This window comes from Diorhabda carinulata, chromosome 8 (assembly GCF_026250575.1).
Source record: "Diorhabda carinulata isolate Delta chromosome 8, icDioCari1.1, whole genome shotgun sequence".
NCBI lineage: Eukaryota > Metazoa > Arthropoda > Insecta > Coleoptera > Chrysomelidae > Diorhabda > Diorhabda carinulata.
In genome coordinates this window covers 515146-659324 of record NC_079467.1, presented here as the reverse complement: position 1 = coordinate 659324, position 144179 = coordinate 515146, and the positions used below count along the sequence as shown (strand labels likewise).

The window sequence follows — 144179 nt, the reverse complement described above, 5'->3', positions numbered from 1 at the left end:
AAATTTTTACTGAGCAAACCACATTATTCAGTTTTCCAACTATCCGGGATCACCATTTTTGGAAACAACTTATATGAGTTTTTCCGTCATGAAGTCTGAAGTCATTTTAACAAAAAAAAAATCTTACCAAATATAAAATTATTTTCACAAATTTGTTATCGTGACTAGTCCAAAAGTAACCTTTTCATTCTTCATAGTATAAGAAGGATTTAGCTATTATACGAGGCTGGTACTTAAGTTTTGAAATAGATAAATAAAAACAAATATTTTCGATTGGGAATGGTTTTAAAATTTTTCAAAATATTCTCCATTAATATCAATACACTTTTGCATAAGTTTGAACCAATTATCGAAGTATTTTTCATATTTCGAAGATGTGATTTGAACACATCAACGACTTCTTCGGATTTAAAAAAACGTTGACCCCGTAATTTATTTTTTTCTTCGGAAATAAGAGAAAATTATTGATACCAAACAACGACTGTTTCAAGTATCTGTAGACAACTCAAGTAGCACACGTTTTGAGTAACTTCGCCATTAAAAATGTCAAAGTTTATGATGGTAATGTCAAATTTGACATATTCACATCAATATTGCCATATTACAAAACTTAAGTAGCAACCCTCGTATCAGCACCTCCAGATTGCTCAAGTACAGAAATTCTGTATGAATATGTGAAAGGAACTGTTATTGATTTATATACAGAGTCTTCACGTATTTTGACCTGAAAAATTAAATAAAATAGGTCTCAGATCTGTAACATAGAACAAAATCGTTCTATTCAGTGAAATGAATATATTTTCAACTTTCATTTACTACTTTGAGGTTATACACATCATTCTCCTCAGAATTATATTTTCTCTAAGTTTTAATTGAAAGTTCAATGCATTTATTGGGAATTTATCGAAGTTATTTTACTCCAAACGTAAAAAAGTGTATTTCGGAGTTGAGTTTTTTGTGTTTTACGTTAGTTAACGTAAAAACTATTACAGTTACAGAACTGGGACCTCTTCTATTTAATTTTTCATTTCATTTTAATTTTAATGACACGAGACATTCAATATGGCTTCCTATTATTGGTGGATCAGGAGTGATATCACCAAACATCCTGTATAAATGAGTTAATGAGTTAGTCTTAACAACAATCGAATAAATTTGACTTGGCTTTTAGTATGATAATACACCATAATGTGCTCACGTTAAATTAATGAAGAAATCAATTCAATTCTTTAAAGTAATAGAGAATTATCGTTGTAATTAATAGCATTGAGAATTTCTTATCATTTCAAGCTTGTTTTATTGTATTTTGCGTAGAATATTTAATAATTTTTGATTATTTTCGAAACACCTCTTTTTTTTTAGTTATACCAGTGCTAAAATGTACCTAGCAAACGTCATTTTAAACTATTCTTATCCCCAAGCCCTTCTCCATCTTAGTCCTTAGTGAAACGTCACAAAAAAAGTTCCTTTTTTTACTTCTACAAATGAGAGTCAAAGCCCAGCACCTAAAAGCAAATTGCTGGACTTGTCAATTGCCAATTTGTAAGGGACAAAAATTTTCTCGCATACGATCTTTCTCCCCGTTATTATACATAAGTTAGGCAGATGAACAGTGGTGGAAAAAATATGAAAATTGAGTTATTTAAATCGAACAAACTGGACTATTATTTTGATTGAAATCACAGTTACATACGAGTAGATTGATCCAGTTTTATTATTTTAGGAGTCCCACGTTTTCGTAATGATAAGAGAGGGTTGATTATTGAATTATGTTCCATTTTCCTCTTCTACCGCTACTGATGTAGATCATTTCTATAACGACCGAACCTTTCAGCATAAGAATGGTCATAAGAGACATTTACATATCTTTAACACCTTCACGAACAATTTCCTTTTTATAAAAGTGAAAGCTATTCAAATTGATGGTTCAACATATGTTCAATAAATTAAAGGGTGAAAATAAAGACTGAAAAAGTATGTATATTTCATCGTAAGTGATTGGAAAAAAGAGTCGGAATATAATCATTATCAACGCAAAAAACTTCCTCATTTATCTAGACTGAATGAGAGCAGAGAATTGAGAATTTGAAGATACATATCTTGAAATTGCACAAACCAAGATAAAACTTGGACCAACAATATAAATAAGGTTTAAAAACAAAGTAATAATGTAGTGAAAACGATAGTGATTATCGTGAATAAGAAGATTTTATAACAAATTTCGAAAGCTTTTTGCTCGGAAAGACTATAAGCAACAAGCTTGTGAAAGTTGTTAAGGAATTGTTGACCGTCTATCAATGTTTGAGGGTTATTTGGATGAGAAACTTCTTGCTAATTATGGAAAATGCAGAGCAAGAACAGTTCATTCGAAGGTTCAATTGACAAAAACAATTAGAAAAGTTAAGTGAATATCCAGGCGGGTTTCTTTAATTGTCGAATAGTTATTTGATTATTATGTTCTTCGTTAACAATCAAGTGGGATTTTATTGAATTTTCATCATCTCTTGCTCTTGTACAATACTTTTGGCCAATCGACTAACCGCGTTCGATCTATTGGAGCGATTAATAATCTTTTTTTCCTTGAAATTCAAGCTAATCGCTTCGGTAGACGATTATGACCAATTTTAAATCGTATTTTTTCCAATAAATTGGCATATCAGAATACTAGTCATCATTTTTGGATTTCCAGTGACGATTTTTTCTAATTTCATTGATTTTAATATTGGAGCCATTTTGTGACATTATTTTATCCAATAATCTGACACGAAAAACGTCGCTGTCGTTGCTTTATATAGAAAATTTGCTTTCAATACACATTCTTGAACCATCTTGGCAAGTGTTGCTGAATACAGAGTTATATTCCCCACCTCTCCAAGCTGATTCTACCCCGGCTATGAAATAAAATTTCCGTTACATAAAAAATTCCATTTCTTCATAATATTTTTTTGTAATAACTTATTTATTAGATTCCATAGTTTCTTTCAACTCTGTTTTCTATCTAATTGATACTTCCTATCACTGGAAAAGTCCATGAGTACTTTCCATACAATTTTTTCAGTGTGAATGGTATTTGTTTATCATTTGATTCTATAATTTTATTAATATTCTCATCAGTATCAATTCCAAATCGTGACATTTTGAAATATTAAAAATTCGAATGGTCAATGTCAAAATAAATCACCAATAACAGCCCATGGGATCTTTTTTTTCAGTACAATGTTGCAATGATTTGTTTTCTTCAATCAAATGACTTCAAATTGATTTCATTGCACCAAAAAATATAAGAGCATTGAATTGTTGAAGTGAAAACTGTGATCAAAATAAAAAACAAAAAATATCTTTGATAGAATCCGTTGAAATTGTTATATTAAAATGACAATATTTCAAGTGAAATTCTTCAAAACTCTCGAAAAAATTTATGAAATTCTCAAATTTAAAAATAAGGTATAAAATATTTGACTCACTTAATATGTTTTCGTAACCTTTAGTAACCTTGATTTTGAAAGAATCTTTTTGAATAATAGAAGATGTTTTCACTTTTATCAAAATAATTTACAAATTTCTCATTTGTAGGTGTCTGCAACTTTCCAAATAAATGTGGAAAAATTGTATAATTTGAATCAGAAAATATACAAAATGATAATTTTTGATATCTTTTGCTTATTCCGAGTATATTTCGTTATTTTCTATTGCATATATATTTCATAATGACTTTTCTCAAGAAATCAGATATATAATTATGATTTTCCGTACTCTACTTGAAATTAATTACGATATTCTTGATCTAAAAAAGGCCTTTTGTTGAACAAACCTCCAATAACTTGATATATTTCTGCCCTACATCCTCATCCCCTCTCTAGCTCAGGTTTTCCATCGAAACATAATTAAAATTGGAACTCATTCAATAAATCCATAAAAGTTCAAGCTGACTGGAAGAAGTGGCAACACTTATTTAATTTCTACACCAAGTTGTCTTTGACTGGCAGTAATAATTAGCTGCAGTTAATTAATTTTCCACGCGGACCGTGTCGGCTTAATTTTTTTTTCAAGAGTTCTGTGAACAAAATTATCTGAAAATGCCATTAAAGAATAATAAGAGCTTTGTGTTACACGAAAAAAGTTTTCTTTGAAGATTATTCGGTATTTTCCTGTTTTTTTTCCAGCATTATAATATATAAAGATTGATCTTTCATTTTTCTAAATTAATTAATATCATTTAGCATTTAATCAGTTGAGAGATTGGAAAAAAAAATCGATGATTCCGTAGAATATGTATGTGACTAATTATTATCATTTGTTCCAATAAAAGTTCAAATTTCTGAGTCATACTACTCAGCTTAGGGCCAGTTGAATTCAATCAGACTCGATCTCAAAAACCGAATGAAACCAGCTTGGAGCGAAGTTTGATAAGCTCGCTAAAACGGAAGCAGACAAGCCCTTCATTAGACCCGAATCCTTATATGGTATCAGTTACAGAACAATGGAAAAAGCACTGGAAAAGAAGGTAGATAGACAACCCTACAAGGGCTGAGACAGGCAAAGAATTTTCCGGGAAACATAACCAAAATAGATCTGCCGAAAGAATGAACCTGAGTAACAACAATCTATGAATACTAAAAGGAGTTCCATCCGGACACTGTCACCTCAACAAACACCTGGAGACGCTTGACCTAGAGGACGAAACCTCGGAACTCGAGAGCACTACACTTGGGAGCGCTTGAAATAGAAGACGAGGATCTCTGGTAATTAAAGCATCTTAGACATTCTAAACTTCTTAAAAGGATTGAGGTTAATGGATCAGCTGTAATTACTGGGGGAAAAAAGAGAGGAAGGACGCAATAGATCCTTTATAAGAGATCCCAAATCTATATATACATAAAGTGAAGTTTGCCAATCAATTGGAACTATATTCATAACAAACAAGAGACACATTTATGTAGATTTGATATATATGATATATATGTTCGTGTTTTTGAGAAATGCGGGGTCCTAAAAGTAAATCTCTTGTTTAGGAAGAATTTGAATTGCCAGTAAATGAATTAATTGAGTTCAAGCAATATTCAGATTGATGTGAAATGGAAATAACATGTTAAAAATAAGCATCCATATGTTTCTGTCGATGAATCAAATAAAAGTAACTTATATCCAAAAATTTAAACTGATTTCTAATTAAAAATTTGGATTCCGCAAGGGAGTATCCACTCAGTATACTATTAAAGCTCCACAGTGCGATAGAAGCTCTCCCTGTGCATATTACTGTATCTAGATCTGGATTTGATTCAAAAGTTATTCGAACGATAGAAAATATAAATGACAGACATAAAAACATATATCATCTACCAAAATTTCAATACAATCTTGTCAGTAGTTGCGACAGAATCGTAAAAAATATATAAATTTGTAATTTTTCACTGAGCAAACCCCAAATATTCTCCAGTTTTCTATCTATTCTAGAAACGGGATCACCTTTTTTTGAAACACCCTGTAGATGTAGATGTGTATTTAAAATCCCGGTGGAAGAGTTGTCTACAAATTGGGAAATGCGCGCAGAGCGCCTTCACCTTTATTTGAAATAAGTTTTATGCTAGATTCAAATCATAACGAAACTAAATCACGTACAAGGCGTCAGCGATAAAATTCTTTTGTACGAGGGCCCATTTTTTTTAATTCCCCGATAGGCTACAACATGCTATAAATGAAAGACAAGTTCATATAAAACAATAATTTTATTACCAAAAGATTGTTACACCAAAGATATTGAAACATTTGTCATATCTGGGGACAAGCTTTTCAATACCCTCTTCAAAGAAACTTGCCGCCAATGAATTCGAGTGAAAAACAGACATGGAAACTGGAAATTCCGTAGACAAAGCAGTGAATCTGTGGTTATCTTTAACCATTCTATCAACTCGTTGAACCAGATCAACTGAAACGACAGATTTGCGTCCTTGCACATCATTACTGCCATCTTTAAGCTTTCCCACCATTCACGCATAACAAAAATTAAGTTTTTTCCATACACACGACTCATTCTCCGATTAATATCTGCATCACTATGACCTTCACCCCGTAGAAAACGAATCACACTTCGCAATTCACTTGACGGGTGTAACAATAACGGCGGATATGTTTACGTGGCTATAACACAACGCCGACTGACGCCTGAATGTCAACAATGGCGTAGTGTGTAGTGCGAGAGCTTCGCAGTTGCATATTTGCGTATCGACTGCACGGAGCGATCGGAGGCTGAAAAAAAGCGGCCCTCGTATATAAGAACGATACAAAAAAGAATTATTAATCTTATAAACACGCCAACCCTATATATGTATTGTGAAATGCTACTGCTAATCGTATAAATGCATAGTAGACATTGAAGTAGACCTGCTATAATGCAAGAGTTTTTCAAAAAATTAGTATTGTAAACAACAAAACAAAGATCGCAAAAATAATATCGATTTTTCGGTAGAATAGCAGAATTTTTTGCTCTGATATTATAGTTTACAGTAGGCCGATCTCAAAAATCCTTCTCTTTCAAGGTATTGTACTTTTATGATATTTATTTTGATATTAAATTGGAAATTTCCTAATTTAAAACATCTGTTTATTACATTTCATCTTTGTCAAAGAATATATTTTGTTATTTCCTGCAATAAATAATAAAACTGTTTTCGAGCTACAGGTCATAAAACCAGTTATATGTTTATGTATAGAATGAATAATCAAATTCAAAATGTCCTAAGTTTACGAAGTAGGTAGTTTAGTTCTCTCCGATCCCTAACATTGTGAGGACATACCTTCGAAACTCTAATAGAAATAAAATATTTTTCCAATTGATAACGTATTTAGTTTTTGTTTTATAAATACAATTATCCATAATCCCAACAGATTAAAACAAGATTATTATTATTTTTCTCTATAAGTTGAATATATTCCGTTTTTCAATTTTCATAACATCAGCGGAACAAACACTACGTTACATCGAAGAGCGAATACAGTCTACAATCTTTTGATTAATCTGTTACTTCATACCAAAAACAACATGTGGAAATAGTTGAAATATATATCTGCATAGAAGTATATGAAATAAACTGCCATTTCCTTTTGATAAAAACTCGGAGAAGTAATTGAATAAACCCACTGCTCGTATTACAGGAACTTTTTGAAGTGTTGTAAACCCCAAATTCGGAATAAACAACCCACAGTGCATTTTCATTACCTAAGGGCTTCTCCGTACTCCAATGAATACACACTTATACATTACATCTGAACCTCGACTAATCTAATAGTTTGAGAAGAATTTTCGATGCTTAGCATCATTAAAATCAACTAAACACTTTGAAAATTCTAAACAATCGTTCATTATTTCTTTACAAAAGTCAATTAGAAATTTTGAATTCAGACTTTTGATGTGATTATTTATCACATATACAAAAAAGTGAATGAAGAAGTTCCAATATTTTTTTCTCTAATGATAGAAAAATTTTATGGAAAATTTGAAGTCATAAGAAATATCCTCAATCTGTTAGTCCAAAGCTATTTTGCATTATGGATGCTTAATACGGAATGGAAAATCAAGAAAAAATGTTTGATAATTTATATGATTGAAGTTTTTTATTGTTGTTATCCGGCTTATAGTATCTTTAAACTTTTGTCTATAATTTCAAGCGATGGATAACAATAATACAGAATGAATTATCCAGTTCCAAACTTATTTCTTATTTCTTAAACTTTTTGATTTTGTTTAAGTTTCTAGATGTTCTTGAATTTAAATCTCCTCTGTTACAAAATTAGTTTTTCTAATAATTTTTGGACGAAAGATAAAACTTATCAGACTTAAAGAAAAGTCTTATCATCAAATTTTATCTTTATTTCAAAAGTTATCAAAAAAAAAAAACTAATTTTAAAACAAAAGAGACCTAAAAACAAAAACATTTAGATGAATGCAGTGACAACGATTAGAAGTATGGGAAAAATTATCATACGTCAACTAGAAAACTGGTTCCTAAAAAATTATAATTTGTCTATTACTAACAAGAGTTTATAGTGACATCATACAGCTCTTCATCTGCCAGAAGTGGATGTGAAGGTGAATATTTGAAAAATTTTATGGCGACAACAAAAGTAAGAAGACAAGTATTTTTTTCCAGATATTGAATAAAAATTGAATGTATCTAATTCCAGTATCAAACGTGACACTCCAGATCATTCCTTGTCAATAAGAAACGTCCTCATAATCTTCATATCTCAGTTATGAAAAGTAGTTATGTAAAAACTTTACGTAAATGTTTTAAAGTGTGAAAGATTTATTAATTACTGTAAAAACTGACAATAATTTCATTGTTCAAAACTGACAATGACAAAACTCATTAATTCAATAGTATTTTAAGATTCAGAAGTATTGAAAACTACATGGAGTTATTCAAAGTAACTCCATTTCCAGGGTGAATATTCTCTCAAACTTCTTGTCTTCATTGGAAGCTATAATATCCACATGTATACCAGGAGCTTGGCCCACAGTGTTTTCTAAAGTTCTACTCTTATTATCTAATGAACTCTTAACATCCAACTATTGGATTTCAGTCTTTCGTGCTGCTTTATTTTCAGAATGTCCGCTCCTAAGGAGAGACGCTGAAGAACGAAACAATCTCCTGTGTATCCTTTAACATTAAGTTGACCCAGGTACTAAGCAATCTTTGCTGGTAATTTTCTAATGGTATTTATACCTAAGTCTAATAGGTCTAATATTTCTATAATTTTTAAGAATGTACGGTAAGTTAAGATCTGAATATTGAATATGTAGTCTACAAATACGACGCTTTCAATGTTTTTAAATTTTCAAAATTAGTAAAAAGTAGCAAAACTATCAAGCGCTGCTCATGGCAAATGTTAAGCTTTTTCTAACCAGTTACGTAAATAATTATCGCCAAACAATACTTACAATTATTACACAAAAACGTATGAAATTTGCTTGATGGTACTTCCATCCATAGTAAATTAAACGTTAGAGTACTCCTTGAAAATAAGTTTGATTGGAAGTTAATTCACAGGTATTCAGATACTTCTTGGCCCACTAGGTCTGCTGATTTGACTGCCTTTGACTTTTATTATGGTGTTACTCAAAACAGCAGGTTTATCAGTGAAGATGATGGAGATTTTGGAGAGGATCATTTCTGAAGAATACCAAAAAATCACTTCAAATATGATACGGAGAGTGTTTACAAAGAGAAGGTGGATATGTCGAAGCTGTAGGACATTGAATTAAAATATAATTACAATTACAAAAATTCACAATAAATAGTTATTATGCATTCATTACGTATGTAAATTGCAAGGTTGTTCAAAAACAGTAATAAATAGACAGGTTATCATATTTTTAACAGGTAAGAGTCATAAATTGTATCCAGCCAGAATAATTAATACGGAATGATTAGTAAATAATCACAAAACATGAAATTTCATAATAAGTGAATATAACTTTCAATCCAAAACAAATTTACTTCCATAACATCCGAATTGTGAAAAATTAGGATACTTTGCTCAAAATTCAAATTTTTTGACAAACCTCGTATACTGTTTCAAAGAATTGATATCTGATATTCTTATTCAGCGTAATTTTTTTCATAACGTACTAAAATTTTAACGAAATGGGAATAGTGTCACCTAATCTAGATAATTAATAAAAGTTTTCTATATGGTTCCAACTTAAATAGACACACTATATATACATGATTGAAAAATCTAATAAACTAATTTTTTGTTTGACCTTTACACTACGGAAATACCAAAAATCGATCGCCTTAAAAAATTTGGAGGGTAGATCTTTTTCAAAGTGAACCAACACTTCTAAAAATTTACCATTACTCAAACTGTCAAAATGTGATACTAACGGGTGATTGAATACTAGATTAAAAGTTTCACGAAGCCCTATCTTCACGGTGCAATGAATCACTACTTATTCACGCCACAACTGCCCGTGATGTTGTATTTAAAAAACGCCGATAAAAGAGGGAGCTGTTTTTGAGATTGAGACACCTTTTTGCTCTTTCCTTTTTATGTCTCAATATATAGTTCTTTTGAAAAATATATTACGTACATCGTTAATAATTGATACTAGAATTTTGATCAATTCAAAATGAGTATACGAATTGACGTAAAATAATATTTTTAGTTATAAATAAATTAGTTGTAATTGAACTCCTCCGATACGGTTTGACGGATTCTCATGAAATTTTGTGTAAATATTGGGTAGGTCTGAGCATCCACACATAAATTTTCTCCATTTTTATTCTATTTTAATTACTTCAATACACTCATTACACCGTTTTGTCATTGAAAAACGTGTCTTTGAAAATGAATTTGGATGGTATTGAATGATTTCTGCCGCAGCTTGAATTCTAGCTATTAAATCTTGTTCAGAATCGATGTTTGGACTTCATATAAAAAAATCGATAGGATTTAAGTCAGGTGATCTTGGAGGTCAATAATTGGGTCCACTCCGACCAATCCATTTTTCTCTAAAAAGTCTGTTTAATTAATTTTAATTCAAAATTCAAAATGTATATATGATAAAATGAATGCTAAATTCACAAATGACCATTTTATTAAACACTAGCTTTTACCCGCGGCTTCGCTTGCATCGAATCCATTAAATAAGTATCAGAAATCATTATAATAGAAATATATCAATATGATAACTTTATTTTATTGCTTGGTTAGTATTATCGATTTTCAAAAATTACTACATACAATGAAGTCTCGAAACGTGCTTTGTACAATAATAAATCTTAAAATATATTTTCCTGTAACAAAAATAAATAATCTGGAATTTTAACAATTGAAAAGATGAGTATTGATCTAGAATATTCATAAGTCTTTTCTTTGGGTGCAAATATGTGTAAATTCCGGGCAATAGATAAGCATGTCTGTTGAGCATGTCTTTAAAAACGACGTTGGGTCTGAAGAGGTGTTTCAGCAGCTCTCAAATCACTTTGTCGCCTCAGCTGTGCATGAACTGAAGATTCTTCAATTCGTCCTGCTCGGGTCCGTGAAGAATTTTTAGATAATGTAGATTTACGCTTCCGAGGCATTTTTTAGACATACGCTTTCAGTAACAGTTGAAAATAACAATTGTACATAACCTCAAAAAATTCCAAACACATTGAAACTATAGTCAGTTGAATTGGGGGTTTGAACTTCATTACTATATGTTAGATGGCGCTGAAGTAGCAGAATGTTGATCTTTGTTAACAAACTTCTTTTTTATTCTTATAAAAAATATTTTTTTTTTAATAAAAAGTATACTGTGTTTCTTCTAGTACCTCCCAGATTATGTGTACAAAGTTTCATGAGGATTCGTCAAGTAATTGAAACCGTAATCAACATCCACGCTTCCACATTTACAATATTAGTAAAGATTAACAATTTTCAGGTCCGTAACTCCAATTCGTTCGATAAAATAAATATGAATAAACAATATTTAACACGTAAGCTTAGATTTGTCAAATCCAATTGTAAAGTTGATCCTCTCAATACACACACATCACGTCCACAATATGATAATTATTTTCCTATAATCCAAAATTTCACAGTTCCATATGTCACATCCCCTAACTCGAGATTATCTCCAAGTTTGTTGGATATACACAAAATTACACTCATGAAGAAGCATATACACAAGATATGAGTTGACAACGAAATATGCTATTCCAAATCTCATTTAGGGATGATTAGAAACAGGGGTTAGTTAACAATTGTGCTAAATTCATAACGTACATTGTCGCAATTCTGAAGGTTGTTTACTCACATCTTCATACACGATTAGAATAAAGGATTTTCAATGTTATTCGAGGATGATCCTGAAACAACAAATAAAACACGAAAATTGTTGAAAAAAATTTATTTATTTTTCAACTTTTCTCAGCCGATTTCTATTCCCCTTTCATAATAAGAATATATAATGTTCGAATGTATAGTTTAGAAAACATATGTGATTATATGTTCGGATTTCGCAGCTTCAAACATCTTCAACTCACGTCATCCACTCACTCCCGAATTTTTGGCACCAAGTCCTGGAGCACCCTGTATAATTAACTTGAATAATATGAAAAAATCGCAAACAATAAAGATCCACCCATCAATTATTACGTAGCATGATATAAAGTGACTAAAAGGTTAACAAACAAAACTAGAACTATTCTCATAAAATAAAAGTCGCTATGGAAGGTAAATCCGACGAAATAAAAACCTCTATTACTCAGGACAGCTAGGTATAGAAAGAACAAGAACTACAGGCAATAACTTAGTGTTGTTTGGTTAGTGTGTTTGTCTCGGAGGACGCGAGGAAACGGACCCTTTTGGGGATTCTAACTGTAGCTACTTTGCAAGTCTGGCAGAGATCAACTGCTTCAATAACAAGGATTGTTTTCTTTCAGTTTGTGTTGTTTTGAAAAGATTGGGTGAAATACGGAGGCAGACACAACGTGTCATCCAAGGGTTAGTTTAAATTGAATGAATTACTTGAAAAAAAAACATTTTTTTTCCATTATATTCAAGGTTTTTACCATATGTTAACGTACGATTAAAACACGTACAGGTAGTATTTGAGTATTAATTTCATTATAAAATAATTAACATTGATAATAATAGTTCTTTGTATGCCAAGTTTTACTACCAACAAAGTAATATTTCAGCCACAACATTTTTTAGACGACACAAGATCCAAAACTTTATCAACTACAGTGACACAACATTACTTTTTGCAAATAATTAATAAATTAATATAATATTAATGTTTATAATTCTCTATCATTTATTTTCTTTCCTTAGTGTAATTGAGGAGTTTTGGATATTTGTTGATGTACAGTAGAACTTTTCCAGATTTTAGATTTTTCTTTCTTTCTTTCTTCGGTGAGATCAGGTGGCGTTGATTCGAGTAACTCTTCATCGCTGATGTTTTTTTTTTCATCATTATTCATTGTTATTAATAAATTCAAACAAAACTTCGGATAAAACAAACAATTTCAAAAAATTAAAAATTTGAGGTTATGAAAGATCATCGAAGTGAAACTGTCAACTGTCAAAGTTGAAGTGGCTAAAGTGACATTTAAGGAAGTTAGAGTTGTCTAGTTTTTTGAGGTTATGTTTAACACACAGCGGTGGATTCAGCGGCAGCCTAGAGCGGCAAGTTTTGTTCACTTTTGATGAGAATTTTAAATCTTTTGAAGAAATAAGCCAATAGAGAGAAAGTACTAGAGTAATAGAGCAAACACAACCAGAGAAAGAAGATTTGATTGAGTTCTTGATGAAGATATTGGAATAGCTGCGTTTACTTCAGACTTATCAAGTTGGTCGTTTCATAAATATTTGGCAAGAGGTCTATAATGGATTTAACGAGAGACGTCTTGCAAAATTAAGTGATTCTAACATGAAAACTAGTTTTTCTAATGAAAGAATTTTGATATATCAAGCTTTCTGCACTAACATCATTTAGAACACAATTATCCAAACTTTGATTTATCACACATTGATCTGTGTAGAGCAGTAACAAATTGTTTAGGTGAGAAAAGTTTACTTACCTTAGTTTTAAAATTATAAAGTTGAAATTTTTTCCATAAAAAATGTAGTTGAAATAATCATGAACTGGGGTATAGAATTCCAGAATTGAGAAAAAATAAATAGGGCAGACAACATGTCTGTAAATCTGCCACTGGCTAGACCTAATAGATTCATAATATGAGCCGATTATACAGAGTGAGTTTTATGTATGGAAGGCCTCAAGTATTATAGTTGTATTAACATTGTTATCAGATCTTTTTTCTGAACAATAATGAACTTTATTATTTTTACTATTGACTATTGAAAAAGATAGTGAAACAAACATAGTTATTTCTGGTTTCTATAAAACATAAGATAGTTACAACTGGAAAAAATATAGGAACCTATAAAATAGGAAAAAAAGTTGGAGAATCTCGTTTTTGTCCTCTTCTTGGTCATCACTCTCTTGTTTTTTTGTTTTTTGTTTCTCCAGTTTGGAAGTGTTGAAAAATATGAAGATTTTTGATTGGTTGCCGAGTTCTTGGTCCTAGTAGGAATTTTTGAACTGAATGTTAGTAGATTTCATTTATTGGTACGAATTATCCCGTGTGTACTGAGGTATATCTACATAAACATTGGAAAAATTAGTTTTTTTTTTAATTGTGGCTAGAAAGAACGATGGAAAAAAATAAAACTTATTCAATATTATCAACATTAATAACATTAATTCAAATTTAATTAATTATAATGCCATAACTCGAAGATAAAAAAAGCCGTGAGCAGCAAAGCTCCATAACGAAAGTCGAATTTTTCTTCAAATCTTTCCATAAAATGAATTTCTTGGAAATGATATAAATTCTCAATCTTATTTCTTTATATGGAAAATTTGCTATTCCTCAATAACTTTTCTCATTTCACAAGTTAACTCTCTCTCTCTCGAATGAAAATTCATAATTTCAATAGACCCAGTGGTCTCGAATCCTCTTGTTCAATTCCAATTGACAACAAAGAAAAAATTGTCATAATGACAAGAAATTTCGAAAATGGAAAGTAAAAAAAATCACCATAGCAACGATCATACTCGTATTATTCATTAAATAGGAGGCGGTCCAGTTCAACAATTACAACGATCAAAATGATTTCGGGCGTTTTGTGCTAGAAGAACTGAAGAAGAAAACTTTGAACTTGAGAAAGACGATTCTTCAACATCACCCCTATTTGCATGCGAAGTTCGAACCCTCTAGTTAAACTTTTTCTGGCCAAAAAATAAGAAAATATAACAAAAATGACCATAAAATGGAGAGGGATGGAGATGGAAAGTTTCGACCTTAGATAGGAAATCATCTCGCAGCTAATTGAACCTACATGTGAAATTTAATTTTTCAGTCGCTTTTCGTTTGACCTGCAGAGGTGAGCAAAGGTCAAAAACCATTTTTTTTGCACTGCGACCCCTAGAAATATTCATTTGTTTTCAACCAAACTCTAATAACATCAATCCGCCGCCAAAAAAACCATGTATGCTAATTTTGAACCAAATCGGACCCATAGCAATTGCTCGAGAGACGAAAATAAGAATTGTAGCTTAAACAAATATGTATATAAACTACAGACATTCGAAAAACCATCATAATCGTGTTCAGGAGGTCTCAAAACATGGGAAAAATGATGTGCCCCCCATTTTTCTTCTAGTCATGCCTACCGTAATAGTCTAATTTTTCCTTGAAAAATTCGACTAAAAATCTTTCAAGCCACCGAATCAAATAAATTAGACTTAGCCGTAGTACTGATTGAATTATAAATTATAATAATAATTACAATATATTCCCATTATAAAAACTATAACAAAAAAGCGATTTATCTCAGATAATATGATAAATTCCAATGAATTTCACATTTTTGTACGAAATTTTCATCTTATTCGAGCTTTTTTGGAAACAATTTCTACACAAAAGGAAACAAAAGGAAAATAAATAGCAACGATATAAAAACATTTTTATTATATTTTGTTATTATTTTCATATTTTTCCCAACTAATGAAAATAATTAGTTTTCTTATAAATTGAAACACATTTTTCGATGCTGTAGATCAGATTTTTGGCTTAGGTGAAGAAATTCAACAGTAGCTTAACGACGATTCGTCTAATACATATCAAGTTTCGCGTAAAATTTCTCATATAGCTTTCAATTATCAGTTTGAACCCGATTAGGAACCCTTCGGGCCAACTCAATTACAAAATTAAGTTGGATTACATAGTAATTAAACTGAGGGCGATACTTATTTGAAATCATTCTATTATCGCTTCCGATGAATATAGTTGAAAGCTCCACTCAATTATTTTGTGAAAAATGATAATCCTAATTGGAACATTTTATTGAAAGCACACATTAGTCGCCAAAGTAAAGCGCATGCGTTTTGAAAGTAATTTATTCGAGCTTTGAATACAGGGGTCTCATTTCGATGATAATGAAAAATAAGTTTTCCTACATAAATAAAAAATTAATTAGTATCTCAAAATCCCCATATATTTCAAACGATTGTTATTGATTAATTCTTGTTGCGGAACAAGAAATGGATTCCATTATTTCACTTATTGGTTCGTCAATTCAAACAAGAAAATCAATTAATTTTTCAATATTTTCTATGGAAGAAGATATTTCACAGTTCAGTAGAGCTGTTGTATTTGAGATTGAACATTGAGACATGGGAAATTTCAATTATTACTCTGTTTTAATTAAAATTTTCATTGCTCTGCTTGAGCTGTAAGTCTGATTCAGTTTATTCGAGAATTGAAAATACTGAATAATTTCCATTTCATTGATTCAACAGAGAAGTTACACTTTGCGATTTATAGAGTTTTCTATCAGAAACAACGTTAAACTTTTGAGTAATTGCTGTTGGAATTCGGTTTTAAGTCAAAAACTGTCTGTTGCTGATTCACCCAATTCATGATCTAAGTACGTGAATATTTCTGAAGGAAGCTGCAAAATGAATTATGTTGGTTGGAATCTTGACTAAATAATTACATTCATTTACAGTAACTGATGATCCTTTCATGTTTTATTAGAGATTGGTATTAGTGAAGCCTATAGTAGCTTTAGCTTGTGAAAAATACGTTAGATAGAAAAATTACTGTAATTTCAATATAAATTGAATCTTTTTTCATTTGTACACAATCCTGCTAGATAACAATTTCTGCAAAGCTTTGAAAAAAAGATCTTTTGGAAGTTTCGCATTTTTTTATTTCAATTTGACTTGCATCTCCAGAGTTGGTCATACAAAAAGTGAAGAAAAACATGAAAATAACTATCAAATATCTTTCATATTGACCAAAAATTTGGACATCTAAGAGCACAAAAGCTGCACTGTTTTACCGATAGAGAACGTCAATTTATTGAGGCTCCTTTCTTTGAAGAAATGCAAGCTTATTAAATCAGAAATCAAGGCACGTCTCTCCTGAATGTTCACAAACATTCCCACATAAATCTTTTCTTATTTGTACACAATTCAGTTAGATAACAAGTTTTTCAAACCTTCGAAAAAAAATCTTTTTGTTCCACATTTTTGTTTGGGACAAAAATTGTCCCATTTTGTTTGGGACACACAAAAAAAGCATAAAAATAACAATCAAATATCTTTCATATTGACCAAAAACTTGGACATCTAAGAGCACAAGAAAAAAGTCACTGACCTGACTCTATTTTACCGATAGAGAACGTCAATTTATTGAGGCTCCTTTCTTTGAAGAAATGCAAGCTTATTGAATCAGCAATCAAGGCACGTTTCTCCCAAATATCCACAAAAATGTAGTAGCTATTACTCGAACTACTCGAATGTAATAGTGTTTACCTTCTTGTGGTTGCTTTTCAGATAGTGCTTTCGAATCTATATCATACTAAATGAACTTACTCAATATAATTTTCATTGTATTACTATTAATCTGTAATTTCCTAACTGATAGAACTTTTAGAATCTCCTCGAATGGCAAACTGGAACTAAATGCTTGAATCTCTCAAGTTTCAGTACTCTATTCATTCTCGCAATAAATCCGGTATCTGACAACTTCTCTGCTCCAAATACATCTCCTTTACATGACAACTACTCCAAAATTGAATGAAACTACCATAAGAGAGATCTTTCTACCTTAGGAGTATCATCCTCCCAAGACAAATACAAGTTGATAAAATTTTCTTGAAGAATATCTATTTGTATACCACATGTTTCAGTAATAACTTTACGTATTGCAAATCTTGCATTTGTTAAAAGAAGTTGAGTATTAATTGAATCTCCAGTCACTTTTTTATCTACAAATCGTCTCTCAAGTCTAAAATTGACTGTAGAAACCACTTCGCTTCTGCCTGGGTGTCTTCCTTTTCAGCATCGCTACCAGTGTCTTCGTTGAAGATAATTAGAACAATTATTAAATAAACAAAACAGGTAACTAATAATGGAACATTGAAATCGTTTTTATTTCATTTTTTTTGTGAATTATCAATTGTCGATTCCGAAAATCTCATCAAATTTTCCAAAAAGTTTCTGATTCAATATTTGTTACTGAAAATTACATTGGGGAAACTTATTTTTCGACTCTCAGCAAACATTCCAAATTTCCTCATATTTACCACAAACTTTTTCATCAACCCGACTTCTATAAATCAAAATGTATATAGCTTAACGTTCAAGAACTAAGTTTTTATCGGATCACAGCAATTTAAAGTTGGGAAGTTACTAGCTTCGAGCTGCTTGCTTAATTTTATGTGCATAAAATCTTTTCCGCTGTTTTAACAAAAAAATAGGGTAACACTGTACTTACACGTCGGGTTCAGCGAGGCACCGATACAATTTTGTAATATAATCTACCAGTTAAAAAGATTTATGAATATCTTGTTAAAGTTCTACTGTTCGGATATGATAACAAGAGTGGGGTGAATGTACTGTTGAAAAAATATTTTCAGAAATAACATAAATAGAAACGTAATGTATTATTAATATAATGAAATTAAATCGACTGAACCTTTCGCAGTGGTCACTTTGAGCATTACGGGAGGCTATTAGAACCGATAGAAAAATTTAAATATCTAGGAACATGGCTCTATGAGGAATGGTCGTCGGACGGTGAAATAAAATGCCGAATTGAACAAGCTCGAAGTACATTCATAAAATTTAAAAATGTATTTACATGTACCGACTTTGATCTTGATCTTAGACTGAGACTTGTGCGGTGCTACGTTTGGTCAGTGCTTCTTTACGGGATGGAAGATTGGACCCTTAAGGTGAAAAACATCAACAAATTAGAGGCATTCGAAATGTGGGTATATCGTAGAATCCTGAAGATACCATGGACTGCTAAAGTGAGGAATGAAGATATTCTCAGACGTATCAATAAAGACCGTAAACTCTTTAACATCGTGAAGAAACGAAAGATTGCATATCTTGGCCATATAATGCGAGGCCATAAATATCAATTCCTTCAGCTGATAGTCGAGGGCAAGATTGAAGGTAAGAGAGGATTGGGACGGAAGAGGATGTCATGGTTGCGGAACGTGAAGCAGTGGACGGGTATACAAGATATTCAGACATTGATCCATACCGCTAGAGATAGAGAAGCCGTGAAAAATGTGGTCGCGAACATCCATTAATGGATAAGCATTAAAAGAAGAAGAAGAAAATTAGAACCGAAATTATAAACAAATACACGTTAACATTTTTTGTTTCTCCAATTATAATAAATTAAATAGAAATGGGTCACCAGATCTGTTGTGTTTTATGAATTTCGAACCTCTACATGGAAAAAAAAGTAGTACCGTAAACTTATTGTTATCAAAAATAATAATTCGGAATATTGTTAAACTTTGTAAAATTGTTAAGTTTAGTATGAGTGAATAATAATCCTGGAGGTTTTATATCCTTAAGATCTGGCGTAGCTGGAGGACAGAAATCAGATTCTCAACTTAGTATAGAGTCAGGGTTTTTGGATTTATTGGTGACATTGTTTTGGCTGACAAAGATTTCCCAGAAATTAAAACAGTGGTTGAAGTGGCAAGAAACTGCAAATATAGTTATGTCCCCTTTTCTAGAGAAGAAAAGTGAATTTTCAAGTGAAGAAATTCAACAGACATTATGCAGCAGTTAAGGACAAATATTGCATAAAAATCCACAGCATTTGTTCCACTGCATTGACGATATTTCGCATATTTGTTGTATTTTTGTAAATTCAAACCCTCCAATTATTTCTGATAAAAAAGATCCTGAAAGTGATGGATTAAAAATATTTTATTACTCATGAAAATTGTTCATTAAGTACTTTAAGAATACTAACGAAAATTTGTGAAAAATTTTAAATTTATTATAAGCTTTAAATAAATTGAATTAATAAAATAATAAGCAGTTATATTCTTTTAAACTTGTTTATAACTAACAAATTAGTAACGAATAATAAAATTCTTTCAAATAGACATTATTGTAACATACAATAACACTTTTTACTCACTAAATAAATATTGCTAATTATGAAAATACTGTCTTGACTTTTAACTAATTAGCTTAGTTGTTAGAATCCCAACAATTTTGACTTTCACGCCATTATACATCATAGAAAATAAATTATTATCGAATAACGCGAGACTTCATTAAAAAGCTGTCAAAGTTTCGTCGATATTCCTCAACATGACCACTATGACCACCACCCTTGGTCTTAGTTTCTGGTCGAAATTTCATTCGATGGCTGATGAACTGAAATCCTGTTTTTATAATAATATCCATGTCTTTGGTTCAACTAAAAATAATAGAAAAATATTCACTTATCTCATTGAAAAAACAGTTTAAAGCAACTTAACCTTATATACGTTCACTGCACTCAATATTAAAATGTCACATTTTTTTGACGCCTGATTTATTATTATTTTTTTTATACTTTTTTCCCAAATTTTTCCGTTTACTATTGAAAAACATGATAAAACATGCTCTGACAGCCTCCCGTAGTTCATATTTACTGTGGCGCTGCAGTCACACTCGTAGCGAATATAAAAAGAAACTAACAGCTCATAGTCATCAAGTAGATAATCATGCTCATATCATTAGCTATCAATGTTCAAAAATTTGGCTCCGGCTGACGAAACCAGCAATCGACTATAACAGCCGCAGCAAGCAGATCTCCAAAGACATGAAACAAATCATGGACATTTGCCAAAATCGAGACCGAAGAAATAGGAGAATACAGAACGAACCCCAATATTAGTAAAAAAAGAAGAAGAAAAAATAAAAATTGACATAGAAATTAGAGTATTCATAAAACATGACAATATATATGGTGCTATCTAAAAGGTTTCTAATCTCAATTTAGAGATGTCAGTACTTGGGAAATATGTGTTCTTATGCTTTAAGATATTTCTACTAAAATGTCAGTCATTTAGGATTGGTGTTCCACAAGATTCCATATTAGTCCCTCTTCTATTCTCTATTCTTTTAATATACAAGGATGGTCCCAGAATTACTTAGCTTGACCGTGAGTTGGCGGTAGTTACTTAGAAAATACCACTGTAATAAAAAGTACACAATCTATGCAGTATTATTTTCATATTTGAAGACGCCACGTTGTTCAAGGCCTCAGGGTGAGACTGCTCCTTCATTATCAACAGTAAAATATTGGATAGCACTGTTTAAATGAGACCTGCGAGGACCAGCATCGCATTGGTCGACCAAATGAGCTGACGATTCCAGAAACGTTGAAGCAACTCCACAAAGCTCTATTGAATGATCGTCGACTGAAAGTGCGGTACAACGCGTATTAATTGATTCGCACAAAATGAAACAAAAACAGCGTTCTATCTCATTCTAACTCATTGCAACGTTTGAGCGAAAAAATCGAGCAAAATCGACAGCATTTGCACTAGCTCTTACATCCTTTATTGGAATAGCCAAAATTAATAAATTGAAGTTTGATTCACTACTACATGCACCTTATTCGCCAGATTTTGCCCCCTCGGACTATTTTCTGTTCTTAAACTTGAAAATATGGGTCTGAGGTTGAAAATTTCCCAAAAATGAAGAGGTATTGTTGGCAGTTAATGATTATTATGGGGAGATTGATGATTTGGCTGGGAAAAGTGTATGGAGAGAGATTACGTTGAAAAATTTTTTCTTTGTTAGTCCAGATACTTCTCCCCGTACACTAGTTCCACATGACCTCTTTAGAAACGGTCCAATTATATGCAGATGATACTGCTTCCGCTCACTCAACATCCGATCCCAGAATCTTTTGACGCAAATTCTTGCATTGGTGTAGGAGATACAGGGTGAGACACAATACCTTTCGAAGCTGAACCATCTTTTACAAGTTTCACAATAACCAGAGCCAAAGACTTTCAGTTCCAGGTTACTACAACAAATTAACTGTCGTTATGTTGAAGTTTAGAACTACTAGGATTTAACAATGCGTTTACTTCATTCAAAATATCAAGGCTTCCGTTTGACAATCCTATAAATGAATCATTCCATAGAAAACCAGTTACAAACTGTCTTTATTTGAAATTGATTGTAACTTGGCGTTTTATAGTTTGAAGTTTGACTGTAAAGTAACGAGATTATAGGAAATTTGTCTGTAGACAAATCAGTATAACTGTTGCCTTCGCTTTTATTCTGTTTTTCTCTAAAAATTATCGACATGGAAAAACTTCAACTGAAACTTATGATTTATTGAAATTTGTCTATGGCAATGAATGTTTTGATTTGAGTTTGTTAATGCTGTGAAAGAAAAAATGGTGCGCGTCCTGAAGAAACTGACAGAACAAAAACTTCCTGCACTATTAGAAATCAACTCAAAAAACTCCAAAATTTTGTTTTTCAGTGATTTCACATTATTAGGAAAATGCAGTGGAAATCTGCTTCACTTAAGTTGACATTTTGATTACATTTCCTCACTCAAACAATCTTATAAAGTCGATTCATTATGAATCTTATGTAATATATTCAGTTCCATCGCTCTTAGGAATGCATTCTTGATGACAATATTTAATAAAAAGCTAGAATAAAGTAATTAAAACGTACTAAACAATAGAGAATATTCAAACTCCTTGAATATTGAAGAGACAAATTTTCTACAATCCCTTCAAAGCGAATCCTTAGTTTAAATGTCTCGTAACAAACGATTCTGAGAAGTTCTTGGGGATATTCTGTACTCCTTTATACATATTATAATTATAAGCGCTCCCCAATTATTTAAGTGGACAAAGCTCAGATACAGGATTTCTACAACTAGAGAGGAAAATAATATGTCATAAAATTATGAGTATTTTGGATCTATTTCACAGAAACATGGATTTTTTAGATGTAGGATCGTTGAAAATACTTATTTCTTTCAATTTAGTTACTGTTTTGAGCTTAGGAACCGCTCGTTTCCAATTTTCTTGTATAAAAACAAGTTTTGTCTTTACATCATATCATATCAAAATCATCATTGCATGTTTTCTGCCATAAGTTGTCACAGCATTATTAAAAATTTATTTCATATGATACGTAATGATCTCTTTATCGAAAAACCAATTTTTAATGATTTATTGATCTCCTATACAATATTCATTAATGATAAGTGGTTTGATCTTAATCTTATCCTCAAGAAAAAGCAAAACCTCAATCATATTAACCCTAGTCTGACCAAGATCTGTGTCAATCGTCATATGTTCAAGATATCTCTATGTGAAACCACTTTTTTCCAATCCCGAAATGAAAAACAAAGAAAATTTCCTCTAATACCTTTCAATTCTCTTTATACAAATAGAATACGAAAGAATATTTAGCAGAGTAGGTCTTAAATTGGTTTATAAATCCATGTGGTGATTGAGTATATTGGGCAGACTAAGAGATCCGTTATTGTCTGGTTTAAAGAGCACATAGCTCATTTGAAATATGGACGTACCGGAAATAATAAATTGTTGGATGCATTTGAAAGCACTGAAATTGCTAGATGTAAAAGTTAGTTATATAGGGACAAAGGGCCGATTCCTTACACCCCACTCTATAGTCTACTAGTTTCCCGCCAAGTGGTTTTTCTGCTAGAATTTCTAGTATGAAACAGGTGAGTCAAGTTATTAGATTTTATTTTACAGTGTACTCAGTAAGATCTGTGGGTTAAGATCAGGATTTGAGCTAAATATGGAAAACTAATATCAAAAATGAAAGCTAAATGAGACAGAAACATGATTTTTGGTTAGATGGAACAACTGACTCCAAACGAAACCGAAAACAAAATCGAATAAGTAACACTTAGTAAGATTGATATTAGAAGCAAGAGAAACATCATTATTTTCCTAGTCTGGGTATTTTCAGTGCTTTCCACTAATTGCTAATTAAGGAGAACTCTCGTGGTGTAAGCACAAAGATTACTTTGATTACTTTACTAATTCAAATTGCATATCATTTATTCAAGCAGGCTTACACTTTTCCAAATGAGTGCCGATGTCTTGTAAGACAGCTCGGAAGAGCATCTGCCGTGGTAGTATCGGTGAAATAGACTCAAATCGGTGACCTTGATAAAGTTTGTGAAGAGAACTTTTCAAACAATCTGTCTCCTAATGTCATATCCTGGCCAACAGCTGAAAAGCAAACGCACATAAAGCAACAGTTTCCAACCAAAGTATTCTCAAAAGTCATAAGTGCAATAGATGGAACCCATATTAAACACAGAGAGACTATGTTTATAGAGTGGTTGTCGTTTTATGGTTTTTTTGAATCTACAGATGATTAATCCGTTCGCGAAGGGCAAAAATAAGTAATAAGACACGAGCTTGATTCAAATCGCACTTACGAGGAAACAAACATTTTAGCTAGAGCTTTCATGGTATTGTTAGAGCTTTAAAGTACGTCGTAACTAGTTTTGGTATAAAAATAATAGTTTCTTGTAATTACAAGTGGATATTTATTTACGAATAATCCCTTCTTGCTTTCTTTGGGCAATATTTTTGTTGGTAATGATTCAGATTTAGAAGAAATATTTTGATAAGGATTTATAGCAAAGTCTATGTCAGTCTATGTCAAATGTTAAATTTTATCTTCCAAAAATGTTTAGAAAAAAACTAATTTTAAAACAGAAGAGACCTAAAATCATTTAGATGCATTAATTAATATATTGAAAAGTCAAGAAATAAGAAATTAAAGAGATTTAGTAGTTTAGATATGTGACATTTTATCCCTTATTTGATGACTTTCTCAGTCAAATTCAAACCTAACAATGAATAAGAAGAAAGACTGTTATCGGATATAGCTAAGATTTTTTTTTGTGAAATTTAATGCCGTCACAAGGAAAATAAATGCTAACGCTTTTTCTTTTAGTATGAATTATACACGGTTTTTACAGCTCTAATGCGGGAAATTATTGTCCAAAATAGACGTTAGGGTAAGAAATTGTAATTAATTGACATGCTTTTTGCGGCTTTTCTTTATTTCCTTTTTTATTCGGTTTTATTTGAAGGAACTGGATATTCGGGCCGACATACATCTTTGCCGTGCAACTTAAAACATGATAAAATTCATGAGGGAACTAATTTACACTGGTATATAGACCAAAATACTTTTTAATGCCTAATCCACGAATACGATTTCCAGTTTTCCAGTTTTCCAGTTTTTTTACATATACGAGGACCGTTTTTTTTTAAACTTCCGATCGCTCCGTGCAAACATTACGTGGGCAGAAAAAAACACTGTAGGCGACTGCGAAGCTCTCGCACTACACACTCCGATACTGTTGACATTCAAGCGTCAGTCGGCGTTGTGCTAAAGCCATTTAAACATGTCCGTCATTATCGATGCTATCTACAAGTGTGAATCGTTTTCTACAAGCTGAAGGCCTTTCTTTGAAGAGGCTATTAAAAAACATGTCCACAGATATGACAATTATCTCAAGCTCTTAGGTGATTATGTCGAAAAATAACCGCAGGTGTACCAATCTTTTAGTAATAAAATTATTGTTTTATCTGTTCTCTTTTATTTATAACCTATCGAATGTTGAAAAAAATCGGCTCTCGTAGATATGTTATAGTTCGATTTATACATGAAATATATGATCTGAAATAACATCAAAGAAAACAAAGCTAAGCTATTTCAATATAAAATACGACGTTTACTCACTTTACTCACAAGAGCCAATTAATATTAGAAAATCAACCTTATAAACTAACGAGGTACTTTCGATTCAGTCGCACTGTATAGAAACGTTTAATGGCTTGAGCTCAAAATTAAAATTTACCTTTCACGACAATTTTGTGGTTGGGGACAAATTCTATAATGTTTGAGTAAGGTTCGTACGAAATATCAGTTTTGAATCACATATAAGGAACCCCTCTACAAAGTTTGTGCAATGATCATTTAATGCTTATTAAAAGGATTTGCAAATTCAACGAATGTTCGTATACGTTCAAATTTTTTCAGTTATATGTCACTGTACATGGAAGTTGTGTATACCATTATATTTCAGAAACATAAGAATTAATTTTGACCATTTTCAGCTTGTGTTATAGATTAATTAACTGAGCTGTGTTACGATTTGTTGCCTTCCTCTGAATACTTCTTGTCCTTAACCTCAAATTTTATTCTATTCAATATTTTTCAAATATTATTCAACCATGTATAATTAAACGACATCTGTTTTGTCAAAGTGTCGTCTATTCAAAATATCAAAGTTATGAGTTTACCTGAGGGTAATTCCATTTCCATAATTGAGAATAAGAGCAGTCGGGTTCTGCGTAATTACTTTGAATGAGTCATTAAAAACAGTTTTCTTGGTGTTTTCAAAGTTGGGAATGTTTCTACACATTTTTACAAACAATATTAGGAGAATACGTGACTAGTTTCGAGTCTCTTGCGTGATGATGATTGCGATCATTAAAACCTTATTATGGAACTTCAACCTTAGGTAATTTATTCAATTCTACCATGAACTTTGTCTTTTTACTTTGAAAAAAAAATAAATATCTAATCATTAGTAGAAATACAACAGTATACAATAGTATAGATTGTTGACTTTTCCTATGAAAATACTAAGTGACTCTCAATATATCTTCAATTGACTAGTTTTTATGAACAATAGAAAAAAACACATCCTTTCTAAATTGCTTCCGATGTTTTAAAATGAACAATATCAGTCACTATATCAGTCTGGGTTCAGATGGAAGCAATTTTTATCTGCCTATGATCCAACGCATTTCAAAAAAAAAGTAAAAAAGGCTGTTCCCAATATATACCGATTGCTTTAGTCCCATCCATTGCCAAAGTCGTTAACCAGCAAATCTTGAATCTGCTAACATCATCATCGGCTTCCGTAAATAACTGGGGCCTTCATAGCCTATGTCACTAACGTATGGACTGAATCCAGAGCAATCGCTCTAAACATATCGAAGGATTTTGACAGGATTGAATATGACAACCTTCTGGCTTAGTAACTTTCTCATAGACCGCAGCATCCAGTTCGCTATAGATATAGACAAAACTGCAAACCCGATAGCTTCGCCAAAGCACGCTGGTGTCTTCGTTCAAATCAACCGCCCCAATTAACCAAAATCCATAGACAGCAATAGATCGTCACCATCAATACCGATCTTGAAAACATTCTGGAATGGGGTGGAAGCGATCTGATGGAGATCCAGGCTGCTATTTATATAAAGGAGGCTGGCACTGCAGTTCAGGATTTGGTCCTGCCTGGACGTTGAATATCACCATCATCACAAATTAACTTGTTGGGGGTTCAGATTGGAAGATATATGTCATGACATAGTCACGTGGCCGATTTAGCTAAGGCAACTTCATAAAAATTCTTCATGACCAATAAGCTTTATACTCCTCAATAGCTTCTAATCTTCTACAAGGCCCAGCCTCAATCTCCATAGTAACATTTTGAAAACTTCTTTACGAACAGCTGTCGTTCTTCTATAAGCCGGAAGATGAAAAAGTGAAAATTTAAACCCCAAAAGTCTGGTGCTCGAAAGAGTATGAAGGCTTTAAAATAGAATGGTGAAGAAGATGAAGAATCAGCTTGAAAATTTGTATATAGGAATATTGACTTTCAGAATCAAAGTCTGTATAAAAATGATCCATTTTGAACAAAATTAGTATCATTTTGATGAGAGGCATGTAAAATGGCGTAGCATAGACGAATGACAGAAATAATACATTGTTAACAACGAATACCTCATCTCTTCTTTATGAGCAATCCTTTTGTTAATTTAGATATTAAACCGAAATAATTTTGGTGTCGGTTAGTCTACATTAACATCCCCTACCGCCATAAATATTCACGGGTTAGACGTCACTCTAATTTCCGGCGTGAAAAGTCGTATAAAAAGGTCAAAAAGGGGCGGCAACCACTTCTACATAAAAAATTTATCGCGGACACCAATTCAGTTACTAAATGCCTAAATGTTTCTATGTTTGCAAATGATGAGGTTGAATTTTTATTATTCGTACGGATGTTTAATTGCATACATGTTTCGATAAATTTTTAAATATCAACAGGGATTACAGAATTTATTTCATTCTCTTAAATTAGATATCGAACTACTACCATAAATTTGTTGTAGTCACTAATTTTAAAATGGAAAAGTATTTCTTATACAAAGACAGCATTGAAACGATGTCTAATTGATTATATTACAACAGAGGAAAAATTAAAATTGAAAATTCACCATATAAACAATTGCTCTCACTTTATATCTAATGGTCCAGTCGTTTTAGGTAGATTAAGGCAAGAATTTCGGAAAATCGAGACACCCAGCTATAAAGTCGTTTAAACTTGTACATTCGATATCCTAAAACTCCTTTCAAAACTCACATAAAATTCGATGTGAACAATTTTGAAAATCCGGGATCAAAAGCTGAAAAAATCGACTTTTTGCACATTTTTCATACGGTGAATCGTTTCTGAGATATAGGGCGGTTAGAGTCCTGATAAAAGTAATCTCTTATAAAGTTTATAAATTATTGCTAAATATATAATTATAAACAATTTTCATTTTTATTAACAATCACATTATCTTCTCGGGTAATTTCAAAATCCGTCGTCTTCCCGTTGAACTGGACAGTTTTCCTCTTGAAATGCTACTGCAAGTTCATCGAAAATATTATTTTGATCAGTTGATTTCAAACGTGATTCTAACCGCCCTCTATCTCAGAAACGATTCACCATATGAAAACAATTTTAAAACAATAGTTGTAGAGAATTTAATGCTTTACAATATTAATAACTGATACAAATAGCTTGAAACCCATAGGAAACGAGTTATTTGCAAAAATCATGTAAAAAATCGATTTTATTGACTTTTGACCCCCAGTTTTTGAAATTGCTCACATAGAATTATATATGAGTTTTGAGAGGAATTTTAGGATGTCCAATAAACAAGTTTAAACCACTTCATAGCTGGGTATCTCGATTTTTCTAGGTGAACTACCTTAAATGACTGGACTATAATGATAAACATTCTTGTTATTATTAAAAACATTCAAATACACATTATAAGGTAGAATAGAGATCCTTGTAGAATATACTGAGAGAATTCCGCTTCTGGTTCCCTATAACTTATGCTGGTAGTAATTATTTGAATGACCCCTATTGTTTACTTTCCAATACTACGTATTGTATCTTTGGAAAACTTATCTCGAATTTTCTGTTGTTTGATTTACATGTTGAAAGGATTTATTGAAGAAAAAAACGTGGAACTGCCATCACAATAAGATAAAATTCGAGTTGTTAGTTATCATTTCCAAAACTCTCTACTTCATTCCAATTAAAACTTTTGAATGACGCAGTATAAATACTAGAAACTATATATTTCACTGCAGATTTAATGCACAAAACACCATTGCAGTATATAGCATATATAATGTAGTTTGCTGATGAATCCCCGCCTCCAGGCTTCAAAATAACTGAGATAAAAAACATCACGTACATTTACAGGGAAAAAACTCAGAGATGAACCAAGAAACCATGATATCAGAATGACCAGTCGCAGGTTTTGAACTTCTGTAGGTTGTAGTTGATTCCATGAGCTTGCACTTCTCCAAAGAAATCAGTCTCTATAAATTGAAGTTTTGGGTGTCTGTAGGTCAACTCTGTGTTCATTAGCACGTCTGTCTGTCGAGTAGGTCTTGCAGGAATTGCTCAGAAGAGTATTTGACGTGGTAGTATCGGTAAATCGGACCTTTTTTTCTGTGGTCTAAGCTCTCTAAGTTTCTGATCAAATTCTGGATCGCCTATAAGCCGAATTGCTCTCTTATAGAGAACCGAACTCTAAATGTGCGAGCTTTATTCCACAGATGGATTAATCTGGGTCTTATAGAGGAGTATAAGCTGTTGCAGAGTATATAGCTTCTTGGTTCGTGTTTTCGTGAAGCTGCCTTTGCTAAATTGTCACGTGACTATGCTAGGACATATTACTTTCAACTTAAATAACCAACAAGCGACTTTACGGTGATGGTGATGTTTCATGTTCATACAGGACCAAATTCTGAGCTGCAGTGCCAGCTTTCTGGGACAATTTGTCGCTGAGGTAAAAAAGAGCAATACTAATTACTTTATAAAAGTTTGGATCAATTTTCTAAATTGTGCTTTCTTGGAGACAAAGACAGACTTTTCAATAATCCAGACATTAGTTTTATCAAAGTTTTTCCAGATAATAGGGATCTTTTAAAGTGTATGCATTTTAGAACTAGTTGTAGAATAATCAGAATCAATTTTTCCAGGAAACTAGCTTCTTCCAGAGCTGATGGCAACAATCCTTATCATTTTTCTGACTCTGATATATCTATAACTATGAAGTAATGACCCGCAGTCATTCCAATATCCAATTTTCTTTTACTTTTTGGTTGACTTTTCCCTATTTCTCTAGTATATTTTTTCGATTCGATCAATTCCATTTTTTTCTTCAAAGGCCAGGAGTAGTTCATTTCCAATGGAAACTCTACACAGACAATTTAATGATAACATAAATTAATTTTTCAATCGATTTTTTGTTTTTATTTTATAATATGCAGTTCTATGAGAAATGTAGTCAACATAATGAAAAATTTCTTTATTGCATCACATTATGATGGAAGCAAATAATTGATAATGAGTTTATTCGGAGAGTACCTCCAAGTTTAAAACTTGTTGGGGGTGCAAATGAGATTTTTGATAAATAAAGTTTCCCTTTCGCGCATCGGTATAGATGTAACTAGGAATTTGAGTGAACAAAGGCTGGGGGATTTAAAGCATATTTATGAAGTAGAACATAAAATAAATGTAGTTCCGAGCGCATACTAAGGACTCTGCTGAATTAATAATATAGAGAGAGTGGAAGCGCCGAATTTACTAGAGGGCCTTTGAAACGTACTAATTAAGTTCTTGCGGGGTTTTCCAGAGTTATGGAGACGTGCCTGAAATAGAAACCCCGGAAGAATATGTCCATAATTCAGAACAAGCTAAGATACTACTAAATATGTAAAGAAGTATTTTCAACTGATATTAAACAAAACTTTTGATAAGCTCGAACAGCATCTGCATTGATGGCATTAGTCGTCTAGTTCGCTAAAATAACTTTCCACGGGCATACGATTAACTATTATTTCGTGGAGTATTAAACAAAAATTTATTATAAACAATTATTTTCAAGCTCATGAAAACGGTGAAAGCAATGCTTGAAGTTACTCAAACCAAAACTTTTGTACATTTGTTTTTGTTAATCAAGTCTAAAATCGTTTTTGGAAGCTGGAACCTTTGGAAGTTAGTTGAAAACTAAATCGTGGAAAAATTCACGCAAATTTGACGATTTTCCAGACTTATTTTCAGTGAATATACACCTAAAAATAAAAAAAAAACTATTACACTTTTAATTAAGAAGTGCTATCGACTAAATTAAACCTAGGATAAATATTGGGTGGCACATTTGGTGCCACATTAAATGCCACACATCTGTTGTATCTCATAGAAATTTGACCGGTTGATTTGATGTACAATACCAGTAATACCTATGCCTAATATCAAAGGCTTTTCGAAAAAATCGAAGAATACTCAGAGGTATCTTCTGTAACAAAAACAATCCCTCAATAAATGAAGTTCCTCTGCATTCTCCAGTTGATGGTATTGAAGGAAGTTCAAGCAGAATTTACAGCTTCTGTCAGTCAGATTGATCAATTGGAATTCATATGTTGATTTGTTTTATAAGGGGAATGATTTAGTAAACTGTAATGACACTGAAGGCTTGATGTTAAAACTGGGTTATGAACATAGATCGGAGGAATGGATACTATTCCTTGATTCCTGTTTGTACTGCTTCTTAACGAAAATAACTTTCCATTACTATCTTCAGCTTAAGGAGCTCATTTGAAAGAAACGTACGACATTATAAATCTAGTATTGGAATAGATAGAATACAGCAAATACCAATGGTTAATCTGTGCAGATTTGAAAGTTGTTGCCTTGGTTTTAGGATTACAAATTGGTTATATTGGCTTATTGAGTAAGTTCCTGAGTAAAACAATGTGGAAAATGAACCTTTCTTTAACATTGAAAAGATAATGCTGCCACGTTTCCACATCAAATTAGGGCTAGTTAAAAATTTTTTGAAAGCCGTGGACAAAGATAGAACTCAAATTTTTGAAACAAAAATTTCCTTTTTTGAGTGACGCTAAAATGAGGGAAGGTTTATATGTTGGAACTAACGTCAAAAAATTAATATTCTGGCATCAATGACTACCTTAAATGGAAAAAGAAAAACTTGGATGGCGTTTGGGTAGTTACAGATTTCCTCAATATACTGACCTCATCAAAAAACGTTTAAAAAACTAACATTGAACCACTGTTTCAATTTATTCACTTACATGTGAATCAATACATTCAAAAATTTGCAATGCCCTTAAGAAGAAGAAAAACATGTTTGAACATTTTGAGTAAGCTAGGTGCTTTCGATTATAAAATTTGGTATAAATTTTTTGTTAATTTTTACGAATGCTCCGAGACTTGATGATGAAGATGAAGAAAAAAATTCGAGTGAGTAGATGACGTATGAATATCATGTAATGTTGTGACAAGGAAAAAATTTTCACGTTACCTCGTTCTGAGTTATAGGCCTCTAAAGTTGCGAAATCAGATCTTTTATTTAAGTATATTTTTCAAATTATACAATGGAACAAAATGATTTTTCAATGGATGATTACGTATGTCTATGAAGTGTGATTGTAATAAATAAACTACATTTTTAATGCCAGGGGTGGCTCGTACCCAATGGTTAACAAACCGTAATTTTTACATGGATAACCTGCACGATCTAAAGATACCAAAAGCTATTTATTTAATCAATTTTTTAACAAAAAAGTTTTCTTCGATAAAATTTATAGTTTTTGCCAAGAAAACATTCGGAAGAATATAAATTACACACCGTCGAACATCTTGTTACTTACATAAGGAAATCATATTTAGTTGGATAGCCTACAACTTATCAAGTGAAAACAAGAAAAATATAATAAATATTCGAAGTGGCATTTCGAAGTTGCTTTTTTACATCATCAAGGAAGTGGGAAGGGGCTCCAACGTGCACTAACCTCATGTCTCTGCGAAAGTTCAGAGAAATATCATATGGGTGAGAAATAATTTTAGAGCAATTTTAAGTACCTTCTGGCGTCTGACTAGTGACCAGGAACCAAATCATACATCAAATTCATGTCGGCATAATCACCAAAAGTTGATTAAATAGAAGAAATAAATGATACAATCTGTTGATTATAGCGACTTAAACAACCAGTTGGATAAATAGTTGTATTAATAAGATTTATCTAGTTCCGCATTTCCGACGTATACAAGAATTTGCACTTAACATCTATCAATGATAAACAGCCATTATGTTGACTGAATTCTACAAATGTGCTCTCATCCATTAATAGAAGCTTTTTACACCAGCGTGGATTGAGTTTTATATGTGTACAGAATTTATGTCTCATTGAAAAAATACGGCGTCGAGTAAGAAATTATATCATCAACATATTCCATCTAAAAATGAAGGAAAGAGACCTGATTTATAAATATTTAAGCGTGTTACTATAAAAGAATCATCCATATATATTTTCCTTTATGAAAAACTACAATAAAAAAAATCGAAGTGTGATGTTGGGACTTTTGGTTCACATGTACATGTTTTTGGTTCATGGTTCAATATATTGGGTCTATTCAGTGTACATAAATCTTTTAACTAACTACTTAATACACTGAATTAAGAATTGCAGATATGGATAGAGCACCGTAGAAAATTTTTGAGATAACCTAACCAACGACTTCTAAAACATGAGCTTCGAAAACATCACGTGAAAAAAACCTGAAGATTTTCATTCTTAAATTGATAATTTACAGTATGAAAATAATATCCCCCTCGAAAATTTCAAATAAAGAGTTGAATGAAGATGATTCTGATCGAAGGCAAGAATTCTGTTGATGATGGACAGATTCAACGCAGATTTGAAGTTGATAAACAAAATAGTTTTTTCTGATAAGTCGACGTTTCATTTAAACGGAACGGTTAATAAACAGAACTGTAGATGCTGGAGCAGAGAAACTGGATTGTGTGAGAACGTTTGGACTGGTATCATTAACAATGAAATCAATTATTGGCCCTTATGAAGGCACGGTTAAGGGTGAGGTTTATCTAGATAAACTTCTTAGTGCCTACATTACAAAGACTTTCTCCTGATGTTAATCATACGAATGAGATAGATCGATCTATTTACTTCCAACGAAGCTTCACCGCATTTTTCATGTACAGTTAGATATTATTTGAAAGAGGTTTTCCCAATGGGTGGATTGGAGGACGTGGAACGTTCGAATAGCCGGCTAGATCACTCGATTTGAAAAATGACACATAGTGAAGAGTTTGGAAACCTATTCCTTTCGGATATCCAGATATTGGCGATTATCAAAATTTTACGGCTGCTTCTAGCTACAAATAATTTGCTCGTCGCTTTTGGGAATCATGTTATCTTTGATCTCCTCTTGGCCAAAATAAGCACGCTTCAAGTTATCGTAAATTATCATGCGCGAAAGCCAAGTAGTTATTAGAGCTTGAATGTCATAAGACTTGATTTGGGATTGCTCCAACAAGTTAAATGAGCTAAGTAGAACCAATAACGTCTACCCAATGGATTTCAGGACACATCGGAGTACACGGCTTCCAAGTATACACTCAGGATGCTCAAATCAATAGCAATTGGACTCATAGGCGACCCAAAGTTGACCAGAAACTTAGACAGCTTGGAGCATAGAAAACATTCACTCTGTTTCACCGATACTACCACGGCACTGTCTTACATAATCCCACCTAGAGCAGTATTTGCGACAGGCAGACAAACATCGAATTCGCCTACAGACGCCCAAAAGGTCAAGCTTTTTGCTGTGGAATCAGCTACCAAGGCACGTCTTTTTTGAACTCTGCAATCTACAGAAGTTCAAGATCAATATACCAAGGCATCTTTACAGGGCAAGCGCCACTCGAACTACCCAAGTTTGTGGTTTATTCTCTTGTGCTTGCTATTCACATTAAAAGAAACTATCAGCTGAATGGGAGTTTTAATTGATAACATGGAGCTAAATTAATAAAGTCCATTTATGTTGCAAAGGTATACCTATATTTTTTTGCGATTGTTTGCAGAAATAAACTTCATATGAACTGATAGAATGAAGGAATGTGATGCGCTTTATTGTACAGGACATCTGTGCTAATTCAACTCTCTAAATGGATTTTTTGATTGATCAATTCTTGGGATTTTCTCGATTTTTGTATTCGAAATGTGAAAATCTAGTTATAGCTATCTACAATTGACGAAATTAAAAGTTTTTTCATGAGAATATGTATGCAATGAGATTTATCTACTCTTATTTCCAGTTGCTAGATTTTCCTGACCAATTCATTAAAAATTGAACTGCTATAAATCAATATTTTGTACCATGTTATTCATCGAAAGATTCAAATAGATAATTTGTGCAACCTATCATAGGTTGTTTTCGTATTTTTGATATATTCCGATGGGAGTTTTCTGTTAAATTTGCAAAGAAAATTGATTCATACAAATTATCAATGGAAACGTCTGCGTTCCTTACAATCAGTTCCTCCGGCGTATATAGTTCGAAATCACTTTTCACCCAACCTGAATTTATATGAAATGCATAAATAAATTTAACATAACAGAGCATATTTTATACCCGTAGTAAAATTTCTTGATAGAAAATTGTATGCGGTGTGTGACATATCTAATCTGGGTCTTGTGAATATATACTGAGCTTTATAGAAGGAAAATATATGCCGCACGCCATTAAATTTTCAGTACGGTTTGAAATCGACGAGCATTTTATAGCATTATTCAAATATATATGTTAATTCCGTCCATTTCATATTTCGCCATCCAAATATTGAATGAATTTGCGATGCACAAGTACATTCTCAAACATCTATTTTCTATGAATCTTGTCGCTAATTCATACAAGTTACTGATTTACATTCTCATGTTCAATTTATGGAGAAACTCGACTAATTTTGTCAAAATTATTAATAAATTCTAATGTCTTCAAAAACTCACGCAAAACCCGGAAATTATCAGAGCTAGACAAGAGCTAGACAAGAAAAATGAAAATACCATACATTGGATTCCAGAACACACCGGAGCGAAAGGAAATGAAAAAGCTCTATGAAGCGGATGCAGACAGGCCGTTCATGGGACTTGAACCCATTTATGATATCTGCACATCATCTGCGAAGGCTTTCGTTATGTAAGTTACACGATATTTGAATGTTTGCAATTCAATTAGAAATATTTGATTGTGTTTCAATACCTTCCGTAAGTATTTTCAATAAATAAATACAATTTATGATATTTTTTTTCAGAATGTCTCTTTATGGCGAACAGAACTGTATAAAATAATGGAGCTCAAGTATGTAGAAAAGATATCTCGTTTGGATTATTCTCATAGCTGAATAGAACGTATTGTTTCAATTTTTGTTTGATACAGTTTTTGAAAAAAGCTTACGTCTCGATATAATGGTTATTTATATTTCTGTTGTTTGTTATGAATCTTTCAAGAATTTCTTCACAAAAAATTTCTCACCCTACCAAAACTTTACATGAATGCTAAGAACTTGCAAGATATTCTCGAGAATTGGTGTCAGTCCAGAAGCGCAAGTTTCGTTTATTCACGGATCCAAAAAAATGAGAATATCATCATCAAAAATCCAATAGTGGCCTCAAAAACAGCAATCAGCATCGAACGCACGTATCTTCAATTCCTGTTTTCAGTTTAAATGTTTATTATCGTAAATAAAATAAGAAAACTTATAAAAGAGTTAATGCTTTCTCATCGATGCGATTATAGTCATAGTCTCCTAACTCAACCTAACCTAACCTAACCTAACCTAATCTAATCTAACTTTTTTTTTGCCCAGAGGTAGGGTGGAAGCTAATGCCTTCCTCACAACTGGCGGGTGCAAATGCTGTGAGTTTGTGTGGGACTCTCACCCACTAAACCACCCTCCTCAATCCTCGGGAGTGTCGTACGCCGGGAGGACAACAAATTGTCATTGCATCAGCGTACAACACTTAATCCTTTGGATTTTTGAGCTGTTTCTTAGCTTCACTCCTCTCCACCATCCGTCAAGACGGCACAAGAAGAGAAAAAGTTACTGAGCCACTCCACCAACTTCAAGGTCTTACAGCTCCCAGGAGTGGAATCTAACCTAACCTAACCTAACCTAACCTAACCTAACCTAACCTAACTAACCTAACCTAACCATTCTCAAATTAAAAGGCTTTTTGTGGAAAATTCAAAATACGCTTTTTTTATTATTTTGAACGTAATATCAAAAATGCAATCATTCTTAGAAATAATAATTTTTTATATCAATTTTTGTTCAATATCTTATATATTATTGAACATTTGGTCACTTTGGAAAATGTTAGATGTTGCTGATAGTTTTTCGTTTTGTCTTGATGATAATAGTTTTCCAAATTTGCCTTTGCGTTCGATGTACGCGCGCTGCTAGCATCCCACCATTCAGAAGAATCTCAGACTCCTTCCTCTATAAATTGTAATGACGTTCTGATATTTCGTCATCTGATAGATCACCATCTTGTACAAAAATGTGGAGCTTCATAGATAATTTTCCCCAAAGAAAGATCGGAAAGTCCATGTACATAGATATGTTTGCAGGCAGAGCATCGTGGTGAAAGCAACATTGAAATTTGCACAGTAATGTAATTAGCGTGTAGTTCCAAATTTTAATGCACTTCTAGTTTAAATAAGAATAATATCTGCTCAAAGTGTAACCCAATGAAGTAAATGAAAACAACGTTCCAGCGCAGGATTGCTGCTGAACCATGGAGTTAGTATTAAACATGGAAAGAACGACATCTACGTGGGATTGTACTATTATAAGTAAAATAAAACTAAATTCAAAACTTGTTATACTCTTTCTTCGCCGTTTTTATTACTTAATACCTCGAGGTCGTGGTGATACAGTCAGAATCGCGTAGATAAAGATACAGAGTGGTATACCGATGTTCTTTCTCTCTCTATGAGCACTTCGGTTTGATCAAGCTGCTATACCTAGATAGAGAGAGCGCTATCTTTAATATTAAATCTATAGACACAAAAACCTATAATCATTTGGACGGTAGTTATTTTATTCAAACTTAGAAAACAATATGATGTTGGACTGGATCTGTTTTTCACAGATATGTTTTTGCTTTGAAATTCTCGTTGATCTATTAAAATTATCGATTCGGTTGCAACTGTTGTTTTTTATTTGATTAGTACAATCGCAATCGAATAAAAACCAAAGGTAACCCCATAAAAATAATCGAACGCATTATTTATTACATGATGGCGCACCAATTATATGGCGTAAAAAGTTCCAATTTCACGAAATCTGCATAAAATATTTTTAATTACGAAATTATGGATATTTCACGTTGAATCATTTATATTTTATCGTGTCTAAAAAATTTTTATTCAATAGGAAACAAAATATTTGATGTCATCTCGAAATTTATACTTTAAAATTAGTTTATTATCGAGTTGATTTGAATATTCCATACAATTTTTCGTTTCCTTCTTAAACGATATCACAAAAAAATTTCAACAAGACATTAAACTGATTATTATTTAATAACTCACAAAACGTATTCTCATTATATCACAATCATATAATATACAGGGTGCTCTGTGACTTGATGTAAAAAATTCGGGAATGAGTAGACGTACGACCTCTCGTTTCTGAGTTATAGGCCTTTAAAGCTGCGAAATCAGATCTTATATTTAAGTATATTTTCCAAATTATACATTAGAAGACTATGAATCTTTAATGGATGATTAAGTATGTCTATGAAGTCAGGATGAATACACTACTTTCTGAAAGCCAGGGCTCGCTCGTGCCCAATGGTTAACAATCCGTAACTTTTACATGGACAACTTGCACAATCTAAAGATACCGAAAATTATTTATTTAATTAATTTTTTAAGGAAGTAACTCTCACAGGGACAACCTGTACAATCTAAAGATAGTAAAAATCAAATTCTTAATTGATTTTTCAACATTTTTTTTTGCTTAACTCAGTATCTAGATTTTTAGATCGTAGTACATGTCAAGAAAACCGTTCGCCATAAAGAGACATTCTGAAGAAAATTGAAATAAATTGTTAATATTTGTTAAAACTAAATCAAATATCAAGTTTTTCAGAAAAAAACTGATCCATGGAATTCAATTCATGGAAACGTGGTGGCTATGCAAATGAACCACGGCTCCATAATGCATGAACCACATGTTTCTGTGAATGTTTAGAGGAAAATTGGAATAACATTGGAAGGAAATCACTTTGGAGAAATTCCACACAAAATCTATTTCATCTACCCATAAATGTGAATTATGGGACTCAATAAAACCGTCTCTTGTGAAACCAGCTTCTTCAGTAAACAGTACTAGTTCTTTATTTAGAAACCAACGACAGCAGGCCAGTTTAGTATGTAGTACAAATTTTTATTTAATTATTGATTAGTTTTCCAAGGAATGTTTGATTGTGTTTTAATACCTCCTGTTTATGAAAATTTTTTTCAGAATGTCAATTTCGGAACATTCCATGTAGAAATATTCTTGTGACAAAACAGTCCTTTACAAAGTAGCTTTTGAAGTGGTTGAAGGGTCAAATAATTCTGGTTGCCGCTTAAGCCATCCCTAGAAAATTGTTTTTATTCTGATAACACTAGGCAGCGGACCCTTATTCAGGACCCATAATAATTTATTATTGCCGGTTCAGTGAAATTCTACGTGCATCTGGAAGCACTATTGATTAGAACCGTCCTAAAATACTATTGTAGTCTAAATGAGTCACGCTACAAAATGTAGTCCAGATATTTTCTGGAATTTGGTTATGTCGGAACTGGTCAAAGTATTGACTTCTAGAAGAAAGTTTTTTCGATGACAAACTATATCGTTACTTTATAACGTTGTTTCTGAATTGGATTTACTCCAAGGTCCAAGTGTCATAATTTCTATAAATCGGTCCAATTCGCACAAAAATAAACAATACAGACAAACATAATTTTCAATATATATTCAATATTCAAATATTTCTTTAATTAGCATACAGGGTGTGTTCCAAAATAGGTGATCCTGTCTATAGAATAAATAAATTTCATACGAATATGTTTTGGAAGTTGATACATCCAATGGATTTGTTTTTGTGTCAGACTCTCATAGATGGCGCTAGTTACACGGTTCGTACCAAGTAGTATTGAACATAACTTTTTTAATATTAGATTTAAAAAGCAAAATTTCAGATGAACTAAAACCTCATTCAATTTTACATCAAAAAGGTCATCAGCATCATCAAGTCTTTCAATTCCATGTGGATTATGGCTATCGCTTTTGGCGCTTTAAATCATTTTTTCTGAAGTTTTTCCTCGTTTTCTCATTTCCATTTTTTTTATAGTTTGTCGTTTGTTTTCATCAAAAAGGATAATAACGGATAGTGTGTACCGATTTCTGAATATTTAGATTTAAAAATTACGAAGTCATAACCGATCTTGGTTTGAAATAATGATTAATTCTAAAAAAATACATTAAGAAAAGGTCAATGATATAAAATAGAAATTAAATAAAATAAAGAAATCCAGTTGTTTCCGGAGAAGTTACTTCAGTGTATAATAATCAATCTGTTGAGATACCAATAAATTCTAATACATATAGACAAAATTATATGAAGCAGTGATGTGAGACGTTCCGCAATCAGACGGTAACTCACGCTTTCTGAGTAGCTTTGATATAATATGCTGATACGATGTTTAATAGACACGTCTAATGAACTCCATGTGTTGTATTAGGTCTGCAGATTCACAATGAGAGCGGCTTTTGTCATAGAAATGATGTATCTGTTCAGCGTTTTCTCTGATTAAGTGATTGGAATTATAATTTTATATATATATATATATATATATATATATATATATATATATATATATATATATATATATATATATATATATAGTTCTGATCAGTGGAAAGCTCAAGCATTTGTAATTATTTGGTAATGATTTCGCTAACGAAGATTTTTAAAAATAGTTTTTGTAATGAAATCTTTTTTTTTTTTTCTAAATTTCATATGGAACCAAATTCTCAATAGGTGGAAAAAATATTCCCATTTAAAGATTTTAATTTTAGTAGCCCTGAAATTTCTTACAAAAGATTGAAATTCCCAATTCGTAGAAGACGTAAATGTGCAGAATGTAAATTATTTTAGTAAGATTTCTTTTTGATATCTTTAAATACGCATTTTATTTAAAATAACAAAGTTACCGTCGACTTCCGGTAGAACCCAAAGTATTTTGCCTTATACAGATAATTTTAACTCGTCGTGGGACATCCTGTATATTTAGATCGATTTCTTCTCAGATTTTTTGGTAGAATTTAAGGGAAAGTAGGTGAAAAAAACTTTAGAGAGAAATGGGCCACATAATAGGGATAAATGGATTATAGAATTGATCATCGAATATATAAAGTTCTGTTTAATAAAAACAAATATTGAAAGTACAGTAATAAAATTTGGGTTTATACTGACCTTTATTGATAATTACCAATCTCGGTATAGTTTTTTAATTCGTCTTTTCAATTAATCTTGTTATCCAATTATTAGGTATTTCTATCTATCAAAAGTCAATAAACATTCATATAAAACAGAAGAAACAAAATAATTATTTTCAAGTATCTTATTGTGAAATTTTCGTTTGTGTACTTTTTATAGCAACTCTACCGTTCCAGTCCAGTCTATTGTCTCGAACTTGCAATTTCGTACATCCACACTTCAATTTATTCAGCATAAATATAAGTAAATAAAAGTTACAACTATTTGATGATACAGTTCGGGACAATATCGTTTGTTAGTTCAATATTTTCCACTCATAATATAAACACGTTGGAACAGTTCTTCTATAAGCAATTTTTATATTTTTTCACATAAAAAGATATATTTCCATCGAAAGCAATTTTTATTTCATACAGTGTGAGTTTTATATATATAACTTTGTTTTGAAAGTCACAGTGATTCATTTATCTGAAAAAGAACGAATAATGATAGACGTAGAAGTCAACAAGAAACGTTTAATATCTTTAATAATTTATATCCTAACCGAAAACCCATAACAAGATCTACTGTCAATAAATTAGTGAAAAAGTTTAACGAAACTGGTTCAGTAAAAGATTTATCCAAATCAGAGCGCGCAGAAAAACTGCATCAACTGAAAACAAATTTTTCTGTCCTGTAAGAGGACACTCTTGAATACTAGACAATCTTAATACTTCGCAAACATCCATAATGAAAATTTTACGTGATAATAAATTTCATCCAAACAAAGTAACGTTGTTGAAGAGTTGTTAAATGATAAATTTTGATACACAGTTTGCAGACCTAAAAAATGTTGCAATCAAAACGATCCAGATTTTTAAAGTAATGTTACACCGGTCACGTAACAATCCTCGTCGATTGCGTGACTCCTACACCCAAGCTATACTTTGCATACTATTTTTTGATAATTCAAAATATACGTTTTCGTTAAATCTTTCTTTATGTTGTTGTAAATTAAATTATTGTTAGTCAACCGTAGAAGCTTCATTATTATAAATTAGTTTTTATTTGAAACAAACAGGTGTTGAATTTCAATTCCTGATTTCTGCATAACTAACAAATCTTCTATTGAAAAAGATGGTTCTAGGTTATAATCTAACCTAACCTAACAATTTGATAAAAAACTGTCAGTAACTTCACAATTTTCAGAAATAACTAATTATTTAATCTGAATCTATTGATATACTCTCAATAAATCGACAAAAATAGATCAATAACAGTTTTTTAATAAAAATATAGTAATAAACTTATTAAATAATCATGGCCGATCAATCTACTTTTTGTACAGACCTGGTGTAATCTAAACTTTATATAAATGATTATTATGTCAAAAGAATTTTACTTTCTTGTTTTAAACTCCATTTTAATGTTATTCAAAAAAAAATTCAATCATTTTCACCTCAAATTTAAGTTACTTCATATCTTAAATACAGTCACGTGTTTTAATAAAAAAGAAGAGAGCTGTTATTAATAATTTACAACAAAAAGAAATGTTTTAATTTACATTATAAATAAAAAATTATATTAAAACATTTTAATGAAAATATAGTGATAAATTCATAAAAAGATTATCGTCAATTGATCCACATTTTCTGAATACCTGGTATAATCAGCGTTTACCTGCAAGATTGTAATCTAAATTTTACATATATAAACTTATGTGTTAAAATAATTTTATGGTTCGTCAAATTCTGTTCATAAGCTTCATTTTTATATTTTTTAAAGAAAATTCAAATAAATTGATAAAAAATGAAAATTTTCATTACAAATTCGAGTTACTTTATATCAACTTAATTACAGACCACGCCTCTTAAAGAAAGAATTGTCACAAACACCTACTATTCGCCTGAATATAATAATAGATATTTTGGTAAAATATTCGTATTTCGAAATAGGTCGGATATTTTCAACTCAAGTTCAAATTGTAATTTATTGGAAGAATTTCTATTCTAATATTAAACTTGTAACTGACTTGTTTTTAGACAATCCAGTGACGAAGGTCTTCAGCTAAAGCAATTAAAACAAGAAAGCAATTGCGGCAAAATACTGAAATATCAGAGGCGTAACATAGTTTGGTTTATACCGAATTCTACGTGGACGTAGGTTATGTAATTGATTGAATACTTTGATATATTTATCGATGGAAACAATTTAAATGCTTCATGATATTTATATGTCATATTCCATACAGTTTTCTCGTATTAAAAATTTTAAATTTCAAATAATTTGAATAAATAAAAAAGACATAGCACTGTGAAATGGAAAATTTGAAAAATCTTATTAGTAAATGGCTCTGTGTGTTTTTATTTTGTATTTATGATGATTACCGATGTCTATATCTCCACACAAGGGCATAATTATTTTGTCCGCAGTTAGAGTATTTTGCCGAATTACTTTTGGCAAATCAGGGTAATTATACACTTTCACGGCCACCTGGTTTTTTGGCTCTAGAAAATCGAAAAATTGATGGATTTTAATGATCTTGGTTTCAAAATGTTCCATTTTACGGCGGATTTATAAAAAAAATTAGTAGAAATAGCTGGAATGAAAATTTCTCATAGTTTTACTGTTTTAAATCGTAAAAAAAACGGTTTTCTTTACAAAAAATTATGGTAATTATACACATTTTTCGTTTTTCTATAGCCAACCTAACCTAACCTAACCTAATTACCCTTTTGGTAATTATACACGGTCACCTGGTTTTTTGGTTAGGTTAGGTTAGGTTAGGTTAGGTTAGGTTAGGTTAGGTTAGGTTAGGTTAGGTTAGGTTGGCTCTAGAAAATCGAAAAATGGATGGATTTTAATGATCTTGGTCTCAAAATGTTCCATTTTACGGCGGATTATATAGAATATAGTACGAAACTATTCACGAAAATTGATTGTTTTTCATCGATTTCATTTTAAACTATAAAAACTGAAAAAATCATTCTTTTTGGATTTTTTTTTAAATTGTTTATTAATTTATGTAGAATACAAAAAAAATATAAGAACTTTATTTGATAATGAGATAATTTTTTGTAAAGGATTATTTTGCAAAACCGTTTTTTTCACGATTTAAAACTGTAAAACTATGAGAAATTTTCATTCCAACTAATTCTACTAATTTTTTTTATAAATCCGCCGTAAAATGGAACATTTTGAGACCAAGATCATTAAAATCCATCCATTTTTCGATTTTCTAGAGCCAACCTAACCTAACCTAACCTAACCTAACCAAAAAACCAGGTGACCGTGAAAGTGTATAATTACCAATATCAGAGCGAATTTAAGAGAATCATAGTTCTCCATAGACTGAAATGTAGTAATTTATAAATTTGGAAACTTGCAAAAAGATGAATTTCGACGATGGAAATAACCATAAGAACCTAATTTCGTTCGAAATTGTAGGAAGAGCCACAAAAATCAGAAGAACTTTGCCAATTGGATATCTAGGGAACGATATGACATGCATATACGAAGTGTTTCAAAAAAAGGTGATCTCCTCTATAAGATAGATAGGAAATCGAAAAATTTTTGGGGTTTGTCCATCAAAAAATTTTCGTAACGTCATCCCTATTCAATATAAAGGACGTTGAAGAAAAAAAATACACATTTTTCACGATTTTTCAAGAACTACTGCAATTGTGTAAAATTTTAAATAAACATAAACATCATATTGATTTTGATTTGACAATTATAAAGTAAAAATCGATGCTGCTATAAAGTTATTGATTATTATCATTATTAATTGGTAAGAATCATATGAATTGAAAAATTTTTGTCGTTTATATAAGTTACCATCGATAAAGCGGATACATTTGAAAAAATTGTGCCTTTCGGGCTTTCGTTTGCTGTAACGTTTCACAAAAATCTAGTCTAATCAGTATTGGATCCTGTTTTTCAAAGTTAAATAAGTATGGGCACTAAAATATTGGAGGCCTTAGTATGGAACAAACAACAATTTGATGATCATGTATTGCGGTACTGGGACTCAAACATTTTCTCTGAGTTTGCTATTTGAAACTGTCATTCATTGATAGTTTCTGGGAATGTAGTCCTAAAAAAATAAGTTCTGGTAGACCAAGAACATCAAGAATCATTGATAAAGAAAATATTGTTATCAATTTAGTTGATCAAAATCCAACAGTTAGCTTAAGTAATATGGCAAGACAAACAAATAAGTCTTGTTCAAGTCCTTGGAGAATACTTAAGGAGCAACTGCTACATCCTTATCATTACAGACAAGCCCAAGAGCTCTTGCCAGACGATCTACCGGTTAGAGTGGATTTTTGTCAAACATTACAAGAAAGGAAACCCCTCAATCCAAATTTTTTAAAATGTATTCTTTTTATGGACGCGACAAAATATGTTTAACTTCCATGATATACTAAACTGGTGTGATGAGAATCCATATATTAAAAGGGTATCACATTACCAACAATCCATTTTCCGAATCGATGGATTTATCTAAAAGTTCAAGTGCCTAATCATTTTTAAAAATTTGATTCCCTAAATAGTTAACTACACTATATAAAATAATTGTTTGATTGTCATCAAAATTTTTTCTCGATATTTTCAGCATATAATACAAGACAAATAATAATCTGTGAGATAAGACATCCACCACTTGGAACATTCAAGTGCATTGTGAATTTATGAACATCCATTTTCGCTTTTAGGTTATTCCATTTAAGTATTTGGCGTATACGGAGTGCACATTAGCGGCGGGATAAAATAAAATATGAGTATTGTTTGCCATAATCCCGAAAATTCTTCTTTTCCAACCGGTTTCTACGAGAGCGAGTCAATAAGAGCATTACATTTCAAGTTACCGCGTCCTAAATAACTGCTGAGTCATTTATTCGTTTTCGATCATTAATAGTATACTCTTCATTTGTTTAAGAGTGTTGATATTACCTCCAAGTGTTGTTTTTAAGAGGAAAAATTATTAAACTAAAACTTTTATTGTGACTATGTAAGCAGGGAAGACGCCAAACTTTGATGACGCCTAATTGAATTCTACACTCAAAACAATTGAAGTAATTCATTGAAAAAATGTTGGAAAATTGGATGTTGTAAGTACGAGATATTATGAAAGCCTGAACACTTGACAAAACGCATCCTTCCGACTTGATTTTGTATCCACCTTGTGGAAAGTACCTGAAGTCATAATCATTCTCAAACCAGGACAAAGTCTCGCAATTAAACTGTCGAAGTTTGAGCTCATATTAATTATTTATCATTTATTGAAATGCAGAGAACCGATTTGGTTGTTTGCCCTATTTCACTTTCTCAACTTGGAGCTTTTCTTTTAGATCAATGACTATTTATTGTTGTACAAAAATAATACAGCTCTAAAAATTAGTTTGAGCTAGAATTCTTCGCAAGTAAAGTAATTTGAGGTATCAAATCAATCGTTTTTGTGATACCTCAAACTCAAGAGGTACCTAATTATCTCGTACCAGATTAGGTTAGTTTGATAAGAACACCCTCTACCTAGAATGGTAGTGGTTCACTCGAAGAACTGAGGTTTAATATGTTTCACAATTTGGAAACTTATTTAACTATAATAAATTATAATAATGTATCTAAATATTCTAGATTTTCAGTCTCTTCTGTTTCAAAATCAGTTTAAAACAGAAGAGATTGAAAATCTAGAATATTCAGATGCATTAATATATTAAAAGTTCTAAGAAACCAGATGGACTGCTAAGTGACAACCAACAATATCTTTTAATGGATGAAGCATCACGTGACTCCAACCTGAATCCTGCTTCTTTTGATATCTTATCCTCCTTTTCTGTCGATCCTTTTTCCATAGCCTTCTGTAAACCCATGTTGTAAACCATACACCATATACACCCTATATATTTTTCCTCCCGCTCCTGTGGAATCTTCTACAGCCTTTTGTCGAACTTTTCCCCACCAGCCTACCACGCGAACTTTTTCCCGCCAGCCTACCATGCGAATTTTTCCCGCCATCTAACAACGCGAATGTTTCCCGCCATTTGAAGGCGCGAATTTTCCCGCCATTTGACGACGCGAATGTTTCCCGCCATTTAGAGGCGCGAATTTTTTCCGCCATTTGAGCGACGTGGATGTTTCCCGCCAATCTACTGCTGAGACGTCACGCGATGAGGATCTGCTCACCTTTGAAACAGTTGGTCTCAACTCCTCATTAGTGAAAAATTATACATGTGGCAGTAAAAAACTCTTTTCTTTTTTCAAGAATAAAGCAATGGGCACTTGGTAAACAAAAGCTTTGATAATCTCAATAATTGTTCGAGAAGGCGTCTGAGAGTTCTCATATATCAAATAACACTAATGTGGTATACGTCTTTCTTGGGGATGAGTAATTTCAACTCGTGAACTTTTATGATATAAATAAAACAGCACAGCTTAGAAGTTATTCCAAACTTTATGTATACATCCTACTTAAATATTAATTTTTGATTAATGTGGAGGTTTTGGGGAGCTATATTGTATTTTATTATAAAGGTTGAATGAAGCAATATATTCTGATATGAATACTATTATTTATTTGAATATCACTTCTTGTTTTATTACCTTTTCGATCATAAATGTTCGATTTGTTTCTGAAACTTCCTATTTACTTTTAATAGCATTTCAGTCTAATGAGTTCTTCTAGTTCATTTAGATGTGTGAGACTGGAAACCCATAGTAGTTTTGGCATCAATCAAATCACGATTATATAAAACTAATATTCTGGTTAGTTAGGATGGATAGTTAAAGTTAATACCAAATTTTACACTATTTTTTCAACGATACGGAATGGGAAAATTGTGGAGAAACTGCATTTCTTCATCTATGAATTGAAAATTTTTACGTAGTTCATACTTTTCTATAATAGCTATACACCCCTTATATGATGAAGCCATGTTTTGTTTTCTAGTTTCTTTATGTGGTGTAGATCAATCCCCATCGTAGTTTCATTCTTTTATTATCAATTACTCTTCATGCAATCCTGGCTCTGAACTATTCTTCCCATAGCTTCATTCCCATTCTACTCATACTTCTTTCAACCACTTTAGCCTCTAATTTTTCTATCTTCTAGTTCTCACTGTTACATGGACATGTTTCCTTGTCTCTGGAAAAGTTAAAAGTTTTGACTTTCTCTTTATGTATCTATAATCAACTTATTATATCTTAGGGAAGCGTCTTGCTCTCTTGTCTTGAGATTCCTTGGTTTAACCTCAATTTAACAAAACTTTCGTATCTTTTTAATTTTTTCAATAGTTTCATCATTTTCTACCTACTCATTTTCTTCGTTTCTCCGTATAAATGAGTTGCAGTTTCAGAAATTTTGTCTTTCTGATTATCAAATAAACAAAATAAAATCCACTGGAATCAAATGATTAATTCCAAACTTTCTTCAAAGTTTTTTTAATAAAAAAATTGAAAAAAAAAAGGAATAAGATGAGACAAACCGATTTATAATTGTTCAAAAGTAATTCAACTGGAGAAAATATTATAAATATTGAAATAATTTTCATTAAATTGCCTCTTCGAGGTGGCAAAAGTTACGAGGGCTGTTTATAAAATAAGGTTCTCAAGGAGCTGTGGACGTTAGGAAATAACGTCTCTTCTGTGAGGTGTATGGGACAAATGACGCAGAGAATACAAAGACGGACGTACAGACATCCATTACGAGCAACGTTCTGGCCGGCAATCGTTTCCGTACGAAGTGATTACAAAAGTAAAAGAAGCAATTTAGATTAGTGAGCAGAGAAGAATTTGGTGTACCTCGAACTACTTGGGGAAGAAAAGTGAAGGTAGTTCGTGTTGCTAGAAAACCACAATCATTACTTCATCGTCATATAAAAACGAAATGGAAGAGAAGATTAAAAGAAGCAAACTAGCAGAGGAAGATACGCAAAAGAAAAGAAGAGAAAGAGAAGACAAAAAAGAAAAAACTATTAACTCGTCAAATGACAGTAAAGTTGAGTCAAATGAAGGCCGGGCTACATGTTCCATACGAAGATGAAGATATGACGTTTACATGTGAATTTTGGCAGCGAAAATGACTGTAGAGTCGAGATTCTTCAACATTAAGGAGAGTTCTAAAAATAGAATCAATAAAAGCAAATTAACAGTTCTAGAAACGCTATTAATAATAATAATTGATGCGATAATAATTATTAGGAAAATATCACGAAATTGTATTACTAACTTATAAATTTATTTATTTGTATATGAAAATATCCTTTCCTATATCATATTTTGGTCTGAAATCCTCCGTCATTTCATATTCTCGTACGTCTTTCGCTATACTGAATGAGAACCGCACTTGATGACCCACAAAAGGAAACGTGACATTTATTGAATACTGCCGATCCACTTTTGTCAGCATTTTCGGAATTTTCGTTCCGCATACGGAAATTCTATTTTCAAATGATGCGATGATTTTTCTTTAGTCGTTCGCGTCGAATCAGTATCATCATGGTACCTTATAAAGGGCGAGCAAGCAAGCAAAAACAAAACCAATCAATTGTTTTGTTAATTCGTTCTCGTTTGTTGTAAATAATAATTAGAAAGCCATGTAATTTAGGTGTGGTTCATACCTAATGGTTAACTTTTACAGGTACAACATCTAAATATAACAAAAATAGAGATATAGCAACAAATTTTTTTAACAAAGAGGTACACTCGATAAAATTTATTATATACGAAATATTAAATCGTAAACGATACCAAAAAAATCGTGTGAATCTTATTTTTAATAACAATTTTCTTCCTAATTTTCATGGTCAAATATTCCAAAAAACAATCTATAAACAACAATATATGATTATGTACAGGATGTCAAACATAAAGTGACCCTTATACTTTTCTCAAAACCTGCAAGAGATTTCAAAAAACTCTAATTACAGAACTTATTCATATTTAAAGGAATTCTTAAATTTTAAATGGAACAGCCAATATTTTATTGCGTTTTTTGATTTAGAGGTAAAAACAAAGATAACTTTCATAAAACCGACCTTATCACACGATTTAAGAAATATTTGTGATTATTTGAATCATTATATTTGGAAAATTCCGCAAAATAAAAATGAGGCTAGCTGGCAACATTTTCAAAATGAATTTTCAAACACAAAACAAACTATTGTTTATTGAATAAAGTAATTTTTGAGTCTAGAATCATACTGGGTGTCTTTTTTTTACTGTATGAGTTTTGAATTTTATAAAAAAAAATCTTTTTTATTGAATGGCACTCCCTGTATATTACACCTTTAATAGAATGCACGTGAAAATAAAAATGATTTCATACATACATGGCATAAACCTATATAAAATGGTTGTGGAATTATTGGATTTTCTTTCATTTCTTCACCCATTCTATATTGAAAATGATGTAACACATTTTTGAAAAAAACTAAATAGAAAATTTGTATCAAGATATCGAACCTTTAAGCAAATATATTCCAAAAATGCAATATACATCCTCCTAGGAGTCCTGATTTAACACAGATGGACTTTTTTGTGGGGCACTTTTAAAAATAAGGTATATAAAAATAGAAATAATTATACAGTGGCAGAACTAAAAGAGAAAATTCTAGAGGAATTTTAATTATCTCAATCAAATGAAATAGGTTGGTTTTTATCACTAAATCAAAAAATGCAGTAAAATATAGGCTGTTCCTTTCTAAAGTTGAAGTAAATAATTTGAAAACTCCTTTAAATAGAAAGAACTTTTGTAATTAAAGTTTTTTGATAACTCTCACAAGTTTTGAGAAAAGTATATGGGTCACCTTGTGTTTGACACCCTGTACATACATTTGTGATAAATACGTATTCCAGCTCCTAGAGAAATTCTAAATTTGTAGAGTGAAAATAATATTGTTAAGCTATTTAAGATGTACGAGGTCTGGCTATTAAATAACGAGACTGGTTACGAAAAAGGGTTTTATCATAAAAATTATTCCACACTCGACGTTTGAACATGATGGTGTTGATGAAGGAGTATTAGGAAAAATTGGGAAAAAATGGTTACTGAGCTATAGCTTGACTAAGTATTGTATCAAATGTATATGAAAACTAACGAGATTGTTAACATTAGTTTAGGTATGAAGTTGTCAAGGAATACCAAATAGCCAAGTCGGTGGAGGCAATTTTTCACCAAAAGAATACGTTAACAAAGAGATTGAAATATACTAATTGATCTATGAAAAAACTTCAGACTTCTATCGATTTCCAAAAATCAAAAAAAAAAGATCATTTTGATTTTCAAAATTTCCCATTATTTCATTCTGTGATGATGATGATAAAAAGTTTTAAGGTAAGTTTTTCATTGGATAATTCATAGAATTATTTCCGTAGAAATGAATATTTCTGTTATTTTTTAACAAATTATTAAAAATTTTGGAAAAACCTCAAATTTTTAAATAATTTTTTTCCAATTAATAGTAGGAAATATGATAAAAGCAATACATAACAAAATTTCTTCTCATTATTCAATATTTCATTGAAAATATAGAAAAATCATCTAGAATCTATATTTTCATCAATGCCGATATTGAAATCTGATTTATCACTCTCAGATTCATCGTTACTCGACTCATTTGAGACTCGAGAAAAATTTTTATATTCATCAGGATCACAAGTTTTAGAGCTGAGGAACATATCAGCTGCCACGCCGGCCGCCCCCCGAATTCTATATTTACATTGGAGCCCACTTTTTTTGCACCTGTATACTTTCTCACCTGTACGATACTTACATTCTATTCTCTGAACTCCGTTGTATATGTTACAGCAGACACGACATTTTATAATAAAGTGATGATAGAGATCGAGCCTCACAATGAGAAAAACTTCTATTTCCTGGTTTTATTCAAAAAATTGCGAGGAACAATGAAAAATAATATTTATTCCCCGTATAAAATTCGGTAAACATCTAACAAATAATGAATTGCTTACTGTTATTAAAGATCTAAAGTTGGAGAAAATTTATTATATTGACAAGCTGTATGAAGAACGGGGTCTCCAGAACTGAGTAAAGAAGTTGTAGAGCTCGTGAAGAATGTTCTAGCAGCAGACTGCCAAGAGCTTTTTGAGAGATTTCAAGCAGCCAGCGCGTCTCTTGCGCATTAGTATTTTCTAGAATTCTTTCCGAAAAAACAATAGTTTTTAGAAAAAAAGTGTAAGGGAGCTTTCTTATCAAAAAAAATTACCCTACAACGTAGTGTTTTTTATTTTCTTGTGTCTATACCACAAATAATGGGAAAGTTTGGAAATAAAAATGATTCTTCGAAATTTTTTTGACGAATCGAATCGAATCGATAGCTACTTTTAAATATTTGTAAAATCCCAGCAATCGGGATAACAATTCAGAGTCCAACCAGGGTTTACTACAATATCAAGTTTACATTTTTCAGTGATGAAGCTGGATACCAAAAGAAACTCAGAAAGAATCAAAATACAAGCTGAGGAAATGAGGTACATGGAAGGCACACAAACCAAGATTCCCAGTTTGCATTCAAACGTTATCTGTTTCCTTATTTTGTTTGGTCTGTAGGTTCTACATTCCTTTCTAGACACACATTTGTTTCAGTACTCTCTTTATTTAGTTCACTCATGATTTTGTCAATTTTTGAAAGACAATGTCTAGCGTTCGGATTCTTTTTTTGATCAGGAAGACGGACAACTACATCATCACTTGGATTTAACACATCCACGATTACCTCCAGTCATAAAAAAACGGAAACGACGACCACCGAAGAACTTTCTATGTAGATAGTTTGCAGAAAAGTTTTGCGATCAATTACTGACATATAGTTATTATAGTTTACAAAGGCTTCAGGTTTTTCAGTTTCTCTTCCTCTTTTATTTATTAAAATGACAGTTATTCCCAAATTCCTTGCTTATATAATTGACGTCGTGTTTACCATTAGAGAATGGATACGAATAGTACATGGAAGTAACAAAAATACGTAGTGCAAATTTAAAGTAAGACGTTGAACTTTAGAGCTCAGAGGAGACCACAAACCACATGAGATAGCTCTTAAAAAGCGGCGTCCCTCGTACTGGATTAGTGGAAACTAATACACGTGATAAATACCTTATATCTTACAGGTGTAGGCAATTTCAACAGCAAAATATTCTATTTTAAAATTATATTACAACATCCTTAATAAGATTTTGTCGGCTCCAGATAGATATTCACAATTCTGGTATATATTCTGGTATATATATATATATATATATATATATATATATATATATATATATATATATATGAACGTACAATTCATTTTTTTTAAATTTTCACAATGATATATGATCAACTTGATGTAATTCAGAACTGTCACGTAACGGCTTATTGTGGTGGATGCCTCCAGATAAATCCTTTTCAGAAACGGTAGACGGATAGAGACGGCACGAGAGAGAAGAGGACATCAACCAGAATCCTTCATGAGACTAAAGCGTCATATTTCAGTGTAATTTGACACTTTGACGACTCCGTTATCCTGTAACTTCATATAGGATATAAAGTTTACGTTGTTTCTGATTATGATGTTTACCCTTGTCACTCTGTTGTTCGAATGATGCATAGTGGACAAACGGCGAAATACTGAAATTTATAGGTGAACAGTTTATATTTCCATAGCGAGAAGACGAATTTAAACAGACCCTAGCCGCCAGTTCATAGGTTATGAACATAAGCGGTTTGATATAGAGAAACAGGCTGAATCACAACTATAAAGACAGTTAATAATCACAAGTTGAATGGATATGATGTAAACTTACCACAAAAATTATCGCACCACTCATTTTTTTAATATTTCAAATGTGTTAAACTAAAATCAGCCAATGAATTTCTAATAGCGTGTGTTGCCGCCGCTCACTCTAATTACAGCTTCCATTCATCTTGGAATGCTTCTAAACAGGTTCTGGACGTATTCTTACAGCATGTTTTCCCAGTTAAAGTTAAAAAGAACATTCTGAAGATCATCTAGTGTTCTAATTGGAGCCGGATGTTGCTGAATTTGCCATCCTAGATGGTCTCAGGCATGCTCTATTGGCTTAAGGTCCGGGCTACATGCAGGCCAATTCAGGGTGGGTATCTCGACCTCTTCTAAATACTGCCAAACCACTCTAGTAGCGTGTGGTCGAGTATTATCGTGCATTAGTATAGATTTGTCACCGATATGAGGCATATAGGGCACTACATAGGGTTCTAGGATATTGGTTATAGACCTGACCTAAATGACAGCATTTAGTCTTCCATTATTCACTGGTACTAACTCCGTGCGACCACGTCGCCTATATACTGGTATACGTCTATCTGATGATACAGACAAAATGTTGATTCATCCGTGAATAAAATATTGGACCAATCTTGAATATTGCAATTGCAATTTGCGTGTTCTCGAGCAAATTCCAATCTTGCTACTCGATGTTCTCTGGTAAGATGTGGACCTCAAGCTGGCACTCTATTTGTAGACATCTTCGGACATTACGAGCAGCCAACAGATCTGTTTGCAGCCTTCGAGCGGTGGTATACCTAATTCTTAACGCCGTTAACCTCAAATAACGATCTTCTTTTGCCAAAGTTACCCTTCCGCTGCCTTGTCCGGGTCTTCTGGTTAGCTGCCCTGTTTCTTGGTAGCGAATAACAACTCTGGATATGGTGCTTTGTTGAACTCCAATTACCCCGGCGACGTATCATTGACTGCGGCCATCTTGTATGAGCGCGATGATTCTAGAGGCTTCTTCATTCATCACATGTCTTGTTAAACATTCAGACACATCCATTATTGACAAAATAAATTCAAATATCCACTATACAATAACAAAATTTGCTTAGAAAGTTCTCGATCTCAATGCATTCTCCAAGACAAAAATGATTTACTCGAGCATTTTTGCTTCCGAAAAAAATTGGTGAGAAATTGTGATATTTTTTTGCCCATTATAAGAAACCAGAAATATCTATCAAGTTGATACATATACAGATTGTCCCAAAAAAACTAAAATTAAATATTAAAAATATCCTATAATACCAGTGATGCGATAATTTTTGTGGGGTGTTTTCAAAACATTCGGTTCCTCTATCTGTACATATCCACATCGCCATTTTAATTAGCTTATTGTTTCTGGGACAAAAGTTATGAACTCGCCGATCTATATCTAATATGTTATCGAAACTAAAGTTTGGAGGGTGCACCTGGTATTTTTAATGGTCTATTCACCTTTTTGTAACTTTCGTGTGGACAATTTTTGAGAAACACTTTATGTTTCTTTTCGGAATTCTCAAGATTTTAAGAATCACAAAATTCCAGAAGGTGCTTTTAAAATATAATGTATTCCGGGTCTTGATGCCAGAGATTCGCAAACACATGCACTCCATTTCCTTAATGATGTGAAAAAATCATCTTAATAACATTTTTCCTAATAGGTGGATTGATCGGGGAGGTTCATTCGCATGGCCATCAAGTTCTTCTGAATTAAATACAATCCAATGGAATGATCGTTAGAATAAACTTCCATTGTGACGCTATGAATCTAGAAATGATTCTCCAAGTCCAAACAAATATCCATAATCCATCGAATTATATAGTTTAGAAAATATACTTAAGAATAAGTTGTGATTTCGCAAATTTAAGTGCCTATAACTCAGAAACGAGGGTCGTAGTGGACAGTGACAGAATGGTGTCAAAAACTGATTCATATATATATATATATATATATATATATATATATATATATATATATATATATATATATATTTCTCAGTGGTTTAACTAATTTTTTTTTATAATTTTAGATGAAAATTCGTGCAATAACAAATGCTTAATAACTGCAGTTTTGCTAGAATTCTATTTGATTATAAGAATATCAAATTAGCAGCCCTCAACTTATTTATTATCAAATATTTTTTATACTAAATGAACCATCCACTGCACTACTGAAAATTACACTGTTCAAGGCACGTTTCGAAATTCACGTTCTTCAGAGATAAAATGTAATATAATGATGTAATAGGTCTCGTCCGATCTCTGAAGACGATAACGAGGTTATCGAAACTTGCGTTATATTATATTGTAAGTGTTGGTGTAGTGGTAGTAGTAGTAGATTTTTTCTTAATCAATAGTTTCTCCACTTAGGAATGTTTAAAATAAACAGGCACCTCAAGTAAGAGTTATCAATTTAATTTCTTTATTTTGAAGAAACACCAGCGGTGTAAATGCGCGGAATTGACAATATTTTGACAAAAAATTGAGAACCGAATTTTATTTACCACCAGAAACCTGATGCTGCACTAAATTTAAATCTTTTTGAAGATAAATGGCATTTAAATGCTCCCATCGATCCTCTATTTATGTCAAACAACATAAGTTTGCGATTATATGAACATTAGACCTTTTTACGTAATGACCCATGATCTAAAATCCATGGGATGGGATTTTTTTGATCCCAGCTACCTATTTCGTCAGTTTGAAGTTCATATTTTTTAACTAAGTATGAATTAAAAACGATTACCAATTAATGCCGAACTTTAGACTTCATCATAAACTCAATTTTTAAACATTTTTTGGTTTTTGCATACTCAAGTATACAGTATTGATCAAAAAATATCGTTGGCATAGCTCCGCCCTCAGCTGTTTAGATATTCACAGTATCCACCCGCACCCCTTCTTACATACCAAACCTCACCACCTCCGAGATGATACGGAAGTTCTAAATTTTTAAAATGTATTTTTACTAATTTAAAAATTTATAATGTGGAATTAAAGCGATCGTTTCGAGATTTTTCTAAAATATGTACACTAATAATAATAATATTTCAAAATTATCAAAGTTTTTATGTAATTCCTATAATTTCTTCCATTTCTATGGCAGCTATCCTCATAACGAAATGATATCGCTCCAAATCTGAATAAACTGATGTCTGTAGTCTGAATAAACATATATCAGAACTCCTAGGGCCCATATATGAATGCCAAACATGCTGGAAAAGTTTCAGCAATAAATTTCCTTCGACGTGAAAGTTGTAATGGTGTTATAATTTTGTATTAACTTCTCATTCCAGGTATTTCCGTGATGGCTGTTGAATTACAACTAGTTTCAGACACGAAATAATAATGTTAAGACTTACTCAATGGGCTTCATAAGTTGAATTTGAGAGAAAAACAAAAAATGTTGATTTAAACCTTGTTATTTCATAGATAAAATGATCAATTTTATTTCCAGATAGATATTATGGTTGATAATTATGAAATCATGAAATAAAGTACCAGAAAAATCTACTGTTTCTTAAAACAAACTCGAACAGTAAATTGACATCGACCCACAAAAAATTTGAGTTATAATTTTCTACCAATGTGATTATCCTGGAAAATGCAGAATCTGGTTAATATGAAAAGATTCTCGTATTCAATTACTCATTTTTAAATAACATTGTGCAGACTTGAGATATTCTAACTAAATTATAATGCAAATCGTTCAACCAAATCTCCAAACTCAATTTCCTTGTACTTTATAACACTTTCGCAGAAATTGTATTTTCAAATTTGAATCATTAGAAAGCTGAAAAATTTAGATAAAACACAAGTCATAAAATTTTATAGCTGATACGAATCGAATATAAAATAATTCGATGATATTTTTCTAATTGAAATTGAAGAAAAATATTATGGGATATTTATATATAAGCTCCTCAACCCATCGAGGCTTGAAGTCGCTCTACTGCTTTTCTCCATATATTTTTGTTCATGAATACTTCAGGCCATTCCTTAAAAATCGTATCAACGTGCTTGTTGATCTACCCACGCCATCTTCAGAGACAACTTGAGTGCTCTTTCGTTATATTTGATATGTTAGTAATGATTCAGCAGATTTTTTCAATATACCACTTCTTTTCAACAACTAGAAAAAAGTGAATAGTTGATGTACGAAAGCCCTATGCAGCTAATAATCCTTAGCTGCATGTTGGTCAAAGATACCCCATTCGAAATGTTAATTAACGACCGCCAATCATGGGATTATGAAAATCTTCCACAAGCAAGGAACTGGACTGAGCATTTCTGGATCAATATACAAGCTTTTCGTGCTTCTAGAAACATTGGATAGAAACCTTCCTGAAAAGCACATCTACATTCTCCAAGTAGCTTTGAAGGTCCTGAAAACTATCGAGTGTACCTCCAAACTAGTGCGGGAGTGCAAACGAAATATGAAAGCACTAGATAACAAAAACAAAGAAACTCTAATTAGGCTTCCATGCCACTGTAGCCTCATCAGATGCTCTATCAATAATGAACTGAACAAATAGCTGAAGAATAAGATGGAGTCTTACTGAAGAAGCACTCCAGGCCCAAGATAATCCAGAAGATTTATAACTTGTGTGGGACTGCAAACTTTAAAGCCCTAAAACACAGAAAACTAACTCCAATGAGGCTTCCATGCCACCAGAGTATACAAGGAAATGAGGCAGTAGGCAGTCTTGTTATAAAAGAGGCAACGACTCTGTACCTCGGATCAGAACCGTACTAGAGCCTTACCAGATGCCTTATCAATAATGAACTGAACTGAGGAGCTTCTACTGATGATTTTAACACTATGGGCATAGTAGAGGATCACAATTTCAGATTCTGCGAGCCACCCTTGGGAACCTTGAGTACTTTAAAGTAGAAACACATAGGAAATTGGGTTACAAGAATCCCAAAATTGTTACCTTTCGGAGGAGTCTATGTATTTTGGAATCAGAAAAATAAGATGTAGAATCTTGTAAAATGTTCTAGGTATAGGTACAGATTGATTGTAAAGCTGAGAAACGTTATTAAAATAGTCCAATTTTAGAGTATTCAAATTATACGAATTTCAAATCATTCGTTCATTAATTTTCCCAAAAATATTCTGATAAAAATTTCATATTTCATACTATGTTGGACAGTGTAACATTTAAAAGCAAACTTTCATTAATTTATGAGCGCGATGACATGAATGACGCGGTATTTTGCCGTTTTTAGTATTCATAACAGATAAAAACCTAAAAAAGGTTTTGACGGAAATATACCAGCTGTTGAATATTGCACAACGCCCAAGTCGACAGGGCATATTAACGACATTTTCATCCTACCAAACGCATTCATATTTTTCTGAAATCGGAGTGCTATCAATAGAAAAAAACTTCATCGAATCTATTTCGCTTTTTGACAATAAATCATAAACGTAGTTTCCAACGTGACCTTCATTTTTAAATAATAATTAGTAATTATTAAAATTCACGTTTTTATTGGAAATTATACTATTTATGATTGATTTGCAAACAGTATTCAAATGAACTATACGATATGAGAAAGTGGAAACAAGATTTTCAAAGTTCCGTTTGTTCCGAATAATTAAATTAGTATGCAAGGAGGTTGGTAGATGTAAACAAAACTTGGTTGGTATTTGAAGTACCAATCACATTAGTAGTTTGTTGAAGGAGCGTGCTAGAAACTTTATACGAATAATGAAAAGTACTGAAGTTTGATTGTAACGAGATCTGTTTCATTTTAAAAGTAAGACTATTTATATTTATATATAGATTAATTGCTGTTCGTTAAACTCGCTAAAACTCGAGAACGGCTGAACTGATTTCTCTAATTTTGGCCTAGAATTATATTTAATTTTAAGCGTTCACAATTTCCTGAACGCAACCATAATATTTCACATTTGACAACCAACTATATGTAGAATGATAAATCTCTAGTTTTTTCATAAATTAAATTTCTGTGCGCAACCATAATATTTGACAGTTGACAAACAACTATATGTAGAATGATAAATCTCAAGTTTTGTCACAAATTGAATTTCTGAACGCAACCATAATATTTGACAGTTGACAAATTACTATATGTAGAATGATAAATCTCTAGTTTTGTCACAAATTAAATTTCTGAACGTAACCATAATATTTGACAGTTGACAAATTACTATATGTAGAATGATAAATCTCTAGTTTTGTCACAAATTAAATTTCTGTGCGCAACCATAATATTTGACAGTTGACAACCAACTATATGTAGAATGATAAATCTCAAGTTTTGTCACAAATTGAATTTCTGAACGCAACCATAATATTTGACAGTTGACAACCAACTATATGTAGAATGATAAATCTCTAGTTTTTTCATAAATTAAATTTCTGTGCGCAACCATAATATTTGACAGTTGACAAACAACTATATGTAGAATGATAAATCTCAAGTTTTGTCACAAATTGAATTTCTGAACGCAACCATAATATTTGACAGTTGACAAATTACTATATGTAGAATGATAAATCTCTAGTTTTGTCACAAATTAAATTTCTGAACGTAACCATAATATTTGACAGTTGACAAATTACTATATGTAGAATGATAAATCTCTAGTTTTGTCACAAATTGAATTTCTGAACGTAACCATAATATTTGACAGTTGACAAACAACTTTATGTAGAATGATAATCTCTAGTTTTGTCATAAATTAAATTTCTGTGCGCAACCATAATATTTGACAGTTGACAACCAACTATATGTAGAATGATAAATCTCAAGTTTTGTCACAAATTGAATTTCTGAACGCAACCATAATATTTGACAGTTGACAAATTACTATATGTAGAATGATAAATCTCTAGTTTTGTCACAAATTAAATTTCTGAACGTAACCATAATATTTGACAGTTGACAAACAACTTTATGTAGAATGATAATCTCTAGTTTTTTCATAAATTAAATTTCTGTGCGCAACCATAATATTTGACAGTTGACAAACAACTATATGTAGAATGATAAATCTCTAGTTTTGTCACAAATTAAATTTCTGTGCGCAACCATAATATTTGACAGTTGACAACCAACTATATGTAGATTGATGAATCGCAAGTTTTGTCATAAATTAAATTTCTGTGCGCAACCATAATATTTGACAGTTGACAACCAACTATATGTAGAATGATAAATCTCTAGTTTTCTCACAAATTAAATTTCTGAACGCAACCATAATATTTGACAGTTGACAAATTACTATATGTAGAATGATAAATCTCTAGTTTTGTCACAAATTAAATTTCTGTGCGCAACCATAATATTTGACAGTTGACAACCAACTATATGTAGATTGATGAATCGCAAGTTTTGTCATAAATTAAATTTCTGTGCGCAACCATAATATTTGACAGTTGACAACCAACTATATGTAGAATGATAAATCTCTAGTTTTCTCACAAATTAAATTTCTGAACGCAACCATAATATTTGACAGTTGACAAATTACTATATGTAGAATGATAAATCTCTAGTTTTGTCACAAATTAAATTTCTGAACGTAACCATAATATTTGACAGTTGACAAACAACTTTATGTAGAATGATAATCTCTAGTTTTGTCATAAATTAAATTTCTGTGCGCAACCATAATATTTGACAGTTGACAACCAACTATATGTAGAATGATAAATCTCAAGTTTTGTCACAAATTGAATTTCTGAACGCAACCATAATATTTGACAGTTGACAAATTACTATATGTAGAATGATAAATCTCTAGTTTTGTCACAAATTAAATTTCTGAACGTAACCATAATATTTGACAGTTGACAAACAACTTTATGTAGAATGATAATCTCTAGTTTTGTCATAAATTAAATTTCTGTGCGCAACCATAATAGTTGACAGTTGACAACCAACTATATGTAGAATGATAAATCTCAAGTTTTGTCACAAATTGAATTTCTGAACGCAACCATAATATTTGACAGTTGACAAATTACTATATGTAGAATGATAAATCTCTAGTTTTGTCACAAATTAAATTTCTGAACGTAACCATAATATTTGACAGTTGACAAACAACTTTATGTAGAATGATAATCTCTAGTTTTGTCATAAATTAAATTTCTGTGCGCAACCATAATATTTGACAGTTGACAACCAACTATATGTAGAATGATAAATCTCAAGTTTTGTCACAAATTGAATTTCTGAACGCAACCATAATATTCGACATATGTATGAATATTGGTTATATTAATATTGTTTTACACATGTTAACGACAATTTGTAAAATCAAATTAGAAAAAAGTTATCATATCTCTATCTAATAGCTATTATGAAGATTTGAATAGTAAACGTTTATTTTTACGTCGACAGTTTTTTTTTCGTTTAAATATTTTTTCAACGATTATCAATTTTTTTAATTATGTTCTTATACGATGTCTGTTCTTTGTATACACTTGGACGACACTCGTAATTTCTTCTTTCTTATTCAAATAATATATATTTATATAATGTGGTTACAAAAAGTGGAAATGTATAACGTGTAAATAATGCTATGAAATAGAAAAAAAATTTCACATAGGACTCCTCGTTTTCAATAAATAATTACAATTTATGATAATTTTCTTCAGAATGTTTCTTTATGGCAAACAGTACAATGATCTACATTTCTCCACAACCATAAATTTTATCGAGACAAACGAAGGAATTGAAAAATGTTGCTATCATTATATTGTACAGTTTGTCCCTGTAAAAATTACGGATTGTTAACCATTAGGCATGAGCCGCTGGTCTTCATCTATGAAGAATTCATTATGTTCGAATGTAAACTCTAGAAAATATACTTGAATATAAGTTCTGATTTCGTTGCTTTAAAGGCCTTTAACTCAGAAACGAGGTTTCATTTGGACTATATCACAGCATAATTCAGGGGAATGCAAGCGGTTTGTTACTCAAATTAACGGATCAGTACCAAATTATTCTTAATAAAATCGATATAAAACATTCAGATCACATATCCTGTCAGTTTTTTGGTTTTGTACCATTTTTTTCAGCAGAATTTCAGAATCAATTCCAGAATTTTGAGCATCTCCATCGCCCAACTGACTAGCATCATCTACAGATCGTCTTTGATATCTTCATCATTATAAGAAATAATTTATTAATTATGATATAACCCTGAAATTGTTTTAAATGGATTTTTATTCTTGGAAGGGGAAGCATTATTTTGAATAATGAATAAACTAGATTTGATATTGAAGAATATTGAACCATGAAACTTTGTTTTTAAATATATACCACTTCAACTTTATATCAAAAACTGCTGTAGGAGTTTCAACTATCAGTTACCAGAAATGGATCCCAGCTGTCGTGTTTTTTTAAAAGACTTTCTATTTTTCGCAACATTTTTGGAATCTAGGATGAATTTCAAATCATATGTATAAAGGATTCTAGATACAGTAAGACCCGCGTAACTTTCCGTCAAAATAGACCGATCATGCAAAAGTACCTTCTGACGGGTTAGAAGCCAAACCAAATGCATACCCACCATATTGAAATTTCAATTATTGATGACTGGTTTTGAAAATATTGACAAACTAACATTAACGAATGAAGTTGCTAGAAATTTGCAAATCGAATATCACGTAGGAGTTTATCAGATGAAAAATGATTATCAAACTCTTTAAAGTTTTTCCTCGTGCTAGTAATATTATCTTCGATATTATGTTTATACATTTATTCATTAGGTATCCAAGAAATGTTTGAAAAATTCTCTTTTGCTATCTTTAGATTGTACAGGTTGTCCCTGTAAAAGTTGAGGATTGTTAACCATTGGGCATGAGCCGCATAAGTCTTCAGGAAGTATGAGAAAATTGTAATAATGTCACAGTATTAGTTTCACGTTATCTACTCGAATTTATTGCAGCAAGTCCCGGATCAAATTCGTCCAATTATGTAGAGGATTCTTCAATTTTAATATTCATATATTTAAAGGCAATATCATCAATTCAAAGTAGCAGTTTCATTTCAATTATAGCAAAAATAGTTTCATTATGAAAATGTGAAACTATTTTAATCAAAACTTTCACAATTACAGGTAGATCTCTGAACTGGAACCACATTTAAACCTTATATTTTGCATAAACAAATGTGTATTTGGAAATATTTACAAAAACGTTAAGAAATAAATTCGATATAAATAATTGATCATACATAACAACAATTAATAATACTTTTTCAATGTGATAAATTGTAAAATTGCTATTTTTTCGCAGAAACTACAAATATAGAATGTTTTATCCTGGGAAATCGATCATCATCTTCATTATTGATTATTACTTTTTCTTTTATTTGCTGGAAAAAATACTTTTTGTATTCTTCTTTCTCTTCAAGTGGTATAAACGAATAAGCTGCATTCACTGCAATGTAATTTTCTAAAAAAATCATACAGTTGTGAATTAACTGAAGATCCCGCTATAACAACTTACCCTTCCAAGCTTCCTCGTGAGGAAATTCATGAACGAATTCTTCTAATCTCATTTCAATATCTACAAATCCCGCGTTAACTAGATCTCTTTTACAACCATCCTGTTGATTTGATTGAAAATAGTAAGGTGACAACATAGATTCTTGTCCATATTTTCCCCATTTTGAATGTTTCGACATCTCATAGAAAATATCATCCAAAGGTGTGGGTTCAAGAAAGACGTGAAAAGTTTGACCTCCCGGTTTTAACATTTTGTAAACGTTGTTAAATGCATTACTACGATTGAGATAAATTAAATCTAATTATTTATACCATAAATAAGTAAATATACTAAATATTTATACTTTTAACTATCGGGGGAAAATATGTTTTCACAAGGATTAACATCCAGTAATTTCCGTAGTATATACAACATTTTATTCCTCGCGAATCCATTATGATTTAACAAAGTGAACTGCAGTTCCAAGGGATTCTGAACAAGATTTTTTTAGCATTCGTAATTAACAATATTTGCAATTACCAAGTAATTGTATATGTACGACGCTTGTTTATTTGTTGTTGTTTTCATTAAATTTATCATCAATTTTACACGTCTGTAAAAATCGAAAATAATATAAAATACTTGTTATGATCCGGCGAAATGTATATAAAAATATAAACAAGATTACAATAATCGCATTGGAATTAAAACGACCCGCATTTTATTATCAAGAAATGTAAGATAATCTGTTGCTACTTGCTACTTAAGCATTGTGACTGCATTATTTGACAATCGTTCAAAAACAAGCTCGTGTCGATTGGTGGAAAGAAACATTGAAAAAATTCAATCGCGGTGCTCCAAAATATAACTTCGAAGCAAGTGTTCGCCAAATAATACGAATTATTCTTCACCACAACAATGCGAGCTCCCACACATTAAAAAAACGGTTTTCAACACTCAAAACAACGAATCAATTGATCATCCGCTTTGAAGTCCTTGTTTTGTACCTCAATGATTTCCAATTATAAATATTTGTTTTTATTTGTCTATCTCAAAACTTGAGTAACAACCCTCGTAATATTTATTAATTTAATCTATACGCAAACTTATTTTTATCTAAAAATTAGTTATTGAATTTAAGACAAAGTTTAAGAATTCAAATAATATTCCACGATATTTAATTACGATAATATTGTCAATTTCATTGTCAATGTTATCATCTTCAGAGACTGAAGGTAAACTGACAGTTGACAGATAAACTGACAGATAACTTGGTTATAGAAACGCGCGTCAGACAGTATAATTGTGAGTATTGGTGTAGACAGTGTATTCAGTATCACAATGTAAGTTTCTATTCTATCAGTAATAGCGCAGCGATGACAGTTTCGAGCATGCGCGGTAGTTATTCATTGTCAATACTACTATAGAAGATGAATTGTTCCTGTCGATTGTTGTAGGAGTTAATTATGTTGAAAAATTAGTTAATCACACTATTAGTGTGCGCAATTTGTCCAAAGGATCCAAATTATATCTGTGGGAATATGATTCAACAATAACTTATGAAGAAGTCAAATATTTTCGTACCACGAACTATGCAAGCAATTTCATTTGAATTTACAGGTCGATAACAAATTAATTTTTTCAAAAACTGGTTTGGAACTAAATTTTAATTTCTGAAACCGTTGGCGATATTCACACCGAATACACTGTTTACACCAACACTACACCAAAAATTACGATTACGCCGTCTGACGCGCGTTTCGATAACCAAGTTATCGTCTTCAGAGACTTGGTTATCGAAAGGCTCATCAGACACTTTAATTGTAAGTGTTGGTGAAGTGGTGATGTAAATAGTGTATTCAGTATAGAAGTTTGGAAGTTGGAATGAATAAAGAATAAATCCGAAGTGACTACTGTGCCATAATACGTGCACAAAGGATTATTCAAAATGTTTGTTTAAAAACGTAACAAGCCGATTGGCTGTGATACAAATTAAATAATCAAATAAACCAATAGTTAGTATAAATCGTAATAAAAATATTTTTGAAACAGAAAGTAAACTGTCGTATGTTATATCAAATCAGTGAGTTCAAAAGAAATTAGCATAAAAACAGTATAGATCGTTGTCAAATGTCAAATGCCTCGAGTAAATTCGTACATGGATAGTTGACTTAACCGTCCTCACGCAGATGTAAATTACTACGTAACAAAGATTCTCTATGGAAACGGATACTTCGAAAAGTACCACAGATTCAAACATTAAGATTCATCGAGCTGCACAGCCTGTACAAGAAAATACGGAGCCCTAGGGGTGGTAATACTTGGAAGTATAGTGCTGTGAACAGAAAGAGCCTGAGCAGGAATGTGCGTCATCACCGCTGAAATGTTGAAGAAACTTTGTTATATTATATAATAGATGATGAATAAAATCCAAAGTGATGCTGTAATTCACATCAGTGCACTATGATTGAGTTATTTGGACTTTCTTCGTAGAAAAACATGATAATAATAAGAAGATGATGAAAAATACTTTACGTTTGATACGCTTGACATGAGAGTGTGTTGAGACTCAAATAGGATTCATTTCGGAATATAATTTGATAGTTTTTACGACAAGAGTCAAATTTCTCTTACCTCGCGCTAATTTTTGGTATACAGTGGAACGTGAAGAAGCTAAAAATATGATCAAATCGATTTTGAAATTCCAATGGAATATCTTGCGCACTAATATTGAATTGTATAATTTTCCCCCTTTCTGGTAATTTCGCATTCTGCTCTGCATACTTGACCATTTGTTGGGAGACATCTGCAGCTATAAACTCCTTACAATCATGTGGAATGAGTGGTTGTAATGCGGCAGCCGAAGTACCGCCATCTCCAAAACCAAATTCCATAATTGATGGATTATTTTTCCATTTAATTAAATGTTTATATTTGTTTAAGAGATACACCGAATGTATACTTGTAAAATTAACATGCTTCGCAAATAATTCAGGTAAAACCATCACATTCATTTTACTATCTACACACAACAAAAACAACTAGTTTGTATTCAGTAACCTCAAATTCTGATAGTGATTAAAAAATTTTCCTTGATAGTAGTTTTATCGGTTCAAGATGAGATCGTTTTTATCACTATTTTCAAGTAAATACGTTCCAGAATCGGATCGAATAATTCAACTATAGGTGCAAAGTTTTTCGAAACATCAAGAAATGTCTGTTGTACAGATTTGAACCAATGGGCATGATATACGCTACAAACTATTACAATGTCTTGTTCTCAATGCGATAAAAGCTTATCGGTGCAACAAATATCAATAGTTTGTCACACAGAAAATTATTTACCAATTGACACTTGAAGTTTATAGGACTCTTACTAATTTCCACATAAAATTAGAGCTTGGAACTGATGGATGATAGTTTTAGGACGAAGAATTCACCCAATATAACCAACTTCAAGAAACGCGCACATTTTACAAAGAAAAAATAAAAAATTTATCACATAACATATTATATGGTTGTAATTGATTAATAGCGTAAAAATATTATATAAACGGTTGAAAAGCGTTACATAAGCTGATTTTTTTTCAAAAGAATCCTACATTTTTCTATTAATATATGGTAAATGATGTCATATTGAAAAGTGGACTCAAACTCTTGATAGAATATTATCAATCGAGCATAATCTCAATAATTACTTTGTGATTATTACTAAAAATTTATAACTCCTTCTCATGATCTGTTTTCATATCTCCCTGATGCTAAGGCTAGCTTACACAGTTTCTTTTTTATGCCTCTTATTCATCTTTCAATCCGTTTGCCTAATTCGTAAACACGCTTCTCCTATTCCACGTTCAAAATTAGTTATAGGCTCAATATTTTACAACGTAAAAAATGCACAATCACTTGCCAATTGAAATCAAATCGATATCAGCTTTTCCAACATTCCGCAATAATTTGAGGGCATATTTACTGGAAAGTGCCTCCTACTCTGTAAACGACTTCTATTCTAATAATTGCTATTGATTTATATACAAATTATTACCTATTACTATTACCTATAATTTTGTTTTATTTGTATCTTTATTTAGTTATTCTTATGTTAGTTTTTTAGTTTCTACAAGCTTTTGCCTGCAAATTGTGACAATTTTTTGACAGTATAGCATCTCTCTCTCTTTTTCTCTCTCTCTCTCTCTATCTCTTTTATGATAATTGTGGGTCGAATCGAATGTCATCTATTCCATTCTTACGATAATAGGTCCAGAATAATTCATATATTTCTTGCTCATAACTTCTATTATTGTTTTTTGTTTTCAGATTTTCTGTGAATTAGTTCTTTGCCTACTGTCATTTATCTCATTATTTGTTTACCCTACTATATCGCCGTGTCTTACTAAATACACTGTTTACACGACCGCTACATCAACACTCACAATTACGCTGACGGACGTGCGTTTCGATAACCCAGTTATCTTCTTCAGAGACGGAAGGTAAACTGTAGTGTGAACAGTGTGTTCAGTATGAATATCACCAACGGCTCTAGAAATTTCAACTTAGTTCGTCTATTCTTTCGAATAATTTCCCTACATTGTAATTTTTAGTGTTTTTTTGAATTATTTTCAACTTTCCATCTTCCATTTCGCTCAACTCTCCCGTTTTCCTTATGCTTGTTCCAAACTTCTCCTGTCATACATATAATTTGACTTTTCGAACTTTTCGAACAAGAAAGTTACAACTATTCAAATTCAAAGTGAAGTCTAAATGTTAAAAATTCAATATAAGCAAAAACTAGTTCTGATGGAAATAAAAATGACTGGCGATTACAAAATATAATAATTCTGCAATTTATTTAATGTCTATTGAAGAATTCAAACTATACTACAACATATATTAGTAATTAGTTTCTTTTTCTATTATAGTTTAGTTTGTCCTCTTTCCACGTATATTTCAATGCTTTCCTGTTAATCAAGCTGCTTTCAAGCTACTTTCCATTTATACAGATACAACTTTCCTCAAACTCCGTCGTCAATCATAACTCAACTTTCTTGGAAGATTTTTTTATCTTTTTGTATTATTTTCAGAAGATTCTCAGAAGATTATTTTGTATCTTCTAGAAATTATATTTTTCCTCCTTGTGTGCTCAATTGCTACTTCATTTCTGACTGACTGACGAGAGGGTATAAAATATTTGGAGTCCAAAGAGCACAATTAAGATCAAAATGTATTTCAAGAGCCGCATCTACGAAACAGCTCTTAGCAACAAAGAAGAAAACAAAATAAACATTTGATCTGGGGAAAACGTATAATATTAGTTGATATAATTTTCTTGGTATTTACCGTATTTCCATCTCTCAGTTTTGTGTCCTGTATATTCTAAGACTACTGATTACTTACTTGGTTCTCCCATCGACCCCACACGAACTGACTTTATAGATATTGTTCACAATATAAAAATTCTCCTGACTCCGTTTCTGTTCTTCATAGGTTTCACATTAGATAAATCAGCACGTTGTAGTGTCTTGACCTTTACATTTATTTTTTCATCGAATTCTGGTATATTTTAATTTGTTTAGTAAAGCTTCCTATCATTTATGAAGATTACTTATCTTTTAGGTATCTTAATTCAATCACTTTTTTATTCACAAACTAATAATTATTAGAATGAGAACAAACTATTCTCATGAATTATGTTTAGGCTTAGAGAGCTCATAACTACTTTAAAGAATCTCTCTACGATGTTCACAGATGTGATAAACATCAAAAATTCAAAGAAATGAATGTCAATCTGCAACGGGTATGAACCTTTGTTCTTCTAAGAGTGTTTTGAAAACTTGTTGTCTATAAAGATTGTTTTCTTCAAAATTGTTATTTCTTAGATGTTATCCTACCTAATTGGATCGAAACGAGAAGAAAAAGAGAAAATTTTGTCAACGTTCATTGAGTCTTCTATGAAATAGGAAAAACAATTGAGATGTAGTTACAAAATAAAAGTGGATGGACATACAAAAAATCACTTATTAGGAGGTAAAGACTTGAATACAAATATCAGGAGTGGAATACAAGGAAAAACCTTCAGTACTACACTACTACAATACTATCTGAAAGTCTTTCGATCGATTTTTTGACAAAAACGTATTCTTTGTTCAACTCGATAAAATTTATGATTTAAGAAGTATGTAGATTCGCCATAAAGAGACATTCTTGAAAAAAATATCATAAATTGTGATTATTTATTGAAAATATTTATTTAGGAGATATTGTGAACAAAATCAAACATTTCTAAATGAACTACATACTGTCGAACACAGAATAAATGTAGGAAAATTCAGTTGGTTAGTTTACAACTTTTTCTATTTTCATCTCTTACAAAAACATTTTTTTTTTTTCGTGAAATTTGATGAAAACTTCACCTTTTTATGTTCCAAACTTACTTATATTTATTTTGATCTAATATCGAAAAGGCACCTTAATCACTTTTTTACAAAAACTCGGAGAGTTTTTCGTTCTTTGAAATCTGTACTTTCTGATGATGTGAAGAAATATTCTATCATCATTTTGAATTTTTTCAGGAAAGGCAAAAGAAATCGCACCAGAAAATTCATAAACTTGACTTGCCGTTTGTCGTTCACGGGTCACTTTTGCCGTTTCGTAACAAATTCTTCAACCTATTGATAAACTTGATGTTGCTGCCGTTAACCTAAAGACTTTTTTTGACGTCTGTACTGCTTTATGGGCGATATTATAGAAAATAACGAACAGAAAATGAACAACCACCATAAACAAACTAACAAATAGAGAAATAACCTCAATGTCACGCTCTAACGTCATATGTCAAAGTCACGTGACAAACGGAAGCGGATCTGTTTGGCTTGAAAGTCAAACGGCAACTATGAATTGTCTTAGACATTTATGTCTTTATGTCTTATTTATATTTATATCTTAGAATTTATTATGTGTTCTACAATTCTTTATTTATAATTGTTCACAAATATATTCGAAAATCAAGATAATTAATAATATCGACCGGTGGTTTTGCAAAGTGTGGTTCGGCACAAATATCTACGTGGTGCAAGGTGCAATAATATTTTCATTGCGAAGAATTTGCTGAGAACAAAATTACATCTATTATTAAACTCAGAATGACATCGAAAAGGAAGACATGATCATTTTCAATCTTTCTCAATCATTAACATTACCAAGAGTGGACAGAGAAATGGTCTTATTGATGAGAACTTGCAATCATGACATTAAAAACAACAACTGACTTACTCAAACTTAAATTTAGTTTTATTCAGTGTAATAAAGTTAACTAAACAAACAGAGTTTTGTCTTCCATTGTTCATATATTGACTATTTGGCTTAAAAGTTTGCCGACCACTGATATAGACTATCAATATTGGTTTCATTTTTTCGCACAAACAACCATAACATCATATTTCACTCTTGGAAATCGATTATCATCATTATTATTAATTATAACTTTCTCCTTGATATGCTGGAAAAAACATTTCTTGTATTCTTCTTGCTCTTCAGGAGGGATAGACGCGTACGATCCATTTACTGCAATGTAGTTTTCTACAAAATAATACAACTAAATTGGAATTTCTGGAACCTTTGATGATATTCATACTGAACACACCAATACAACAGACACTGAAGGTGAACAGTGTGTTCAGTACAAAATAATACAGTTATACAGATTGATAGAAGATCCCGTTATAACAACTCACCTTTCCACGCTTCTTCATACGGAAACTCATAAACGAAGTCTTCCACTCTCATTTCAATATCCTTAAATCCCGCGTTAACTAGATCTTTTTTGCAGCCATTCTGTTTGTTTTTCTGTAGAAAGTACGGTGACAGCATAGATTCTTGTTCATATTTTTTCCATTTCGGATGTTTTGATAAATTACAGTAAACTACATCTAGAGGTGTAGGTTGAAGAAATATGTGGAAAGTTTGACCTCCCGGTTTTAACATTTTATGAATGTTGTCGAATGCTTTACTGTGAATAAAAACAAAATTATTTCATGACATTTATTCAAATATAATCATCAACTACTTATTCCAGAGAGAATCTTATTGAAAATGAATATTTATTTGATTCAAGAAAATCATGAAAGATTGAAATATTTTTATGTAAATCTGCAGCTCTGTCGAAGAAATTGAAAATAGAACTTGAAATATGAAACTACACTACTGTTTGTTGTTGTTTGTCTCAAATACGATGATATAAGACTAAATTGAGTCGAGGAATGGATTTCACGTAAATATATGGTAATAAAGTAAAAGTTTCACCGTGGGAAAATTTTATGAATGTTGTTATATGCTTCACTAAGATAAATTAAATCAAATTATTCATACCATTTGCTCATTTAATTTATTTTTCAAAATATTGTCAACTACTGACATTTATTCAATGTAATAAACGATACTAAATATTTATACTTTTAACTATCGGGGGAAAATATGTTTTCACAAGGATTAACATCTAGTAACTTCCGTAGTATATACAACATTTTATTCCTCGCGAATCCATTATGGTTTAACAAAGTGAACTGCAGTTCCAAGGGATTCTGAACAAGATTTTTTTAGCATTCGTAATTAACAATGTTTGCAATTACCAAGTAATTGCTTATGCATGACGCTTGTTTATTTGTTGCTGCTTTCTTCAAATTTACACAGCACGTCTGTAAAAATCGAAAATGATATAAAATACTTGTTATAATCCGGCGAATCTCAAAAGAAATGTATATAAAAATATCCAAATCCAAATCCAAATACGAGGGTTGCTACTTAAGCATTGTGACTGCATTATTTGACAATCGCTCAAAAACAAGCTCGTATCGATTGGTGGAAAGAAATATTGAAAAGATTCAATCGCGGTGCTCCAAAATAGAACTTCGAAGCAAGTGTTCGCTAAATAATACGAATTATTCTTCACTACAACAATGCGAACTCCCACACATTAAAAAAACGGTTTTCAACACTCAAAACAACGAATCAATTGATCATCCGTTTTACAGTCCTTGTCTGTTACCTCAATGATTTCCAATTATAAGTATTTGTTTCTCTTTGTCTATCTCAAAACTTGAGTAATATTTATTAATTTAATCTATACGCAAACTTATTTTTGTCTTAAAATTAGTTGTTGAATTCAAGGCAAAGTTTATGATTTCAAATAATATTCCACGATATTTGGTAACGAAAATATTGTCAATGTCTCACAAAATGTTTAGTTTATTACATATTACGAATGTTATCAATAGATTACTGCAATTGAAGTAGCATATTACCGAATTAATTTCTTATTATAGGTTATTTTAGCTATGGGATAATTTGTAAAGTGTGAAAAACCAAATCTGATTCCCAGTTAATGTAGTATCACGGTGTATTAAGTTGGAATTTCTGGAACCATTCGCGATATTCATTCTAAACACACTGTTAACACCAATACTCATAATTACACTGTCTGACGCGCGTTTCGATAAGTTATCATCTTCAGAGACTGAAGGTAAACTGACAGTTGTCAGATAAACTGACAGATAGCTTGGTTATAGAAACGCGCGTCAGACAGTGTAATTGTGAGTGTTGGTGTAGACAGTGTAATCAGTATCACAATGTAATAGCGCTGCGATGACAGTTGCGAGCATGCGCGGTAGTTACTCTGATGTACGCCATTTTCAGATCGTTGTTGCCGACGTGTTCTTCGTAGTGGTACTTTGTGATGTTGGCTTTAAATAATAATTAATTGAAAATACCATTTCTTATTAAATCAGTTTAGGCAAAAATTCATTGTCAATATTTCTATAGAAGATAAATTGTTCCTGTCGATTTTTGTAGGAGTTAATTATGTTGAAAAATTAGTTAATCACACTATTAGTGTGCGCAATTTGTCCAAAGGGTCCAAATTATATCTGTGGGGATATGATTCAACAATAACTTATGCAGAAGTCAAATATTTTCAAAACCACGAACTAACCAAGCAAATTCACTTGAATTTACAGGTCGATAACAAATTAATTTTTTCAAAAACTGGTTTGGAACTAAATTTTAATTTCTGGAACCGTTGGCGATAATCATACTGAATACACTGTTTACACCATCACTACACCAAAAATCACGATTACACCGTCTGAGGCGCGTTTCGATAACTAAGTTATCGTCTTAAGAGACTTGGTTATCGAAAGGCTCATCAGACACTGTAATTGTAAGTGTTGGTGAAGTGGTGATGTAAATAATGTATTCAGTATAGAAATTTGGAAGTTGGAATGAATAAAGAATAAATCCGAAGTGACTACTGTGCCATAATACGTGCACAAAGGATAATTAAAAATGTTTGTTTAAAAACGTATCAAGCCGATTGACTGTGATGCAAATTAAATAATCAAATAAACCAATAGTTAATATAAATCGTAAGAAAAATATTTTCGAAACAGAAAGTAAGCTGTTGTATGTTATATATATATATATATATATATATATATATATATAAATAAAAACAGTATAGATTGTTGTCAAATGTCAAATGCCTCGAGTAAATTCGTACATGGATAGTTGACTTAACCGTCCTCACGCAGATGTAAATTACTACGTAACAAAGATTCTCTATGGAAACGGATACTTCGAAAAGTACCACAGATTCAAACATTAAGATTCATCGAGCTGCACAGCCTGTACAAGAAAATACGGAGCCCTAGGGGTGGTAATACTTGGAAGTATAGTGCTGTGAACAGAAAGAGCCTGGGCAGGAATGTGCGTCATCACCGCTGAAATGTTGAAGAAACTTTGTTATGTTATATAATAGATGATGAATAAAATCCAATGTGATGCTGTAATTCACATCAGTGCACTAGTCTGATACGCTTTGACATGAGAGTGTGTTGAGACTCAAATAGGATTCATTTCGGAATATAATTTGATAGTTTTTACGACAAGAGTCAAATTTCTCTTGACTCGCGTTATTTTTTGGTATACAGTGGAACGTGAAGAAGCTAAAAATATGATCAAATCGATTTTGAAATTCCAATGGAATATCTTGGGCACTAATATTGAATTGTATAATTTTTCCCCTTTCTGGTAATTTCGCATTCTGCTCTGCATACTTGACCATTTGTTGGGAGACATCTGCAGCTATAAACTCCTTACAATCATGTGGAATGAGTGGTTGTAATGCGGCAGCCGAAGTACCGCCATCTCCAAAACCAAATTCCATAATTGATGGATTATTTTTCCATTTAATTAAATGTTTATATTTGTTTAAGAGATACACCGAATGTATACTTGTAAAATGAACATGCTTCGCAAATAATTCAGGTAAAACCATCACATTCATTTTACTATCTACACACAACAAAAACAACTAGTTTGAATTCAATAACCTCAAATTCTGATAGTGATTAAAAAATTTTCCTTGAAAGTAGTTTTATCAGTTCAAGTTGAGATCGTTTTTATCACTATTTTTAAATAAATACGTTCCAGAATCGAATCGAATAATTCAACTATAGATACAAAGTTTTTCGAAACATCAAGAAATGTCTGTTGTACAGATTTGAACCAATGGGCATGATATACGCTACAAACTATTACAATGTCTTGTTCTCAATGTGATAAAAGCTTATCGGTGCAACAAATATCAATAGTTTGTCACACAGAAAATTATTTACCAATTGACACTTAAAGTTTATAGCTTGGAACTGATGGATGATAGTTTTAGGACGAAGAATTCACCCAATATAACCAACTTCAAGAAACATGCACATTTTACAAAAAAAAAATAAAAAATTTATCACATAACATATTATATGGTTGTAATTAATTAATAGCGTAAAAATATTATATAAACGGTTGAAAAGCGTTACATAAGCTGATTTTTTTTCAAAAGAATCCTACATTTTTCTATTAATATATGGTAAATGATGTCATATTGAAAAGTGGACTCAAACTCTTGATAGAATATTATTAATCGAGCATAATCTCAATAATTACTTTGTGATTATTACTAAAAATTTATCAAATTTTATAACTCCTTCTCATGATCTGTTTTCATATCTCCCTGATGCTAATGCTAGTTTACACAGTTTCTTTTTTATGCCTCTTATTCATCTTTCAATCCGTTTGCCTAATTCGTAAACACGCTTCTCCTATTCCACGTTCAAAATTAGTTATAGGCTCAATATTTTACAACGTAAAAAATGCACAATCACTTGCCAATTGAAATCAAATCGATATCAGCTTTTCCAACATTCCGCAATAATTTGAGGGCAAATTTACTGGAAAGTGCCTCCTACTCTGTAAACGACTTCTATTCTAATAATTGCTATTGATTTATATACAAATTATTACCTATTACTATTACCTATAATTTTGTTTTATTTGTATCTTTATTTAGTTATTCTTATGTTAGTTTTTTAGTTTCTACAAGCCTTTTGCCTGCAAATTGTGACAATTTTTTGACAGTATAGCATCTCTCTCTCTTTTTCTCTCTCTCTCTCTATCTCTCATAACTTCTATTATTGTTTTTTGTTTTCAGATTTTCTGTGAATTAGTTCTTTGCCTACTGTCATTTATCTCATTATTTGTTTACCCTACTATATCGCCGTGTCTTACTGAATACACTGTTTACACGACCGCTACATCAACACTCACAATTACGCTGACGGACGTGCGTTTCGATAACCCAGTTATCTTCTTCAGAGACGGAAGGTAAACTGTAGTGTGAACAGTGTGTTCAGTATGAATATCACCAACGGCTCTAGAAATTTCAACTTAGTTCGTCTATTCTTTCGAATAATTTCCCTACATTGTAATTTTTAGTGTTTTTTTGAATTATTTTCAACTTTCCATCTTCCATTTCGCTCAACTCTCCCGTTTTCCTTATGCTTGTTCCAAACTTCTCCTGTCATACATATAATTTGACTTTTCGAACTTTTCGAACAAGAAAGTTACAACTATTCAAATTCAAAGTGAAGTCTAAATGTTAAAAATTCAATATAAGCAAAAACTAGTTCTGATGGAAATAAAAATGACTGGCGATTACAAAATATAATGATTCTGCAATTTATTTAATGTCTATTGAAGAATTCAAACTATACTACAACATATATTAGTAATTAGTTTCTTTTTCTATTATAGTTTAGTTTGTCCTCTTTCCACGTATATTTCAATGCTTTCCTGTTAATCAAGCTGCTTTCAAGCTACTTTCCATTTATACAGATACAACTTTCCTCAAACTCCCTCGTCAATCATAACTCATAACTCAACTTTCTTGGAAGATTTTTTTATCTTTTTGTATTATTTTCAGAAGATTCTCAGAAGATTATTTTGTATCTTCTAGAAATTATATTTTTCCTCCTTGTGTGCTCAATTGCTACTTCATTTCTGACTGACTGACGAGAGGGTATAAAATATTTGGAGTCCAAAGAGCACAATTAAGATCAAAATGTATTTCAAGAGCCGCATCTACGAAACAGCTCTTAGCAAAAAGGAAGAAAACAAAATAAACATTTGGGAGAAAAAGCCATTAAAGGGGATTTACGGAGAATAATTAACGCAGAGATCAAATCCCTGTATGGTAAAATGGATATGGGATATATGGTCATAGCAAAATGCTTCATTGCATGTGATCTATAGCTAGAAAGGACGAAGATATTTAGATGAAAAGATCTTTATTGAGGAGAGAAGAAAAAAATTGATAGAAGCATGTAAAGAAGATCTGAGAAAAACGTATAATATTAGATGATATAATTTTCTTGGTATTTACCGTATTTCCATCTCTCAGTTTTGTGTCCTGTATATTCTAAGACTTGGTTCTCCCATCGACCCCACACGAAATGACTTTATAGATATTGTTCACAATATAAAAATTCTCCTGACTCCGTTTCTGTTCTTCATAGGTTTCACATTAGATAAATCAGCACGTTGTAGTGTCTTGACCTTTACATTTATTTTTTCATCGAATTCTGGTATATTTTAATTTGTTTAGTAAAGCTTCCTATCATTTATGAAGATTACTTATCTTTTAGGTATCTTAATTCAATCACTTTTTTATTCACAAACTAATAATTATTAGAATGAGAACAAACTATTCTCATGAATTATGTTTAGGCTTAGAGAGCTCATAACTACTTTAAAGAATCTCTCTACGATGTTCACAGATGTGATAAACATCAAAAATTCAAAGAAATGAATGTCAATCTGCAACGGGTATGAACCTTTGTTCTTCTAAGAGTGTTTTGAAAACTTGTTGTCTATGAAGATTGTTTTCTTCAAAATTGTTATTTCTTAGATGTTATCCTACCTAATTGGATCGAAACGAGAAGAAAAAGAGAAAATTTTGTCAACGTTCATTGAGTCTTCTATGAAATAGGAAAAACAATTGAGATGTAGTTACAAAATAAAAGTGGATGGACATACAAAAAATCACTTATTAGGAGGTAAAGACTTGAATACAAATATCAGGAGTGGAATACAAGGAAAAACCTTCAGTACTACACTACTACAATACTATCTGAAAGTCTTTCGATCGATTTTTTGACAAAAACGTATTCTTTGTTCAACTCGATAAAATTTATGATTTAAGAAGTATGTAGATTCGCCATAAAGAGACATTCTTGAAAAAAATATCATAAATTGTGATTATTTATTGAAAATATTTATTTAGGAGATATTGTGAACAAAATCAAACATTTCTAAATGAACTACATACTGTCGAACACAGAATAAATGTAGGAAAATTCAGTTGGTTAGTTTACAACTTTTTCTATTTTCATCTCTTACAAAAACATTTTTTTTTTCGTGAAATTTGATGAAAACTTCACCTTTTTATGTTCCAAACTTACTTATATTTATTTTGATCTAATATCGAAAAGGCACCTTAATCACTTTTTTACAAAAACTCGGAGAGTTTTTCGTTCTTTGAAATCTGTACTTTCTGATGATGTGAAGAAATATTCTATCATCATTTTGAATTTTTTCAGGAAAGGCAAAAGAAATCGCACCAGAAAATTCATAAACTTGACTTGCCGTTTGTCGTTCACGGGTCACTTTTGCCGTTTCGTAACAAATTCTTCAACCTATTGATAAACTTGATGTTGCTGCCGTTAACCTAAAGACTTTTTTTGACGTCTGTACTGCTTTATGGGCGATATTATAGAAAATAACGAACAGAAAATGAACAACCACCATAAACAAACTAACAAATAGAGAAATAACCTCAATGTCACGCTCTAACGTCATATGTCAAAGTCACGTGACAAACGGAAGCGGATCTGTTTGGCTTGAAAGTCAAACGGCAACTATGAATTGTCTTAGACATTTATGTCTTTATGTCTTATTTATATTTATATCTTAGAATTTATTATGTGTTCTACAATTCTTTATTTATAATTGTTCACAAATATATTCGAAAATCAAGATAATTAATAATATCGACCGGTGGTTTTGCAAAGTGTGGTTCGGCACAAATATCTACGTGGTGCAAGGTGCAATAATATTTTCATTGCGAAGAATTTGCTGAGAACAAAATTACATCTATTATTAAACTCAGAATGACATCGAAAAGGAAGACATGATCATTTTCAATCTTTCTCAATCATTAACATTACCAAGAGTGGACAGAGAAATGGTCTTATTGATGAGAACTTGCAATCATGGCATTAAAAACAACAACTGACTTACTCAAACTTAAATTTAGTTTTATTCAGTGTAATAAAGTTAACTAAACAAACAGAGTTTTGTCTTCCATTGTTCATATATTGACTATTTGGCTTAAAAGTTTGCCGACCACTGATATAGACTATCAATATTGGTTTCATTTTTTCGCACAAACAACCATAACATCATATTTCACTCTTGGAAATCGATTATCATCATTATTATTAATTATAACTTTCTCCTTGATATGCTGGAAAAAACATTTCTTGTATTCTTCTTGCTCTTCAGGAGGGATAGACGCGTACGATCCATTTACTGCAATGTAGTTTTCTACAAAATAATACAACTAAATTGGAATTTCTGGAACCTTTGATGATATTCATACTGAACACACCAATACAACAGACACTGAAGGTGAACAGTGTGTTCAGTACAAAATAATACAGTTATACAGATTGATAGAAGATCCCGTTATAACAACTCACCTTTCCACGCTTCTTCATACGGAAACTCATAAACGAAGTCTTCCACTCTCATTTCAATATCCTTAAATCCCGCGTTAACTAGATCTTTTTTGCAGCCATTCTGTTTGTTTTTCTGTAGAAAGTACGGTGACAGCATAGATTCTTGTTCATATTTTTTCCATTTCGGATGTTTTGATAAATTACAGTAAACTACATCTAGAGGTGTAGGTTGAAGAAATATGTGGAAAGTTTGACCTCCCGGTTTTAACATTTTATGAATGTTGTCGAATGCTTTACTGTGAATAAAAACAAAATTATTTCATGACATTTATTCAAATATAATCATCAACTACTTATTCCAGAGAGAATCTTATTGAAAATGAATATTTATTTGATTCAAGAAAATCATGAAAGATTGAAATATTTTTATGTAAATCTGCAGCTCTGTCGAAGAAATTGAAAATAGAACTTGAAATATGAAACTATACTACTGTTTGTTGTTGTTTGTCTCAAATACGATGATATAAGACTAAATTGAGTCGAGGAATGGATTTCACGTAAATATATGGTAATAAAGTAAAAGTTTCACCGTGGGAAAATTTTATGAATGTTGTTATATGCTTAACTAAGATAAATTAAATCAAATTATTCATACCATTTGCTCATTTAATTTATTTTTCAAAATATTGTCAACTACTGACATTTATTCAATGTAATAAACGATACTAAATATTTATACTTTTAACTATCGCGGGAAAATATGTTTTCACAAGGATTAACATCCAGTAATTTCCGTAGTATATACAACATTTTATTCCTCGCGAATCCATTATGATTTAACAAAGTGAACTGCAGTTCCAAGGGATTCTGAACAAGATTTTTTTAGCATTCGTAATTAACAATATTTGCAATTACCAAGTAATTGTATATGTACGACGCTTGTTTATTTGTTGCTGCTTTCTTCAAATTTACACAGCACGTCTGTAAAAATCGAAAATGATATAAAATACTTGTTATAATCCGGCGAATCTCAAAAGAAATGTATATAAAAATATCCAAATCCAAATCCAAATACGAGGGTTGCTACTTAAGCATTGTGACTGCATTATTTGACAATCGCTCAAAAACAAGCTCGTATCGATTGGTGGAAAGAAATATTGAAAAGATTCAATCGCGGTGCTCCAAAATAGAACTTCGAAGCAAGTGTTCGCTAAATAATACGAATTATTCTTCACTACAACAATGCGAACTCCCACACATTAAAAAAACGGTTTTCAACACTCAAAACAACGAATCAATTGATCATCCGTTTTACAGTCCTTGTCTGTTACCTCAATGATTTCCAATTATAAGTATTTGTTTCTCTTTGTCTATCTCAAAACTTGAGTAATATTTATTAATTTAATCTATACGCAAACTTATTTTTGTCTTAAAATTAGTTGTTGAATTCAAGGCAAAGTTTATGATTTCAAATAATATTCCACGATATTTGGTAACGAAAATATTGTCAATGTCTCACAAAATGTTTAGTTTATTACATATTACGAATGTTATCAATAGATTACTGCAATTGAAGTAGCATATTACCGAATTAATTTCTTATTATAGGTTATTTTAGCTATGGGATAATTTGTAAAGTGTGAAAAACCAAATTTGATTCCCAGTTAATGTAGTATCACGGTGTATTAAGTTGGAATTTCTGGAACCATTCGCGATATTCATTCTAAACACACTGTTAACACCAATACTCATAATTACACTGTCTGACGCGCGTTTCGATAAGTTATCATCTTCAGAGACTGAAGGTAAACTGACAGTTGACAGATAAACTGACAGATAGCTTGGTTATAGAAACGCGCGTCAGACAGTGTAATTGTGAGTGTTGGTGTAGACAGTGTAATCAGTATCACAATGTAATAGCGCTGCGATGACAGTTGCGAGCATGCGCGGTAGTTACTCTGATGTACGCCATTTTCAGATCGTTGTTGCCGACGTGTTCTTCGTAGTGGTACTTTGTGATGTTGGCTTTAAATAATAATTAATTGAAAATACCATTTCTTATTAAATCAGTTTAGGCAAAAATTCATTGTCAATATTTCTATAGAAGATAAATTGTTCCTGTCGATTTTTGTAGGAGTTAATTATGTTGAAAAATTAGTTAATCACACTATTAGTGTGCGCAATTTGTCCAAAGGGTCCAAATTATATCTGTGGGGATATGATTCAACAATAACTTATGAAGAAGTCAAATATTTTCAAAACCACGAACTAACCAAGCAAATTCACTTGAATTTACAGGTCGATAACAAATTAATTTTTTCAAAAACTGGTTTGGAACTAAATTTTAATTTCTGGAACCGTTGGCGATAATCATACTGAATACACTGTTTACACCATCACTACACCAAAAATCACGATTACACCGTCTGAGGCGCGTTTCGATAACCAAGTTATCGTCTTCAGAGACTTGGTTATCGAAAGGCTCATCAGACACTGTAATTGTAAGTGTTGGTGAAGTGGTGATGTAAATAATGTATTCAGTATAGAAATTTGGAAGTTGGAATGAATAAAGAATAAATCCGAAGTGACTACTGTGCCATAATACGTGCACAAAGGATAATTAAAAATGTTTGTTTAAAAACGTATCAAGCCGATTGACTGTGATGCAAATTAAATAATCAAATAAACCAATAGTTAATATAAATCGTAAGAAAAATATTTTCGAAACAGAAAGTAAGCTGTTGTATGTTATATCAAATCAGTGAGTTCAAAAGAAATTAGCATAAAAACAGTATAGATCGTTGTCAAATGTCAAATGCCTCGAGTAAATTCGTACATGGATAGTTGACTTAACCGTCCTCACGCAGATGTAAATTACTACGTAACAAAGATTCTCTATGGAAACGGATACTTCGAAAAGTACCACAGATTCAAACATTAAGAATCATCGAGCTGCACAGCCTGTACAAGAAAATACGGAGCCCTAGGGGTGGTAATACTTGGAAGTATAGTGCTGTGAACAGAAAGAGCCTGGGCAGGAATGTGCGTCATCACCGCTGAAATGTTGAAGAAACTTTGTTATGTTATATAATAGATGATGAATAAAATCCAATGTGATGCTGTAATTCACATCAGTGCACTAGTCTGATACGCTTTGACATGAGAGTGTGTTGAGACTCAAATAGGATTCATTTCGGAATATAATTTGATAGTTTTTACGACAAGAGTCAAATTTCTCTTACCTCGCGTTATTTTTTGGTATACAGTGGAACGTGAAGAAGCTAAAAATATGATCAAATCGATTTTGAAATTCCAATGGAATATCTTGTGCACTAATATTGAATTGTATAATTTTTCCCCTTTCTGGTAATTTCGCATTCTGCTCTGCATACTTGACCATTTGTTGGGAGACATCTGCAGCTATAAACTCCTTACAATCATGTGGAATGAGTGGTTGTAATGCGGCAGCCGAAGTACCGCCATCTCCAAAACCAAATTCCATAATTGATGGATTATTTTTCCATTTAATTAAATGTTTATATTTGTTTAAGAGATACACCGAATGTATACTTGTAAAATGAACATGCTTCGCAAATAATTCAGGTAAAACCATCACATTCATTTTACTATCTACACACAACAAAAACAACTAGTTTGAATTCAATAACCTCAAATTCTGATAGTGATTAAAAAATTTTCCTTGAAAGTAGTTTTATCAGTTCAAGTTGAGATCGTTTTTATCACTATTTTTAAATAAATACGTTCCAGAATCGAATCGAATAATTCAACTATAGATACAAAGTTTTTCGAAACATCAAGAAATGTCTGTTGTACAGATTTGAACCAATGGGCATGATATACGCTACAAACTATTACAATGTCTTGTTCTCAATGCGATAAAAGCTTATCGGTGCAACAAATATCAATAGTTTGTCACACAGAAAATTATTTACCAATTGACACTTAAAGTTTATAGCTTGGAACTGATGGATGATAGTTTTAGGACGAAGAATTCACCCAATATAACCAACTTCAAGAAACATGCACATTTTACAAAAAAAAAATAAAAAATTTATCACATAACATATTATATGGTTGTAATTAATTAATAGCGTAAAAATATTATATAAACGGTTGAAAAGCGTTACATAAGCTGATTTTTTTTCAAAAGAATCCTACATTTTTCTATTAATATATGGTAAATGATGTCATATTGAAAAGTGGACTCAAACTCTTGATAGAATATTATTAATCGAGCATAATCTCAATAATTACTTTGTGATTATTACTAAAAATTTATAACTCCTTCTCATGATCTGTTTTCATATCTCCCTGATGCTAATGCTAGTTTACACAGTTTCTTTTTTATGCCTCTTATTCATCTTTCAATCCGTTTGCCTAATTCGTAAACACGCTTCTCCTATTCCACGTTCAAAATTAGTTATAGGCTCAATATTTTACAACGTAAAAAATGCACAATCACTTGCCAATTGAAATCAAATCGATATCAGCTTTTCCAACATTCCGCAATAATTTGAGGGCAAATTTACTGGAAAGTGCCTCCTACTCTGTAAACGACTTCTATTCTAATAATTGCTATTGATTTATATACAAATTATTACCTATTACTATTACCTATAATTTTGTTTTATTTGTATCTTTATTTAGTTATTCTTATGTTAGTTTTTTAGTTTCTACAAGCCTTTTGCCTGCAAATTGTGACAATTTTTTGACAGTATAGCATCTCTCTCTCTTTTTCTCTCTCTCTCTCTATCTCTCATAACTTCTATTATTGTTTTTTGTTTTCAGATTTTCTGTGAATTAGTTCTTTGCCTACTGTCATTTATCTCATTATTTGTTTACCCTACTATATCGCCGTGTCTTACTGAATACACTGTTTACACGACCGCTACATCAACACTCACAATTACGCTGACGGACGTGCGTTTCGATAACCCAGTTATCTTCTTCAGAGACGGAAGGTAAACTGTAGTGTGAACAGTGTGTTCAGTATGAATATCACCAACGGCTCTAGAAATTTCAACTTAGTTCGTATATTCTTTCGAATAATTTCCCTACATTGTAATTTTTAGTGTTTTTTTGAATTATTTTCAACTTTCCATCTTCCATTTCGCTCAACTCTCCCGTTTTCCTTATGCTTGTTCCAAACTTCTCCTGTCATACATATAATTTGACTTTTCGAACTTTTCGAACAAGAAAGTTACAACTATTCAAATTCAAAGTGAAGTCTAAATGTTAAAAATTCAATATAAGCAAAAACTAGTTCTGATGGAAATAAAAATGACTGGCGATTACAAAATATAATAATTCTGCAATTTATTTAATGTCTATTGAAGAATTCAAACTATACTACAACATATATTAGTAATTAGTTTCTTTTTCTATTATAGTTTAGTTTGTCCTCTTTCCACGTATATTTCAATGCTTTCCTGTTAATCAAGCTGCTCTCAAGCTACTTTCCATTTATACAGATACAACTTTCCTCAAACTCCGTCGTCAATCATAACTCAACTTTCTTGGAAGATTTTTTTATCTTTTTGTATTATTTTCAGAAGATTCTCAGAAGATTATTTTGTATCTTCTAGAAATTATATTTTTCCTCCTTGTGTGCTCAATTCTACTTCATTTCTGACTGACTGACGAGAGGGTATAAAATATTTGGAGTCCAAAGAGCACAATTAAGATCAAAATGTATTTCAAGAGCCGCATCTACGAAACAGCTCTTAGCAACAAAGAAGAAAACAAAATAAACATTTGATCTGGGGAAAACGTATAATATTAGTTGATATAATTTTCTTGGTATTTACCGTATTTCCATCTCTCAGTTTTGTGTCCTGTATATTCCAAGACTACTGATTACTTACTTGGTTCTCCCATCGACCCCACACGAACTGACTTTATAGATATTGTTCACAATATAAAAATTCTCCTGACTCCGTTTCTGTTCTTCATAGGTTTCACATTAGATAAATCAGCACGTTGTAGTGTCTTGACCTTTACATTTATTTTTTCATCGAATTCTGGTATATTTTAATTTGTTTAGTAAAGCTTCCTATCATTTATGAAGATTACTTATCTTTTAGGTATCTTAATTCAATCACTTTTTTATTCACAAACTAATAATTATTAGAATGAGAACAAACTATTCTCATGAATTATGTTTAGGCTTAGAGAGCTCATAACTACTTTAAAGAATCTCTCTACGATGTTCACAGATGTGATAAACATCAAAAATTCAAAGAAATGAATGTCAATCTGCAACGGGTATGAACCTTTGTTCTTCTAAGAGTGTTTTGAGAACTTGTTGTCTATGAAGATTGTTTTCTTCAAAATTGTTATTTCTTAGATGTTATCCTACCTAATTGGATCGAAACGAGAAGAAAAAGAGAAAATTTTGTCAACGTTCATTGAGTCTTCTATGAAATAGGAAAAGCAATTGAGATGTAGTTACAAAATAAAAGTGGATGGACATACAAAAAATCACTTATTAGGAGGTAAAGACTAGAATACAAATATCAGAAGTGAAATAAAAGGAAAAACCTTCTGCACTACGCTACTAAAATACTATCTGAAAGTCTTTCGATCGATTTTTTGACAAAAACGTATTCTTTGTTCAACTCGATAAAATTTATGATTTAAGAAGTATGTAGATTCGCCATAAAGAGACATTCTTGAAAAAAATATCATAAATTGTGATTATTTATTGAAAATATTTATTTAGGAGATATTGTGAACAAAATCAAACATTTCTAAATGAACTACATACTGTCGAACACAGAATAAATGTAGGAAAATTCAGTTGGTTAGTTTACAACTTTTTCTATTTTCATCTCTTACAAAAACATTTTTTTTTTCGTGAAATTTGATGAAAACTTCACCTTTTTATGTTCCAAACTTACTTATATTTATTTTGATCTAATATCGAAAAGGCACCTTAATCACTTTTTTACAAAAACTCGGAGAGTTTTTCGTTCTTTGAAATCTGTACTTTCTGATGATGTGAAGAAATATTCTATCATCATTTTGAATTTTTTCAGGAAAGGCAAAAGAAATCGCACCAGAAAATTCATAAACTTGACTTGCCGTTTGTCGTTCACGGGTCACTTTTGCCGTTTCGTAACAAATTCTTCAACCTATTGATAAACTTGATGTTGCTGCCGTTAACCTAAAGACTTTTTTTGACGTCTGTACTGCTTTATGGGCGATATTATAGAAAATAACGAACAGAAAATGAACAACCACCATAAACAAACTAACAAATAGAGAAATAACCTCAATGTCACGCTCTAACGTCATATGTCAAAGTCACGTGACAAACGGAAGCGGATCTGTTTGGCTTGAAAGTCAAACGGCAACTATGAATTGTCTTAGACATTTATGTCTTTATGTCTTATTTATATTTATATCTTAGAATTTATTATGTGTTCTACAATTCTTTATTTATAATTGTTCACAAATATATTCGAAAATCAAGATAATTAATAATATCGACCGGTGGTTTTGCAAAGTGTGGTTCGGCACAAATATCTACGTGGTGCAAGGTGCAATAATATTTTCATTGCGAAGAATTTGCTGAGAACAAAATTACATCTATTATTAAACTCAGAATGACATCGAAAAGGAAGACATGATCATTTTCAATCTTTCTCAATCATTAACATTACCAAGAGTGGACAGAGAAATGGTCTTATTGATGAGAACTTGCAATCATGACATTAAAAACAACAACTGACTTACTCAAACTTAAATTTAGTTTTATTCAGTGTAATAAAGTTAACTAAACAAACAGAGTTTTGTCTTCCATTGTTCATATATTGACTATTTGGCTTAAAAGTTTGCCGACCACTGATATAGACTATCAATATTGGTTTCATTTTTTCGCACAAACAACCATAACATCATATTTCACTCTTGGAAATCGATTATCATCATTATTATTAATTATAACTTTCTCCTTGATATGCTGGAAAAAACATTTCTTGTATTCTTCTTGCTCTTCAGGAGGGATAGACGCGTACGATCCATTTACTGCAATGTAGTTTTCTACAAAATAATACAACTAAATTGGAATATCTGGAACCTTTGATGATATTCATACTGAACACACCAATACAACAGACACTGAAGGTGAACAGTGTGTTCAGTACAAAATAATACAGTTATACAGATTGATAGAAGATCCCGTTATAACAACTCACCTTTCCACGCTTCTTCATACGGAAACTCATAAACGAAGTCTTCCACTCTCATTTCAATATCCTTAAATCCCGCGTTAACTAGATCTTTTTTGCAGCCATTCTGTTTGTTTTTCTGTAGAAAGTACGGTGACAGCATAGATTCTTGTTCATATTTTTTCCATTTCGGATGTTTTGATAAATTACAGTAAACTACATCTAGAGGTGTAGGTTGAAGAAATATGTGGAAAGTTTGACCTCCCGGTTTTAACATTTTATGAATGTTGTCGAATGCTTTACTGTGAATAAAAACAAAATTATTTCATGACATTTATTCAAATATAATCCTCAACTACTAATTTCAGAGAGAATCTTATTGAAAATGAATATTTATTTGATTCAAGAAAATCATGAAAGATTGAAATATTTTTATGTAAATCTGCAGCTCTGTCGAAGAAATTGAAAATAGAACTTGAAATATGAAACTACACTACTGTTTGTTGTTGTTTGTCTCAAATACGATGATATAAGACTAAATTGAGTCGAGGAATGGATTTCACGTAAATATCTGGTAACAAAGTAAAAGTTTCACCGTGGGAAAATTGTCGTCCCGAGCCCAAGTATGATTACGGTTTTTTCTTTGATATAGGTCGAATGAATATAATCTATTTTTAACCACCATAATGGGCATCTTTGTGACTCGCTGGTATTGTTCACAATAGCACTTTTATATATTTTGATTATTAAATATACAGGGTTCTTCACGACGAGCTGAATCGATATACATATGGGAAAGTACTGCGATTAGTGTTCTGAAAATTTGCTTGCAAGGGTTTTCCAAAATGCTCGTTTCAGCTAAATTAATTCCAGTTTTCTGAAACTTCGTTATTTTTAACGAAATGCTATGGTTTTTACGAAATTTTTAGAATCTACGCAAAATATTAATAAAACTTTATATGCCTAAAGTCCACAATTTTTTAATTATTTCACATTTTCGATAGATACATGCAGCCCTCCGCTAAAACAATTATAATTCTAGGTTTAATTGAGTCAGATCTAATATTTTTGAGTTTTGTACAAATAACACTTACAGCTTTCAAAATCTGTGAAAACTTTGACAAAAATTTATATAGGGTGTTTAGAAAATGGTGCCGAATTTCGCTATCTAAAAACTTTTTGTTTTTTCTAAAGGCAACCCACATTTTTCTCTTTACCATTAGATTCTACCAATCAACAGCCATCAACAATGTGATTGAATTATTTAATGATTAAAAGTATGTCACCATCCAATTATAATGTAGATATTTCAAAATATTCCAATCTAATTACATTTCTGAAATAAAATAGAGAAAGTTCCAAGCCTAAGACAGCTGCAAGTTTCACGAGATTACACAAAATATCGATTTTTTGAATATTGCTTCAAATTGCAGGAGCTTGAGGAGTTTGTGAAATCAGCTAGATAACATTAGATTTCTTATTGCAGATTCGGGGACGTTATTAATTGTAAAACTTAAGAGAGCAAATAATGATGTAAACAAAAAATTTGTAGTTACTGAATATGTTTAATTGTATCAATTGTAAATAGCCCTTCATCCAGAAGGATCGCCGCCTATTTCATGGCTATCACAACGGAAAATGTATAAATCAGGTTGTGGGTAAAAACAAATTTTATGAGCTTCCCGAAAATTAATATGTTCCAACTTGAGAAGAAAACGCTAACTCATATCCAAGACATTCATTTCGAAGATTATCTGCTACACTTTTAGTTGAATCAGGGGGTGGAATTGATGACACTGAAGCGGTTGAAGACACTGAGTTGTGCTGGCAGGAAATATAATTTTAACACAAAAAAATTCGACAGTTGTACCGAATAATTTAAGAAACTTCTCATTAATGCGATGTATATTTAATGATAGTACTTTTCTTTCGAAGGAAATGTAACTTTATGTAACATTTTGTTACCTGTTAACAGAAATGATAGTAAATTACGCACCAAGGAAGAAAAGGAGGACATTTTACAAAAATAAACAAAGTATAACCGAAAACAGTTAGATTTCCAAATGATATTGTATGGTACATGATGAAGTGAATGGATTTTTCGACTTTATCATAATGATTAACAATATTTTCTCTATCAAAATCAGAAATATATGCCTCACCTTGCGCTGATATTTGGTATACAGTTGAACGTGAAGAAGCTGAAAATGTGATCGAAACGATTTTGAAATTCCGATGATACATTTTGCGCACTAATATTAAATTGTATAATTTTTCCAACTTTTGGTAATTTCGCATTCTGCTCTGCATACTTGACCATTTGTTGGGAGACATCTGCAGCTATGAACTCCTTACAATCTTGTGGAATGAGTGGTTGTAATGCGGCAGCCGAAGTACCGCCATCTCCAAAACCAAATTCCATAATTGATGGATTATTTTTCCATTTAATTAAATGTTTATATTTGTTTAAAAGATACACCGAGTGTATGCTTGTAAAATGAACACGCTTTGCGAACAATTCGGGTAAAACCATCACATTCATTTTACTACCTGCATATAACAAAAACAACAGGTATATTTATATATTAATGTTCTAAAGATAACGCGAAGAATTATTTTTATTTCTTGTCACCTTAATTAGATTCAGATTCGTATCTAACTAATTTAACTATAACTGTAAATATGAAGTTTTATTTCAGCAGAGGTAAGCTAATGCCAGGTGATATAAAGCACATACTCTACAGAACATGCCACGGCTTAATGCAAAAAGAAAAATTTTCTCTTACTACCCTTCGTTCCTGAGTTATATGCACTTAAAGTCTTCTTCTTATTCATTCAGGATCTGTTAGTTTTGCAAGTTCCTCTGTATCGGTTCCTGTGAGGTGGGCAACTGTCCGTTCATCTCGTAAGTGGTCGTCCGGGTTCTCTTTTTCCTATCGGTTTCCCGTCAAGTACGATGCGTGGCGTTCTACTCTTTTCCATTCTTCTCACGTGGGCTCACCAGTATCTTTTTCTTTGTCTCTTGACCTGATACAAGTCTTGTAGATCCCAACCTTTCATATGGTATTCGTTCGCCCATATTAGCTGCCTTAAGCAGCCCGATGTGGCAGTCGCTTCAATGATGGGTCGTGATAACTCGACAGGTCCATACCCAGGTATTTAAATTTTGAAACTTGTTCGATGATTTTGTCCTGAACTACCAACTTACATCGTACGCGCTCTTTAGCAAATGTTATGCCTTTCTTTTGTTTCTGTGGATATAGTCATGTTCATCGTTTGGGTGACCTGGCAGAATCTGTGTACTTGTCACTTAAAGTAAAAGCGTCACATTGGACGTTTATTCTATCGATTATTTTGTTCCTTGTTTTTACCAAGCTTTTTAAGATATCTTCAAAAAATTAATCCATTTGTATTCAATTCAGGGAACATGGTGGCCATGCAAATGAACCTCCCTCCAATCCACCTTTTAACAAAAGATGTTTTTGTTAATATTTACATTATTGCTCTAATAAATCTTCAATTCTCAAGTATCTTTAATAATTCCTGATTTTTTTATAACTAAAAATTATAGTTTTCAATATTCTAAACTTATATTCACAGAAAAAATTTGTCTCCATTAACGAATCGGTTTTTTCGCTGATATTTACATTGTTTATACTTATTATAATTATAATGAATAATGATACTATTACAACTATCGAATTTGGATTTTTTCCATTCGTCATATTATAAGTACAACTTCCTGGAAGTCTAGTCTAGTCTAGTCTAGTTTGGTTAATTACTTCTACAATTCTTCTTTCATGTTATAACTTGTTATTTTTGTTGTCGTTGATTTAACTTTTGATAACTGCAGCTGTAATGTCAACACCATCGCTGTAAAGTTCGGACATACAAAATCAATTTATTTGCCCATAGCAGCTTATTTATGCCAACTTTTTTTATGGTGAATTCACCATTCTGGTAAATTTGATAGGACAGGAGTTGGTAGAGTAAAATATCCAGATATCTTTATTTTGGGTAGAGGTATTTTTTCTATAAAAGCTAAAAGATTAAAGATGGATATTGTTAGTAATTTAATTTAACAAAATCAATTTCCGGCTGTCAATCTATGGGATTCTTATATGGGGCAATTCACTCTTTCTCTGATTTTGTAGATAGCTAATATTCTATGGTTTTCTATAGTTTTTTTCGACTAACTCCAATATGCTTTGTGTTCAAATCATCTTCATCCTCCTCTTGTATCTCCAATTATTATTCCTAACGAGTTGTTGTCCTTTTCTTAGCTACTGATTTTCTTTGATTCTTATATTTGTCCTCGTTAATGGCGAAAATACACCACGGAAAATAGTTATATCTACAACCAAACATTATTCTTCGTTTCGTAAATTGTGCTGGCTCCTGCTCTGTGTTTCATAGGTTCTATATTTGGAAACTACGAACGTCATCTACTCTTGTCCTCTGTTTTTTTTAAATTTAAATTAGTATTTCTTATTTACGCGAATCTGATCAATATATCTTAATATGTTCAATATTTCATTCAAAATGAGTTATTTACTATTGTTTTTATTTTGTTAAATGATTCTACACTTATTTGCACCATCGTTGCCTCTGAGTTAAGAATAATACAAACACAAATTAGATTATTGAAAGATTGATATCAATTTTGAATTGGACAAAACTGTGGCACAAATGGACCAACGATGTTAATTCACTTTCCAATTATATAGACCACAATTTTGTCTTATTCAATTATAATATTGAAGTCTTTTACTGAGTCAGACTACCATAAATAATGATGAAGTTTCTGTTGAAAGAAAGTAAGAGAATGTCAACTAAATAAAATATTTGTTTTACATTCTAAGGTTACATAATTTATTCAGATTCATTCACATTTCTATTCACTATTTCAATATACAGGAAAAAACCACAATGAGTAAAGTCCATAGCTAAAATTAAACCAGTATGCAGCATGTCCAGAATTAAATATTATTATTATAATAGTTTACAGATTAGGAGGCACTTTCCAGTAAATATACCTTCAAATTATTGCGGAATGTGAGAAAAAATTATATCGATTTCATTTCAATTAGCAAGTGATTGTGCATTTTTTAGAGTTGTAAAGTATTGAGCCCTCAACTAATTCTGAATCTGGAGTAGGTAATTGAAGGTGGTGCTCCGCGTTGATAGATAACCTTTCTAAAATTGGAAAAGCATGCTTAGGCAAAGGGATTCGAAGATTATAAGAAAGGGAAAATCAGAATTTTCAATCTTTTAAGGAAGTCCCTGCAGCGAGCCCTGTTGTCTAGTCCGAGTAAAAATCTAACAGCTCTCTTTTGTAGTTTGAAGATTCGCTCCAATTGAGTCGTACCACACATACCCCAGAAGGAAAGGGAATATCTGAGATACGACTCAATAAAAGGTGTATAAGTTCAGTTTTTTAAAAACTGGTCTCAGCTCAAAACAAGAGGAATTATCCACAAGCTCTAAGAATTCTACAGATTCAACGACGTCAATACTGGTATTATTTATTAAAAAAGACTGAAAATTTTTATATGATAAAACTTTGGTTTTAGAAACCAAAGAGAAGTTTGGAATCTCACCATGATTTAACGATGGATAAGTTACTAGATATGGTCCTATGTAGTGAGATCAGGGCTGTTCCAAGAGAAATTAATGTCGTCGGCAAAAAGACATATTTTACCACTGATGATGTAGGCGATGTCGTTTTCTTCTGGAATAAGCAGATCCGAAACCTGCTTCAAACTATGTCTTTTCTTCTGGACTAAGCAGTTCCAGATCCTGGCTTAAGCTATGTCGTTTCTTCTGGAATAAGCAGATCCGAAACCTGCTTCAAACTATGTCTTTTCTTCTGGACTAAGCAGTTCCAGATCCTGGCTTAAGCTATGTCGTTTCTTCTGGAATAAGCAGATCCGAAACCTGCTTCAAACTATGTCTTTTCTTCTGGTATAAGCAGTTCCAGATCCTGGCTTAAGCTATGTCGTTTCTTCTGGAATAAGCAGATCCGAAACCTGCTTCAAACTATGTCTTTTCTTCTGGTATAAGCAGTTCCAGATCCTGGCTTAAGCTATGTCGTTTCTTCTGGAATAAGCAGATCCGAAACCTGCTTCAAACTATGTCTTTTCTTCTGGACTAAGCAGTTCCAGATCCTGGCTTAAGCTATGTCGTTTCTTCTGGAATAAGCAGATCCGAAACCTGCTTCAAACTATGTCTTTTCTTCTGGTATAAGCAGTTCCAGAACCTGGTTTAAACTATGCCGTTTCTTCTGGAATAAGCAGATCCGAAACCTGCTTCAAACTATGTCTTTTCTTCTGGAATAAGCAGATCCGAATACTGCTTCAACCTATGTCTTTTCTTTTGGTATAAGCAGATCCGAATCTTGCTTCAAACTATGTCTTTTCTCCTGGAATAAGTATTGTTGATTTCCTTCAATTTCTTAGTATGTACCTATGGTAGATTTCGTAGATTTCGTAGATTTCCATGGTAGATAAATTCTCTACCATGGAAAATAAATTTCAATTTGTTTACTCAACTAATAAATACCCGAAAGGATAACTCCTTTTATTACTAAAATGGGATAAAAAATAGAGTGTTCATTATTGTTGAATAGCTTATTTCCACTTCTATTATACAATCGTTCTAACGCTGTAGAGCATGTTCTTTTTCTTTTAGAGTTTCCTGATGATTTATTCTCTATAGTGCAATTCCCTTCCTTACATGTTTATGTATTGGTCCTTCATTTGAACCCATTGATGTGCATCATCGGTTAATCGAGCCCAAGTTGTTCCTGCTAGCAGATCATGGTCCTATTTTAGTTAAGGTCTTTTCCTAAGACTTTTGATGTCTCGTGGGTACCATATCGTATTTTTTTGGTCAATCTATTATCAGTCTTTCTTGCCAAGTGTCCTACCCAATGCCATAACGTCTATTAACTGGATCTTTTGACATATCCATTCTATTCTTTTACGCTACTTTTTTTGTTATAGATATTGCGTTCCATTGATCTTCGTGCAATCTAGAGTTTCTTGGACATTCAACATCGAAATTACTAACTCTCACCTACGACAATTTAATCCTCGATTAATTTTTGGTAGTAGAGATCTGGATCTGAGTAGGTAGACTAGGTTTTAGCTAAATTATTCTTAGGTCTACTCTATTGCTAGCTTTGTTGAGCTCATTTATTTATTCTAGCAGCTCCTCGATCTTATTAGCAATTAAAACGATATCATCAGCCAATAGTAGATGGTTAAGGTATTTTCCATCTATTCTCAGACGTTTCTAGCCCCATTCTAATACATTAATTATTATTTAACGATTTTATTATCTACTTAACTATCTTCATCAACCTTCAATTCAACAATTCTTATTTTTAATGACGATACTTTTTTCCAGTCGAGTTTCAACCGTAGATTATATTCCTTAATGGATTTTAGTAATAATTAGATTAATTATTGGAAATTCCAGTCATTACAACTTTCTGTGACAAAAATTGTTTCGAAAAATTTATAAATGTCGTTTTAATAGGTATGAATGCGTCCATTTTGATATCAAAGACGACCACCGACGACCTAACCTAACCTAACCTAACCTAACCTAACCAGACCACAAATAAACATCAACCAATAAAAGTAAATCTAGTTTTTTGAACTATATCTACTCAAAACAATTACACCGGCCGACGAAATTTTTAACAGTTCAAACAATTCTTTCTATGATGATACAGAATAAAAGATATATATACAGGGTGATCCCGTTTCTAGGATAAAAAGAAAAATGAAAAAATATTTGGGGGTTTTTTCAGTTAAAAAATTGGTATTGAAATTTTATAAGAATATGTTTTGGAAGTTGATACATCCAATGAATTTGTATTTATGTCTGACTCTCATAGAGGGCGCTAGTTACACGGTTCGTACCAAGTGATATTGAACATCATTTAATATTACGACAAAAATGTAATCTTGGTAAAACTCGATGTTGTGTACAGTTTTCGAAATATTTTGATTCCAAAATTATGAATTAATAACCGATGCTAATAGAAAAGTTATTATTAATTATTATTATTATTATTAATTGGTAAGTATTACGAGAATTGAAAATTTTTTGTCACGTAAATGAGTTCCCATGGATAAAATGGATACATTTAAAAAAATTGGGGCTGGAGGCTTTCGTTTCTGTCCAAAGAGTAAAGTTCACAGTTAGTTAAGTATGGGCACTGAGTAATTGGAGCCAATGGTATGTTGAAGCATCATCATAGCTTTTATTGAAAATTTGCTACTGTTAAGGGGGTTTAATTCAATTCATTCATTCCACGTGAATCTAATCGTGTGATTATATAAAATATTCTAAAACTCTTGATCATGTTCGAAATGACATAACCAGCATTTCCTTTGTAATACAGGAAAAAGTTGATGGAATAAAAACCTCACTCTGTACTTTCTTATTAATAAAAAAAAATCTTTTTCTTTATTATGGAATGGAATAATTAAGTGAATTTATATCTTTTAACAGATCGCTATCGTTTGTTTTCGATCTCTTTTTATTTTTGTGATAATTATTTTCCGCGCCTCCAGCTATGAATGCAGAGATCTTTAACGTTTTCATTAATATTCTCTTTCTTATAATATTCTAATATTTGTAAGTTCTTGCAAATTAAGAGCTTCAAAACAATAGGGAGGACTGGAAACAATGATGCCTTTTATTCTTTTGAGTATCGTCATTGTTGTATTGTAGACAGAGAAAAATTTTGAACAATGTTTCCATCATGCCATGTTATATTTATATTCTTAACACTAGGAAACGATTACAAGAAAATCCATAAAAAGTAGAACATTGCAGTTTAGGTATGGGCAATCCGACAACGTTTTATCTATCATCCTGTGGTAAGTATCTTTAAACCCCATAATTTCGTGAGCTCCGCATAGATAACATAGACTTTTTCTTTCTTATACATCCTTGAATTCGTTTATCTTATTCGTAAGCACGCTATTCCAATTTTAATAAGATCGTTGCACAGCTATCCACTTGAAGCACCGCCTAGTTCAGAATTTGTTAAGGGCTCAATACATTACAATACAAAAAATGCACAATCATTCGTCAATTGAAATACTGCTACTCTGTAAAATACTTTTATATACTAATTTTATTTAATTCGGAGCATACTGTGCACCGATTCGATGTTGTTATTCATTTTTAATATAAATTATCACTTATTTTATTATTGCTATAAAGTTAATTTTCAAATGTACATTTTCAAAGGTAATTTTGTTATTTATTGTGGTTTTCTTCGGGATATTGCAATTTTATTCTATTTGTATCTTTATTTAGTTATTTGTATGTTTGTTTCTCAGGTTTTTACAAGCTTTTGTCTACAAATTATGAAAAATTATCGGTCGATAAAGTTGACAGAAACCAATGTGCAAAAATTTCTCATCTCCACTTGCTCAGAAATACCTTCAACTTCAAAAGCCGATAAGAACGTTGAGGGTACTTTTCAGATTGTTTTACAAATTGATGTTGAATTTGAATCAATTCACCGTGCACCAAATTTTCACTGAAGATATCATTTTCATTTAATAAAAATCATTCTTATCATACTTCAAAGTATTATGATAAATCGAAGAAAGAATTCAGATGGACGACGTTCCAATTTCTAATGAGCGTGCGTTTTGGATCAGAATTAAGCTGCAAATAACATTTTTATATTTAGTTCCATGGAAAACCTTTGCGAAGAAATTATTATTTTCACTCAAATATCGTTATTTAGATGATAATAATTCTAATAATAATAAAAATAAGATCCTATGATTTGTGTGATTAAGCAAATTATAGATCAAAGAGAAATTCAGGAATCTCTTCTCCCATCATCCTTTGTCGATTACCAATTCACAATTCCTAGTATCGTGAAATCAAACTTAACCTCCATCTAAGAGTAATGTGCATATTCACAACTCCCTCAACGATCAATTAAACGCTAAGGGAGTACTTGTATGTAGGGTGATTGCCCTTTAAAGATTGCTGTCAACTAGTTCGCTCTTACAAACATAAGCCGGATATTAAACCAAGGTAGAATTTGATTTAACTCTAAATCTGCATTATTTGTTGTATCACAGACGCTACACTTCACGAAATTTCGATAATTTTCTTTATAAACAATCAATTAATATTTTAATGAAGAAATTGATTCGTATTTTAGGAAAAATGCAATGAATTCACCTGATGAATCGCGAGAAGTATTCTTTCATGAATCAGTAGTTTTTTTGGGATTTCAATAATGATTTAAACAGTTTTTGTGCATGAAAAATATTTCTTTTAGATATTAATCACGCTATTACCCCTACGCAAGGTCTTAGTGGGGTTAGTAGGCCTGAAGATACATAATTCTGTTGCTCATTCAACTAGTATGTTTTGGGTCAGCAAAGAAATGAGCCACAACTTGAAAAAATCAGTTATTTGGAAAATTTATGAATTAATTATATATATGGGGGTCATTTTTGAAAGCACATTCCGGACACGGCTCATAATTTCTTGATATTTTGAAGAAATGCGTGGTCCCCTTCAGTAATATTAGCTTGGGGTAGCTACTACCCCTATCCGACGAACCCATCCCTTATTCCTACTATGGAAATCACTGAGAGGCAGCTATCTCAATCTCTATCTTAAGCTGACAATTGGGCTTCATTTGGAAATTTGGAAAACCCATTCTTAATATCGCAGTAGCACGGGTAGTTTTGACTAGCAGCGCAAAAGTTTGGGAATATTTCATATTAGACCATCTCGAAGTCAGCGTCGTAGTTTGCCGCCTAGATCACGCTCAAAGGCTGCCGTAGCAAAATTCCGCAGAAGTAAATGTTGGGTTGGGCGTATAGGGAAATTTTTGGAGGTAAAGCGACAAAAATAAAACATAAATATCTTCATTGGCTACCGTAACCTACTGCAAATAAATCAAGAGGATAGTTAGAAAGTTGAACGACTTAAAGCTCCGTGAAAAATGGATCAAACCATCTGAATGCAACAAATTGGAACAAACTATACAAGTTAATATTTTAAGCTAGTGGACCACGCAACACAATCAATTATCAAACAACAAATTATGGAACGTTCCCTCCAAAATACCCTCCACAAATAAATATTCTTAAATGAATTGTTTATTCATGAGTTCGAATTTTGAAAAAAAACTGAATTTTTGGCTTATATTTGTTTTTCATTGTTTTTATAACTACAATTTGACTAATTTCAGCATCCTATCTCTAATATGGTACGAGACATCTATACCATAATGACTTATGACATAATTTTTTTTATTTTGGTTTTTTTTAGACGCCCAGTAGCTACAAAGCACTGAACCGTATAAATTGAAGATGCTCTTAGAATTGCCTTTGAAGATTTGATACAAAAACTAAGACCCTGTAAATGAAATAAGAGGAATATGGAAAGGTTCTTAGCCTACTATAGAACCAAACACAATTTCAACGTTAAAATATTCTCCTCTTAATTGGAGACATTTTTTACAGCGAACCTGCAACGTCTCTAGACCTTTCAAAAAAAATGTTTCTTCTTGCTCTGCAAACCAGACATCTACAGCTTTTATTACCTCTTCGTTTGAAGAAAATTTTAAACTTTTTTTTAGTTGAGGAAAGAGTTGATAGTCGGACGGAGCCAAATCTAGTGAATAACGGAAGTGTTCTAGTAATTCAAATCCTAAATCACGAATTTTTTGCATGGCAACAACAGATTTGTGTGCAGGGGCGTTGTACTGTAAAAACAAAACACCTTTGAATAGATTTCCGCGTCTTTTCTCTTTAATTTTGGGGATCCATTTTGCAACCATTTTTCTCATGTCCAAATTGACGTGAACTTTATGATTTACGCGTTCGTATGAAATATTCAGTGCTTCAGATCAGATCCCTTTTAGCCCAATTCGATATTTTCGGAGACTGACCCAGAAACTGGCCTTCCCCATCGGTCATCATCTTCAATGGAAAATTCACCTCTTTTGAAGCTTGCAGTCCAATTTTTCACGGTCGCATACGAAGGACATTGATCACCAAGGGTATTAAGCATATCTTCGTAAATTTGCTTACCTCTTAAACCTTTTAAATACAGGTAGTTGATGATGGCTCGATACTCCAATTTTTAGATTTTCACAATTTCGGTGGACATCTTTTTTCTTTTACTTTTTTGACGTCAAACTTCACACTTACACTTCTAATAATTTATTGTTGGTTGCTATGGTAACGCAATATTTTGTTTACACATGGAACTGATCTAGGCTAAGTAGACATCAATACATCGTCGTATCTCGGAATTATGAGATTCCTCCAACTTTCGCTGCTTCCTCGTGTAAGAATTTGGTATGTTGGATGCCGAAATTCGTCTAAGCACAGCATTAGGTCAAATGCGAAGTTCTACGCCAACAGATGAAGTTATAAATAATGAGACCACTGTTAATCTAACAGACGAGCAAGATCCTCCAAACACAATATCTTTTCTTGACCAACAGTCTTGTGCAAAGTTATATAAAGAGACAACAAAAAGCTAAAAAAGAAATAAAAATAATATTCGTATAGAAAAACAAAATCTTGCATCAGACTCTTCTCCAGACGCGACAAATGAACGTGTGGCGTGTCTTGAAGATTTTAAGAAGACAAAGTTAAATATATTTCAGCGTTTAAAATGGCAAGATAAAAAAAATGAGTATTTCCAGTAGCCCAAAGTACTTGAAAAAAATTCTAATACCTACGATTATTGTACCATTGATTGAAGTTGAGAATTAAAGACTACAACTTTAAGTTAGTACTTACCGAAGATGATTGTGCTAATTTATTAAATCGAATTATTTTTTTTTTCATAATCATCATTCATAAGAGTTTTTTTTTTGTTAGGCATCTATCCCACATTAGCTCTAACTGTATACATAATCATCTGTTTTTCAATATACATGTTTTTTATATATACACGATAACGGAGAAAATATTTCAATCATTCGTAGAATTTTTCGAATTTTCTTTCACTCACTCGAGTCTCTTAGTCATGTACCTTATTTCCCAAAGGAAATAACACCAACTTTCGAAGTGGAAACAAGTAAAGTAACAAAAACAGAAGAAACTCTTTTTACGAAACTGCAGAGGCCGTTAAGACGTTGTACTTCGTTAAATAAAACACCTGGGAGTGATTTTGGGAGAAAAAATCTAATTACAGAATACCGACGTCATTATATAAATGGCAGAAGCTCATAGAAATTTTATCCGGGGGGCTGTACAACTTTTTAGTAGGACTTGAATAAATAACACAAGAATTCGTAATTTTTTCGGTTTACCTCATTGAATGACCATTTTTATTAACGTATAATTTAGAAACAACACAGTTTTCAATTATTAAATCTACAAGATATTTGTCACTTAAAAACTTACTTATTTTGCTTATCATCGATATCTGAAGACTAAAACTGAAGACTGCCTTTTTCAACTTAATAATTGGGCTCTACATAAAGTGTATCCCACGTGTATTGAAGTATTACGTTTTTGAAAGACAGGAAAAAAGAAGAAAATGCCCTTTGGAATCCCTATAGTATAGCAAGAGCGTCATAATCATGTAAACCACTGCGTTGTTCACTACAGCATTCCCTCAGCAATACAACCTGTACCGCAAGTGCCAGATTTACAGATTCTATCTTTACCTGACATTTTAATCAATTCACTAAATCTGAGAATAAGGACAATCCATCAGAGGATGAATTTACTTTATGAAGACGCATTGAACTACAGCCGTTTATCAGAGGAATCAAATGATTTGGTTAGAGATTTGATTCTATCTAAAGTTCTAGGTTTGAACCCTCTTAGCTCCAGGTACATTTTTCATTCTAATATTCTTGATACGTCTGAATGAAGACTTTTTATTGATTCCTCTCAAGGAAATATGAAAAAAAAAATTTTACATAAGTTTACTTGAAGAACGCATATGAAAATGTAGAAACCCTATTAGGCAACATCAAATTTTTCAAACAACAATAGCTTGTGTTGGGCGATTTCAAAATGATCTGCCTTCTGCTAGGTCAACAGCTGGGTTGTACGGAAATGCTGTGTTTGTTATCTGAATGGCACAATAGAGCTCGTGTGCAAAAACTGGAAACAAAAATTATTGCCTTCAAGACAAAATTTGTATCGTTGATTTACCCTAAGAAGATATTTCTACCAACATTGCTCATAAAGCTTGGATTGATGAAGCATTTTGTGGCCGTTTTATCAAGAGAAGGCGTATGTTCCAAAAAAATTTCCCGGCATTACTTAAGAAAAAATCAAAGCGGGAATTTTCGTGGGTCCAAATTTTGTTGGAGGACCCAAGTATTGAAAAACGTATGAATGAGAAAGAAAGTTTTAAAAGTTGTGTACGGTTTTCTGGGTAACAATAAAGACCTTGACTACTAAAACCAAGTGGAAATAATGTTACGCCATTAGAAAAATCTTGGATGCAACATGAGTGTGAAAATGCACTTCTTCCCACATTCTCACCTAGATTATTTCCCTGAGAACCTATAGTACGGTCAATTTGAACATTCGACCACGCCACCTATGAGGTACTGTAATTAGCGCGTTTTTTAACGTGGTTTTCCCAGAAGGCCTGTTCCACGGGTCTGTTGCGATCATGTTTAACTTGAAATTATTGCAAAATAATTTAGTATTACATCCCTTATGCAGTTGCAACAAAATTATGTGTGGTGGGAGTTAAGTATGAACAGGTTCTAACTAACCAACTCCAACGCCAGTCTGTAGGCTCCAGCTAATAACCAAGCCATACTTGAACTTGGTAATATACCCGAAAAAGATGTTGATGAGCAGCAACTCAGGTTGGAGGAAGACAAGCCAATTGAACTTTTACTATTTTTTACTTTTAGTATTTTTAACTAAACATGCATATCGATACTTATCTAAGCAGGTAAGCGAATGCCGTTGGTAATAACTTGAATTATTGTTTTTAAAAACTTCAACATATTGAACTGAATCTTGTTTATCAAACTTTTTGAAAATTGTTATTTTAACCTTCCTGCGAAATGCAGATGTCGTGTCACATGATTTTATCACTTTCCAAAAGTAAATAAACTTTTTGATGTATATATTTCCAATTTATGTTGAGCTTTTCCTGGTTTTATTTAAGAAAAAAAATAGTTTTTTCAGTTAGAGTTGCAGTTTTGGACGATTACAATTTTTCGAACCGTTATATCTCAGAAACGGTAACTCGTAGGTGAAAAATTATTGATGCGTTTGTTGTAGATAATTTTATGGTCTACAATTTTTGTCGAAAGTATTTTTTTGATAAAACTTACCGTTTTGCTGAAAATCACGAAAAACTCATTTTTTAACTTTTGACCTTGAATAAAAGTTTTTCCACACAAGGGAATCATGGAGAACTTTCAAATTTGATTTTTAATTATATTTTTAACAATTTTACTGATTTTCATCTTATTTTTTGGTCTAATTTGATCGAACTACTAGGGGATTATAGTTAAGAGCAAAGTAAACGGTTCTACCAAGACATAAAAGAAATGGTAAAACGGTACCAAGGTATGTGGAATAACAATATGGTGGAATCTCAAAATGGATTAATAATACACCCAAGAGATGTACAGGAAATCAAAAAAATGAAAGTTCTAAAACTAAAATAAAATACGTTCACGTTATTATATCATCTAATTTGAAATACCTCAAAATTTTACAACATTTGAAAATCTCTGTACAGGGAAATTATATCTAAAACAACAATAATATTGTAATGTTTTTCTACTTTATTTATATGATTTCTATTCGTGGGGTTGATTAATAAATACTGTCTTTTACGTTCTTAATTTATTTATTCATACACACACTTAACCAATTTATAATAATTCACTTATCACTAACACTTAATTAACTTAAATAATTTATTTAAATTCATTAAATTCACTTTCTATTTCGGTCTGTTTAATACAAGTATTTATTACAAACTATACTCAATGTGCTACATATATATATTTATATCTCAAAAGAATTCTCAAAACTTCTAGAAAATAAAAAAAAAACATGCCTTTCTACAAATTATTCAAAAAAACAATGTAATAATAAAAAATTGTATAAACAAACATCGAACGGATTTCGCTGTTTATAAAAATATGTCAAAGACGCCGCGCGAATTTTAGAACTCCACTTTATCTAGGCAGGACCGGCTCCTGGGTGGAGACTCGTTCGTAACAGTATTATTGATGTGTAAAAAAACTATAATCGAGTATAATTGGATTATGACATTGTACAAAATGTAGACGTGATATAAAAAACCATAAAGCACATATAGAATCAGCGTAAAAACCATTTCAGAAACAATTATTTTCATTGAATCAATTATAAGAAAATCTTTTCTGCAGGGTGTTGTAATTAACGAATCTTATAATTTTATTTATTTGATCTATTCACTTTATTTCAAATGTTGTAAATCGATCTCTATCACATTGTAATCTGTTCACCTCTGTTCTCAATAAATCCGCAGTTGTAGAATAACGTAATATCGGTGTCAAAGGTCATGTGTATATGACATTACACGATAGAAGGCACTCTAGGGAGGACTTAACCATCGTTATCAAATCCTGTTAATAGACCATTTCATTGTAGGGTTTCGCAAATACATTCGAGGCTCGTTGTAGTAACCGTATGTTTTTACTATTAGCTATTGTAGAACATTTTCGATAAGAGCGAGTATTTAGCTAATCGATAATAGGCTTAGATTAAGGTACTCTCAATATAAAATGGAATTCCATGTTATATGATCCGCATCTCGTTTCAGTTGTTGCAACTGGTAAAACTAAAAGAACATGGAAATTGGTTACTACCCTTCTGATTCATTTGATGTGAATTAGAAATGATCAAAATTCAGCAGCGATCTTATTTTTTGAAATAAGAAAACTTCCAATAATTTTTTGTTGATCTATATTGCGGAGAGTAAATATTATCAGTAGTAATAAATCAAGGACATTGATAAATTTATTATTGATCCATTCAACGCTACCTATGGCGTCGATCTGTTTCCAAGCAACGAACTTTCGAAATCTTGAGCATTTATCAATCTTCGGATAGAAAATTGAATAGAAAGTTGTTGGTTGATCATAGAAAAAATTCATAGCAAAAACAATTTATTCAAAGGTGATATTAAGGAAAGAACAATTAGAAAAGTTGAGTGAAGATCCAAACGTGTTAGTTTCTATAACTGATGAAGATTTCCATTACGCATTTTGTTTCCCCATGGAAATGTTGTGTTTCGAATACGGGTATGTTATTTAATGGAATAGAAGATTTAGTTTAACTCTGGTTGCATTCGTAATAATACAAAAGCAATTACAGGTGTTGAATCTATTGTTGATGTTCATTGAGAAAATTTCAAGACAATCGGCTAGTGATTGGTGGAATTTCTGGATGTACGTTCACGTATATTCTTGGTATTCCAATGATATGTTTCCGTTATATTTTTATATATTTTTCAATCCATTTTTCACAAAAAATCTTAACTTATTCGCCAAGAGGTCAAAAGAAACGCAAAGACCCAATAACACGATTTTTCCGAGCTCTCTAACGGGAAAACTATCTAACTGGAAAACTGGAAAAAACGTTTTAGACAAAAGTTGTGTGAAATTTTATGTATATAAGGCTGCTATTTTTTTCCTTGAGACACATAGTTTGCCCAGAAAATTGGAAATGCTACAACTTTTTGATTCACTACTTTCCTCGAATAAGCATAGTTTTCCAAAAAATGCAAGAATGCGCGCCCTCCAGCAACTATGCATCGTACGATAAAATGTTCAGCAGCAAAATTGTGGAAAATTTAATTATCTACAACTTATTCCAGTTACTTTTTGCTCCTGGATGCATGGCTTTCCCGGAAAAACGGAAAACCCATTTTTGAAAAAATTTTCCGCTCCTTAGCGGCGGAAATATGCGTTATTCAGAAAAAAATTTCCTGCAAAAGTTGTCGAGAATTTGATGTACTACAACTTTGTTACACACTATTTTCTCCGGAAAAGCATGGTTCTCCAGAAAATGAGTTTTGAAATCTTCTTAACGTCCTCTAGCGACATAACTATGCATCGTACGATGAAATAATCCAAAGTAAAGTTGTGGAAAAATTAATTATCTATAATTTGTTTAGAATAAGTTTTTCTGTGGGACGCATAGTTTTCCCGAAAAATCGGAGAAACCGATTTTTGGAAAAATTTCCCGCCCGTAGCGGCGAAAATATGCGTTATTCAGAAGAAAGTTTCAAGCAAAAGTTGTCGATAATTTGGTATACTACAACTTTGTCACACACTATTTTCCCTATAAAAGTATGGTGTTCCAGAAAATGCTGGAAAATACTTTTGAAATCTTCTACGCGCCCTCTAGCAACTTAACTATACATCGTACCATAAAATGCTCCTTAGCAAAGTCGTAGAAAATTTAGTTAACCACAACTGCATAGTTGTAGATGCATAATTATTCCGGAAAATCGGAAAAACTTATTTTTGAAAAACTTTTCCACGCCCTAGCGGTGGAAATATGCGTTATTTAGAAAAAAGTTTCAGGCAAAAGTTGTCGATAATTTGGTATACTACAACTTTGTCACACACTATTTTCCCTATAAAAGTATGGTGTTCCAGAAAATGCTGGAAAATACTTTTGAAATCTTCTACGCGCCCTCTAGCAACTTAACTATACATCGTACCATAAAATGCTCCTTAGCAAAGTCGTAGAAAATTTAGTTAACCACAACTGCATAGTTGTAGATGCATAGTTATTGCGGAAAATCGGAAAAACTTACCTTTGAAAAAATTTTCCACGCCCTAGCGGCGGAAATATGCGTTATTTAGAAAAAAGTTCCAGGCAAAAGTTATGGAGAATTTGGTATACTACAACTTTGTTATGATTTATTTTTCCCGGAAAAGCATGGTTTTCCCGTAAATGCAGGAAACGAATTTTGAAAACCTCTAGCGACTTAACTATGCAACGTACAACAAATGTTCACGAGCAAAGATGTGGAAAATTTAATTATCTACAACTCTTTTGGAATAAGTTTTTCTCTAGAATGCATAGTTTTCCCGGAAAATCGGAAAAACTGATTTTTGAAAAAATTTCCCGCCCCGTAGCGACGAAAAGATGCGTTATCACCTCCTGAATTCAATTATTAAGTATGTACATTTGACGCTCGAAGAAAAATATCCTGAAAAGAATCCTCCCGGCGGTACTTTTATAAATCGATAAAATATCTACGATAAACTTTTCGTGTTTTATTCGTTTTCATTTTCCAGAAATCTTATTAAAAGTTGTTGAGTCTACGAATCGAATTCAAACATTCTCTGTTCAAACATATCCTGAAAATATATCACATAATGCCTTGTTGAAAATGTCAGCAAAATTCTCATTTCTTTCCAGATATGATGGAGTATCTATCGTAAGAAAAATGAATTATCGATTTTCAGCTTTGTACACTGTACATCAAATAATTTTTTTTTTATTATTATTATTAAAATTTCTCTCTTGTTCCTTCCGTTGTTTTATATTTTTCATAATATAGATAATGCAAGAAGTTAATTCTGTAATTGTCGATGTAAACTTTCATTTTAAGATGTGTAATTTCACTGATATTTATATCAGATAAAAACAAGCATTTCAACGTGCTTGTGAAAGGATTTGTTTTTTCTCAAAATAGGCTCCAGTTTCAGCAATTGCTTCATTAATTTAAGTTGAATTTCATACCGACGAGCATTTCTTTCAAGATCAACGATAGCCAGTAGTCACTGACGGCCAAATCTGGAATAAACGGTGGATGAAGAAGCGATTCGAAATGTACACCGTTCAATTTAACCATCGTAGCTATCGACTTGGGGAGGGATTCAAAATTGTAGTTAAATATGATGAATGTGTTTTGTGGCCTGACGGACATACCGACATAAATAAAACTACGCATACAATATTACTGAAACAAGTTTCAGATTGTCATCGCAAAAGCCTTGATGAAAAAAGCTGTGAGTGAAAAGAAACAAGCAAAGCCAACAGCTTAAAATGAAGATAGGAATGATTTTAACTGTTTCGGAAGATAGATCTATGAGGGGATTGTTGTACCAGAGGTTCTAAATCATGATAAAACACATCTTGAAGCCGGGTGTGATGGTCCTTTCCCCCTTTGTTGAGTGTTATTTTTTCTTAGTGTATCTTTAAAATGTATTGTATTGAAAAATGTTGTTAAAAGTGGTTAGTTTGCAAAGAAGAAAACCTAACGAACAATTTTGCTTATTTTGCAATAATTCAAGTGATTTAGTGAATCAACCAAGGTCCTTAATATTAAAGAAGCAGCAAATAGAAAAAAAAACAGCATAAGTAAGAAGCTTTCAAAATTATATGATCCAAACTCCACAAAACAAGAATTTTCATGGTACCAAGACTATTTATTCATTTATATTATTGAGGAGAAAATACTTAGTTAAAAAATTGCGTTGTATAAAGAAGAAGAAGTGTCTGCTTCAACTTCTAAAGTAAACGTTCGTCTTCAAGGACACCGGCTGCGTTGAAAAAATCGTTGAAACGCATTTTTTGTACAAGAAACGAAGATAAGCAGCTACATTTATGTTCCGAAATTTCAGCAAAAATTTTGAGTACTGCACGTAGTAAAGAAGATCATGTTTTCACTGAACTTAATACTTGTCAACGACCTGAAGATTTATTTGTTATCTTTGAGATAATCGAAAAGTTCTCAGATGCCAGCCTTCAAATCGGTTCCCTAAAGAAGTACTTATCGATGCATTTGACAAACTTATAGATAAAATTGAAGACAAGTTAATAATACATTCTTCTGAATTCGAAATTTGTACGTTTTGGGAAATATACCATTGACGGAAATAATAGAACATGTTCGGAGCATCACTTCAAAAAACAACATCATTGAGGACTGCAAAAGCATTGAGTCGAGATTTATTAAGAACAAACTCAATACCTAGTGGATAAAAAACGGAAAATTGTCACAAACATGAGAAAGTTTTCTGCAAGCGTTGTTTAATACAAAAAATCAAAAGCTCAGCATTATTTGTATTTGATGAGATGTTTTTTATAGTTAGAAAAATGTTCATTGAACACAATAACCACACATTGATTATTGTTCGTTAGGTTAGGAAAAGCTCAAAGGTGACTCACGTCCACGGCTAAGGACGAAGCCGTCTTTACTAGAGTCATTGATTCCACCATTTAAATGTAGTGCAAATTGTTGCACTACGTCTTGCAATTGCAAAAAATCGCATTTCATTATGTAATGTCAAAATAAAAATGAGTGATTTTTTATCTACTTCAAGTACATTCATGCTCGAAATCGCTGGTTTTTCATATATAACTTTCATTTTTTTAATAAGAAAAAAAAATATTATTCTCATTTTTGTTTTTTTTTTCTTATTATTTAAGGATCCATCCTCACTTTTACCATCAAAAAAAACTATAAATTATTACGAAAATAATAATTGGAATGATTTTATAACATGTACTCAATAAATTTCCATTAGGAATAAAAAAAGAAAACGTAAAAAAATGGACCAAAAAATTGACCGGCATGATCCACATTATTATTCTTCGATTTTTTTATTCACTTAAATCCGTTGGAGTTGTATTAGTACTTATTGGATTGTTGGTGGCATCATAAACATTTACAATGTTGCTTGAAATAAAACTAGTTTTTGAAATTTTCACTGCGCTATCCATTTTGTTTTTAATTGAGTCTACGCAACCCTCCGCAACTGTGTTGGATTTCCACCCACCTTCTTCAGTTGAATTATATCCACTAATAGGGACACCGAAAACCTTCGGAATGTACGAGGTCTGGTTATTAAAAACGAGTAGTGCGTAGGGCAACTAGAAATCAGTTTTCTGAGTACCCCTAAACTCATAGAATGATATTGGAGGCAGTAAAGTGATGGGTTTTTGAAAAGGAAAATTAAAATTTGTTACAAATAAATATCTTTGATTTGTTAACGATTATACCACATAACTATACTATAGTTTGTTATACAGCTTCATGTTACAGAAATAAAAATTTTTTGTTCACTAGTGTAATTTGATCTCTTTGAAAAAAGTTTTTAATCACATTGTACAGCCTTGACCCAAGAGAAAATAAGAGGAATTTGTGATTAAAATGAAGTTCGATAAAAACTTCGAAATAACACAAAGCTTCCCAAAATTGCTAACAAATAAAAAGTGTTTACCAAGTAAGCATATGAAAACATCGTTTTTTTTCTTAAAAAAGTAATTCAATTTATATTCCACGTATAATGGAATATATTATTGGAACAAATTTTACAAAAATAAAAATGAATAACGCAGATGACGTCTGAAGTTTATATAAGACAATATTCGTTTAGCTACTTGTTTGTTTAGGAAATATACTTTAACAAGCACATTAGGATCTTTTACGTTGTTATTAAATTCGCGAATAAAAATCATACAAAAACAGGAAATAATCGTACATGTGGAGCTAATATCTATGTTTGTAAACCGTTTTAGTCCAGTGAAGACATAAATTTTCAAAATTTTCGCCAAATTTCGGAAAAAATATGTAGTTGAAGAAATTTTCTACAAAAAAGATTGCTTGTAATTTTTCCTTAAGAGCTGTCATTTCTTCGTAAAATGCGCTCAAACTTCGGGGCCGCGCCTTACCAAAAAATTTTCGCGCCACGTAGAGTCTGAGGGAAATTACGTCCCCGACTGAAGAAGAAACTGCTGTATCAGCACAAAAGAATGTGCATTCTACTCGTTAGAGTATCTACTTTTCAACTGCATCTACAAAAAAATTCAGACTTTTTTCGGAAAACAATACGAACGGAATTGTCTTTTGCTGGTTGCCTGGGTAAACTTAAAACACATGTGTCTGTGACTCTGTTACACCCAGCAGCGAGCTCTTGCTTGAGGTCGTCAATTAGACGATTATCTTTAAAATTATACCGTCGAACTCACTCTGTGATAGGAAAAAACTACTTTTACAAATGTTAGATTTTTGTTAGATAGTTGACAAGTTTGTCGTCCCCAATTCGCACTCATACAAAAAGTTTTTGTAATAAATTCAGTGATACTGAGTGTTTTGCTTCCTTTATCACTTAGTATACGAGGATATTCCCAGAACTACCTGGCCTGATCTCTAGATGGTGGTAGTTGCTTGTTTATATTGGAGAGTACACAATCTATCCATCATATGTTTGAAGCTTGAACAAGCCTAGTTGTTTTAAATTTGTTTGACAGCCTTCAATTTGATATTTATAAAGTTAAACTTTGAACACTTTTTATACATACCCTGTATAAAATGAAAAAATTTTCAACATAGACTCAAATACGTCTGACCTTACTTAAGGCAACCGAATAGAAACTATTTCCATATCTTTAAGGGTATCCTTGTAAAAAAATAATTTTATAAGGGTCTGCAACGGTCAAATTTTTTACAAAAAAATTAATAACTTAAAAAGTATGCATTTTTCGAAAAAAGTTTTTAAACAAAAATATACTAAAATTTGACGTAGATTTCAATAACGTATTAATATATGGGGTGTTCTATTTAAAATTACAAAGCTACAGTCGACTTAAATAGATCGTATCCGAAACGTAGAAATTTTCGTGATTATTATAAATATTTTGCCATATACAGTTTTAACTCGTCGTGGGACTATAACTAAAAGGAAATATATTTTTTCTACAAACGCGTTTTCTTTATTTTTATGTTATTTACTTCAATTTTTTATTTTTATTTTGATTCGTCCGTTTCTATCTTTATATCTCAATTTTACTGAATCTTTTTATAAACATTTAATCTTTGCGAATATAATTTTATTCTTTTCTCATGTTATATAATTATATAAAATAGATTATATTTATCTTGAATGAAAATTGTTTGCTGAGCAAACCCCAAACATTTTTCAGTTTTCTATCAATCCCAGAGGCCGGGTCACCTTTTTTTTAAACACATTATACTACAAAATTACAATTCAATAATTGCGGCATTTTCCATTAACGATGCTTGAATGAATTTTATATTATCAAATGGGTTCTATTATTAGAAAATAATTTTAAAAAGTATTGTTTCAATTAGTAACGTTGGATTATTATTAATTCGTATAATTAATTCAACAGATTAATCATTTTATTAATATCATCAGCAAATTAAACGGAAATACAGCCATTATCATTTCATTTGTGCCCTTGGGTATGTTATAAATGAACTATTAGAACTTTTATAATCACTAGGTTATATTCAGATCAATTATCAATCCATTTATTGAAGAATTATACGAAATCTATATGAAAAAGTTACAAATTTTTTGTAAGTAGAAATAGCCGATATATCACTGATGTAACCATAAAATTTGGACGACGCGAAAAATCTCCAGGTCGCTAAAAATTTTGGTAACGCTGACAAGTTCCCATGAGTTGGAGGAAACGTCTTAAAAGCTGAGTTGCCAAATCTCACGATTTATCATGTTCAATCTCACGATATTGGTTCTTATTGTCACATTTTTCTAATTTTTGGCAACACCACTGATATAAAAACATTAAAATAGAACTAAAAACATTTTATTATCAGTACAAGAAAAAAAATTCAGTATCCAAGGGTCCATAGGGCCTATTCATGAATCGAAGAGACATAATCATCTGATGAAGCGAATTGTCTGACAGAGATAAAATAATGGAGATGCAGGGAATGCGGTTCCTCGACTCAAGAATCGGAATATGACCCCATAAATAGTATTTTCACAAGTTCACATATTCACTGAAAGTGATTTATAAACACCTGCGCGTTCCAACGTATAGCCAACAAATGATTATTCTAGTTCGGAAGATTCTGATTACCATTATTATTTATAAAGGTACTTTTGATCTAAAATGTTTTTTTTTCTTTCGTTTCATATGTAAAAAATTCATGTTTCTTTATGGTGTTTGCTTTGAAATTCCGTTTTTCAGGAAAAAAAAACGAATGGGGTACAAAAAGAGGTCAGTTCATGTCTGGAACCCTGTTTAAACCAAACTCTTTTACACGTAGGTACATTTCACTCGTCTATTTACGTTTTAAAGTTAGTTATCTAGGCCTATGGTAGATTAAACAAAATTATCGGCAAGGAATTTTTATTTTATTATCTGCAATTTATATCGAAATAATTGTAAGTTTGATGTGAAAAATTATGAATAATGTTGGTTACATATGATAAATTTGTAATTTATGTTGTAAAATTATAGTTAAGCTGATTGTAACATTCACGAGAATCATAATCTATGAGTCAACAAAAATTATAAATTATGTATCAAAGGAACATTTAGAAAATAAATTAATTTTGTGATTGTATATATTAGTGTAGGCATTCAAGCTCAAAATGGTGCCAAGCCTCCGAATTCTTCAATGCAGCTACGATTTTCCTGAAAATTTAGAATTGAGCTCATCTTACCCTCCACATTAAGATCTACATGGTCGCAAGTGGCGCAAATTGTTTTTAAAGGGTGAAAACCACCCCTTATCGAAAAATACCAATATTATAGTTTTTCCTACTTTTTTTCAATTCAAATGTTTTTCATTTATGCAGCATAAGTATCTTAACATATTGTATAATAGAAAGTTCATATATTTTGAAGTATCAACCCTTAAAAATTATTAAAAACTACCCTTCTGATGAAAATAATATAGGAAAAAATCTTTTGACGATTTAAAACATTGCATTGCAAAAAATTGGTAACATTTTAATAAAATTTAATTGGTTATTTTTATTTTTATTATTCGACCCTTAAAAACTACCCCTTTGCAGAGAATGAAATAAAAATAAATCTAATGACTACCACTTTTAAACTCTGCATACATTTTGATATTAAAGTTTCTTGTCTATATTTAAAGTAATTTTTAATTGTCTATACCCCGTCAACCCTTAAGAACCACCCCTTTGATAAAAAATAGAAAAATAATTTTTTTAATGACTGTTAATGTTTTGATTTTGATTTCTTTCGGTATTCAAGTGTATTTTCCAAACATGAAGTGATTTTTCATTCTCTACACCCTGACACCACTTAAGAACCATCCCTTTACCAAAAATATAATGAACAAGTAGTGTTCAATAACATTCAATGTTTTGATTATAATTTTCCATAAATGAAAACTCATTTTCAAAAATTTGAATTCTTATTTTTATATAACTCCATTATTTTTGAAGCTATCACATCTTAAAAAAAACTGTTACAAAGGTAATTTTCAGGACTATAAGTCTATGTATGTTAAAAGGGTTTGAGACCTTCCACATTTTATTAATAAAGAGTGAAAGGGCAATCCTCGCACTATAATGACAGATTAATTTGGTTATAACTTCGTCAATTTGTATGCTACAAAAAAAATAAAAAAATCATAATAATCGTCATAAAAAATGCTTTAATTTAATTGTTTACTTGTTTTTGTATCTCTTATAGTAATGGAGAAAAAATAAGCAAAAAAAATTTTTTTAAATCAAAAAAAAAGGATTATTTAATGCTCATTTTGTTTCACAGTCATGCATTTCTAATCAGCCAAACTTTTAAATGTCGTAAATAACATCGAAATAAAGTATTTGGTACAAGGAATAAGTTTAATTTTTATTTTCAATGAAATGGCATTAGTTTTAGTGTAATTTTTTTAGCTTTAACTATTTTACATCATATCTCACTGAAATTTCAGTCGAAACGACTTTTATCAATGGTGATTTGAAAGGTCTTTTTAAGTTCTTTAAAAAGTATTCAATGACTTTTTGGTGAAAAATGTACCCTTTTCCCGTTATTTGTGGTTAAATTCTCAATTATGTAAAACAAAAGCTATTCAAGTATCTATAACTTGCTTTAGGTAGAACATTAAGATCTTAAAATATAGCTTAATTTCTTTGTTTTTTTATAAACTTCATTTTTGGTCATTACAATTTTTTCGATAAAATGCATCATTACAGAGTTATACGGGAAAAACTATTAAAAAATGAGGTTTTTTTGAGAAAAAATCGTACTTTTCAATTGCGAATAACTCAAAAACTATTGATATATCAAAAAAACTTTATACAACATTTTTTACTTTAAATTTTCTGATCTTTCGATTTTTGGGGTTATTTTGGGTGAAAACTTTTGCACCCCCCAAAAAGGGTCACATCCCCCCGGTTGCATACCTCGGCACCATGTAGATCTACACCTATCATATGTTAAAATTTCGAATAAATTGGAGCTGTATTAAAATTTGGAGGGGAAATGTATGAATATTCAAAAATATTTATATTAACATAAAAAAAATTGTTATTGTATAAATCTCGATGGTTTTGATGACATGAGAAAGTTACAGGGGGATGATTGACAGGAACATATAAATACGAGAAAGAAGCGGAAAATGCTCTTAGTCTCTGACGCTCTATTACGTTGATTGCGTAGTTTATGTATTTGTTTTGGAGGAAGAACAACCAGGGGATTTACAAATTCTACGAGAGGAAAAAAATAAACTAAAAGTTAATTGACTTTATTTATTGGTACAAATAAAGAACAAGACAAATGTTTGGATAAGTAACTTAAAAAAAGAGTTTATTTAACTTAAAAAAAATTGGTTGATTGCCAGAATATTTTTGGCTCCCTTCATTAATTTCTTCTTTAATCTGTAAGCTCGCTGTCTCTCGGCTGGAGTTTTTGGAGGTTTAGATTTTTTCCTAGTCAAAAAATAAAGAAAAATTTAGAAAATTATAAAAATTTTAACCGACTTTAAGAAAATTGATAAAAAAAGGTTTTTATAAACATTCTTTTTAAATTATTATAATTAATTTTTTATTTAAAATATAATATTATCTTAATAATTAACAAAAATGGTTATAAAAAGATAATTATGTCACTAAATATTTTACATACAATAATAAATAGTACATGAAAATTATTTAAATAAGCTAAAAAATAACTTTTCGAAAGAAAATTATATAAAAACATTATTATAATGAAAAAATATTGTCGATTTTTCTGATATTATCGAATTATTGACTACAGTTGTTAATATTTAAAAATTATTTATAAAATAAATCATAATAACGTGGAAGAATTTATAGACATCGACAAAAAAATTAATTTTTGGTTAGATTAGAAATTTTCTATTTTATGTGGATGCGCTCGATAATTCTTATTGGGTTGATTATCTAATTTTATGTGTTGTTTTCAAATATATATTTATATGAACTACATCGATTATTATTAAAATATTTAATAAATACAAATTGCACATGCTCATACATATAATACATGAATTATAACGTACCTTGCAACCACGTGTTTGTTAGATGTTCCGGCAATATCATCTACACCTCTTTCTGCCATAGTTATTTGAAAATACTTTCAGTTCACTTTAGCGGAACACAATGATAAAAATTAAAACTTCACAATAACAATATTGATTATTGATATTTATAATAAAAACAGCAATATAAGTATGTCGACACTGACAAATTAGAAAGTTGCGCATCATAGGGTGCGCACCAAAAACGTAACGAGGTCATTCATCGATAGATTTTACTCCTCACATTTTTCTCATACCGGGCCCCTTATATATGCAAATCGATTCTTAAGGAGTAAACTCCAATTAGTAGAACAATAATATTTATCCAGATCTAGGAAATTTCATTATACTAAGTCTAATCCAATGCAGTTAATTTATAAAAAATAACTCGAAGGAAAATATTTTTTCAAATTTCTTTGATTTATTATTTCTTAGACCTTTCGATATGTTCATGTTTCTAAATTAGTTTTTCAATAATATTTAAAAGATTGATAAAAAATTGACGTTTCGATTAATTTAAGTCTTTTATAAAGACATAAAATTAATCGAAACGTCAATTTTTTATGAATCTTTCGAAAATAATTGAAAAAAAACTAGTTTTATAAACAGAAGAGACCTAAAATCAATAACATTTAGAACCATAAACATTTTTTCATATACAAGGGTTAAATGAAAATTTATTTCAATTTATTTAATTCGTAGAAAATCATTTGAGTAAAAATTGCGTCCACAATTAAAAAATTGAATATATAAAAAAGTAAAGAAACTCTTTATTATAACACCAAACAAATTACAAAAGATATATTTTTGGAAGTAGTAGTCACATAATTATCTAGAGCTGAATCCACTTGATTTTCACGTGTGGTGTTAAATATTAAGTTACAACTTGATTGACAGTAATAATTCTTATTTTTGTATCTAAAAATATACGTATTTCTATCGACGATTTGTTGTATATTATTTTTCTAATATTATCGATCCATTTTCTAAGGTCTTGATTACTTTTGATGAATCCGTTTAATACAAACACCATTACAAAATATATTGAGCAGCGAGATCCTTAATTTTGTTAATAACACACCTATCATTAATTAGCCTTAAAAGGCCCTTTATAAGCAATTTCGCAGGTAAAATTAGATGGGTCTGATCCTCTCATGGGTACGCCTTTGATGGAAAATAATGAAAGAAAAATTTCCTTTGGGGATTTCAAATGCATACAATTACGTCCGTTCCATGGTTTAATTATTTAAATTGCAAATTCAAATTTGAATGTCTGTAATACTTGATGCCATTTTGTCTTTATGAGAGGCATTAGGAGAGCCGAATTACTATGGAGAGGAAAATGGCGTTTAAAACAATTTCGATTTATTATGTTGCGGGATAATTATTTTTCATGTGTTATTTAAAGTTCGTTTAAAATAGTTTTTAATGAAAAAAACGACTGATTTTTGTATTTATTTATGATAATAGCGAATTTAATGAATCTCAACATGACATGAAGAAATCGTTACAACTTTAATCATTCAGATAAACTACTAATACGAAGTTTGGTTATTAAATAACCAGAGGACGCATGCACGTCCCAAAACACGTTTCCGTTACTATTATAATATTTGGGCAGTAGCGGTTTGAAACGAAGTTGCAAGAGCAACGAATCAACCTCAAATTTCTCGTTAAATTGGGAAAAACTCCGATTGAGTGCTATAAATGATTGCAAGAGGCCTATGCGGACAATTTTCTATCTCTTGCGCGTGTTTTTGAGTGGTGGGAGCGCTTTAATGGGGGCCGAGAGTGCACTGAAGATGACCAGCGCCCAGGTCGCTCTGTGACTGTTTCAACCCCGGAAACAAAGACCAAAATCAACCAAATTGTGCGTGCAGATCGTCGAATGAGCATCCGGATGATTTCCGAGGCTGTAAACGCCAATAAAGAAACGGTTAGAAACATTTTACACGAGGAATTACACATGACAAAAATCTGTGTGAAGTTGGTCCAAAAAAAATCTGACTCCTGACCAAAACCTTTGCTCACATTTTCTTGAAAGGTTAGAAAAATATTTGCTTTGAAAGGGACCCGATTCGTGTCGATAGAAGCGGTAAAGCAAACAACGGCAAAGCTCTTAAAGGCCCTCACCAAAGAAGACTTCCAGCACTGCTGCGATCAATGGAAAAACGTATGGAAAGGTGTTTGGCTGATCTAGTCTCGTTATTTAATAGTCAGAACTCGTATTGACGCACGAATTTAATTGTACTAATAATCCTGGTATATTTCTTGGACTTTCAGTTTAATTAGCTGCAACTCTAAGTACCTGAATCCTTAGTTTAATGACCAATTTCTGAACATGGTTAAGTTACTAGAAGTGTTGAATCTAATGAAGGACATTTTTTAAAATTTCAAATTGCAAAAAAGTGGAGTACGAGGGTAATTACTTAAGTTTTGAGATATACAAATAAAAATTAATATTTATAATATAATCGTTTTTCAAAATATCCTTCATTAAGCGTTTGAAACAATTGTCGAAGCATTTTTTCCATGTTGATTGAGGTACCTCTAAATCTAAAATATATGATTCGAACGCATCAACCACTTCTTTAGATGTAGAGAAACTATGACCTCAAAATTCATTTTTAATCTGCGGAAATATAAAAAAATATTTGGATTCCAAACAAGGACTGTACTGAGGATAATAATCCATCAACTCGATGTTTTGACACGAGTTTTGTTTCGGCAATTGTCAAATTATGCGGTATTCAATATGAACAAATTTTTTTGACGGCCAAATATTCATGCGAATGGAACTGATTTCCAAAGTCATAAAAAATCAACCCAAATAGCCTTCAATACGGTCTGAGTAGGTTCACCATTACATATGTCAAACTTTATGAAGGCAATGTCAGATTTGACATATTCACATCAGTGTCGCCATATCTGAAAACTTAAATAGCAGCCCTCGTATAGTAAAGACGTATTTTAACTATCTACGACAAAACTTGTACAAGGTAAGTTTTTTTGGAAGCACCACGAACTGACATTGCAGTTTTGCTTAGATAAAATCAAGTTAAAAAAATAGAATCACCTCATTTTAAGTAAATCTATTGATTTTTATTATTATTTGTATAAGTTTTAACTTGATTGATGTTTTTTTTTATGTTATGAAAATATCAATCATACAACAACAAGCTACATTGTTTTGGTAATCGGAAATAGAACAATCCCCGTACACAGGATAATTATCTCCCAGCTCATTGGGTATGTTGCAGCCTACTAATTCTAATAACCGCACTAAACATACACCTAATTACTTTTGCAGGTCCAGCTCATAAATATACCGATACAATAATGAAAATTTTGTATCGGACAAATGTATAGTAGCATAAATCAGAATATCTGAAACGCTTTTATGTATCGTCCAAAATATTTATGCAAATATAACGCGTCGAGTGATTTAGTATTTGCAAATAGTGAGATCGAATTTCAGTGAAAAATTTCTAAAAACTAATGAATAATCTGTGTTAGTCTATACTTGAAAAAAATTGATTAATAAGTATTTATATCAAGTCGAGGAAGATTTAGTTAAATTAAATACATAAATGAAAACTTTTTCTAAGTTTTTTGATATTTCTACATAAAAAAAATAAAATCTGGGCCTCATTCTCCAAACTAGCTAATAATAAGACTAAGTACACCAATCTGCGAAAAATTTTTTTCTTTTTCTTATTTTCAAGCATGAATTCATCATATTGTGTTCTCTAAGCACGGAATCTGACATAAAATCACCACCACGCGTATATTTCCAGTATAATACTTATTTAACCAATAAACGATATTAAAAATATCACGGTCTAAGAAAAATCCTAAATTATAGTCACAAAATGTATAAATATCGATCAATTATTTCATTATATGGCTAGAAAATTGAAGTTGTTTCATAGTGTTTTGCTTTTCATCGTTTCTATTGGAGTTTCTTCTTTGAAAAAAGAAGAGACAAATCGCTGTCATCAGAATATGAAGGAGAATATTATTTGAGAAGTCTACATTTTAGAACGTGGATTGTGCAATTGCTTTTGCAGCTATAGTACTTAAGGAAAATACCGGTAGTTCTAATCTATATCCTATAGTAAACCTTATTCAAACTGGTGTGACTGCTGCTGAGAACCCATCTTAATTGTACCATCTCATTGCATCAGTCTTGATGCTAGTCCTAAAACTCGTCATCCCAGCAGTGTTCTTAATACCTAAACACACCCTTATCTGATAAATTACATACTATAGAAAATTTCCATGTTATATTTGTTTATTGGTTGATTGAATTTGGTAGATAATGATTTCTTTGTTGAGCCTTCCGTTTACTAATGCAAGGATAACGTTTGAAAAATCCAACCCAATACCAATATTCTTCAATGGCACCTGCATCTTCTTTATTCCGAAACACTTCTTCGGAGGGTTCTAGGTAATCCAAGTCTTGTGGATCTTCAAGCCATAGCTCGGCTTCAAAGCTTCCATTCGATAAAATCCCTGAATCTTCCTTTTGCCTCTCCTCTGTTTAACTCTAACATATTCGCCGTCTGGTCTGAAGATCTGAAGTCTGAAGGGTTTATCTCACTTAAGCTGCCTCTGCGAGTGAGGTTTCGCTACGCAGATTCGGGTCCTGTCAGTCGTAAGCTCGGTCTACATAACAAATTGCAGATGCATCATTCACCCTCTTCGTGCTTGTGAAATCTTATTCGATTCAGCACGCCTTGCTTAGATCCATCTTTGTAAATAAATGTGAAGACAAGTTGGGGTCTGTCTTAGAAATTTTCTTCGCTTCTATATTGTTACTCATACACTCCCGTTTAGGCAGTTGGATATCATTGAGGCAATAGCTAACATATCAACCCGAAAGCTCACTTGCTTTAGTTGCTATTGTTGTTGTTGTTGATGCTCTGGTCCAGACTTGTGATGAGGATGGAGAAGAACTGGTAGCCGGGGAAAGCATTGATGTATCAGTCGCAGAATCTAAGGAGACGAGGAAGATCCTCAAGGACCTGGAAGGAAGGAATTGAACAAGATATGAAAGACAGAGCTATCCAGGGAAACGAGTGAATAGATAGAAGAGATAGGAGCTTATTAACCTCAACTACCTTATACATTATTACAACCATGAGTATCTGCTGTCATAAGAACGAAACAATTTGTTTGTACTCGTTTTTATTATTAGTGACGTGGGATTAAGTATTGAATGGTTCGACTGTAGAATCCTAATTGTTGTTTGATTATTTTGCAGCAGGTAACAACATAAATAAGAGAGTTAGTAAAATCACGACTCTTTTAATAACAAAAAATTTATTGAGAATAATTTATGAGTATAAAAATTGATAGGTAAATTAAATCTGAAAATATATACATGAAACATTAAATTTTCGAATAGTTTTTCTCTTATAGCCCGAGAAAAGATTATAACCGCAAAAAAACGACGTGGTGCAATCGAAGAAGAAAAAATTTGAAAAGTTTCCCGAGTTATAAAAGAAAAACGGTAAAACCTCATGATTTTTATCAAATTACACAATTTCATTGGAAAAAATTATAAATTTTAAAGTCTCGAAACCGGATTTTACTAGTCATACGTTGTTGGTGTCGCAGCTGTCGAATGGGCTGTAACGAAATTTAGAGGCGAAGAAGTAGTAGACAAAACGAACGGCACAGCTGTACTAGTCACTAATTCAATATTATCAATTACTTGTCCGTGATTATCGGTTAAAACGAACGAAGATGGAGTTGATAATGGTAGATATATACCCTGATCTCCATTATTTATTATCTGTGCTGATACAGCCGGTTGTCGGTAATGATTTATATTTTTCGAATGGTAAGTAAGTGGAGTACTAACTATAGTTGGAATATAACTGCCCGCATTCTGATAATCTCTTGCGTTTGTCGTATAGATCTGAACATTTATTGGAACAGGAAGCTGTAACATAAACAATATTTTCAATATTCAAGAAACATTAATCAATACTTGGAATTTACAATATAAAAAAGTATTTTTTAATTAAATTATTAACTATAACCTCAAAATTAATACTTTATCAAAATTTCTGTGTACTTGAAATGGAAAATATTAAGTCCAAGTATCAGAATCCAAGAGCTTTGCATTTTAGAAGCATTATTGATAATTGGCGGGTCGAGATTAATATTATGGATTCTAATCTTAAGCACTCTTAAGATTTTTCAATAGTGGCGAATTTAATTCCCTATAATGCCGTGAAGGTACCCGCCAATTTCCACAATCATGCTATGCTTTCAATCAGTCATGAAATCCGACGCGAAACGTACTTAGAAGCTTCTGCTGCAATAACTTTCGCTTCTTTAATTATATCTACCATCATTTCAGTAGTCATCCGCTTCCAGGCATCATTTACCTTATTTTTGTCTTTGTGATTCAAGTTTTTTGAGCCACACAGTATATTTTCACTATGCTAATGCTCTAGTTCGTCCGTACGACTTTGTAAGTATGGGAAGCGGCCGTCAATGTATATGGTTGAGCTACGCGCGAACCAGGCGCGAACTCTTTGACGCCTTGACTCCGATCGGAGAACAGCAGCCATGAACGCGCGTTCTCGCTTGTTTACGGCGCTTCACGGCATTGATCAACAAATAACAACTAAAGCGATGCACGGAATGAACATGAACACGACGCTGATTAGCTTGTAAGCATAACCTTAAAAGTACATTTATGTATATAGACGAATAAATCGGGGCTTGGAATCACACTACTGCTTTCCTCCATTTATTTTTTGTTCAAGGCTGCTTCACGCCATTTCTCTATTCCTACTCTTCCTAAATCTTCTCTACATACTTCTATCCACTTTTTCCGTGGACGCCATCTTTTCCTTTCCGCTATTTTTCCCTTTAACAAGGATCTTTTCACCCAACTGTCTTCGTCCATACTGGCTATATGCCTCATACAACGGAGTCTTTTCGCTCTGACCTCATGTTTATTTGGTATCCTTCTTTTTTTTATTGATCCAACACCCATTGCCATACAGCACCGTTGGTTGTATAACTGTCTTGTAACTTGATGAATCTTGAAATATCTTTTGATCTTAATAGTCCTCCTAGGGCTCCAAACGTTTTGCTCCTTGTCCTCAATCTTTTGTCAATTTCCCTGGTTTCCCTTCCTTCGTTTGTCACTGTCACTCCCAGGTATTGAACTCCTGGACTTGCCTACGCAGATGATGTAATAGAATGAAAAATTATCTAGAAAAACTGTTCCTACCATTTGAAAAGAAAGCTAAAGAATATGGATTGCGCATAAAAGAACAAAAGACCTAATAATGGAAATGGGAAAGTATCTGAAGAACTTTAGCCAATTGAAAGTAGCACAACGAGGAGTATAGATTCAGTCCAGGAGAGAGATTTAACAAAAAATTTGAAACGTCGATTAGATCCGGAGGCTAGTCACCAATTCCTGTCATGGAGTTTTCAAATGGAAAAATCCATAATTATTAAATTATCATTTGTAACTACAAGCTACATTAAAGAAGTGAGGTTAGCTTTTTGACGTTTATCATGGTTTCTTTGACTCTAGATGATCTCTCTCGCACATAACTTCTGAGAAAACGACAACCACGATTCAGGAAGAAAATTTGGCGCGTACAACGCTCGGAAAATTCCAGAAATTTGAAACAGCACAAAATGTTAGTGATTTTAAGAGGTTCACATCAAGAATTGATTACTTTTATTCGTATTACTCTTTTTAGAACCCCAAGCTAATGTTTATGAGAATAAGGCAATACATTAGTATCTACTGTACAGATAGTACACCGAGTTCACCTACAGACACAAAAGACGACTCCTTTCTTTGGAGAAGTGCCAGCTTGTGGAATCAGCTACCAAGGAGGGTCTACATACGTTCAATAACCACAGACATCTCCATAAGTTTAATAAACGGTTGTCTATAATTGCAGTACTGCACGTTAGAACAAAAGATGATTATTGATAATTTGTAATCTCCTCGTAGATTGTTGCCATCCACCAAGTCGCTTTAATGCATCAGTTTCTGCATCAACTAATACATTGGCTGACGATTTCCTCAAACAATGGCCAGTGTATTGCTTTGGTTTGTCTCCACAGTTGTTCCATGCTTTTTCCATTCCTGTGATTAACATACAAAAGAATTTTGAATCCAGGAGGATGTTAATTCATGTTGACATGTGGCACAAAATGTTTCTGATACTGGAGAGAGAAAATTCAAGTTTTCGAATTTTAAGTAACCTTAACAGTTTTTGTGGTTTGGAATTTGCTACTTCTTTCGCGCTGTTGCGACTTCGTTTCGATTTTCTGAGTATTAAGAAAAACCAAATGTCACTCCAAAATCGTGGGAGTTGCTGCTGCTCTAATTGAAGGAAAACAATTACACTGGTGGCGAACTTACAACGGATGAATGAAAAACGACCTGAAGAATATGGAAAGCGAAAATTAGAAAAATTCAAAAAGAGAGGTAGACAAAGAAAGATCTAGCTCTGAGTAGGAATGGTAAACAGTGCTGGTTCAATAATAGGTTTTGACTTCCAAATGTTTACACCTCTAATAGACCAGAATCGATAATTTTTGAAACCCAACAAAATAATAGTAGAATGAAATCTATTGCAGAAGGACAATATGATGAAAATAAAAATAATTCACGGGCGATCTGAGGTCAAGAAGAGGAAGGGGTTGAGTTTTTAAGGGTAAAAAAGTTAATTACTGGTGAAACTAAAAGTTTTATGAGAAAAATAGTAAAGTTGTAGGTTATAAGAAGATCTACAGCTTTTGTATTCACACTTTTTTCACGTAACCTCAAAATTTATGTGAAAAATTAAGTTTTCCGTTTTTAATTTTTATCTTTTACAAAAAACATTTTTTTTTTCACGAAATTTTGTGAAAAGTTAGCTTTTTATGTCCTATTTATACTGTAAATTATTTGATTTGGAATATCTATTTTTTTCACGTTATTTTCACATAATATCGAGAAAAACCCCTTGAAATCCCTAGATAAAAAAACTAGCATCCTAAATTTTTCTTCTATTACGTGCAATTTTTATTTGTTTATTAAATTTTTCCACTCCAATTACACGAAAAACGTGAGATTCCAATTTACAATGATGTATATAAGTAATTAGAGTCTAGAATTTTAATAAATCTCTAAAAATTGTACGTAATTATATACATAATTAAAAAAATTTCGTCTTATTTTTGCCTTTTCTGAGAAAGTTTACCATGGTGATGGTAATATTTTTTCACACCATCAAGAAATAGAGATTTCAACGAATAAAAATCTCACCGACTTTTTCGAAAAAGGTGATATTTTGACGGGATAATTTTCGTTCGAAAATTAGGGTATTTTTTCGATATAATGTCAAAATAACATGAAAAAATAAATATTCCAAGTCAAATAAATTACAGTGCATATGGGACCTAAAAAGGTAACTTTTCACAAAATTTCGTGAAAAAAAAATGTTTTTTGTAAAAGATAAAAATTAAAAACGAAAAACGAAAAACTCAATTTATCATATAAATTTTGAGGCTACGTGAAAACAATATAAATACAAATCTGCTATTTGACTTCTTTCTATAGGATTTTTTCCAGAAATCACGATTTACCCTTAAAAGCCCACCCCCTTCACCTCAGATCGCCCGTAAAAGATTTTTCCTTTCATTTTTATTACATTATTCTCCTTTTCCAATAGGTTTCATCCTACTATTATTTTTCACCCTTTTTATTATTTTTAAAAGTTTCTACCCTGGTATTTTTTAACCCTATTGAAGCAAACATACTGCGGCGGTACTTTAGTTTATATGTTTAAAGTTATCTCAACGTTTTCTTTACTTTAGTAGTGGTGACGATTGTATTGAGGAAAATTAAAAAAGAAAATTTTCGATAACAAAAATTTTCTCTCAGAAGGTAAGAATATATAACAAGTAAAACGTGACGGGTCCGATCCACTCTAGTAACTACGCGCGAAGAGACTTTCCCTTGTTCTAATTTAGAAGAGCCCAAGCCCTGCCATTATTTTCACATAGGTACCGACAAATCCCTTGAGGAATGAGGTGCTGTAAATTTGATTGATAAAATTTCATTGTTTCCAAGTAACACACGTTGATTATTTACCGAGGGGTTGTTCGGCGCCGTAATAGGAGGGATACTCCGAGCTATAAAGGGCAATAGATAGTAGATAGGAAAGGGAATTGGTACATAAAATATATAGATAACAATAACAAGATTGTTTTCGTTATTACAATCGCATTTTACATCACATAAATATAATTTTTCATTAAAAAAAGGTAACCTCAATTTTTCATACCGTAGATTTCATTTTTAGTGAATTTTTTTTTCAATTTGAAACGTAAATGACCGTCAACACAAACGGTATATACCTAATACATTACTCTCGCAGACGTATCGACCAATTACATTCCAATTTACAGTAAATTAACCAACCTGGTAATTTGCATTGGCACTAACTGCACCGCCATTAGAATATCCAGGACTTGGCGTTACTACGATATTCTCGTAGCCCCTGTCGTAGCTACCGTCGTAGTTAGCTGGAATTGCAGTTTTTAATTTGACCTCCTCGTCACCGCGGCCGCTTGATTGTGTTTCATCGTAATAATCAATTGGATATTTTCTATTCGTTTTAACTGGTACAAATTTTTTTACTGCAAGCTGTTCAATTCGATATATTGGATCTGAAAAATTCTATCCATTAGAGAACATCGAACAAATGTCGGAGTATTACACCCTTCATTTTTCAATTTCTTTTTTAAAAAAACCTAATATATAGTTTGACGATTAACTGTGTAAATTTAACAATCTCCCTCCAACCTCCAATATTAAACAAGTTCGATAAGATTCAAAGATGGTGTATATAAATCTAAACAGAATATGTTTGGACGTCTTTCTGCCTCCTAGTGCCGCCGTTCTTCAACACCATTTCGAGTATAGATGATAGTACAATCAAAGGCAGGACCAACTGATAAAATCGCTAACTTGATACTAGTTTTCAGTGATAAAACGTTGATTATCACGATTAAATTGAAATAGAGAATCTGAAAATCATCTTCAAAGTACAAAGAAATATTCTCTGTAGCTTCCGTGCATGGAAGATCATGGTGGTCAGATCAAACATTCATTACAGCTTTAATTGTAAGTTTTACATTATATTTTTTTTTTATAATTTTAATGGTTTATTGCTCATGATGTTATTTTGGTAGGTACACAAGAATATTCTGTTTCCAAGAAGCTAAACGATCAATTCTGATGTTTACTGTCTACAATTAATGAAACTGTTGGAGCTTGGCTGGGAAGTGATGTCACATCCCCCATACAGCCCTGATTTGGCACCATCTGATTATCATTTATTTCGAAGCTTCACATATGGCGATGACCTACGATCAGTTTTTTGCTGATAAGAACGAGAAATTTTATGAGCGCGGTATCATGAAGCTGAAAGAAATATGGCGAAAGGTGATTGAGCGAAAAGGGAAAATATATAATTGATTAAAAACTATTCTGTGTTAAATTTTATACTACAAAACCGAAATTACTTTTTCTCCAAGCCAATATTGATAACATATTTGTTGGAAAATTACTGTTTACTGATAAAGCTGATTTCACACGAGACGGTTTTATTAATTCTCATAATTTACATTTATATAAACAGTTAAATTAGAAATTCATTAGAATTTATTAGAATTAGAAACAATTTATGATAATTTTCTTCAGAATATCTTTTTATGGCCCACCTCCTGAACCATAAATATGTTCAGATTTTTTCTTCTACTCTTGCCACTACTAAAATGAATTTATTTCGAAAGTAGCAGGAATTTCCCCTACGTGACCGCCTTTATTGTAAGAATAAAGAAAAATGAGCAATAATACCAACCTTGACGATAGAAGTTAACTGTGTTTTCCTCACTATCTGTATATTTGACATCGGCCTTATAACCGTTTTGATCTGCTGTATAAGAGACAATTTGGAGTCTCCCGTCGGGCAATTTTACTCGGTATTCGCCATTTGTCGCCTTGGAATTTTGAACTTGAGAATGAGAAAAGTCATCACCGGAAGAATGATCCAATACTTTGTATGAGAAAGCGTAGTTTTGTTGGTTTGTTTGCTGGAAAATTAAATACGTAGGTCACTAGACCAGACCAAGGGAATCAGAATATGAAACTTTCTTTAATGTATGTCAATCTGATTGTTTGCATGATGCCGGTGCTCGGTAAGAGATGAAAATGAAATAAAAAATTTTATCTAAACTCTCTTTGAATAATCTCACGATTTCTATGGTTATAATGTAGAGAAAAATTCGCCATTTTGGAATACTGAAGATAAATATTCATGTCCTAGACGTGCTGTCTCAGTATTTCCCAAACTTTTTGTATCAGCTCCACCTTAGTCTTTCGGAAGTTCCTATGTAACAAACATGTTTTTCTCTATAAGGTTTCCTACAACTACTTCCCTCCACCGATTTCTTAGTCTACATATTTTCCTCTCGACTTCTGGTATCTTCTAATTTTGTCTGCTAAAGTTTCTCTTTTTTCCTCCTACATAGTTTCTTTTTGTTGTTATATTGACTTTTGCTTTTCTCGTCTCTATTATGCAACAGTTTTTGCTGTATTCCACTGTCACATTCCTCATCTAACCAACTTTTTCTTTTTGTGATTTTTTTAGTCGGAGATTTTTGTCGTGGTGGTTGTTACTGCTTGTTCAATTTTTCCCAGTTAATGTGCTTAAGTATTCTTCAATATTTATGGACACTTATTTCAAATTAACGCAAACCGAATGCTGTGAAACACTATAGAAGCTATCATGGGTCATTCAGATTCTATAGCGATGTTGTAAAATGTCTGGGACTCCCCGAGGAGCCTACCGTCTACTGTAGAGAAGTAGACGTCAAATACCCAGTTGAAATTTTGGTCTCGTAAGAACTTATAATTGAATTTTGTACCAAAATTGTACATTTAAATGGTCAGAAGCGTATACATTTGAAGTTACATCTACTTCAAAGAGCGTTTTTTAGTCTAATTCATACAACGTGGTGATTGAATCCAGCATGGACCGTCAGTATCAAATTGCGCCATTCGTGAATTGACTATTTTCTTTAACAATAACTTTTCTCGCGTGTAAAATTCCGAATTAGTTTAAGAACAAATCGCATGCGCAATTTCGAAATTGTCATTCGCGAGGGGTGAAACCTAAACTGATTCGGAATTTGAGCCAAGAACAAAGATATTACTTCAACAGTCGTTGAGATACGAAGACATCTAGAACGAATGTTATCAATACCTCAACATCCTTCTATGAATAATTTTTAATGTTGAATTTCTTCCTTCCAAATTTTTTAAATCGTATAACCAATATACGAGGTCTGGCTATTAAATAACGAGAATGGTTGCGAAAAAGGGTTTTATCATAAAAATTATTTTACATTCGAATGCTTCCCTTCAACATGTTCCCGTCCCCTCGCCACACACCTTTCCATAAGTTTTTTCCATTGATCGATCCAAGCAGTGCTGGAAGTGTTCTTTGGTGAGAGCGTTTAGGAGCTCTGCCGTTTTTTGCTTTACCGCTTCCATCGATTCAAATCGAGTCTCTTTCAAAGCAGATCTTTTACTAACCTTTCTAGGAAATCTGAGCAGTTCCGTTGTCCAAAGAGCTTTTGGTAAGGATGCTCATTCGACGATCTGCACGAACAATTTGGTTGATTTTGGTCATTGTTTCCGGAGTTGAAACAGTTACAGGGAGATCTGGGTGCTGGTCATTTTCAATGCTCTCTCGGCTCTCACTAAAGCGCTTACACCACTCAAAAACACGCGCACGAGATAGAGAATTGTCCCCATAAGCCTCTCGCAACAAATTATAGCATTCAGTCGAGGTTTTTTTCAATTTTACGAAAAATTTGTGATTAATACTTGCTTACTTGTTTTTGGCGCGAAAAAAAACATGTTCGTTTCAAACCGCTACTACACAAATATTATAATGGTAACAGAAACGTGTTTTGGGATGTGTATAGACAAGATAATTAGATACCCAACGCACTAATCGTTTTTTACCCCACCTCTCTAGAGCGCCTTCTAGACGCTCAGTCTGGTTATTTAATAACCAGACCTCGTACTCTAATGAACTGAAATTTATAGTCCACGGAAGATTTTTAATTTCACAAAACAATCGATAATCTTACGCAGGCCTCTGCACTTCCCTATTTATGATAAAGTGAACAACAGAAAAACCCTTGTTGAAGCATACCGCGTCTTATTTACTCTGGACAGAATTTGTTAAGTTTAATTACTTTTCGCTTGACATACTTCATAGTGAGGTATTTAAAGTATTCACAAAAGGAAACTCTACAGTTTACAAAACACTAAAACAATGTTTCAGTAACCGGGAGTAAGACAATTACTAGGTAAAGCGTACCTAAAATTTAATCTGAGGGAAACTAATGAATAAAATAACTTTTTGCTATCGTCAGATTGGGATCCGTTCGCTGGTTACCTAATTCGGTTTTGACGGAACTAGAATTTTTTTATCTCGTGGCATCATGCATAAAATTGGAACTGTATAATCAATTCAATTAACTCTATTATAACCTACACAGTACAGTGTAGTCAATTCTGTTTAAGAAAAATCCGGCATCAACGCACTCATACCATTTAATAATGCAGAACTCCGGCGCCATAATTTGAAAACGTACTTTCTCGTCGTACTTTTCTCGCCAAAATTGTTAGTTTTGTATGTCTAACGTCATATTTAACACATTAATCAATAACTAGATCAAAATGGTGGTTATTTAAGTTTGTTAAATTTGAAATAATGATATTTGATGATTTATACAACTCCCTCTTCAATATCGTCTGTTAATTTCTTACTCATTAACCATGGATGAAACATGGGTCTGCAAAGAAGGAAACGACGCTATCATCTGCAGGCATGGTCATGGCTACATTGAAAAAGGAAAAACTGTCAAAGGCAAGTATCTTGCGGAGTCGTTGCCACGTTTGAGCGAAGAAATCAAGCAAAAACGGCCGCATTTGACTGAGAATAAATTGTTGTTACATCAAGACGATGCACCAGCTAACACAACCGTTATTGCAATGGAAATAATTAATGAATTAAAGTTTTTAAAATTGAAGACTTGTCTGTCTTTAAAATAACACGCAAACGCCATTTATTTATATCTACCCTCAAAATTTGCATAATCCAGCGCCTCTGACTTTAGAGTCGAAGTAATTAAATATCTATCATGAAACTTAAAACATCAAAAGTTACATTTTGAACTTACAATATCCCGGACAAATGGAATATGACCTCTCGCCAACTTTTCAGGAGGAAGTTTAAGAACTTTAGCTCCGTGCTTTGCTAGGGCTTGCTCGAGTTGGGAATTAATCTTTTCATCCTGAAAATAAAACAAGGATTAATGTTTCACAAAGTGCAACAGGAAGGTTAAATTTCTGTACGTTATATAATTTTATCGAAGATTGTTTGGAAGAAACTCCAGAAAATATGATTTCGATTAATAAAATGAACGTCGAAAATCTTTGTTTCCAACTTTATATAACTTTTAGTACAATCAGTACTCATAAAGTATTATTAGAAATTCTGAAGAATAATGGATATATTATAAACATCTTTGGGAAAAAGACTTTATAGTAACATTGTCAAAAACTAAGACAAGAAGCTAAATGAGATGTAAATGAAAATGTGAAAATTACAGTATTTTGTAGTAAGTATGTATGCTACAAATTATATGTAATTATACTGAACTAAACAATTTATTTCTCGGATCAACTAAAATTTCGATACCGAGATGTGACAAAACTTCTCAAAGGATTGAACAATAAAGCAAGCGACTGGCCCAAATGTAATATCACCAATTTTATTAAAGAATTGCTTAGCTGAACTAACAATTCCGTTAGGCTATCATATTAAAATGCAGATTGGAAAATTGCTCGTCCTCAACCCATACAAAAAAAGGAAGAAAGACTGTTCCCAATAACAACCGTTTAATTGGTTGTTATTAACCAGCAAATCTGCTGATATCTTGAGTCTGCTAACATCATCATCGGCTTCCGTGATCATAGATCAACTGATGAATCTCCTGGTCTATGTCATCAACGTACGTAGTGGATTGAAGCTATTGAGAAATATGGAGAATCCAGAACAATCGCATTGGACATATCGAAGGCATTTGACGGGGTTTGTGACATGACAACCAAGGTAATTCTTTAAATTGTTCTTTAGCTTGATTCCTCAGTACTATTTGTGCTTGTTGAAGATTCAAGATAAAGATGGTAGTCTTGTTTCAAATGGTCTCTTCTCGCTTTGGAGACGAAACTCGAACTATGATTGAACATGACGAAACGACAACTTTACTGGTCTCGTGTATAAAGTCTCGCGTTTCGTACAACAATCTCGTGTGTAGATGGACATGGAAACTTAGCGGAAAAGTCAGATTTAAGAATGAATTTGGATATTTCGTATATCAAATGATAATGCACAAGCTTCAGAAATATTATCCACGCCTCCCAAATTAGTCCAAGTGGTCCAAGGGAAACTCGACGGAGATCTAAGTTGGATATAAAAGCGTAAGCGGAAATCCATGAAAATTTATTTGTTTTCGATAGTGAAAAACTAAAATTTTGACTTGACTTCTCTTATCAATATAGGCAGATACTACTTTGATTAGCTCAGCCACTGTTACTTGTGAAATTTGCAAATTTTATCTTCAGTACAATAAGTCGAGACTTGCCATTGCCGCGCCAGCCGTCATCCGGTTCGCAACGTTGGTTCAGACGTACAAATTAATGATTAATGATCTTTATGCGTTTTACTTTTTAGAATGTTCTGGATTTTTCTTCACATAACTCTGATTTTTAACAAAGGTAGGAAAAAAACAAAAGCCATTTATTTATTATATCAATCATCTTGATTATTTTTGAGTTCAATATTTATATCAATAGAAAACTTTTGGTAATTATCTAGATTAGGTTACACCCCTTCGACTTCGTTAAAATTTTAGTATGTTATAGAGAAAATTATACTGAAAAATTTGATGTATATATGTTGGGCGCGGAAATCATCCCTTCACATAGTTTTTTAACTTTGAAGTTCTAGAAAAAGAAAAATAATTTATGCATCATAGTTTAATTTCGCATGTCTAACCTAACCTAACCTAGCCTAACCTAACCTAACCTAACCTAACCTAACCTAACCTAACCTAACCTAATCTAACCTAACTTAACCTAACCTAATCTAACCTAACCACGAATTTGAACTAAGAATATTGAAACAGCAATACATGAAAATTCATAGAATTTTATCTTTTTCATGGTCAAACACGAATAAAAAAAAAACAAATATTGATAGATTTACTAACGATAGTCGTATGAAAACAAACTAGACTAAATTCTCTGCAAATTTTATGATACATGATGTCATCATGATGTATAAATTATTTTTCTTTTTCTGGAACTTCAAAGCTGAAACACTATGTGAAGGGATGATTTTCGCGCCCATAATTATCTCTATAACATACTAAAATTTTAACAAAGTCGAACCTAATCTAGATAATTACCGAAATTATTAGTTGTTTACATTTGTTTTAAAGCGTCAATATAAAAATTTATCTAACCTAACAACGTATTTTTCCTTTTAAGACGCCAAAAATCCTTTTAGATACAGAGTGTCTCATAAAAATTTAAAGTCAATAGAGTTTCTGTTTTCTGAGCTTCAGCCTAAGTAAATTCAAACCGAATTGGAATCAAGAACCGATTTGGTGAAGCAAGCAAGAAGAAAACCGAATATTCTACAGTATCCAGAGAACCGAGAAGATGTAAAATCGCAATATACGATCAGAATGTAGACCACCAGGACGACCACCTACAAGCTATTCTTCATCATCCCAGATGCAGCTGGGCAACCATTGATGCAAACATTGGACTATGAACGTACGATGAAGAAGAAGAAGAAGAAGAACCAATTTGGTTGCCATGTATTGTACATAAATAAAAATTGTAGTATTGTCTGATAGAGATTCATAAAATGGTAATGGGTTTTTATCAGCACAACTTATAACCACAAAGACGATGGTAAACACTATCGGACAAAAATTAAAAAGTCATTACATCACTCCTCGCACAGTATCCCTGTGTTATTATTTAATATGCTGAGAAGAACAACTTCCTAGGATGAAATTAGTTCTTAAACTAATATTGACAGTGTTAATGAATGTTTGAAAAGCAAAATTCACCCATTCGGAAAATCAGTGCTTCAAGATTGTCTTTAAAACGTACGGAAACTTCCTTTAATTTCAATATTGTCCAAAGAGGCAAATTAAATTACTTTTCCACCCTTATATGAAAGAAGCCCCTATTAAATAAATGAAAATCGTATTTCGCTTTTCATTAAATCGTTATTAAAATTTATATTAGTTGACAGCTATATTTGATTTTCTTAAAAATTATTTCTCCAATTAAATCATGTCACTTAATAAAAGAAATGTAAGTTCTTTTGATAGTGATGAACCTCTCGGTTCCTGCTCAACATAAACGAAACCACTTTTAAGTTTGAATGGATATTTAAAAGTTTTGTACTGAACCAAGTACATGGTCGAAAAATGAAGAAGTAAATTAATTAAATAAGTTTCGAGTTGCATCTGAAACGATAAAAGTTTCCTTCGTTAAGAACGTAATAATATTCAAGGCAACGACGACGATAATCATAATATAAAATCAAAGAACTTTATATTAATCACTATCCAAAGTGAAAATTTCGAAGAAAAAGAAAAATTTAAACGTCACAAGTTCAAACAGAAATATTATTCTATGTTCGTAATTATTTTTTTAATAAAATATATCTTATTATTCACTAGAATTTTTTTGAATTTGGTTGATTTTAATCTGCGCTAAAAAAAGATTGCCCCGACTCCTGCTGTAAACCATGCTTAAATTGTCCAATAAATTACATAGGAATGACTATGCAATATCTAGAAAATAGAATAAATGGTCACAAATATACCAAAAATGCATTACATCAACATGAACAAAATGAAAATCATTAATTTGATTCCAAAAATACCAAAATTTCAACTGGAGATGAAAATTAACAATCAAAAAAATCAAAATTTATTATCATTCAATCAATTAAAATTTGAAACTCATACAAAGTGAGTTTAATGTATGGAACGGCAGGTTTTGTTTTATAAACAATGTTTTTTAAGTGACTCCACAGGAAATAGTCTAAAGAATTCATGTCGGGTGATCGCGGGGGTTATTAGATAAAACCACGCCGTCCAATCCATCTTTTGGAAAACACATTATTTAGGTATTACCTCACCCCACACGCATAGTGGAGTGGGCACCATCTTGTTGTAGCCATATATAATTTCGAAAATGTATTTCTTCAAATGGGTAAACAACTACTTTCCTGGCTAATCCCTCTACGAATATTAACTCACAACACCTCTGAAGAACGTGATGTAAATCGACCTTTTTTCGATATTAATATCCCCAATGGCTCGTAATTATAACTATTGACTAGTTTCGACGTTATTACGTCTCATCAGAACAGTTTAAGAAGATTAATGCAGAAGTTAATAGTAGAGATCCGTATTATCGGCTACTACGGTAGATTTCTACCTGACCAATGGTTCGCAGTTGGAAGTGAGAATGGCGCCACTTAGCGTTTTTTGGAAAATGTTTCACTACATGTACCAAACTCGACGCTGTTCGACGTTGTCTACAGTTCGGGTCTCAAGTCCGAACGAGGGGTGTTAAACTACTCTGATGGGACTTAATAACGTCGAAACTAGTCAGTAGTGACAATTTCTCCTTCCAATTGCGAGCCAAGGTCGAGGTATTAGCCAGGAAAGTAGTTGTTTTCTCCTTTTCAATAACGGCGGAATACATTTTCGAAATATTGATTGAAACATTTCAGGATTGAATAGTAGAAATCCTTTATTTTATTATATCACTATGGTTGCTTTTAAGTTAAGAGTGTGCAATATAAATTGATTCCGATTTTCTTCAAAGTAAACTTCTGGTGTCTGTTCCACTTATTAAAACACATAAAATATACCTTTATGGTCGTTTGTTTCGAGATCAAATCTCGTTAAATCCGGATAGTTTTACAAGAAACCTATTTTCTTGACAATATTTGTTATCCAAAATGTCGTAATTTCAACGTAATAAATTGATACAGCTAAAGATAAAAACAACAATGGAGTAGAAAATAATAATAAATCTGGTCAAAGAAATTTTCAACTGCATTTCGTGTGTTTTTTCGGTAAACATTTAAACGACATTGAGTAATCTCCACTTGATGAAACGTGTCTAGATTTCAAATAGCAGACTATGTGATCGAAGAATTCACACCATGTTACGATTCTTACAAAATGAACTGACTAATTTCTGCATGGCATGAATATTCATCTTCTACAATAGAGAATAAATTCACACATCAACTTCGAATGCAATATGAAAAAGAAAATCGTTATAATTGTACCAGCATTCCGTTGTTCTTTGTTAAACTTTTTACGAAATATTATGAATGAAAAATAAAGGGTTGCAATATAATTTTCATAATCGTAGATAATAATCAGAATTAGAGTGAATTTACAGTGGGAAACAACAATGATGCAATTTTAAATTGGCCCGTGAATAATTTTTCGATATTGACAGTAACATTAAATGCTTTTAGCCTATCATGAACAAATATTCGAGAAAATCAATTTTTCCTTTTTTTGCGATCTCAAACTATGGATATAATTGCAAAATGTCAACTAATATACAGAGTGTCCCACGTCGAGATAAAACTATCGATATAAGGGTGATTCCGTTCTAACTGTGATATTCAATGTCCTGTATTGTTTTTTTGTACTAGTCATTAATTAATAATCAATTAATAAAAATTTTGTGTTAATTGAATAATTCTTAAGATATTTAAACATTATTTTTATACAATATAACTTGCCACTTAAAGAAAACTTATACTACATCACTTGAATGTCAGTACCGTGTCATGTCCATTCCTAGAATTTACCGATAAATTATTAATTTTTTTTGTCGTAACAAATGATTTAAACTAATTACCTTATAAATTCTAATGTTTATGATCAAACTGAGGAAAATTGATGCACTTGTTGTTTAATATCTTAAGTTACCATACATCACTTGAATGTCAGTACCGTGTCATGTCCATTCCTAGAATTTACCGATAAATTATTAATTTTTTTTGTCGTAACAAATGATTTAAACTAATTACCTTATAAATTCTAATGTTTATGATCAAACTGAGGAAAATTGATGCACTTGTTGTTTAATATCTTAAGTTACCATGTCAGTACCGTGGATAAATGAGTCAGTACCGTGGAACTCAAAATCCGACATTTGTGTCTTGCTCGTGATACTTTGAAGTTGTAGTAAATTCCTCTTAGAGTTTTATTTTTACAGTAAAATAGATGAATAATATGCATAAAAAAGTTAGAAAAGTTAAATTTTAAAATCTTGAAATTTTGAATACAAAAAATCATAGTTAGAACGGAATCACCCATAAGGCAAAATACTTATAGTAGAATCAGGAAAATTTCTACACTTGAGTTTTAGAATACAATATTTTTAATTGAAATATTTTAAAAGATGGACGACTTCCGGTTCTACCGGAAATCGACTGTAAATTCGTTATTTTTAATAGAACACCCTGTATATTAATACATTTTTGAAATTTACGTAAAATTTTAGTATACTTTTGTCTTAAAACTTTTTTCGAAAAATGCATACTTTTTGAGTTATTAATTTTTTTGTAAAACATTTAACCGTTGCAGACCCTTATAAATTATTTTTTTAAGAGGATACCCTTAAAGATATGAAAATGGTTTCTATTCGGTTGCTTTTAGCAAGGTCAGACGTATTTAAATCTGTTGATAAATTTTTCATTTTATAAGCATTGTAGTGGCTAGAGAACGAGGCGCATATGCGGTAGGTCCCAGGTTCAAATCTCGCTGATGTAATTTTTTTATTTTTCTACTTATGTACTAGTAATTATTTTCAGGTGGAATTTATACACGCCAAAGAGAAGTTGATAAATTCAATAACACGTTTCGTTAATTTGTTCTAATCTTGATTAAAATGTTCAAAATATTAATAAATGAATTTTATAACGAAAATTACTTCTGTATTCTATATTTTGATAAAATTTTCGATGGTTAAAAAAATATTATATACAATTCGTGTGTAAAGGTATTTTTTTGACTGTCATAATAATCCCATTCGTCGAAAAAACGCTATTTTACACACTAAATTATTAAATCAATGACCGAAGACTGTTTTCCATGCTATCCTTTAAAAAAAGTTCCGAAATTTCAATGACAAAGTTTGAAAATTGAAATAAAGTATTAAAATATAGTGAAGACGTAAAATAGAAATTGGTGATTATAATTTTTCTTGTATATAGATCAATGTCGTTGGTGCCAACATCACTTTAGTCCAATAAACCTTGTTTAATTTGGAGACACAACATGTAGAGACTTTGATTTTTCATATTATCAAGCAAGACAAAAATTTCGAAAAGAGTGAAGTTGCATTATTCCATAAAAACTCAATAAATGTAATGCATCAAAAAAATAGATATTAATGATGATATTTTATGAAAAATTATGTCAAATTGGTATGTGCAACTTCTGTTAGCAGCTCACACCAAAAGATGCACTGGAGCCTCAATGAACACCTGAAGACGCTAGACTGATAATTCGGCGTGCGGATTCTGTTGCAAAGAGGACGAAACCTCTATCCACATTCTCTCGAAGTGTGGAACCCTAAGGAAGTCCGGAGCACTACACCTAGGAGTGTATGGAATAGAAGACGTAGATTCTGAACTTTCTAAAAGGAGCGAGATTAATAGATCAACTGTTAACACTGGGTTCCCCAGTATCTCAACAAGAAAGGTGGGCTCAATAGATCCTTTGGGTCGCGGTGTAGGTGTGTGACACCACCATATCTACAGACATACAAAGTTAAGGGTAACTCGGGGCTAGGTTGTGGTGAAGACAATTTGCGTAAAGTCGTTCGTAATATTAATTTCCAATAGAATTGAGCATAATTTTTTAGAGCTGACTTATCCTCATAACTATCAATAAATGAAAGATTTCCATGACAAAAACAAAATATATCGATGAATGGATTTTTGTGGAACCATAGAAGAAACGAAAACCCTTAATCCCAATGTTTAACATAAATCCATATATCGATAAGGTCTCAATCGAGCAACAAAAAATTTTAAATTCGCATAATGCATTCTAATTATTGATAATAATTGATGGATAATTGATTTTTACGTTCTCTTGAAATTGTGGTACAAATTGTGTAACTAGCAACCTCTATAAGAATCAGATATAAAAACGGACTCAAGGGATGTATCAGCTTCTGTTTTAAAGTCTTTATCAAAATAGAAAAGTCAAAACGTCAAAAATGATTGAAAAAACTGATTTTTAAACAGAAGAGACCTAAAAACATTTAGAAGCATCAATTTATAGGTCTAAGAAATAAGAAATTGAAGTATTTTTTTATATAAAGCCCTTTATCTTGAATACGGATGGCGTTACGAAAATTTTTGACTCAGCAACCCACATTTATTTTTCAGTTTTCCATCTATCTTACACCTTCTCACCTTTTAAACACCTTGTATAAAGAAAATATGCAAATATAGAAATAGAAAGCGACTTCATCTGACTAATGTACCTGAATTTCTACTCTTCCTATGTTTTTCTTTTTATATTTCCTTTTAACTTTCTGGTAAGGAACGTCTTGTATGCGGTTGTCCCTTGGAGAACTGACGACGGGATCAGTGGTAACATCTTCATTAGTAAGAAACACTACAGGACCGAACTTTTCCGATCTGCTACCAGAGGGACTTTGGTATGAGTGCTGAGTGTAATTATGAGGATTTAAATCTTGCTCTCGCACAGGTTTTTCAACTGAAAGAACGCAGTGGAGTGAACAGAATAAAATTATTTCGTAAAACTGAAACAATAAATTCAAATTAGAAAAAATATACCGTTTTTTGGTAAAATGAAAAACGCGATGGAAATCATTGAACTGTTTACTTAAGAAAGTATAAAATATAGTGGAAAACAAATTACAGTTGTCCTTATCTATATAATTAATATATTGGGTTGCATTATGAAAAAATATCTTCAGCAGATGATTCATTTTTCTCCACCTCTTATAGGTTTTTGATCAGTACCTAATTTTTATTTCAGAGTCATCTCTGTAAATTACTAAACACAATTTTCTCGTTCCAAAGATCGCGGTTGAGAATTTTCCATTTTTTAATAAGTGCTTATTACTTACGAGGATGGTCTCAAATGAAGAAACGACTCCAGTTATTTTGAAGAAAATCCATAAAGCAGTACTGGATGATTATCGACTGAAAGTGCGCGAGCTAGCAGACATTTCAAAAAGTGCGGTACATCGCATATTAACTTCTTACCGGCAAGCAATTTTTGAGAGCAGCGAATAGCCATTAGTCACAGGGGGCTAGATCTAGACTATATGATGGATGAAGGAGCAATTCCAAGTGTAATTTGTTCAATTTAACCATCGTTTCCAACTACTTGTAAATCGGTGCTTTGTCTTAGTAAAACAGTGGTTTTTTCTTCGACATATGAGGCAGTTTTTCCTTGATTTTTGCATTCAAACGATCCAACAACTCTATGTAGTATTCGCTATTGATTGTCTCTACCTTTTGGACATAGTGGATGAACAATATTCCAAAATACTGAAGCCATAACCGTCCCAGCTGACTGTTGCGCTTTTGAACGCTTCAGACGTGGTTCACCGACTGCAGTCCACTCAGATGATGATCGTTTTGATTCCGGAGTGAAGTGATGACCATGAACATAACCAAAGACTGCTCTGAATCATCAACACGTTGTTGTTTTTGATCGACTGTGAGTAAACGCGACATCCTCTTTGAAAAAAGCTTTCTCGTAGTCAAATATTTATCCATAATTCTAAACATGCTATATTTTGATATCTTCACGGCCTCAGCTATCTCATACAATTTCCATTTAAGGTTAGATATAACCAAGTTGTAGATGTTTTTGATGTTTTCTGAGGTAAAGCGCAATGATAGAAGTGAAGCTTAAGGCTCAAACGACGTTTCAAACTACAGATACCGTTTTTTTTTCACGTTTTATTAATGGCGATTAGTGACAAATTTAAGCTTAAACGCTATCGGCAGTCTAGGGGTAGTTTAAACTTTAGTTTAACATAAAACTAACCTAACCTAACCTAACTTTCTCAAATTGTTTTTAAAATTTGTTGTGGTTCTACCGAAAACATGATTATGTTATTTTTATCAATAAATTCCTTTGCCAACTCTACAATTTTTTCCTTTTCCAACCAAGTTTCCGTTTCACTTTTTTTAGATTCGATTGATTCTTTGTATTTCTTCACGAGGTTAACCTAAGAAATTACACGATTTTTTCTGTTCTTTGTTTATTTTTGTTTATAAAACTTTCCTAAACTATCTAACTTGGTTATATTGGGAAGTACTGGCAGATAAATGTCTGTGTAACTGTAACCTCTGAAATAGAGTAACCTCCTTTATTATTGGTTTAAACTAGAGTTAAACAATGGTTTAAACTAGAGTTAAACAATGGTTTAAACTGTAGTTTAATCTCCGGTTTTACCCTAGTTTGTAAAATTGACACTTCAATTGGACGACAAAAACGTTTACAATTATCGTTGTCTGTACGACTACGTTTAAATTCAGCAAACCAATAATAAATAAAAATAGAAAAGTACCTTCACTTAAATGGCTTTCATTTTTTACTGACTAATAGAAATATCCTGAAATTTTACACTTGGTTATTTGAAAGTTGGTACTTCATAAACGTCATATGGATTTGACAAAGACAGTGCCATCTGTGTGTCAGCCACATGACTTATTAAGTGATGTTATATGTATACAATTTCACTTTAAAGAATTGAACAGAGGTTTAATATTTTTTAAATAATTCAGAATCACGAATATATTATATTAGGATTTTGAAGAAAATTTTGCAACATTTATAAAATTTTCAATTAGATTGAATCTACAAAGTAGATTAGGATTACTTTTGTTAGTAAAACATAAATACGTTTCAGTAATTTAAAAAACGTTAAAATTGTTTCTAATAATAAATCTTTTTAAATTGTTTAGTGTTAATTGTAATTGACTATAACTTGAAAAAAATAAATAAAAATAGACACTTACCATAATATTTCCGCTCAATTGACTGCTTATAACTATCATAAACGATTAAACGGTTAAATAAAAACATCAAATGTTGTTTTTCGTATAGTGCATGAATGCAATTGTGGTTCCCACTACTTTCAGTTTCATCAAAGATAATAATACATACGAGATACTTTTGTTTTATTACATGTGAATTACGAAAACAAATTTTAAAGTTGTGAGAACTTCGTTATATAAAGAGAAATTGAAATATTAGTATTAGTAATCAGTAGGAAATAAGGAGATAAATATTTTTTTTAAATGTTATATTTCAAATACCAATATGTTTAAAAGGCCAATAAAACTTTCTTAAAAGAAATCACAATATCTAAAATATATGAAACAACGCCC

General features: G+C 31.8%; 6 protein-coding genes across 6 annotated transcripts; all 6 read right to left on the bottom strand.

Moving 5' to 3' along the window:
• Nucleotides 1–64563: 64563 nt before the first annotated feature.
• LOC130897003 (juvenile hormone acid O-methyltransferase-like) lies at nt 64564–67977 on the bottom strand. The gene is made up of 3 exons (XM_057805473.1): nt 67536–67977; nt 64923–65197; nt 64564–64868 (listed from the first exon to the last, which is right to left on the bottom strand). Exons 1-3 carry the CDS (start codon nt 67913–67915, stop codon nt 64696–64698), a joined length of 828 nt encoding a protein of 275 aa, XP_057661456.1. The 5' UTR covers nt 67916–67977; the 3' UTR covers nt 64564–64695.
• A 4195-nt stretch (nt 67978–72172) lies between these two features.
• On the bottom strand, nt 72173–72902 carry LOC130897005 (uncharacterized). Its single transcript, XM_057805476.1, has 2 exons — nt 72632–72902; nt 72173–72476 (listed from the first exon to the last, which is right to left on the bottom strand). Exons 1-2 carry the CDS (start codon nt 72879–72881, stop codon nt 72304–72306), a joined length of 423 nt encoding a protein of 140 aa, XP_057661459.1. The 5' UTR covers nt 72882–72902; the 3' UTR covers nt 72173–72303.
• A 7686-nt stretch (nt 72903–80588) lies between these two features.
• Nucleotides 80589–84684, bottom strand: LOC130897004 (juvenile hormone acid O-methyltransferase-like). Its single transcript, XM_057805475.1, has 3 exons — nt 84262–84684; nt 81041–81315; nt 80589–80885 (listed from the first exon to the last, which is right to left on the bottom strand). The coding sequence occupies exons 1-3, from the start codon at nt 84639–84641 to the stop codon at nt 80713–80715; spliced, it is 828 nt and encodes a 275-aa protein (XP_057661458.1). The 5' UTR covers nt 84642–84684; the 3' UTR covers nt 80589–80712.
• A 4095-nt stretch (nt 84685–88779) lies between these two features.
• On the bottom strand, nt 88780–89509 carry LOC130897006 (uncharacterized). The gene is made up of 2 exons (XM_057805477.1): nt 89239–89509; nt 88780–89083 (listed from the first exon to the last, which is right to left on the bottom strand). Exons 1-2 carry the CDS (start codon nt 89486–89488, stop codon nt 88911–88913), a joined length of 423 nt encoding a protein of 140 aa, XP_057661460.1. The 5' UTR covers nt 89489–89509; the 3' UTR covers nt 88780–88910.
• Nucleotides 89510–91369: 1860 nt separating this feature from the next.
• On the bottom strand, nt 91370–122512 carry LOC130897403 (juvenile hormone acid O-methyltransferase-like). The gene is made up of 2 exons (XM_057806239.1): nt 122425–122512; nt 91370–91761 (listed from the first exon to the last, which is right to left on the bottom strand). The coding sequence occupies exons 1-2, from the start codon at nt 122510–122512 to the stop codon at nt 91370–91372; spliced, it is 480 nt and encodes a 159-aa protein (XP_057662222.1).
• Nucleotides 122513–122895: 383 nt separating this feature from the next.
• Nucleotides 122896–143914, bottom strand: LOC130897402 (uncharacterized). Its single transcript, XM_057806238.1, has 6 exons — nt 143808–143914; nt 141287–141568; nt 132838–132951; nt 129441–129672; nt 127997–128244; nt 122896–123484 (listed from the first exon to the last, which is right to left on the bottom strand). The coding sequence occupies exons 1-6, from the start codon at nt 143844–143846 to the stop codon at nt 123131–123133; spliced, it is 1269 nt and encodes a 422-aa protein (XP_057662221.1). The 5' UTR covers nt 143847–143914; the 3' UTR covers nt 122896–123130.
• Nucleotides 143915–144179: the final 265 nt, after the last annotated feature.

Coding starts and splice junctions, on each gene's coding strand:
- LOC130897003 (XM_057805473.1), bottom strand. CDS start 67,915: ATGAATGTGATGGTTTTACCTGAATTATTTGCGAAGCATGTTAATTTT. Junction 65,198..67,535: donor ATACCAAAAATTAGCGCGAG/GTAAGAGAAATT, acceptor TCTCAATCGTAG/TAATGCATTTAACAACGTTT. Junction 64,869..64,922: donor TCACGAGGAAGCTTGGAAGG/GTAAGTTGTTAT, acceptor TGATTTTTTTAG/AAAATTACATTGCAGTGAAT.
- LOC130897005 (XM_057805476.1), bottom strand. CDS start 72,881: ATGTTAAAACCGGGAGGTCAAACTTTCCACATATTTCTTCAACCTACA. Junction 72,477..72,631: donor GTATGAAGAAGCGTGGAAAG/GTGAGTTGTTAT, acceptor ATTATTTTGTAG/AAAACTACATTGCAGTAAAT.
- LOC130897004 (XM_057805475.1), bottom strand. CDS start 84,641: ATGAATGTGATGGTTTTACCTGAATTATTTGCGAAGCATGTTCATTTT. Junction 81,316..84,261: donor ATACCAAAAAATAACGCGAG/GTAAGAGAAATT, acceptor TTTTATTCACAG/TAAAGCATTCGACAACATTC. Junction 80,886..81,040: donor GTATGAAGAAGCGTGGAAAG/GTGAGTTGTTAT, acceptor ATTATTTTGTAG/AAAACTACATTGCAGTAAAT.
- LOC130897006 (XM_057805477.1), bottom strand. CDS start 89,488: ATGTTAAAACCGGGAGGTCAAACTTTCCACATATTTCTTCAACCTACA. Junction 89,084..89,238: donor GTATGAAGAAGCGTGGAAAG/GTGAGTTGTTAT, acceptor ATTATTTTGTAG/AAAACTACATTGCAGTAAAT.
- LOC130897403 (XM_057806239.1), bottom strand. CDS start 122,512: ATGCTTTCCCCGGCTACCAGTTCTTCTCCATCCTCATCACAAGTCTGG. Junction 91,762..122,424: donor AACAATAGCAACTAAAGCAA/GTGAGCTTTCGG, acceptor TGTTATATGCAG/GTAGTAAAATGAATGTGATG.
- LOC130897402 (XM_057806238.1), bottom strand. CDS start 143,846: ATGATAGTTATAAGCAGTCAATTGAGCGGAAATATTATG. Junction 129,673..132,837: donor TTCCATTTGTCCGGGATATT/GTAAGTTCAAAA, acceptor TTAATTTTCCAG/CAAACAAACCAACAAAACTA. Junction 123,485..127,996: donor GTGCCAATGCAAATTACCAG/GTTGGTTAATTT, acceptor TTTATGTTACAG/CTTCCTGTTCCAATAAATGT.